The sequence below is a fragment of the Halichoerus grypus genome, chromosome 4, assembly GCF_964656455.1.
Source record: "Halichoerus grypus chromosome 4, mHalGry1.hap1.1, whole genome shotgun sequence".
Taxonomy (NCBI): domain Eukaryota; kingdom Metazoa; phylum Chordata; class Mammalia; order Carnivora; family Phocidae; genus Halichoerus; species Halichoerus grypus.
This window is the reverse complement of record NC_135715.1, coordinates 94,197,338-94,341,080: the sequence shown is the minus strand read 5'-3', so window position 1 is coordinate 94,341,080 and position 143,743 is coordinate 94,197,338. Positions and strand designations below refer to the sequence as shown.

The 143,743-nt window shown below is 48.5% G+C and overlaps 2 protein-coding genes across 4 annotated transcripts; one reads left to right on the top strand and one right to left on the bottom strand.

The window, feature by feature from the left end:
- Nucleotides 1-2,249: 2,249 nt before the first annotated feature.
- On the bottom strand, nucleotides 2,250-4,460 carry C1QL2 (complement C1q like 2). 3 transcript variants are annotated; one of them, XM_036079620.2, is made up of 3 exons: nucleotides 3,927-4,460; nucleotides 3,625-3,878; nucleotides 2,250-3,001 (listed from the first exon to the last, which is right to left on the bottom strand). In XM_036079620.2, exons 1-3 carry the CDS (start codon nucleotides 4,306-4,308, stop codon nucleotides 2,822-2,824), a joined length of 816 nt encoding a protein of 271 aa, XP_035935513.1. In that variant the 5' UTR covers nucleotides 4,309-4,460; the 3' UTR covers nucleotides 2,250-2,821. The 3 variants fall into 3 exon arrangements, with proteins under 3 accessions (XP_035935513.1, XP_035935512.1, XP_035935511.1); XM_036079619.2 differs by having other exon boundaries at nucleotides 3,625-3,910; nucleotides 3,953-4,460; XM_036079618.2 differs by having other exon boundaries at nucleotides 3,625-4,460.
- A 75,381-nt stretch (nucleotides 4,461-79,841) lies between these two features.
- Nucleotides 79,842-121,933, top strand: STEAP3 (STEAP3 metalloreductase). Its single transcript, XM_078070678.1, has 5 exons — nucleotides 79,842-80,100; nucleotides 104,711-105,210; nucleotides 106,850-107,377; nucleotides 113,992-114,156; nucleotides 121,511-121,933. Exons 2-5 carry the CDS (start codon nucleotides 104,719-104,721, stop codon nucleotides 121,790-121,792), a joined length of 1,467 nt encoding a protein of 488 aa, XP_077926804.1. The 5' UTR covers nucleotides 79,842-80,100; nucleotides 104,711-104,718; the 3' UTR covers nucleotides 121,793-121,933.
- Nucleotides 121,934-143,743: the final 21,810 nt, after the last annotated feature.

Genomic DNA, 143,743 nt, shown 5'->3' with positions numbered 1-143,743 from the left:
GGGGCAAATGCTTTCTTGCATTCCACAAGAACCCCAAGACGGATAGCCCGCCAAGTTGGCAGCAGGGGGAGGCCTGGTGTCCCCATCCCTCCCTGCCTCCATCTCAGGGCATCCTCCAGAGATCATGGGATCGTGGACTTCAACGAGTCCGGAGGGGCCTGCCTGGGATATGGAGAGTGTGCAGACGCAGAGGTTGTCCTGGGCGGGTGTGCTCCTGCCTCCAGCCTGCCATCTCATCAATCTATCATCCTCTTAGCAGGTGACACCTCTTGAAGCTCCTCCCGGCTGCCCGGGCATTAGAATTGCAAGAAGCCCAGTTGCGTCAGGGAATACAGATGGAGGCATCTCAGATTCAAGTGTGTCTAAGTATTGTGAACAGCCAGACCGGGGCAAGGCATTTCTACTGCCCTGCCACCGAAGGGGAGTGGCGGGGGTTTTGTTAGAAGTACAAATTGCTTCTTAATGCAGAGGATAAAGCTGGGCTTGGGCACCTCCTTAGAAATTCCTCCCGCTCCCAGGGAAGCCACCACTGCATGTCAATTTTAATTTTTGAAATTTAAACCGAGGGCTTTGCGTCTAAGCTCCATCTCATCGGAGGAAGGGGAGGAATAAGTCAGAAAGGATTAGGGGCCCATGGGGGATTGCAGATCCATAGCAATTAGACTTCATTTGGGTCTCAGACATTTGGTTTTAATCGTATTTCTGGATGATACAATCGACAAGGCATCAGAAATTGATACGTATGCAACTGTAGATGGGGCCCGACTCTGCCCTCCCCAATTCCCGGGCTCAGCTGGGGTTGGGCTCCACAATCAGGCGGGTGGGCTGGGGTGGGGTGGGGAACTGGGGTTCCGTTTGGGTCTGGAACTGGAGAGATGGTGGTTTGTGTGTGTGTGTGTGAGTGTGTGTGTGTGTGTGTGTATGTTTTCCCCCGGCTCTCTTTGAGCACTTTATCCCTGGACTCAAAGCAGATGCAATCATCGCTAATATTCAAGTGAATGACAATGAAACCTTATTCAAATAAAATAAGAGCATAAAGAGGAATAGCGACAGTGACAGGACTCAAGGCATGGGGTGTAATTGTCTCTCAGATCGGACTCAACGGCTTTCAGCATCCTCCAAGAATTAAAGTCCAGCACAATGCGATTTGGGGGCAGACATCCAGCCTTGAACACTGTCACACACCACATGGACCTGGACCTACGAATGTGTGTGTTTGTGCACGTGTGTCCCTTGGATTAGTGATGACAGCCATAACATTATATCTATATGAGGGGTGCATGTGCGCACGCATATTTCCAGCTTTACCCGGGTACATGCACTCCAGGGTCGCCTCTGCGCACACACTCACATTTCTTTTCAAACAACTAACTGGTCAAAACGAGCTCAGTAGGCACTAACAGGTTGCTAGCTGGTTATTTTGTAGGTAACTTACTGTTTATTGGAACTCAGTGATTTAAAAACGAAACAGAAAAGTAAAAAGAAAAAAATCAAAGCCATGTGGGGTGTTTGCCTAACTCGTGAATGTGGAATTATGAAGGGAAGTAAAGAGGGGACACCAAACGAGCACATTGGGGTTCAGAGCAGGTGCCCCACATCACCGTGCAAATGGAAGGCAAGACCCCAGAAAAAGGATGTCCCCCCCCAATAGTGTCTATCTTACCACACGGTTCTGGGTGAATTTGGGGAACTGATGGTCCACAGAATTGTCTCTGTTTACCAGCTCTTTTGAGAGATGTGGATCTAGCTGGTGTATGAGCAAATGGACCTGTGCTGAGTATACTATGTGTAAGAGTGGGTGTATTTCTGCGGAGGACTTCTGCACTTCCTTTCAGGGGCAAACATCTCAGAGATCACCTGCTGCAGAGTGCCTCATTCATGCTTCCCATTTGGAGCCCAGCTAGCCTCCTCCCCCCTCCCTTCTCCAGAAACTCTTGCCCTTTGACCTCCTCCCATAAGGCTGTCCTCTCCAGCATCCTCTAACTTCCCCCCACCCTCCTCTGGGCTCTTCCTGTTCAGGGCTGCAGCCCAGGGGAGCACATCCCCAAAGGGAGGGAGGCTGCCCCCCCCCACATCTCTGCACCCACCCCAGGTGGCAAGGCCGAGGCAGTGGCCAGCAAGCAGGGTATATATGAGGTTACTCAGGGCCCAGTTAAGGTCTTTACGCCAAGGTGGACATCTGAAGGGCCCCCGGTCTTGGGGCCACGCTGAGAGAGAGTCGGAGCCCATGGTCTAAAAACATAATTTAATGCATCAAGGTGGGTCTGACTCGGGAGTGCAGTGGCGAGATGAATTTTCCATTTGCTGGGATTCTGCTGCGGGTGGTTTCTGGCTGATGGACAGGGAAATTTGCACAGGTATTTTGGGTCACAAAGAAGGATGCCCCAGGGAGCTCCTGCTCACTTTGGCCTACCTCGCTGGCCAGGACTGGGAGCCCTCGGTCTCAGGGCACTCGGAGAAGGAGGGGGGACTGGAAGGGCAGGCGTCCCGCCAGGCCTGTCCAGTCCAATCAGGTTTGCAAAGTCTGAACTGAGCTGCCTCCGCCTCCGGGGTTCGGGTTCACGCTCACCTTGCCACTCAGGCATCCCCTTCTCCCTCCCCAGGTAGGGGACAGGGACCAGGAGGACAGCGCAGAGTGGAGCGTGGTGAGTCGCAGACACACTGAGGTCGGAGCGGGGCAGGGAGGACGGCAGGGATGTGTCTTTTCCGTAGATGTCAGGAAGTGTCATGAAGCGAGAGTGGTCCTCTCCAGCCGGGGAACAGCTCTCCGCCAGGGGCACAGGGTGGCCTGAGGCCACTCCGCCCCGCGCTCCCTGCGCTCCTAATCCGGGTACAGAAGAAAGCCCGAGAATGTGCTGTATTTGTTGTTGTTGCCTCCGTGCGCCTTCCCGCCGTCCAGCTTCACGTACACCTCGTCCCCTGAATCGAGGTGCAGCACCACGCTGTTACTAGCGTAGTCGTAGTTCTGGTCGGCGTCCTGAGCGATGGCACTGGCCCGGACCTGGGGGCGAGCCGCCAGAGCAGGTGGGCCAGGGCACCCCTGCCTGCGCCTTCCCCACCCCCAGATGGCGCTCCCCCCGCCCAAACCCCGCCGGCCTTCTGCCCGCAGCTCCAGGGACCACACTCCCACCCAGGCTCCTCTCTCTGTCTCCTCTCTCTCTCCAACTTGGCCAGCTCCTTTCCTGTCCCCTCCTCTCGGCAGCCGGCAAGTCAAGTCCCGGAAGGAAGGAGAGAGGGGGCTTCATAAACTCTGACCCAGCGGGGAAGGGGGAGAACAGGGCACCAGGGCCGAGAAGAAAGAAGACTGGGGGGCAAAGGGGAGACGGGGGCGCAAAGGGAGAACTAAAGAAGAATGAGGCTTCCGAGGAGCCCGCGGGGCTGCTGGCGGGTACGCTAGTAGCCGGCAAGTGCGGGTGGCGGGGTCTGGGCGCTCGCTACACTGGGACAAACGCGACCGGGGCGCACCGGGAAGCTGGATGCTGCGGCGCGCTCCCTCCCGGGGCTCGCCCGGGCGCTGGCGAGTGGGGAGAAAGGAGTCTGGTTTCCCAGGCGGTTTGGGGCGCGGGGTGGGGAGGAGAGTCTGCGGGGATTTGCGGGGGCCGGCGGCGGTGAGGGGTGACTGACCTGCCCGTTCTTGCAGAGGTCCGCCCACATGCTGGTGCCGTCGCCGCCGCGCATGAGGATGTGGTAGGTGAAGAAGTAGATGCCGCGCACCTGGCAGCTGAACTTGCCGGTGGTGGGGTCGTAGTGATTGCCGAGATTGGTGACCACGTCGTCGAACTTGAGCACCTCGTAGCCTTCGTGGGGGCTCTTAAGACCCACGTAGAAGGCGATCTTGGGACCGCTGAAGGCGGCGCTCAGCGCGCCGGTCACTTCGCCTTCGGAGTCGCCGCCGCCCCCGGTTCCGCCACTCACCACCCCGACACCGCCTGTCGCGCCCGCCGTCAGCTGCAGGCCGGGCAGCCCCGGCCGCCCCGAATCGCCCTTCTCCCCCGGGGGACCCCTGGGTCCAGGCGGGCCCGGCTCTCCAGGGGGCCCCCGCGGCCCCGGCTTGCCGGGTCGCCCCGGGTCGCCCTTGGGTCCCTGGATGAAGGGGGGCGGAGGGTTGGCGCTCAGGTCCTGCATGACTTCCAGGGCGGCAGTGCTGGGTCCGGGCGGCGGCGCCTTGGCGCCCGCGGGCCCCCCGCCGGCTGCGGCGCTGTACGGGTCGCAGATCATGCGGCAGGTGCCCATCATCTCGTAGTGCGCCGCGCCGGGGGGCGCCGCCTGCAGCAGCAGCGGCACGGCGATGAGCAGCCCCAGCGCCATGGCCAGGAGCACGCCGACGGCCGCCAGGCAGGCCCGCCGCCGCCGCTGCCACAGCCGGGAGGCGACCGCCACCAGCTCCTCCTTGCCGCCCGGGGAGGTAATGGTGGGGCGGCGCGGGCGGCCCCGCTCCCCGCGCTCGGGGGCCGACTCCGCGGATCCCGGCCGCGTCCCCGACGTGGCGACCCCCTGCTCCGGGCGCCCGACCACTTCTAGCGAGAGGCGCCTCGGCCCAGGTGCCGGTGCCCACCGCGCTGGGGCTGCTCGGGGAAGCCGCGGAGTCCGGCGCGCATGGCGGGGGGAGCCCAGGCTGAGCCCGGCGCCCCACGGGTCCGGGCGACGGCGGCTGGGGAGCGCCGGGTGCGGCTGCGGCGTCCCGCGCGGGCTCGGCGGCGCTGCCTCCTGCCCGGCTCGGCGGGGCTCTGCGGGGCTCGGCGGGGCTCGGCGCGCAGTGAGGGCGCCCCGGCTCCGCGGCGCGCTCTGCTCTGCTCTCCCGCTGCTCGCTGGCTCCCGAGCGGAGGGGGGACCCAGCTACCCTGACGTAAGGAGTCCGGGGCTGAGCGGCGGAGGCGGCGAGGCAGCGCGCGCTGCCATCACTCGGGAGACGGCGCCCTCATGTCATCAGCCTTCGGTCCTCCTATCCCGCGGCGTCCTCGGCAGAGGCGGCAAAGGCGCGGTTCCTCCTGCGGCGCCCGGGAGCCACAAGTGGGCGCAGCGGGCGCATCCCCGGCCCCCGCGCCTCTGACACACCCAGCGGCGGCCACCCTCGCGCGCCTCCCACCCACCGCACACACACGCCCACGCGCGCACTCACGGGCGGACGGCCAGCGCCGCCCGGCCTCCAAGGTTCCCGGAATCCCGGTGCCAGCAAGGTCCTTCGGGGGCGTCACCTAATCCATGCCCCCTGCCTGCAAGCGGGACCAGACTTCAACCCAAGTCAAGAGAGCTCAGTCCCTCGAGGCCCTGGAACGAAGGACTCTCTGAAAGCCCTCCTGACTTACTTCTTCAGAACGAAATAAATCTTGCTTCTGGAAGCTCTTTCGCACACCTAGCCCGAGAACTCCAAGCTGTTAAATAGGATCCAGAAGACCACCCCATCAACTCTTTGAAAACCTCAAAGCCCCCGATACAAGAGTTTATTAGCCTCGGCCCCTTTCTTCCACCGAGAAAATCATTGGTCTTTACCCTCTGTATAAAGATCATTTGAATGCAAATCCTTGACACCCAGCACTTGGTGGTAACCTTGGGACACCCAACTCCCACTCCCCACCCACCACTACCAGGCAGATCCACAGACAGGTTCCTTTGAACATAACCGGCTCTCCCTCCTAGTGAGGTCGGTTCAGTTATATATTTTTTTAAAAAGTAGTCCAAAACCATTCGCAGCCAAAGTTTTGAATAAGCTGTGACACCAGATTTAGAGAAGAATTATCCAACTGCAAAGCAGCATGAGAGGATAAAGGAAGGATGGGAACCGCTCCTGTGTACTGCGAAGACCAGAAATCAAAAGCCCTGGTCTTCGCATTCCCTTCTCTGAGACTATCTTCCTAAAGCTCCAGACGCCCCCCACCCTGACATAGGAATGCCCCCCCCCGGGGGGGGGGGCCCTGGGAAGAAAGTCCAAGTGCTGATATCAGTGCTTGGCAATGCATCAGCATCTCTGGAACAATCGTGCACCCTCCTGAGGCTATTGCTTTGAGAAGAATATACATTTATCAGGTGTTGTGTTCTTGTGCATTACTTAAAAATCCATTTTGTTTCTCTGGTCACTCTGGGTCATTTCCCCATCCCACCCCACGGTGCTCCAGCCTCTTTATTCATGGGTGTATTTCCCAGGGCATAGCGTAAGATCTGTCACCTAGTACATATAGGCCCTCAGTACATATCTGTGAAAAAGATAACTGAACCTAGCCTGAAGCAAACTTTACCCAGGGGAGAAGGGGGAGAAGAAACTCATTTATTGGGCACCTACTTTGATGTATCAGGTGCTTTGCACATGCTCTTCACTTTCTCCTCCCAACATCCCTATGGATTAGCAATTACTCTTCCATTATACAGATGAGAAAACAGAGGTTTTGTAAGTGTATGGTGCTGCCCAGTGTCCCCCATCCACATGACAGAGCTCAACTCCTCATTCCCTGACCAGGGGCTCTGAGAACGTGGCGGTGAACTCTGTTGCCAGCTAGCTCCTGGGCACATTCTTCATTGGTTCGGGAGCCCTCCATTCCCTTCCCTAGGGCCACCGCTAAAACTCGTGAGCCACAGTGATTCCAGGAGCCACACCGTCTGGTCCCAATCCCAGGTCTGCAGCTTTGTATCTGTGTGACTTTGGGCAATTGCTTCACCTCTCTGAGCCTCGGTCTCCATGTGTGAAGAATGGGAATGCCAAAAGTACCTGTCTCAGAGTTGTTAAGAGACTAAATGAGTTAATTAATATAAAGGCCTTAGAACAATAGCTGGCTCAGTAAAGGTTAGCTTTATTATTATTACCTATTGATACCTTAGACCCCCACCACCATGATCAAGACCACTAAGATGAGACATGTAAGTAGTAAGCAGGGTGGGGGGTAGATTTGTGAATTAAAAAGGAGAGAGACCCAAGACCACCCACATGCTCTATCCTTCCCCAAAGGAGAGAAGGGGGACTGGACCACCCCCCCTCCTCAGGCCACCCTGCTCTGACTACCTGCCCTCCACCAAAACTCTCCAGAGTGTTTCTGGTCCCCAGTTCCACCAGGAAAAATGTTTTCCAGGCAGACCATCACTCAGTTTGAAACCCCCAGCCCTGTAGACCACCATCCCCAAATCCCCGTGTTTTCACCCCTGCAGGATCTGGGCAGGGAAGAAGCAAGGAGGGGCAAATGTTTGAGACCCAGGCTTTCACCCTCGCAGACTCAGGCAAAGCAAACTTTCCCAGGGATCAGCATTCCCAGGAGCACCAATGGCCTTGAAGGGAGGAGGGCTTCTCCCCAAGGCAGCTAGAACAGGTGGAGAGCAGGCGGTCTCCTGCCCCAGGCCACATGAGTCATCAGGTCCTTCCCCTGCCCCTCTCCCTCCCTCTCACCATGGCAGAGCCAGACAGAGCGGCCTGCTGGAGCATTTGACACCCCTCCCCATCAGCCTGGCTTCTGCTCTCCCTGAGTGATTGTCGTCATCGGTGACCGTCTTCTCATTAATATTAGTTACGACCTTTCTTGGCATATCGCCTTCCATTTAGACCATGGTTTTACATTTTAAGGCCCAGTAGTGACTCAAATCTGCCTCAAATTGCCCTAGTAAGCCAGCCTGCATTTCTTGCACCAACATCTCCGCCTTCTTACAAAGCCCTTGTGGTCTGTGATATATATTTGGACAGTTGGTCACACATTGTCTTATCTGATACTCTAATGAACCCCACCAGGAATGAGCCCCACTTTTCTTTCATCGGTACTCCAGTGTCTTCAATGTGGGATGCCAGTCCCTGCTCATCTCTCTGGACTCATCCCTAAGTATCCTTCAAGTTCTGTCTAAGTGTCACTTCCTTGTCCGAAGTCTTCCTGACCTGTCTCCAAGCAGAGTTGACAATTCCTGCCCATGAACCCTTAAAGCACCTTGAATAGGGGCCTCTGAGTGGCTCAGTCAGTTAAGCGTGGAATTCATGGGTCTTGCTGATGGATTCAAGATGGAAGTTAAGAGAGGAGAAGGAAGAGGATGAGAAATCAAGGTCACCTCCTAAGAAATGGCTTCAGCAGCTGGGTGAATGGACATGAGAAGGGGGATAGTTGGGGAAGGATAATCCATTGTGGGAGATGGGAGGTAAGAGGTGGAATTGTGAGCTCACTCACAATTGGTAAAGTTTGAGACATCAGTGAAATATTTGATGAAGACATCACCTGGGCAGTGCAGATGAGTCTAGTACTCAGAGGTAAGGTAAAAAATGGAGATATACACCAGAAAGTCCTCAGGATACAGATTATTTGTAGCCTTGAGAGTGAAGAACGGAGAATGGGGGATGGAGAGAGGGAGAGGGAGAGCCCAGTCTCATGATGAACAAGCTCTCCACCCCAGTCATTCTGAAGCTGGATAGAGGAGAAGGGGAAATCTTCAACAGAGATTGAGAAGAAGTGGCCAGAGCAGGGAAGAAAACTAAGAGGATGGCTTACAGGGAAAAGCATTTCAAGAGGGAAGATATGATCAGTTATTTGGAAAGCTGCTAAAAGACAGAGTAAGATGAAGACAAAAAGTATCCAGTTGATGTGGCAGCACTGAAGTTATTGGGGACTGTGGGAAGGATAATGGCATGTGCTCACAAAACCATTTCTTTTTCCTCTTGGGCACAGGCAAACTGCATTTCCCAGCTTCCCCTGAAGACGGGTGAGGACATATGCTTGAACTCTGGCCAAGAGAATGTGAGCAGAAGTGATATAAGCCATTTTCAGGCCTGGCTGCTATATTTTCCTATGCAATCTTCCAAGCTCTTTTTTCCTTTATCTGGCAGCTAGACCCAGAGGCTTCTGAGGTCCCAGGGGGTGCAGAGCCACTTGATGAATGGAGCCTGAATCTCTTGAGCCCAAGATCATGACCTGAGTGCATGGAGCAGAGCCCTCTTTCCCCTCTTGCCCATGCCAATCCACACCAAACCATGAACTGAGTGAGAAATAAATCTGGATTTTGTTAGGTTACTAAAATTCGGGGGTTATCTGTTACAGCAGTCAGGCTTGCCTGACTAACACAGGACTTTAATAAGATCCTTCCCAGTCAGGAGGCAGGGGAAAACACTGGATTGCAGTGAACTGAAGATGCATGTTAGATGAGAAAAGGGAAACTGTGCACAGACAACTCTTGAGAAGCTTGAGAAGGAAGGGGACAGAGAACTGGGGTGGTAGCCAAATGCTGCTGTGGGATCCGGGATGTGAGGTTAACGATGGGAGAAAGATGGGCATGTTTATTTGTTAGTGAAAACGATATAATATGAAGGGGGAAATCAACAATCAAGAGGGAGCCAGGATAACTCAGTGCCTGAAGTTCTTTGTAACCAACTCAGAACAGAAATGCAATAGAAGTTTGATATCTTTAGTAATAATAACAATAGGTAATGTTTACTGAGCACTGACTACCACCGGGGACTACACCAAGAGTTTTAGATACATTCATTCTTTTATTGTTCTGTGGGATGTGTGCCCTGCTTTACAGATGAAGAAATGGAGATAAATCTATATATTTACAAATATCATTGTTGTATATAATCTTCCCAGTAGTTGCTCCATATCCCGTTGGGATCCCAGCCACTAGGCCATTCTGCCTGAAGTTTTCGTGTGTGCTATTTTTATCTCCCAGCTAAATGTAAGCCTCATAAGGGCAGGAACTATCACAAGAACATGGTAAGGGGTTCTTGGGTGGCTCAGTTGGTTAAGTGTCAGATTCTTGGTTTAGGCTTAGGTTATGGTCTCAGGGTCTCAGGGTCCTGGGATTGAGCCCCACGTTGGGCTCTAAACTCAGGGGGGAGTCTGCTTAAGGATTCTGTCTCTCCCTCTGCCTCTCCCCACTCCTGTGGGTTCTCTCTCTCTCAAATAAATAAATGAATCTTTAAAAAAATAAGAATATGGTGTTTAATAAATATTTATAGTTCTTGACTATTGTATATTGCTTGAAAATTTCCCTTATCTCATGTCATGGTTTGCTCAAAAAGATACTTTTTATGGTGGAAGGGTAAGAAAGGAGAGCAAGGAGGGGGCACTAAATTTACCAGCCATGTAAGTTCCTGCCTGGTTTTTTGCAAAAACCAGAATGGTTTTCGTTCTCTCCCTCCCTCCTCTCCCCTCCCTTCTCATCGTTCTTTCCTTCCTTATGCATTCATTTATTTGCTCATCCATTCTCTCAGTAAGAATTTTATTGAGCACCTGCCATCTACAGAACACTGCTATGCAGGGGTGGGATGGGGTGAGGTGGGTAGCAACAGGAGAGTGAGGATTCAAGAATGATGACCTTGCTGGTCACCTGGGTGGCTCAGTCGGTTAAGCATCTGCCTTCAGCTCAGGTCATGATCCCAGGGTCCTGGGATCGAGTCCTGCATCGGGCTCCTCGTTCAGAGGGAGTTTGCTTCTCCCTCTAACCCTCCCCCCTGCTCGTGATCTCTCTGTCTCTCGCTCTATTTCTCAAACAAGTAAATAAAATCTTAAAAGAAAAAAAAAAAAGAATAATGACCTTGCTAAAGAGCTTATAGTCCAGTTGGAGGGACAAGACTAAAAAATAGAAAGCACCCAAGCAGCCATGTAAGATATCTATTTAGGTGGTATAGACAAGGAGTATAGACAAGAAGAGGCTGCCAAAATCAAGTCACCATGGCCACAGCATTTAGGAAGCCTGTCCAAAGATAAAGAGACAAAGCATAACCTTAAAGGACAGGTAGGATTTGAACTGATAAGAGATCTGGGTGGAGAATGGAGGTGGAACCCTCCCAAGGGTGACTGGGGCACAGTGAAGAGACTGGTCTATAGATCAAAGAGATCTGTGTAGGGCTGGTGTAGACAGTAAGCTGCATGTACCACCTTTCCTATCAAAGCTTCAGTCCCCGCAAATATTGATCACTATGCCCTTCAGTTTCATTTTTAAAAAAGATTTTTTATTTATTTATTTATTTATTTATTTATTTATTTATTTATTCATTCATTCATTTAAGAGAGAGACAGAGTGCACACGAGTGGGGGGCGGGGAGGGTAGGGGCAGAGGGAGAGGGAGAAGCAGGCTCCCCGCTCAGTGTGGAGCCAATGTGGGGCTTGATCCCAGGACCCCAAGATCATGACCTGAGCTAAAGTCAGACGCTTAATCAACTGAGCCACCCAGGCGTCCCTCCATTTTCTTTATGCACCGCTTTTGGACTTTCTGGAGATATTATAGTAGGCCTTGCCCTGTATGGCCTCAGGGTCTCAGGGTCCTGGTCTCAGGGTCCTATGCCCCCAGCTCCTCAGTCTTCCAGTGTGTTTACTGAGCGATCACTTTGAAAGGAAGATGCTGGGCACTAGAGCAGGCATTCTTTGGGGTGTGGGGAAAGGATCCCAGTCCTTTTACGCAAGAACAAGTGCCCTGCAGTCGTGGGCCCGGGGGCGGGTGAGGCTGAGTACACAAGCTTCCACTGTTCTGGAGGCTGGGCCACCGTGACCGAGGGCTCCTTCTCATTTCCAGCTCTAGCTCCTGAGATGCTCACAGCTGAAGTGGTGGGGAAAGAACCTTCCAGCTTCAGTGTCTGAAGATATCCAGACGGCCCTACTCAGTGACCAATGAGGAAGCGCCCGCCAGGCCCATTAGCCCAGAAGCAGCAGCAACACGTTTGAGTCAAGAGGGTCAGCCAGCCCCTGAAAGCCCTGGCCCGGCCCTCTCAGAGACTGTGGCTGGGGCCTTAATTACCTTTCCTCTGAGGAGCTCGCCCCGGCTGGGTCTTTACAGAGCTGTGGATCTGTAGCTGTGCCTGGTCTGCTTTCTCCAGAGCCCACGTACCCCGTAAGGTCCCCAGCTGCCAAAGACAGCTCTCTCAACCAGAAACACCAGGTGATCGTGAGTCAAGCTGGGGCTCCCCCACTGAGCCAGCCTCGTTCCCACCAGTCCTCTAGCACGCAAGGTGGTGCCGGTGAATTATTCATCCGTGAAGCAAGTATTTATTGAGTGCCTACTGTGCGCAAGATAAGGGGGAAATCCAGCCAAAAGCAGAAGCATTCTGCTCCTTGCTGGTTGAGTAAGCCTCTACAGATTACCTTTCCATCCTCCTCTTTTGCTTCCCTGATAACATCCACCAACATGGACCTGCCTCACCCAAGCCACTTATGCTCCAGGGCTGGGGTGACACATGTGACAAGTGACAATCTCAGATGGCCTTGCATTATCCTGCTTTCTCTGAGTGACTTTTCCCCTTTAGGAGGCTGTATGTTCTTCAAGCAAAGACCCTGCCATTTGGTCTCCTCATCGCCACAGAGCTAGCCCTGGGACTGAACACTCAACACGCATTTATGAGATGGAGCAGAATGAGACAGGGGAACCCAGTGCTGGGTGGTTTTTTTCCCCCTGGGCAGCACAGCAAGCTGCTAGGAGCTCCAGAGGCCACCAGGGGCTTCTTATTTGTTTTCTCCTTGCAGGCTTGTGCTTCTCTTGTGCTGTTAATAAAGTTTCCACGTCCTGAAAACACACCTATTGATTGCGGAGGGAAGCAGGCTTTTGAGACCATAAGGATTTCCCCTAAAGGGAGACTCAGCCCTTTTTCAGGCATATGTAGAACTTAGCCCTGGAGCAGGGCCCATTACCACTGCACCATTAATGGGCAGCTACTCCAGGCTAGGCCCTGAAGATACAGACAAGGCAGGGAATCCAGTACAGTACCATGGTGCTCCTGGGACCTCAGCCATCTCTGTGCACCCTTGGAGCACCTGGATATATCTTCTGGTCGCATCACACTCCCTTTGGTACCGTCTTCTGGATCCCTAGCCAGCATTTATTTTCCCCTTTGGGACCCTGTGTCCATTTGATGAGATATGAGCACAGCGGGGTATAGAAGACAGTGAGTCCAGGGGCGCCTGGGCGGCTCAGTCGTTAAGCATCTGCCTTCGGCTCAGGTCATGATCCCAGGAAGCCTGCTTCCCCCTCTCCCACTCCCCCTCCTTGTGTTCCCTCTCTCGCTGTGTCTCTCTCTGTCAAATAAATAAATAAAATTAAAAAAAAAAAAAAAAGAATACAGTGAGTCCAGCTAAGATCCCACCTAGGCAGTGCAAAAATATCCTGTGATTCTCTCAAAACCCAGTCCTACCAGTGTCTGTCTTCTTCTTGAGCACAAAGTCCAGGCCTTCCCAGGGCTCACCTGGCAGGCGGGCCGCTGTCCGTGGTACTAATGGCTGTGGCTGCCAGACTTCCTTTGGCAGGAAGGAATCGGGTTTCAGAAATCCAAGAGCTAACTCATGTTCTCAGGCTTTAATGTGAGGCCACAGCTCTTTGTGGAAACATTGGACACTCTACATATGCCCTCCCTCTCCCAGCCTCACCCCTGCACAAGAGATTTCCCCTGCTGGCTGGCCCAGAGGTTGGATAGCTCAGAAGAACACTTCTTCCCTCTCTGCCTCTCACCTTTCCTCCCTCTTGGCTTCTTACTCTGTGTTGTACCCACCCTCACACACACACACACACCATGAAACTGAGCTATAATGAGGCAACCACTAACCCTCTCCAACAGCCACTCCTCCTCCCAGTCAGGAGAGAGAGAAATCAAGCACAAGGCTAAAAGTGCCACTGTGACACCAAAAGGGCTTCCTTCAGACTCCAGTGCTTTTTGTTTCCCTGCATCATAAAGCATGCAAAGGAGTGCATGGTCGTGGGAGATTCTGTTAGGGAGGGCTGCAGCTCTGGGAGAAGATGACACCCTGCAGGCCTGATTGGAGATCATCAGGAACTAGAGAAGTCCTCCAGCCCCCAAACAAAGGGTCCAGCCTCTCTCAGAGTCACTCTCAGGGACAAGACTGCAATTCCCAAAGGGTTTTCCACATGCTTATTCTGGAAAGAAAAAAAAAAGTATTGCTAAATAAAATTGGTTTGAACAACTTTTGGCCAAAAAATTTGCATGTGTGTGTTTGTTTTGCTGATATACTTTCCAGAACCTTTATGAGGCCAGTAGTCATTGTTCTATTTTTCACTGAAATATTTGGCCAGATTTTATGTATTAACTGGAGCATGGATTCTAGAACATTTTTGCTTGAGTTCTAATTTGGCTCTGCTGTTGACTAGCTGTCTTGCCTTGAGCAAGGTCCTTAGCCTCTCTGTGTTACTGTCTCCTCCTCTGTGAAATGGGGATAACAGGAGTGCCTACCTCAGAGGGTCGCTGTGAAAATTCAATGAGTTAACACACTGAGAGCTCTTAGAATAGTGCCTGGCATGGAGTAGGCCCTACTGTTGCCCGACATTATTATTCACAGGGGCACTAATGTTTGTGAAACCCAATCTGGGAAATGCTGGATTATGGCATTGTCTCTGGAACGCTCCCACAGAAATGCCACACAGCCTTTGCACAAGCTGTTTCAGTTTCTCCACATGGAACGTTCCTCTTACTACTTCAAGCTCCTGATGAATTCCTTTTAGCCTTCAAAACCCAATTCAACAGTCTCCTCCTAGGAGTAGACTTCTGTGAATCTCTGAAGCAGAAGGTAGTCGCTCTAAAATCTTGGGGCAGGGGCGCCTGGGTGGCTCAGTCATTAAGCGTCTGCCTTCAGCTCAGGTCATGATCCCAGGGTCCTGGGATCAAGCCCCGCATCGGGCTCCCTGCTTGACGGGAAGCTTGCTTCTCCCTCTTCCACTCCCCTTGCTTGTGTTCCCTCTCTCTGTGTGTCTCTCTCTGTCAAATAAATAAAATCTTTAAAAATAAATAAATAAAATAAAATAAAATCTTGGGGCAACATCTTGGCTTGTCGTCATCTTTGATTAGGGAATTTGCCACAGTCAATTGCAATCATTACTTTACATATGCCTCTCTCCCCCAATATACTATGAGCTCTTTGAGAGCAAGAACTAAAGTAAAAAAAAAACCAAAAAAACAAAAAAACCAGAGTCTATTTATCCCTAGCACCCCAGTGCATAGCATAACACCTGGGACACCCATGGTGCTCATCAAGGGCATAATTAATGAGCTAATTCATTGTGCATGCTAGCATGTTGCCAGGGAGAGTGACTCATGAAGTCCTCTACCATTCACTAACATGATGAGATGCAAAGCATGAATGGCTCATGCCTCCTCCCTCCACATACCAGCTGTGTGACCTTGAGCAAGTCCCTTCTCTTCGCTGAACCTATTCCTCATCTTAAAAGGTTAGCAAAGCTCCTTACCTCTTGGGTTTTGAGGGAGGATTAGAGGTAAATGTCAACCTTGTCCATCCTCCTCTCCTCCACACACACATATGCACACATATGTTGGGCTTTACTGGGTGAAGAAAAGAGAGGAAAAGGAAAGCAGGATCAAGGGATATGCATGAGGAGATGTGGGGAGGGGAGGATATGGTAACAGTCCAACTTCAAGTCCTTGATAGCTGCCCCCTAAGCAAACCTAACCTGACTGGTCTGCTGACTTCATGTAGGATTCTGGAGCATGCATTGAGAGGAGGGAACCTTCTAAAAGCTTGTGCCTCACAAAAATGAGGGCAAGAATTCACAATGCCATGGGCTGGACCTTCACTTATGCTAAGTGAAATCATTCAGACAAAGACAAATTTCATCTGATTTCACTTATGTGTGGAATCTAAAAAACAAAAACGAACGAACAAACAAAATGAGGAACAGACTCTTAAATACTGAGAACTAACTAGTAGTTGCCAGGGGGGAGGGATGGGCAAAATAGGTGAAAGGGATTAAGAGATACAAATTTCCAGTTATAAAACAAATAAGTCACAGGGATGAAAAGTACAGCATAGGGAATATAGTCAATAATACTGTAATAATGTTGTGTGGTGACAGATGGTGACTACACTTATCATGGCGAGCACTGCATAATGTATAGAACTGTCAAATCAATATGCTGGGCACCTAAAACTAATATAACATTGTATGGCAATTATACTTCAATTAAAAAAAGGTGTGGGCAAGGAATTAATGTCACCAGAGGAAGCTCCACTCCCTACCACTGTCCTCCCTCCTACTAAGAGTCTACAGTCACTCTCTCTCCTGGCGTCAGATTCCCCCTCTGTCAGATGGTGCAATCACTCAAGCCCTGTTTAACTCAGAGACGGGAGAAGCTGACTGGTGGAGTTAATATCTCCCTGGACAGGCCCTGGGAGGCACACCAGGAGCAGGGACATTCTCTCTGGGCCATAGCTCCTGTCCCCCAGTCACTCAGCCAGTCCCCAAGTCACGGAGTAGAGATGCCTCCCCTGCTCTTCCCTCCTCTTCCTTCGGTGAGAGCAAAAATGGAATCATAGCTCTAGGCTGGCGTTCACTGGCCCCTCCCAGAAGAAGGGGATTCCCCCAGAGGCTAGTGAAGTTCACTCACAAGGCTCTGTGGCCAGAAGGAGGGGACTGGTGAGGACAGCTCAGTGAAAACAATGTTTCAAGTGGAGTTGGGCATGGTGGTCTCCCCCACCCCAGCTGCCAACACTGGTCTCCAAACTCTCAGCTCCAACCCACCCCAACCCAGGCCTCACACCTTTCTTGTCCTCCAAGACCCCAAATAATCCTGTTCAGCCTCTGGGCCATACAACAGAGTCATTCTCTGAGAGTGAGCATAGCTCCCTGAAAATGCTGATACCCTAGGGGAGAGTAACCTATTGTGTCACTCACACTTTAGTCTGAATTAGTATGATAGAGAATTCCTGAATGAGGAAACACCTATGCAGCCTGAGAGCTGGGTATCAGGGATGAGTAAAGGCAGGCCAGAGGAGAGCAGCATGTGAGGTGGAAGAGAATGGATCCTGGCACCAGTGCTGGGTTTAGATTCTGGCCTCTTACCATGGGGTGACGCCCTCTCAGAGCAGAACTTCCTCCCCTGTCAATTCTGTGTCACAGCAGCACTTCACAGGTGTGAAGAGGAGCAGACGAAATCATGTATTCAAAGTGTCTGGCACATAATGAGTACCAGGGCATTTAGTGCGCTTTCCCCTGCCCTTCTCCCAGTGAGAGAAGTGACACAAAGCTCGGGACGGGGTAGAGGTAGGAGCCAGGCTGAGGCCATGTGCCGTCACGCTGGGAGATTTCTTTTTCATCAGCACTGGCCTGGTGGTTTTGGGGGGAGGGAGGTAGATGTGGGGTGCCTGCTGCCCATGAGGCTCCCTCTCCAGCAGGGGGAGGGAAGATGGGCTAGCCTACCTCTCGCCCTTGGTCCCTTGCTGGAAATGCTCGGTCTGGCCCTTCTCAGCCACCGGTCGGCCAAGTTACTCTGCATGCAAGAGGCTAAGCCAGCTGGCTGAGTGTGGCCCATGTTGACACAAACACGGGAAGGGTCTGCGGGAAACATGGGTGGCCACGGCTTCTGTCTCCAAGAGGAACAGTGAGCGAGCTTCAGGGCCAGGCGTCCCCATGACACCACAGACGTGTGGGGAATGCAAGCAGGCCCAGGCCTGGGGCCACCAGCACCAGAGCAAGGGAGAGCCAGCCCTCAGGGCTTACGGGGGCTGAGCTTGGCACAAGAGTAGTTCCAGCTGACTGTGTCCTCCGATGGGACCCTTGCTCCTCATGCCTATCTGAGTCCCAGCGTGGAGAAAGGGGAAGGTGTCTCTGCTGTGTGCCCGCTGCCTTCCCGGGCTTCATTTGTGTCCATGAACTTATTCCATTAAAATCCATGCCAAACAGGCACCCAGGGGGTGGTAAAGGCTGCCTTCCAATCTGAGACTGTTAAGGGGATCTGGGAATTTTGACGGGGAAGGAACACATCCTTATTATCACTCTACTAAAAATGTAGCATTTTCTTCCATTCGGAAGGTAAACAAGGAACCACAGGTAGAGTTAGCAGCCTTGTGACTTTGTCACCAAGAAGAATCACAGACATTCTCATGGCATAGAATAGAAATTACATATATGATGACATGGGCTCACAGGACACATAGACCCTCCCCAGTCTAGTGAATGGAATGCATTAATAGAAAAGCACACCCAGCATCACATCATAAATTTGTGCTTTAACATAGTTTGATCATTTAAAAAAAATTATCTCCTTTTTAACTTGTGCATTTTATTTTATGCATAGGAAAGAATCTTTCAGAGGAGGGCTCCATGGCCTCACCAGGCTGCAAAAGGGGTCATTAGTACAAAAAAGGATAGGAACCTGTCCTCAGGAGCCAGGAATTTCCGATCTTGGCCTGCACTGGGCTATGTGCACTTGAGCCCATAACTTAACTCCTCTGTGCCCCAAGTGCCTATCTATAAAATGGGGATAATACTAGTACTTGTGACATACCATGCTTGGAGGGTTCAGTGTGATAAAAGTCTTGGCATACTACCTCAAGTTGTCCATCGACAGATGAATGGATAAAGAAGAGGTGGTATATATATACAATGGAATATTAGGCAGCCATCAAAAGGAATGAGATCATGCCATTTGCAACGACGTGGATGGAACTGGAGGGTATTATGCTGAACGAAATAAGTTAGAGAAAGACATGTATCATATGACCTCACTGATATGAGGAATTCTTAATCTCAGGAAACAAACTGAGGGTTGCTGGAGTGGTGGGGGGTGGGAGGGATGGGGCGGCTGGGTGATAGACATTGGGGAGGGTATGTGCTATGGTGAGCACTGTGAATTGTGCAAGACTGTTGAATCTCAGATCTGTACCTCTGAAACAAATAATGCAATATATGTTAAGAAAAAAAAAAAGAAGAAGATAGCAGGAGGGGAAGAATGAAGGGGGGGAATCGGAGGGGGAGATGAACCATGAGAGATGATGGACTCTGAGAAACAAACTGAGGGTTCTAGAGGGGAGGGGGGTGGGAGGATGGGTTAGCCTGGTGATGGGTATTGGGGAGGGCACGTTCTGCATGGAGCACTGGGTGTTATGCACAAACAATGAATCATGGAACACTATATCAAAAACTAATGATGTAATATATGGGGATTAACATAACAATAAAAAATTAAAAAAAAAAGTCTTGGCATACTACGTGCTATACAGTGAGGTGCCCTGATATCAACAGAGTCTATCACCCTGATTCATCATTCCTTCCCGGGCACAGGGAGCCTGCCCAGTCCATCTGCAACAGGTAGGATTCCACCAGGGAAACAGAACCAACGGGACATATATATTAAGGGATTTATTGCAAAGAATTGGCTTAAGTGACTGTGGAGGCAGCTAGGCAAATCCAAAATTTATAGAGTAGGCCACCAGGAAGAGCAGGCTGGAACTTTCTGGCACGGGGGCTGAAGCTGCTGTCTGTCCACAGTGGAATTTCTTTCTTTCTTTTTTTTAAGATTTTTACTTATTTATTTGTCAGAGAGAGAGAGCAAGCACAAGCAGGGGGAGCGGCAGGGAGAGGGAGAAGCAGGCTCCCCGAAGAACAAGGAGCCCGATGACAGACTCGATCCCAGGACTGTGAGCCGAAGGCAGACGCTTAACCGACTGAGCCACCCAGGTGCCCCCACAGTGGGATTTCTTCTCAGGGAAGCCTTAGCTCTGCTCTTGCAGTCTTTTCAACTGATTGAATCAGGCCCACCCAGATTATGGAGGTAATCTCTATTTCAAGTCAACTGATTAGAGACACTAATCACATTACCCAATACTTTCACAGCAACCCTAGACTAGTGTCTGATGAACTGGGAACAGTAGCCTCCCCAAGTTGACACACGAGACTGATCATCACACCACCCAAGGAGAAGACAGGGAGGTCCTGGAGAGGTTCACATGGAGGAAGGGGACTTGGCTGGGGGTAAGGGTGGACCCACTCCATTAACTCACCAGGACTCCATGAGGCTTTTCATCTGGACGCTGCTCCCCTCGCCTTTTTTGTGGGGGACATCCAGGACGCTCCAGCGTGCCCACAGAAAATGTGGGGGGCCCTGAGAGGTCCCACAAAGCATTTACAGGATGCGAACTTGGGCCAGGCCTCACCCCGGACACCAGCATAGACCAGACATGGTTTTGAGGGCCCCTGCCGGGAGGGGATAACAGACAGGTAGGGGACAAGAGCCCCTCAGAAGTACACATCACGTGCAGCCTTCACCCAAAGAGATAAGAACCTCCTCAAGGTGGAATCTGGGAAAGGGGTCTCCTGGGCTGGTGTGACCCACTCTGGACCAGAATCTTAATTCTAACTGCCAGGGAGACCTGACTCTCGGCCCCATAGCCAGGGGCTTTATAAAGAAGCAAAATGTATTTTAAGCCTCACTGATCCAACCTCTCTGCTGAGAATCGTAGATGAAGATGAGCTCCTGACTGGGCATGTTTCTGCCTCAACCTTCCTTCAGGGAAGGGCAGTGAGGAACCCTGAGTCTTTTATCAGTTATTCCTTGAACTGCGGCAGATGCAGGTAGGGCCAAGGCCCCTGTTTCTGAGGACGGTGCCTCTAGACATCCTTGTCCCTGCGGTCTGGTGTCCTATGCACACTGAAGCAAGGGTCACTTCCTGCTGGGGGTCCAAACTGGAAAGAGACCCAGAGGTGTTCAGCCCCTTGGCTCTTTCTGTGTGGGCGCCCCCTGGTGGCAATGGGCAGTTATTACCATCCAGTCCCCAGCTCAGCTTCATCTAGGTTAGGCTGCTGAAGCAGGAAGGATGGGTTTGTTCTGTCTGGGGAGGACAGGGAAGGGTTCTCAGAGAAAGGGGGCAGCTGATATGGGATTTAGAAAGCAGAGGATAAGAAAATAAGGGCTTTCGGGGCCACATACAAACACAGGGGGCATTAACGAGAGGGGATCTTGAACCCCACAGCCTGGTAAAATTTGGGCAGGCCAAGAGAGGAGGGGGGTTACTTCCAGTCGGTAGAAAAAAAGTAGGAAAGAGGAGAGGCATGAGAGAGCCTGTTGGCAAGGCTGAAAGTGGGAACCAACCTTTGCCAGATCCTGGGTCAATCTGGGCCCTCATTAATTTGGAAACTGGAGCGTCAGATCCTCTAAAGATAGTGGAAATTTTTGTTCTAAAGAACCCCTGTCAAGTCCCTTTTTATGTGACTCATAAAGTGGCTTTCCGGCAGAAACAAACAGCTCACCAGTAACAGGAGGGCTCCTGGGACCAGAAGGGAACCAGGCAAGGAACCACCACCCACATCAAGCACAGGCCCAGTCCCAGCGATGAGGAGGCCTCCTCCCCACTAGCTTTACCACTTAGAGAAGAACCAGAGTTTAAACGCCACATCTTTCTACAAAATTATGACAAAATTTGAAGGTGAGAAGGGGAGCAGGGTGCAAGGCATGCATACAGCCCCTGGTCACCTGTTTTCTCATGTAATCCTCATACCAACTCCTCCAGAAATGTCATTAGCCCCATTTTACAGATGAGGAAGCTGAAGCTCAGAGAGGTTAAGCAACTTCCCTAAAGTCACCCTGCAATTAGGTAGCACAAGTGGTATTTGAAGCCACTTCTACGTGTAGCCTTCACATCCTTTTTGCTGCCTTCCACAAAGCTTTGAACATTAGAAGCAGGTTTGCAAAGGCCATCACGGTCCACTCTCACAAGCCCCCTGGCAGGTGGACGGCACTGCCCTCAGGGCTATGATCCTAGGTATCACGAGCTCCATTTGACACATGGTAAGACTGGGGCCTCAGAAAGAGTCAGGTCCCAGCACAGCTGTCACCAGCCGGGGCACCCGGGACAAGAGACCTCTGTGAGCCTCAGTTTCATCATCTGGACCATGGGACTAAGAGTATGCCACCTCTGTGCACGCGGACCACCCTTCCAACTTCCAGCACTTGCATCTCCGTGCCCAAGGTGCAGAAATTGCTGACTGACTGCCAAACCCGCTCTGCTCCTTTTCCCGGGAGGAGAGAAGAAGCCTGGAATCGCAGCAGCCCGTAGTCAGCAGACGGGGGGGAGCTGGTGTATAAGCACCCCTTCTAGAGGGACAACTCCGAGACGCATGTGACCCACCTCTCCCAGCTCAGCCCCATCTGCCCACTCCCCCCACCTGGGTGTCTCCTGGCTTCACCTCCCAAATGAACCCGGCACTTGAGCTCTGGTCTCAGGCTCTGCTCCCTTGCAGGTAGGAGCGCAACACGAGATCGCGCATGCGCGCTTGCGACTTGCTGCTTGCTGCGTGAAGGGAACATTAAGATCAAGAGTCTATATCTCCTCTGTCTTCTGACCCCCAAGAATATGGCAGGCCCCTGGCTTCTTCCTGCCTCTCTTGAAGCCCTCAGAAGTGTCTCAGGCTCTGGGGCACCCCCAGCAGGGCGTCCGTTCCTCCGCTGAATGACAGACAGAATCCCAGCCCTCGCCCAGCAATCCAGTCTGTCACTGGCCCCTGTGAGGCTGGGGGCAGGAGAAATAGCTGGCCTGGCTCCTGACAGGGATTCTGTTCACATCTCAGCTGCCGGGCCCTGCAGTCTGACATCTGGTTCTTCCATGGCGCTTTGTCCCCCTTTCAGCCGTCTAGAAACGAGATGGGCTGACCCAACGCTGGGCACAAGCCTGCCTTCCCTTCCCAACAACCTCGTCTGCAGCTGCAGGACTCCATCCCTACCTTCAGCCCAGACCCCCGTTCACCCCACCCCACCCCCAAGTGACAACCACAGCCTGTGTTTCCTGCCCAGAAAAGATGAGCTTTCACAAATATTGAGAATTTGCAATTTCTTAACGAGGCCGGAGAGACAGCAAAGTTTAAGCGAAGGGGGCGAGCCACAAAAGGTGGGCTTTCCAGCATGGGCAACAGGACACCACAGAGTGTCATTTAGATGCCGAAGGGACAGTATTCTGCCCGAAGGCAGGCCTATTGGTGGGCAGGTCAGACTTGCAGTGGAGAGTCCACATGAATGCTCTCAAATTCCAGACAACCCCTCTCCTCCAGACTATTACTCCCCGGATTCAAACTCAGGCTAGTCTGAGTCCAAAAACCATGAGCTTTTCCCCAGAATAGGGCTAGGGATGAGGGTGGAAGAAAACAAAGCAGGCCCCTCTCCCTAACCACCCCCTAATTTTGCCCTGGGGTTGGAAGAAGCCACAGAGGCAGGGACCCTCTCTCCCTCTACCAGTTCTAGCTCTGTCCCCCGGGCTGGATCCCATTCTGCTGGCCCCACTGGGCTCCCCTGTGTCCTCCCTTGGCCCACAGGCCCCAGGGGTCAGAGAGTCCAGCCAGCCCCAGCCAGCCCCCTGCCCACCCTGGGCCCTGTTCAGAGGACAAGGCTGAACTGATTCTGTCAGGAAGGGTTAGGCTTGTCTCCCGGGCTGGCTGGATTCAGGGGCATGAGACAAATGCATCTGGACAGCCTGGATCCAGAGTGCTATCTGTCAAACACAATGGCCACCTCTCTGGCAGGCAGCACACGTCCCAGAACGATCAGGCAGACTCCCATCCATCCTCTCTTGAGAAGGCTGATGTCAGGGCCTGAGGTTCCAGGGAGGAGACAGGAGGAAGCAGGTGCGTCCAAGCCGAGGATCCTTGCGGGCAAGACGTCAGGATGGCTGTGTCTAGGCCCCATGGAGAGGCCAAAAGCCAGCACCTTCTTCTCTCTGCCTCAGGTGGACGCTGATGGGTGCCTGATTCCTGGATATGGTTATAGAGCACGAGCCTCTCCTGGGCTTTTGCCCCACCTGACATGTTGCCTCTGACTGGGTGGATGAGGGGGGATTGATGACAGGGTGAACACGACAGGCCTCGCTGTGAGAGGGCTCTAGCTCGCTTCCTGAGGAGACTCCTACCTTCCCCCCCCTCAGACCCCCCCATATGCTTCCTGCCCAGACCAGCATGGCAGGGGAAACAAGCATGCTGGATGGGGTAAGCAGGAAGGAAGTCCACAAGCCTCTGAGCCCCTCCTCAGGGTAAGCTTGCAGGGGGCAATTCCACAAGGCTGAGCCCCTCATGAGCCTTCGGCCTGTCAGTGGCCCCATGGATGGCTACCCCCTTATCCCGAACCTTCCATGGCCTTCTCCTGATAAATGCAAGAACCAAAACCTTCACTGAGGTGGTGGAGTCCCACTAACAGGAATTTCCATGAGTTGGGTCATCTTAAGGGCACAGAAAATCTGAGCATCACCCCACAGCATTGGGCAAAGCAGATTGCTTGTCAATTAGTTTAGCTCGTTGGAGGCTGCCGCCAGGAACATGACGGCGTCAGGGTCTAAATAACATGGGCAGGGGTTGTGAACTGAATATGTCCCCCCAGATTCATGTGTCGGTCCACTACCCCAGCGTGATGGGATTAGGAGGTGGGGCCTTTGGGAGGTGACTAGGATTGGGTGAGGTCATGAGGGTGGATCCCCAGGAATGGGATGAGCAAACCCTTAGAAGAGTCCCAGGAGAGCTTGCTTCCTCCACACTCTCTGCCACGTGAGGATCCAAGGAGAAATTGGCCATTTACAACCCAGAAGAGCTCTTGCCAGACACCAGATCTCTCAGCACCTTGACCTTGCCATCTCTAAAGCTGTGAGAAATACATTTTGTTGCTTATAAGCAACACCCAGTTTGTGGTGTTTTGTTATTCTAGCCTGAGCTAGGACAACAGGTTAGAGCAGGAAAATTAGGCTATCATTAGAATCATTCCTGGCCATGATTCCTGGCCTGCCCCTAACTGGCTGTGTGACTTTGGGCAGGTGCTGGAGCCTCTCTAAGACTCATCTGCTTCCTATTTGGTCTGTTTTGCCCAAAAGATGATGGGGGAGCAGCTGTCGCCAACTTTCCTAACAGCACATCCTAGGTGCTCATGTAATGACCACCGGCCCTGTGCCTGGTGTTTTTCTAAGTTCTTGGAATACACTGAACAAGGCAGACAAAAGTTCCTGTCCTCAGAGAGGTCACGTCGGAGTGGATGTGTCATAAACATGCGCCTTCCTCTTCTTAAGGCACTCACGAATATCAGAAGTCTTCCTCTCCCACAAGTGCACGAATGCTGTGTAAAGCAGGCCGGCCCCGTACTGACTCGTGAAAGAGCCAGGCAGTGTGAAAGGGACCGGAGGTGGGTGCAGATGGCAGGCCCACCCTCAGGCCAGGGGCAGGACACTCCAGTTAGACCCCGTAGCTGCGTGTTCAGGGCCCGTGAGCCTGTCGGCACTAGAGAGGCTTGGGGCCTTTCTTGAGCCCTTTTAAGAAATGCTTCCTCCAAAACGACAGATGTTGGCGAGGATTTGGAGAAAGGGGAACCGTCCTACACTGTTGGTGGGAATTCAAGCTGGTGCAGCCACTCTGGAAAATGGTATGGAGGTTCCTCAAAAAGTTGAAAGTAGAGCTACCATATGACCCAGCAATTGCACTACTGGGTATTTACCCCAAAGATACAAATGTAGTGATCCGAAGGGGTATGCGCACCCTGATGTTTATAGCAGCAATATCCACAATAGCTAAACTATGGAAAGAGCCAAGATGTCCATCAACATCTGAATGGATAAAGAAGATGTGGTGTATATATATATGTGTACACACACACACACACACACACACACACACACACACACAATGGAATATTATGCAGCCATCAAAAAATGTGAAATCTTACCATTTGCAACAATGTGGATAGAATTAGAGGGTATTATGCTAAGTGAAATAAGTCAATCAGAGAAAGACAAGTATCAGATGATCTCACTGATATGATGAATTTGAGAAACAAGACAGAGGATCATAGGGGAAGGGAGGGAAAAATGAAACAAGACGAAACCAGAGAGGGAGACAAACCATAAGAGACCCTTAATCTCAGGAAACAAATTGAGGGTTGCTGGAGTGGAGGGGGTGGGAGGGATGGGGTGCCTGGGTGATGGACATTGGGTATGTGCTATGGTGAGCGCTGTGAATTGTGTAAGACTGATGAATCACAGACCTGTACCTCTGAAAAAATAATACATTGTATGTTAATAAAAAAATTTTTTCTTAAAAAAAAAAAGAAATGCTTCCTCCAGATGTAGACCCTCCAAGGTTGGCCCTGTGAGCAGCTCAGAGGTGGGGGGTGCCCCCATCCCAAGGCCTTCCATCCTTTCCTTGGTTGGTTACCTTGATATCAGCAAACCCCAACCCTGCCCCATGAGGACTTAAGTGCTGCTTTCTCCATGAAAACTGGCCAAAGAGTGGGTTCAGGGCATTTTCCCCAAATCTCCACCCCCATAACATGAGACAGCAACCCAGGGAGCTTGCAGCAAGATCTGAGAAAGAACTGGGGGCCTAGAAAGGGGGGTTAAGGAACCCTGAGCCCTTATAATCCAGCTGCAAAAATGTGGCTTGCTTCCTACCACCTTCTTGGCCACTGCAAAGACCCTCACCCAGCGCCACCCCTGAGCACTGACTGAGCCCCCACACCAAGTCTACCAGATGCCACCAAGTGCAGACTCCAGAAGAGAAAGCCAGCCCCCTCTCCTCTCACTACCTGAGGCCCATCCTTACATATATGGCTCACTGGCAGGGAACTCTATGGGGAACAGCTCCCTTCCAGAAGCCCCAGCTTCTATCAACAGGTCGATAGCCTCACTACTGGGCCACGACAGAGAGACAGTGTCTCAGTGTGACACAAGAACCCCAAACTCAATCAGAGGAACTCACGCAGCAGCCGAGGGAGCTGGGCCACGGGGCGCAGCGAGGAGCTGTCTCCCATCAGTGGAGAAGGTGCAGTGGGGAGGCGAGCAAGGTTAATCAGATGGTTCCACAAAGCTGAATGGAAGCTCGGCCTAAAACTTCTCCACCTGGGCCACCCACCTGCACTGCCCAGAGAGTTCTGCTCCCCCAAGAGCCCCCAAGCTCCCCCAGAAGGAAGCTTTAGCAGCTTTAGCAGCTGTTTCCAAACCAAGCCAAACGTGTGTGCAATGTTTCCTAATGAATGCAAAGGCTGTCGGAGGCACTCCAGCCCCCTCATTTAGCTCTGAGGTGTAATTAATACATAAATTAAGCTCCTGCAGACTCACAAATGCCCAGGAAAAAGAAACTGAAAAATATAATTAGTTTGCCCATATGACTCCATCTGTCAGCTCTGAGCGCAACATCACATAGCAAATCCGGAGGGCTTCGGCCGCATTGGCCATGCCAGGCACCGCTCCTGCCCTGCTCTGGGGAAGCGGGCTCGCTGTGGTAGCTGCAGGGAGCCAGGGGGCTCTGGTCCTGGGCATCCGGGCCAGCAGAAGGCTCTGGAGTATGTGCACCACAGGCTGGCAGCATCCAGAGACCTGCCGATGTGGCCCCGGGGGCGGCGAGGGGTATGCAGGGCATCCACCAGGAATCTGAGTTTGTGTCTTCCAGCTGCATCCTCTGGGCAGAAGTGAAGGTGGGGGGACGGGGAGCCGAGAACTGCAATGGGTCTAAGACTCGTCCTCCTCCAAACTGTCGTCTCTGTCACATCTTATTTACAAGAAGAGACAGACTGGAAAGGGTAATGGGAACTGGAGGGGAAGGAGACAAGAAGTCACAGGGGGCTCAGAGGCAGACAGAAATAATGGTAGGGGGTAGAACTAAAAACTATGAAAAATGAAAACGAGAAAACGGAAACTATTTTACCATATTTATGTATAATATAAATGGTATATACTATGCCAAGAGCTTTCACGTATAGCCTATCACCAGATTTTCAGCACTTTGGGAAAAGGACAAACAGGGGTTTTTTTCCTTCCAAAAATTATTTATATCACATGTTGGTTTAAATACATTTAAGTAAGAATATGGAGTAAAAACAAAAAACCAAAAAAAAACAAATATTTCTCCCCCTCAGTCCCCAGGGGATTATATCATTAATAATTTATCCTTTTATTGTGTATTCTTTTGTTTTTTTAAGATTTATTTATTTATTTTAGAGAGAGAGAGAGGGCGTGTGTGTGTGAGCAGGGGGAGGGGCAGAGGGAGAGAGAATCTCCAGCAGACTCCCCACTGAGTACAGAGCCTGGCGCAGGGCTCGATCTCACGACCCTGAGCTCACCACCTGAGCCTGAGCTGAAGCCAAGAGTCAGAGGCTTAATTGACTGTGCCACCCAAGAGCCCCATATTGTGTATCCTTTTTCAGTGCATTAATATTCAGGGCAATGATTATTTTTAAAAGGGGGATGGTACTGTGCATACGGTTTGGCAACTTACGTGCTCACTCTCGGTTATGCACACCATCACGTACGCATCTTTCCGCCCTTATTGTTTTAGCCAGATGCACAGTACTCCAGCATATAAATTGGTTTATACTTGTTTTATTTATACTTACCACTTAATTTATGTAACCTTCTATTGATAGATTTGGGGCTTACTTCTAAAATTCAACTTTGGTAAATAAAGCTGTGGAGATACTTAGGGCTGATATTATTTTTCTTGCTTATTTTTAAAGACTTCATTTGATAGAGCAGTTTTAAGTTCACAGCAAAATTGAGAGGAAGGTACAGAGATTTCTCATATGTTCCCTATCTCCACACATGCACAGCCTCCCCCGTTATCAACACCCCCCCCACCAGAGTGGTACATTTGTTACAGCCAATGAACCTGCATTGACACATCATTGACACCCAAAGTCTAGAGTTTACATTAGGGTTTACTGTTGGTGTCATACATTCTATGGGTTTGGACAGATGTTTGATGACCTGTATCCACTGTTATAGTATCATACAAAATATTTTCATTGCCCTAAAAAATCCTCCAAGCTCTGACTATATTTTTATTATTTTTAAAGATAGAAATAAAACAAGATCTGGGAAGATCAATTGACTCACCTAAGAGCTACACAACTAGGGCGTGGCAAATCCCACCCGTAAGAGAGGGGAGAAGGGGAGGAAGGTTCAAGAAAAGAGGCGAAGAAAAAAAGGGGATGGCAAAGGATTGCATAGTAAGAAGGCCAGCAAATAATTATATTTAAAAAGGTTAAAACGTTTTAAAGCCACATTTGTTAAAGCAGTTCTTTGCAACCTTGTACATAATTATGAGAAATTGACCCCGCTAAGTGTCCAGCCATCTCGGGGAGGTTGGACATCTAAATCTGTGACTGATGTTTTACTCCTGTTAGACTGGGGACAAGGGCCCTCTGTGAGGCTCCTGGTGGGCTGCCTTCCGCCACCCCCAGCCCAGCCCTTACCTGCTGCCTCCCCAACCTGATGCTCACCTCAGACTCACGGAGGGTCGCGGCTGGTCTCCTCTTCACCTCCTGCTCTGGCCTCAGCCCACCAAGTGACACATGGCAGTGGCTTCCACCAAGGTCATCAGACTTGCAGGTAAAGCAAGCCCAGTGCACACATCCAAACTCTCAAGTTCTCCGGACGGCACACCCACCTGTCCTTCATCATGGCACACCAGGATCAAATGACGAGGCTGCTGTTTCCTGGAGGTGACCTGCCCCAGCTCCTCCTCCAATGTCACAGGGGACCGACATCCCACCCTTCAGGGTCTGTCAGCACCACTGGGGCACCAGGTGGGAAGCTCTGCTCTGCAGGATTCCAGGTACCCACCTCCACCCTTGAAGTGCTTCTCTTTGGGATGGTGGTGGCCTTGTGCTTCCGCCTTTTTCCAGGGAGGCAGAGTGATGTCATGAGCCCCCACCTTTCATGATTATGCACGTTTCCAGTCACCCCCAAGATATGCATACTTAAGTATTTTCCTATATAGGAACTAGATCATTAATAAACACATAGATACATTATAAAGCACATGCAAAATTATACATTAAAGAGGAAGATATGTTGATAAATCTTTTCAAGAAAATGTTTTCATTTTACTCATTAATAGTACTCAGTAAAAGTACTATTATCGTACTCAGCTCTGCCACCTTCTTTTTGTTCACGTGCACTTTCCTGATCAGTACCTTGGCCAGTCCTTGGTGACTCTGCAGATATCTTTCTAAGTTTATGCTTACGTTGGGAGGTTTATTTGGTGAATGGACCCACCTGAGCATGTGAAACTGCATGCATTCCAATAAGCTAGAAAGGGTTTTCTTATTTCAGTTAAAAAACATATAGACTTATTTCATTTAGCATAATACCCTCTAGGTCCATCTATGTTGTCTCAAATGGCAAGGTCTCGTCCTTTTTTATGGCTGCATAATATTCCATTGTGTATACAATATACCACGTCTTCCTTATCTACTCATCTATCTATAGACACTCAGGCTGCTTCCAAATCTTGGCTATTGTAAATAATACCACAATAAACATAGGGGTGTGTATATCTTTTTGAATTAGTGTTTTTGTTTTCTTTGGGTCAATACCCAGTAGTGGAATTGTTGGATCATATGGTAATTCTATTTTTAATTGTTTGAGGATCCTCCGCACTGCTTTCCACAGTGGCTGCACCAGTTTGCATTCCCACCAACAGTGCACGAAGATCCCCCTTTCTCCACATCCTCGCCAACACCTGATGTTTCTTGTGTTGTTGATTTTAGCCATTCTGACAGGTGTGAGATGATATCTCATTGTGGTTTTGATTTATATTACTCTGATGATTAGTGATGTTGAGCATCTTTTCATGTGCCTGTTGGCCATCTGGGCAACTTCTTTGGGAAAATGTCTATTCAGTTCTTCTGCCCATTTTTTAATCAGATTGTTTGGGGTTTTTTGGTGTTGAGTTGTATGTATTTTGGATACCAACCCTTTATCAGATATGTCATTTGCAAACATCTTCTCCCATTCCGTAGGTTGCCTTTTTGTTTTGTGGATGGTTCCTTTCCCTGTGCAAAAGCTTTTTATTTTGATGTAGCCCCAATAGTTTATTTTTGCTTTTGTTTCCCTTGCCTCAGGAGACACATCTAGAAAAATGTTGCTCTGGCCGATGTTGGAGAAATTACCACCTGTGCTCTCTTCTAGAATTTTTATGGTTTCAGGTCTCATATTTAGGTCTTTAATCCATTTTGGGTTTACTTTTGTGTCTGGTTATGAAATGAATACGTCATGGGAATAAAAGGCCAGCATAGGGAATATAATCAATGGTATTGTAATAGCCTTGTATGGTGACAGATGGTAGCTACGCTCGTGGTGAGCACAGCGTAATGTATAGGGAAGTTGAATCACTATGTTATGCACCTGAAACTAATGTAACATTGTGTGCCAACTATACTCAAGTCAAAAACATTGCATATCTATACGATATGGCTGGCAAGCGGGTGCTGGCTGTCGTCTTGGGGAAGGGTCTTGTTTCCTCACCGCGGGCTGTTTGAGAGAACTTAGGGCATGGTGATGGCTTCCCCCAGAGAAGGTGATGCAAGAGGACAAGATGGAAGCAGCAAGACCTGTCCTGACCTAGCCTGGGAGGTCACACACTGTCATTTCTGCCATACTCTGTCGGCCACACAGGCCAGCTCTGGGAAGAGACCCAGGCATAAGTGAGAACGGGAGGTGAGGGTCGGTGGGACCCTCTCGGAGCCTACAGCAGCACTCACTGGCTGTGTGAGCTCAGGGAGGTGTCTGTGTGGCTCTCTGCTCTGTTGCCTTGTTTACAAAATGAAGGAGATGATACCCGGAGCTAGTTTATTGAACAGACTACACTGCACTAAAGCATAAACTGGCCCTATTTTCTCCTCCCTGTCTCTTGTCACGTGGGCGCTGTCCCTGAAGGTCATTCGAGGCCAGTGTCCAGCCCAGTCCTCTTTGTAACTTTACTCTCATCTCCAATCAATCACTTGTTTCCTCTACTGTTGGCCAAGCCAGGCCTCTGGGCCCTGCAGCAAGGTGGGGACATTGGATCTGCCTGCCCTTCCCTGACCTCCCCTCTGCTAAGTTCCTTTCTCCCTCAGGGTGTTGGGCTGGGAGGAGGGGGTAGGCAGAGGAATGACTGTCACCTCCTGGCCAGGTACTGCCCATAGGGTGAGCCCATCTGTGTGGCTGATGTCCTAATGCCACTCTCTGGGGCATGAGCAGATCCTTTGACGGGTTTTCTCAGAGCTGCAGGGCTGCAGCATCCTCTAACATGGGTGGTCCCTTCCGTGGCCCCCCTTCTGCCACTCCATTCCGGAGGGGACCCCAGCCTACTCCTTTCCACAGCACCCTGGTCAGGCTACCCCTCAGCCAGCTCCTTTCCACCCGCCTGTCTCCCACCAGGAATGAGGTGCCAACTTGCCCTGCTTGCAGGCACCCCACTGGCTGAGAGGCCTTCTCCTGGGTCCCTCCTTGGCTTCAGAGAGGCCAGGACCCACTTCCCTGCGGAAGGAGGAGAGCAGGGACAGCTGCCATACTTTGTCCCCAGGCCAGCCACTCACCCCGTCCTGTCTCTAGCTCTAGCTCTGCTTGCAGACTCTGGGAGAGTCTCTTGGACTAGTTTGTCACCTTGTTAATAAACCCTGGACTGGTTGTGGTTCCCCCATTGTTTTGTTTTGTTTTTGTTTTAAGATTTATTTATTTGAGAGAGAGAGAGAGCACAGGGAGGGGCAGAGGGAGAAGGAAAGAAGCAGAGGCTGCTAAGCACAGAGCCCAATGCGGGGCTCAATCTCACGACCCTGAGATCATGACCTGAGCTGAAATCAAGAGTTGGACGCTTAACCAACTGAGCCACCCAGGCGCCCCTGGTTTCCCCATGGTTTTCTGCTCTGTGAAGAGTAGAGCAGAGCACTCGGTAGCCCTCTGTCCTCAGCTTCTATTTACAGGAGTCCCACTTCTGGGGTGATGGGGCAAGTCCCACTGCCTAATGCTGTCTGCCTATCCCCAGGTCCTGGTATGAAGGATCAGTGGGAGGAAGCTCTCGCCCTGTGACCACTTGATTTCGCTGTCCCCAGGGCCTTTGCACTCTTCCCTCTCCACACGCAGGGGTCAACTCTTCTGTCCACACCCTCACTCACTGACTCTCCTTTCCCATCTGCCAGAATGACTTTACAAAAAGGGAATCCGACCCTGCCACACTTGTGCTTAAAATGGCGCCTCTCAGGTTAAGTGCCAACTGCTAGGGATGGACCTCAGGGGCCTCCATGTGAGGGCAGAGGACAGGGTTAGCCACCAATGACCCTAAAGTCTCTTTGGGTCACCCAGCAAGGACTGCAGGGGCCCCCACCCCAGCGTGTGGTTCCAACTGACCTCCTGGGTCTCGATACAAATCACCCTACAAAGGCGGGGAGCCACGGGGTTGGGGGTCCCCTTCCAGGAGCACAGCCCTGTTGTGAGTACAGCTGCATGGAGTTCGTGGAGCAAGCATCTCCCCAGGGCGTTCAGAGAGCCCCCCAGTCCTGGCCGCCCAACTACCTGTGAGTTTGAGCCTGCCGCCCACCCTGCACTGTGGTTTGCCTGGGCCGGTGGCTCAGAGCCCGGTGCCATCTCCCAGAGCGTGCTCCCCCTCTCCTCCCCTCTGTGCGAGACACTTCCTCACCCACTGCCCTCCAGCCACAGGAGCCACCCGGCTCACGCTGTTCCTTCTGAGCAGAGCGCTCCTCGGTGTCTTCCCCACGCTGCCCGCCCCTTGCAACCATCAGTCCCTAGGGTCACCTCCTCTGCTCCCCTGAAGACTTGAGCACAGCTGCAGGGAAGCACTCTTCACGCGGCAGTAGGTGCGGGACCACAGAGAACATTTGGCCCCTGCCTCAAGGAGCTCCTGGTCAGTTGGAGACACACAGTGGGATGATGCAAACACAGAGCGTACACAGGCCCACTGTGGTGCAAGAAAGAGGAATGGATTCTGCTGATTGGTAGAGGGGAGGCTCCCACTGAGAAGGGGCAGCTGGGCCTGGTCACCCCAAGCTGTAGTTGACTCTTCTTTCCGGCCCCCCACCATGATTCCTGCTGACAAGACCACGTGGTGAAAGGAGGGGGTGCTTTCCTCTGACACAGTGACCCAAGCCGGGATGCCGCCATCTTCCCATACCCCATGACACAATTAAGTAAGGCTGGGGCATTGAGTGTTCAAATAAGTCTCCACTGAAAGCTCCCAGAGAAACAAAATAACAATACGGCTAACATTGGTCAAGTGCCGGCTCTGTTCCACACACGTCCACATGCTTTCTAAATATTAACTTACTGAGTTTTCACCAATAACACATCCCCATCTTATAGATGAGAAAACGCAAGTTCAGAAAGGTTAAGAAACTTGCCCAAAGTCACATGATTAGTATGGCAGAAGCAGGAGATGAACCAGGGCATGAGTTTGGTTCCCAAGCTCACCCTTTTTAAATTTCTTAACTTTCCTAAAGGAAAAAATTCAAATATATATAAAAATGGAACAATATAATAAAACCTCCTGTACCCGTCACTCAGCTTCAATGATGATCAGCTCATGGCCAATTTTGTTTCACATATGCGGGCACCCACTTTACTCCTCCTGTATTATTTTGAAGTAAATCACAGACTTTGTATTATTTCATTCGTGAATACTTCAGGAGCATTTTCTAAAAGATAAGAGCTCTTTAAAAAAAAAATATAGCCAGGATACCATTATCTTGCCTTAAAAAATTAACCATAATTACTAAATGTCATCAAATATTTAGTCACTGTTCAAATTCCCAATTGTCTCACAAATGCCATATTATCATCTCAGTGTGTTTGAATCAAAATAGAAATTAGATCCATGCATGGCTGCTGGATCTATATTTTTTAAGCTTCTTTTAGTCTATGGGTTCCCCCAACTCTCAATTCTGTCTCTCTGTCTCTCTCCCTTTCTCAGTGCTGTGATTTATCTGCTGAAAAAACTGAACTGATTTTCCTCTTAAATTTCCCACAGTCTGGATTTTTGTTGATGGCAACCCCCTGCTGAAGATTACTCATGCCTCTGTCTTCTGTATTTCTGTAAATTAGCAGTTGAATCTTAATCAGGTTAGGGTTGGAATCCTTGGCAAGACTCCTTCAAAGGTGGCATGGTATTCTCCCGCAAGAAGGCACATTGTTCCTAACTATGGTGATAGCAGTGGTTGATGCTTAGTGCTTAGATCCCTAATTCACCAGAGGTTGCAATATGGTGATATTCCAATTCTGCCATTTCTTCCTCCCTTTCTCAAGTCCAGTATTTGGTCACCAGGGGCTATGATTTATGTGGGAGAGGCAGGATGGTTCATTCTCTCCCTTTATTTACCAGTTTTCAATACAATGTATTCATTTACTAGCATCCTCTGCAGTGATCAAATAGATCTGGGTTTCTTGGGAGTTTGGTGAAATATCATTTTTTTTTTGTTTTGGTTTGGTTTTTGGTTTTTTTAATTTCTTTTTTTTTAAAGATTTTATTATTTATTTGACAGGGAGAGAGAGAGAGAGATTGAGAGAACGAGTGGCAGGAGGCGCAAAGGGAGAAGCAGATTCCCCGCGGAGCAGGGAACCCAACGTAAGACTCAATCCCAGGACCCTGGGACCTTGACCTGAACCGAAGGTAGATGCTCAAATGCCTGATTCACCCAGGCACCTGTGAAGTGTCATCTTGAACATGTGGATTTAACTGTATCTGGTGGTTTTCAATTTATTGTAGTTATTAGGATTAATTATGTTCAAATTAATCCCATCTCTGGCCAGGGGAGCTCCAAGATAGAGCTGGCTCCTGAGCCCTTGGGACAGGGTCCAATAGTGTTTGAAAATGTCCTTGTTTTGTGATATGACAAGATGTTCCAGGCCCCCAGCCATCTCTTGTAACCCCTACACACAAAGATGAGTGATGGTGCCCGCCTATCTCTCTGGACATCTAAATACCTGGTGCATTGAGATTGTTCACCTCATAGCAGAGCATAAGGGAGAGTCATGCATCGGGATCTGGACTGCTCAGACTTTCTCAGATGCAGAGACCACCCTTCCGTGCCTCCCAGCCCCCACCTGCACACCCACAGTATGCCTCCATCTGCCCCACCTAGAACAGAGATTTCCTAAGCCCACTGGATTATTGGGCCCCACACGCCAAGTGGCAGGATCTCCACCCTTCCCTTCTTCCAAATTCCTGCCGCCACTATGGGGCTGCCCATCTCCTCATCTCTTTGAGCCACCATCAGCCCCCATCCACCCCTCACACAAATGCCAGCTCCACTGTCCCCTAAGCTGCTGATATTCCTTCTGGCCCATCCAGTGAGAGGGCTGCTCAGCAGTGACCCTCACATTTGATCCTGCTTTGGGGACTCTGCTCTCTCTGTGGCTGCCCCCACTGGGGTCTCCCTGTCTGCTAGCCTCTGGGCCCTCTGCCTCATCACCCCTTCATTTATTGGGTCCAGCTCTTGTCTCTCCAGGAACTGTGCTTGCTCAGTGGTATGATCTCTGACCTTGGCCTTTGACACCCCTTAAGTCCGGTCTCCGGCCACCATCACCCAGATAGATCTCTTCAGACCCTGACCACACCTGACTTTCATCTTTCTTTCTCTTTTTCTGCTCCTCTGCAAGGGACCCACTGGCCTGCCCAGCTCTGTGCTGGGTCAGGAATGCACCCAGAAAAGGCTGAGCCACTGTTCTGGGGAGGAAACTGAGCAAGGCCATTCCTCGCCTCGAGGCTGCCAGGGCAAGTGCTGGAGGATAGGAGGGCTGAGGCAGCATGTAACCTGCTCGCATGATTTATGAGCATTCTCCAGGCCTGAGAAAAGTTGGATCAGGTGGCTCTGCCTGCCAGGATGGGACCAACGTCTGACTTCCCCACTTTGGCAGGGGGTGAGGAGGGGTCTGTAGGTCAGCACACCACCAAACTTCCTACTCCCGGCAGTAAGCTCCCATCCCCAGCCAGTCAGCAAAAACATTCTGAGCACCTCCCATGCAGCAGGCACTCTGCTCTGTGCTGGGGACACTGCTGGGCAGTGGAGAGGGGGCACCCATACAGATGGTCCTATTCTTACTCCCCACCAGCTCCTGGATCATAGGAGCACCTTGAAGCAGGACAGGCAAGCCTATTGTAGGGAGATAGGCATCCTTTGTTGGGGCAGTTCCCTGGTACTCCACAGATCTAAAGTAAAATAGAATCCCACACCCAGTCTCTGCCCCATTTTTGGTCCATTTGGAGGTCACAGGCAGCACAGTGATACCCCCCTGGTCCCACCAGCTGGGTTGCCCACTCCCTCCAAGACTGCTTGAGAGCAAAGACACAGCACCAGGGGCACCCATGCGGGGGGGCAGCAACCCACAATACCACCCATCGCGCCACCCTTGAGAGACGAGATTGAAAAGCTGAACACCCTCTCCTGGATTAGAAGATTTAATATTACTTAGTGTTAGCATTAATATTAGCATGAATATTGATGTTAGATTATAATATTAATATTATAAAAGGCTCAAACAACCAAAGTGATCTACAGATTCGGTGTGATCCCTACCAAAATTCCAACGGCATTTTTTATAGAAATTTTTAAAAATCCTAGAATTCATACGGAATCTAAAGAGACACCAAATAGTGAAAACAGCCCTGGAGACCTCATACTTCCTACCGCAAAGCAACAGTAATCAAGGTGGCGTGGTACCGGCATCAAGACAGACGTATGTACCGATGGAACAGAATAGGAAGCCCAGAAATAAGCCCTCGCCCTATATGGTCAGATCATCTTCAACAAGGGTGCCAAGACCAGACAATGAAGGACAGTCTCTTTAACAAAAGGTGCTGGAGAAACTGGATATCCACAGGCAGAAGAATGAAGCTGGACCTTTACCCATACCTATACAAAAATTAACTCAAACTGGATTAAAGACCTAAATATTACACCAAAAACTATAAAACTCGTAGGAGAAAACACAGAAGAAAAGTTCCAGGAGACTGGGTTTGGCAGTGATTTCTTGGCTATGACACAAAAAGCAGAGGCAAAGGAGCACCTGGGTGGCTCAGTCGGTTAAGCGCCCGACTCTTGATCTCAGCTCAGGTTTTGATCTCGGGGTCATGAGTTCAAGCCCCACATTGGGTTCCACACTGGGCATGGAGCCTACTTAAAAAAAAAATAGGGGTGCCTGGGTGGCTCAGTCGTTAAGCGTCTGCCTTCAGCTCAGATCATGATCCTAGGGTCCTGGGATCAAGCCCCACATCGGGCTCCCTGCTCTGCGGGAAGCCTGCTTCTCCCTCTCCCACTCCCCCTGCTTGTGTTCCCTCTCTCACTGTGTCTCTCTCTGTCAAATAAATAAAAATCATTTAAAAAAAATAAATAAAGCAGAGGCAAACAAAAACAAAAATAGACAAGCAGAACTGCATCAAACTTAAAAGTTTCTGCACAGGGACGCCAGGGTGGCTCAGTCGGTTAAGCATCTGCCTTCAGCTAAGGTCATGATCCCAGGGTGCTGGGATTGAGCCCCGAGTTGGGCTCCTTGCTCAGTTGGGCTCCTTGCCTGCTTCTCCCTCTTCTTCTGCAGCTCCCCCTGCTTGTGCTCTCTCCCACACTCTCTCTCTTTCTCAAATAAATAAATAAAATCTTAAAAAAAAAAGAATTAAAAAAAAGCTTCTGCACAGCAAAAGAAACAATCAACAAAATGAAAAGATAACCTACAGTTTAGGGGAAAATATTTATAAAGCATGTATCTGATAAGGTGTTAATATCCAAAATATATAAAGGACACATACAATTAAATATAAAAAATATAAACAATCTGATTAAGAAATTGGCAGAGACTGAAAAGGCATTTTTCCAAAGGAGACAGACAGGTGGCCAACAAGTACATGAAAAGATGCTCAAAGTCATTAATCATCAGGGACATGCAAATCTAAACCACAAGAAGATATCACCTCACACCTGTTAGGATGTCTACTATCAAAAAGACAAGAGATAACAAGGATTGGCAAGGATGTAGAGAAAAGGGAACTCTTGTGCACTGTTGGTGGGAATGCAAACTGGTGCAGCCACTCTGGAAAACAGTATGGAGGTTCCTCAAAGAATGAAAAAATAACACTACCATGTGATCCAGCAATGCCTTGTCTGTGTATATATTTAAAGGAAATGAAATCAGTCCCTTGAAGAGATATCTGCACTCCCATGCTCACTGCAGCATTATTTACAATAGCCAAGATCTAGGAACAACCTGTCTGTCAATGAATAAATGGATAAAGAAAATGTGAGATAGATAGATAGATGATAGATAGATAGATAGATAGATGATAGATAGATAGATAGATAGATAGATAGATATAGATGATAGATAGATGATAGATAGATAGATAGATAGATAGATGATAGATGATAGATAGATAGATGATAGAATATTATTCTGCCTTGAGGGGAAGAATGAAGGGGGGGAAATCGGAGGGGGAGACGAACCATGACAGACGATGGACTCTGAAAAACAAACTGAGGGTTCTAGAGGAGAGGGGGTGGGAGGATGGGTTAGCCTGGTGATGGGTATTAAAGAGGGCACGTTCTGCATGGAGCACTGGGTGGTATGCACAATGAATCATGGAACACTACATCAAAAACTAATGATGTAATGTATGGTGATTAACATAACAATAAAAATTTTTTTAAAAAGAATATTATTCTGCCTTAAGAAAAAAAGAAAGAGATAGCCATTTGTGACAACATGGATGAAGGGGGAAGACATTTGTGCTAAGCGAAATGAGCTAGACACAAGAAGAGAAATACTATATGATTCCACTTACGTATGGCACCTTGAGTGGTCAAAATCCTAGAAACAGAAAATGGAAGGGTTGTTGCCAGCGGCTGGGGGATGCGGGATGGTAAGTTATTAGTTAATGGGTCCCAAGTTTCACTGTTGCAAGATGAAGAGTTCTGGAGATCTGTTGCGTAACAAGGTGAATGTACTTAACACCACTGAATTGTACACTTAAAAATAGTCAAGATGGCCCAGCAATTGCACTACTGGGTATTTATCCCAAAGATACAAATGTAGGGATCTGAAGGGATATGTGCACCCCAATGTTTATAGCAGCAATGTCCACAATAGCCAAACTATGGAAAGAGCCGAGATGTCCATTGACAGACGAATGGATAAAGAAGATGTGGTATATATATACAATGGAATGTTACGCAGCCATCAAAAGGAATGAAATCTTGCCATTTTGCAATGACGTGGATGGAACTGGAGGGTATTATGCTGAGGGAAATAAGTCAATCAGAGAAAGACATGTATCATATGATCTCACTGATATGAGGAAATCTTAATCTCAGGAAACAAACTGAGGGTTGTTGGAGTGGTGGGGGGTGGGAGGGATGGGGTGGCTGCGTGATGGACATTGGAGAGGGTATATGCTATGGTGAGTGCTGTGAATTGTGTAAGACTGATGAATCACAGACCTGTATCTCTGAAACAAATAATGCATTATATGTTAAAAAAAGAAGAAGAAGAAGAAGATAACAGGAAGGGAAAAATGAAGGGGGGGGATTTCGGAGGGGGAGAGGAACCATGAGAGACTATGGACTGTGAGAAACAAACTGAGGGTTCTAGAGGGGAGGGGGGTGGGGGGATGGGTTAGCCCGGTGATGGGTATTAAAGAGGGCACGTTCTGCATGGAGCACTGGGTGTTATACGCAGACAATGAATCATGGAACACTACATCAAAAACTAATCATGTAATGTATGGCGATTAACATAACATAATAAAAAAAAACAGCGTGCTAAAAAAAATTTAAAGAAATATCAACTACAAAACAAAACAAAAAAATAGTCAAAATGGTAAATTTCATGTTACATGTATGTGTGTGTCACCACAACAATGACAACAACCACAAAAGCTGAACACTCTCCGGCACCATAACACCCCATGAATTCTCTAGGGACCTCACCCTTTCCCTGGGATCCTGCCACTGGTGGTCAATGCACCCCATGGGTTGCTACTCTGCCAGTTCCTCCAGTCCCTGGACTTGGACGGGAGGGGGCTGGTTCAGACCAGGGTCGCTGTCCCATCACCAGCTGGGCCCCGGGCCCTCCCAGACTAATGCTGCCTGGATTCTAAGCAGGTCTATAGAGTCTCTGGCGGCCAGCCTCAGCAGCCAGGCGGTAGCCCGTGCCCCCCACCACTGCCCATGTGGCTGGCCCCATCTGCCCAGAGCCCCAGAGAGGAGGCCAGGGCAGGCTCCTAACTGGTTGAAATGGTTGGCAAGAGAGAAAACGGAGATAGATATTTCAGGAGACTTGGTGGGCTAGGGAAGGACAGAGAGCAATGGCAGTAAGCCAAGCACAATGTGTTGCTTGATTTTATTTAAAATGGGAGGGTAGAGGGTGAGAGGGAGGAGGCTATAGAGATCCACAGAGGGTAACGTTGAGGCTCTGAAGGATGAAGCAGCTCCTCGCCCAGGGCTCTCCCCACAACCACCTACCCCCTGCAGAATCTGGGTGCCTCAGGTTAGGGTAGAGGCCTCCACAGGAGGACGTTGGTTCCAGGCTGCCTGGTGCTCCCAACCACAGCATTACCCCCTTCCCCCTCTGCCAAGAAGCTTAACTTTATATTCTCAAAAGCCCTGAATTATATTTTTATAAAGGGCATTGCATACTTAAATTTTGGAAGTAAGATGACAGCATAAGAAAATACATACAAATCAAAATGGGTTCAAGGAATTATTTACACAGAGTTTTCCACTTTCCCATGCCAAGAAGAACACTTCCCTAATTAGCCTCCTTGTAGGGAAATACCAGATACTTGCTTTCTTAATTCTATAATCATTTGACAAGACAAAGAAGAAGAAGGGAAGAACCTACAATATAGGATGATACATTTGAAAATGAAGTGTGCTTGTGTATGCACAGAATATTTCTGGAAGGATATGCAAGAAGTGGTAATGTGTTGCCCCCGGGAAAGAACTAAGCAGGCTGGTGGAGGCAGAAGGAGGCTGACGTTTCATGATAAATAAATACTTTTGTTGTGTTTTCGTTTTCTATCATGTGCATTATTACTTTCTTCCTCTGGAAGGGAGCATGTTTTTGGTTTGTTTTTTTTTTTTTGTCTGAGGAAAGAAATTCTATCCATTAAAAAAATGGCAATGACATTCAGTCACAGTGCCACCTCATATCAACTGATTTACACGCAGATTAAATGTAAATGGGGGGTAGCCCTAGGGCTGGTTATTGAGCAGCTCAACAATATGACCAAGGACCAGGTCCTCTCCATCCCTCTGCTCTGTCGTCTCAGTGTCTGGACTTGGTCCTCAAGCTTTCTAACCTCCAGGCAACAAGAGTCAGGCAACTGATAAAATAGGACAGTGCCCAGAGCTGGAAAAGAGGCCATCTCTTCCTTGGGTCTATTTTTAGGAGTAAAGAAACCTTTCCCCCAAGCCCTTCTACAGATGTAGCTCATATATCTCCCCTGGCCAGAATTACGTGACTTGTCCATGCCTGAGCCAGGCACTAGCAGGGGAAGGGACCAGTCTGACCACCTTAAAGCAAGCAGGGCACCTCAACCCATCAGACCCAACCAGCCCTCTTGGAAACAATTATTCTTAAAACAACCCCCCTTCAGTCCAGAAACAAAATTCATAGATGACATAATTTACCTATAAATACACATTTCAAAAAAGCATCAAAGTATGCCTTAACTGTAACGTAAAATAGAAATGAAAAGTAACTTATAATAAATGAATATACTTTTGAATAAGCAAATGCCCAGGCGGCATAGTCTGGGGATAGGATGGAGTCATGAGATGCTTGCAGCTACACGTGGAAATGCCAAGGCTGTGACAGCCACAGATGCAGACGGATGCAGGAGATTCAACCAGCACAAGGCCATTGCCACAGAACAGCACGATTTTCCAGAATGGTGAAGAACTCTTGAGAAAGTTTCAAGCGAAACACTGTGCAATCTTCCCTTGATTTATATGGCAGTCACGTTCCTAGGGAAGTCAGAGTGTACCAAAAACATGCAAAAAGATACTTGGAGTTTAATGTCAAATACAATGAAGTCCTAGGCTTAGAAATGGTATTTGGTTTTTTGTTTATTTGTTTTAACCTGTATGAAGGTATCATGGGACATCAAAAAGGTTTCATGGGACATGGGACCATTTTCTCAAGGACCGTCCCACACTGCTGGAAATTTAGCATTCCTGGACCCCTCTCATTGGGTGCATGTAGCAGGGGCCCTCCCCGCAAAGCCTCCACCTTTCCAGAACACACTTAGGGAAAGGCACCAGCCCCTCTGAGAACTGTGGGCTTAGACCAACCAGTGCTCCTGACCCACGTGACTTCACAGAGCGGGGTACCTGAACAAAACTGCGTTTTTATAGGAAACATGCAAGGCAACTGAGATTAAGTACAGAATCAGCAGTCTGCTAATCACAGGTAACGTTTGGACATATTTGCATCAAGAGTTTCCTACAGTATACATATTTTAAAATACAAATAAACATATCTCATTGATTGAATGGACAGAACTCATTGGGAATAAATGAGAAGTGGCTCTGTTTTTAATCGTCTTGCTATTCTTTGGTTTGACTCTGCAGTGTTCCTCTCCTAGTCCCAGATGACAGCTCAGGCAGTCCTGTAGTGTTTCAGTCACTTTGAGCTATCCTAACCCTTGGGGTATTTTCAAGCAATGAAAGCCAGCCTCGTCTTGTCTCCATCGAGGCAGACTCCGTCTGCCATAAGCTGCTTCCTTCCTCCTGCTGCCACCTACCCTGGCACAGAAGGAGGGGTGGACCTGTTCCCTTGAGCCCTCTCTACCTCCCTCCCCAAGAAGTTCCTCCATGTGAGTGATGCGCTGATCTTTTGTGACACACCCTCTCCGGCCCCCAGTGGTTCACCCTTCACAGCCCTTTCCCCAGGGACTTTCTCCCCCACAAGCAGGCAGTTCTCTTGAGTAGACTTTCAAGATAACCTAAGCCCAACTTCTGGTGGGGGCGGGCATCCCTTTGGTTCCTAGAAAACGTGTGCATCTTTGCCTTGCCCAAGAGGGGAAGCACATCTTCCCAGCAACTGACTCTCCCTCCTTACCTGATATCACAGCTCCAGGTCTGTCTCCCACCTTGAGAGTTCTCCAGAGAGGAAGCAAAAGCCCTTCTCTGCTCATCTTCAGTCCCAAACTGTCATGGACGCTTGCCATGCAGTACCCAAAATTTCCTCACCAGCCGGCCACTCAGGCACCCCAGGCGGGGCAAGCACGCGGCTAAGGGAGAAATGTCATTCTCTCCCTCTTGTAGGAACCCCACCGTCCGCGAGATTTTTTCTTGGAGCCTCTTTTCTTGGCTTGGGCAATCTTGCCCTGCATGAAGAAAGGGAGCAAATAGACAAACTCTATAATTCTATAACTCTATAAATTAACTTCAGTGAATCTCTTTTTGAGTTTCTAATCCTTTGTTTTTAAAGCTTGGGGAAGAAAGGAAAGTTAGGGAATCACAGAAAAACCTAACATTTTCTTAGACAACCCCCACTCATACCCCAGATTTCTTCCCTTGCAAAATGGTGTGTATAAATCCAACACTTTTAATCGACTTATGTGTGTGTGCTTAGAAAATATAGGGGTGCCTGGGTGGCTCAGTCGGTTAAGCATCTGACTCTTGATTTTGGCTCATGTCATGATCGCAGAGTCCTGGGATGGAGCCCCATGTCAGGCTCCACGCTCAGCATGGAGTCTTCTTGTCCCTCTCCCTCTGCTTCTCTCCTCCCCCTGCGCTTCTGTGCGCACGCGCTCTCTTCACTCTCTCTCTCCAATAAAAATAAATAAAATCTTAAAAAATATATATATATACTATTACCTGGGTGGTTTTGTTACTTACATAGATGACATCTTGTTGTATGTATTATTCTGCAACTTGGTCACCCCCCAACATCATGCATTGGACATCTTTTAGACCCCATCTCACATTCTCCTGGCCTGTCTTTTGCACACAGTTGCTGTGGCAACCCACACAACAGTGTCCCAGGTGGTCACTGACAGCCTCACCTCAGCTGCACCTCCTGTCTTCCTTCCCACCCTAGGCATTCTGGTCATTGGTAAACCCAGAAGTGCCGAAGAGTTCACCCTCCTTGGGGCCATCCTTGACCAATGGGAGATGGGAACCGGTGAATCAATATATTCCGCACTTCCAGGTCTCAGGCACACAATCCTACAGCGTATTCTACATGGTTTCTCGGGGGTCCCCGATTAAACTGAGTCCCAGTTGCCCACAGCAGTTATCGCCTTACTAACACACACCCCAACTGGCTTTCCCTGCCTCCCCATTTTATTTTTCTCAGTCCTCCAATGCCTGACCCCAGAAATCACTTCCCAAAACACATTATCTAAATGCAGTCCCTTGTCTCAGGCCTTTGGTGGAACGCAAGATCAAATGCTAAATAAAAAAATTGTTAAAATCTATATTGATCTATTTAAGTGTTTCTTAAAAATGTGATCTGGGGACTTAGTGCCTGAGACTGTTTCTGGGGTCAAACCATTTCCATAATCACAGTGAAGTTATTTGTCTTTTTCACTCTACTCTCTGACGAGTCTACAGTGGAGTTTTCAAGAAACTACATTCTATGTGGGAGTGCAATAGTCTGAACGCAGAGGCAGATGTGAGAATCCAACTCTCTTCTAGCAAGCCGGAAGTTAAAGAGATTTGCAAAAAGATGCAAAATACTTTTCTCTTCACTAAAATATTTTTGTTTTGGCAAATAGAGGTATTTTTTCATTAAAATATTATTTGTATTAATATTAAATATTATGTTAATATGTAATAAAGTTGACCTTTGAACAACATGGGTTGAACTGCATAGATCCACTTACATGCAGACTTTTTTCCAATAAATACCATAGGGTATTATAAATGTATTTTCTCTTCTTTATGATTTTCTTTTTCTTTTTCTTCTTTTTTTAGTGAGAGAGAGCGAGTGTGTGCACGCACAAGCGGTGGGGAGGGACAGAGGGAATGAGAGAGAGAGAATCTTAAGCAGGCTCCATGCCCAGCGCCCAGCCCCATCAAGGGCTCGATCTCACGACCCTGAGATTATGACCTGAACTGAAATCAAGAGTCAGATGCTTAACCGACTGAGCCACCCATGTGCCCCACTTTATGATTTTCTTAATAATGTTTTTCTTTTCTAGCTTACTTCACTGTAGAAATACAGTATATAATATATGTGGCATACAAAATATGTGTTAACTGGCTGTTTATTTTAGCCATAAAGTTTTCCATCAACAGCAGACTATTTGTAGTTAAGTTTCCGGGAGTCGTAAGCTATTTGGGGATTTTCAAATATGCAGGGGGCCAGTGCCCCAACTCCTACACTGTTGGGTTTTTTTTAATGAATTAATAAATACTTTTAAAAATTCCTCAGCTTTGTAATTTCTAATGCTGTAAATATCAGTAGATATAACCTATATTTTTTTAAAAAAGGTTTTCGAGGTCCTCCATAATTTTTAAGATGGCAAAGAGGCCCTGACACCAAAAAGTTTGAGAGTCACTGATGGTGTTTCATTCTTTTGACTTCTAAGTCCAATGAAATTCATTCTATCGGTGTATGTGCCCTATTGATTTTATCTGTTTTCTTGGTGAACATTTGGACTATTTCATTTTCTTCTGTCACAAAGAATGCTGCATAAATATCCTTGGAGCTCCTCCTTGTACATGGGTGCAGGCGCTTCTTACGGTCGATTACTGGAAATGGAATGCTAGGTCAGCGGGTACAAGCATTTTTAGTTGTAAAACTGTGCTCTGTATTTGCCTATACAATTTACATTTCCTGTAACAGGATACAAAGTACTTATTTATTCAAACCCTGTCTCAACACACTTTATATATTGGCCAACTTTGATTTTAACCAATGTGAGAGTCGCAGTGGAATTTTCTGACCACTATTTGTCTTTGGATTTCCCTGATTACTAGTGAGGCTGGTCATCTTTTTACAGGATTACTGGCCATTTGTACCTTCTATTTTATGAATTGCTTGTTCATATCCTATGTCCATTTTTTCTGCTGGATCGTGCCTCGTTCTTTTTGATTTGTGGGAGCCCTTCATATACTCTGTATATTAAACCTCTGTTATATTTAAGGCCAACATGCTCTTTCATTCTATTATATGTCTTTTAACTTTGCATTTTCTTTTGTCATGTCCAAGTTGTTTCTTTTGATGTCAGATTTATCAATTTATTCCTGTATATTTTTTCTTCATGTGTTTTGTTTAAAAATCTTTCCTACTCCCAAATCACAAAAATATTTCCCCGTCTTATCTTCTAACACTTTTTAGTGTTATTATTTCACAATTAAGTTTTTAATCTACTTGGAATTTTTGTTTGTTTGTTTACAATATGAAGTAAAGATCTAATTTAATTTTTCCAGATAGCTAGCCAATTATCCCAATACTATCTATTAAATAGTCTCTCTTTACCTCATTGATTTATGACACCAAGTTCCAACATCTAACAAGTACCCATGTAGACATAGGCTCTCCATCTCTCTATCTACCTGAACCTGCTCAGTACTTCCCTGTGGGAAATACCATAACTTTAAAGCATGTCCTCTTACATGAGAGTTATTTTTCCTTACTGTCATTCTTTTTCAGAATTATCTTAATAGTTCTTGCCCTTTTAGCTTTCTGGCTTAATTTTAAATCAATTTGCCAGGTTGCATTAAAAATTTTGTTGGCAATCTCATTAGGATTATATTAAATTTACAGATTAATTTAGGAAAAAGTGTTATTTTTTTATAATATTAAGCTTTCTAATTCATTTATCTGAGTCTTCTTTCAATTTCTTCAAAAAAATTAATAATTTTTTGCATAAGATGATTACGTATTTTTGGTTAGGTTAATTCCAAGATACATTATAGGTTTTTTGTATGTTTGTTGCTGTTTGCTTTTATTATTATTTTTTGCATTATAGTTTTGATTGTCTTTTTTCCTATTGTATTACTAATTGATTATAGTTGGAACATATATATGTACATATATATATAAATGTTATTGGTTTTTATATGTTGGGTTGGTTGTTTTTTTTTTTAAGTAAGCTCCACACCCAGCATGGAGCCTGATGCCGGGCTTGAACTCACAACCGTGGATTGAGACCTGAGCTGAGATCAAGAGTAGACTCTTAACCAACTGAGCCACCCAGGTGCCCCTTTATATGTTGATTTTATATCTGGTCACTCTTTCAATCTTAAACCCTGTATTTGTTTTAACAGTCTGTCAGTTCATTTGTTATGAATTCTGCATAGATGGTAATATCACCTATAATTGTGATACATTGTATTTTTCTTTTTATTTCTTTATTCCTGTATTTCTTTTTCTTGTCTTATTGCACCATTTAGCACAGTATTCAGTAGTAGTAGTGATAAAGGATATCGTTATCCTGACTTTAAATCTGTTATGTGGTGAATTTCTTTGATGGATAGTCTAATATTGGGCCATTGCTGGGATAAACCCTACTTGATTGTGATGCAGTAATATGTTAATAAGCTGCTTGTTTCAGTATAGAAATATTTTTGTTTTTTGTTTTTGTTTTTTTAAAGATTTTATTTATTTATTTGACAGAGAGAGCGAAAGAGGGAACACAAGCAGGGCTAGTGTGAGAGGGAGAAGCAGGCTTCCCACGGAGCAGGGAGCCCAACATGGGGCTCAATCCCAAGACCCTGGGATCATGACCTGAGCAGAAGGCAGACGCTTAATGGCTGAGCCACCCAGGTGCCCCGAAATATTTTGGTTTTTAATGTTTACATCAAAGATCATAACTTAATCTGTAATTTTCTCTTCTATCCTAATCAAGTCTGGCATATTAACAGGTTGAAATGAGTTAGGTAGCTTCCCATAAATTCTGAATACTCTGGGAAACTGCTCATTCCTTGAACATTTAATAGAATTTATCCATACATGATATTAACCTAATGCCTTTTGCAGGGAAGGGCTGAATCTAATCCCAATTCCTTTCACTGTTATTGGTATGTTTTTAGTTTTTCTTTTCTTTTAGGACAATACTGATAATTTTTATTCTTCTCAAAATCATTTCATTTAGGCTTCAATTCTACTGGCATCAAGTAATTCATAGTATTCTGGTATTTAAATCTCTTCTGTATTTGTTATGCCTCCCTTTCCATTCCTTTCATTTGTCTGTAACTTCTTTCTTTTTTTTATTGGTAGTATTTTCTCCAGGCTTTTCTATTTGGGTGTCTTTTAAGGATCAAACCTATGGATTTATCAAGCAACTGCATTGTGTTGTGTTTATGTTGAATTTTGCTTTTTATCTCTGTTACTTTCCTCTTCTCGCCATCATTTTTTCCATTTTTCTAGATCAGTACTCTCCAAAAGAACTTTCTGCCATAATGGAAAAATTTCTGTATCTGCCACTAGACACATGTGTTTACTGAGCCCTCAAAGTCTGGCTAGTGTGACCAAAAAATTGAATTTTTAATTTTATTTAATTTTAATTCATTTTAATTTAAATGGCCACGTGTGGCTAGTAACTTACTATACTGAATGGTGCAATTCTAGATTCTTTGTTTGAAAGTTGAAGTCAATGTTCAATTTCTCTTGTTCCTAATAAATGTTTTTAAGTCTATAAATATTTATTTGGGTACAACCCACAGATTTTAGAATGCAAAGCTTTTATTGCTCTTCAACTCCAAAATTATATTTTTCCTCTTTAGCTCTAAAGTTTTGGTTTTTTTTTTTTCCAGCTGAGATTAGAAGTGTGCTTTTACTTGTATATGGAGGTGTGAGGATAATGGAATTTTTGTTATTAATGTCTAGTTTCCAGTTTTCATGTGGTCAGTAAACATGGTCTGTATGTTACTGGTGTTGAGTTTATTTGCATGTTTAGGGTAACTAGAGATTTAGAACCTCGTGTATAGTCAATGTTAATAACTATTCCATATGTGTTTGAAAAAACGCATATCCTTTTCACACACATTCCCCCCAAAGCAGAGGGAATTATAAATACTATCCAGCTTGCCCCTGAGGCCTCCCATGTACTTCTTTTGATGGAGACACTGGACATGTTCTGAACCAAGAAGACTCTCTTCTTTTCAAGCCTAGTTATACAGTCATCATCTTTTATATTTTTCTGTCATTTTTTTCTGCTTATGGCCCCAAAAGGGAAGATGTCTGCCCATACGCACTCTACCATCTTGAAACGATTGATTTTCAGACTCTCTAGCACAAGGACAAAGCTCTTCTGCCATGGAGGAGTTTGTGTCTGCCACTGTCCCAACCTCTCTGCTTAAATAACCACTTGGGGGAGGCAGGTCCTGCACGTAGAAGATGGAGGGTGGAGGCCAACTGCAGGGCACACCTGGAGGGGCAGGTGAGGGATGAAAAGGTGACAGTAGCTCAGGAGGGCACAAAGGATGGCAGAACTTCTACTTTTAAAGTAGTGGTAGGGGATGCCTGGGTGGCTCAGTTGGTTAAGCGTCTGCCTTCAGCTCAGGTCATGATCCTAGGGTCCCGGGATCAAGTCCCACATCGGGCTGCTTGCTCAGTGGAGAGCCTGCTTCTCCCTCTCCCTCTGCCTACTGCTCCCCCTGCTTGTGCTCTCTCTCTCTCTCTGACAAATAAATAAATAAAATCTTAAAAAACTAAAGTGGTGGTAGGAGGCAGTTAATGAAAAAATAAAAATCAAGTTACCTCTGCCATCAATGAGAAAGAGAAGGCAAGGCACAACCCATTTGTTCAATTCTGCAAGAGTGTAATGACATTGGGAGTACTGATTGTCTTGGCAGGGTGGGTGCACATCCAGTAGCCAGACACACTCTCTCTGCTGCTCACCAGCCGTGTGACCTTGAACAAGACATCCAACCCTTGCGGACCTCATCTATTGGAAAATGGGGACATTAATACCCATATCACAGTTTGTAATGAGGCTTTAGACTCCACACGTTTATTGTTCAGAACGCAGCTTGAAAAATCTAGAACTTCTTTTCCAATCTAATCCCCCTGTCCTACATGAGGACAAAAGTTGAGTCTTACACACCCATGAATTCCTAATGCTTAACACAGGATCTGGTGCTAGAAGGCATTCAATAAATGTGAAGCAAGAAAATAGTGTATAAACACCAGATGAGCTAGTTCTCCATAATTGGTAAGGATACAAAGGTGCAAGGTATTGTCAGTGTTAACAATGACAGTGGTCCAGGCAGTGGAGAATGAGTGCTTTCATCTTGGTCACTAGGTCCCTAGTGTCAACAGGACTCTTCATCAGGAGGTGCCTTCAGTAAACTAAGAAGCAGATATCTACTCTGAGCATTAGCAACGCTAGGGCCATTGGCTCAGGAGCCTGCAGCTAAAGAGGAAGGAAGTAACTGGCACACAGTTCACCCCTTGGAGACTCCTACCCTGGAAAGACCTGAGGGGACCAGTGTGAAATCTGTTCTTACTTCATGGACCAGTCTGAAGTCTCAGGAACAAAAAATGCAGATATTTGTTGAGTAAATCAGTGAATGGTTACTGGACTTATGGAGAAGATGACTAGCTGCTCATGAAGACTAGGAGACATTTTGAAATATCCAGAGAGGATGAGGATTTGAGCACTGTCCTTGTCCCTTTCTACATCACCTTAGACCTTTCTTCTTCCTATGCCCTCCCCTGATGAGCTCCTTCTCTGCTTAGCCCTTTTCCCTGCCCCTGCTGCAGGATTCTCAGGCACTCACCACCATGCCCCCTTGAAGTTTTGTTTCCCTGATTCAGTCTCCAACCACTCCTTTTTTATTTTAAGATTTTATTTATTTATTTGACAGAGAGAGACACAGCAATAGAGGGAACACAAGCAGAGGGAGTGGGAGAGGGAGAAGCAGGCTTCCCGCTGAGCAGGGACCCTGGGATCATGACCTGAGCCGAAGGCAGATGCTGAACAACAGAGCCACCCAGGCGCCCCTCCAACCACTCCTTGATGCTTATTTCCCTGATTCTGAGGAAGCTGGGTGTAAGGTTCTGTTTCCCCTCTCCTTCTTCTTCATCTTCCCCTTAGTGCTATCTTGCCCCATTTCCCCTCTGGCTTATACTGCCTTGTCTGCCCAGGGGTGTCCACAGAGCAGGGCTGAGCTGGTATGGGGTCAAGCAGAATGTCCAGGGATTAAAAGCAGCCTGAGACTGAAAGAAAATCAGGGTGGTCTAAAAATAGCAAGGATATTGGAACCACAGGGAACTGGGCTCAAGTTCCAGCTCTGCCAGGTATAGCTGGGGGACAGTAGGCAAACCACTTACCAGCAAATTTAACATTTATAAAGTGAGGATAGTAAGAATAATCTCATTACAGGATTGAGTTAATCATGTGAAGTGCTCAGAACAGTGCTTGGTACATCGTGATTAATAAATGTTGGCTATTGTTATGTCACTCTGCACAGGGGAGGAGACCAGAACACTTCTCGGAAAAAGGAAGTCTCCCACTCTGGATTACTTCTCTAGGGTTGTCATAACAAAGTACCACAATCCAGATGGCTTAAACCATCAGAAATTTATTGTCTCACAATTCTGAAGGCTAGGATTCCAAAATCGAAGTGTGGGCAAAGACATGCTCCTTCTGAACCCGGTAGGGGAGAATCCTGCCTTGCCTCTACCTAGTTTCTGGTTGTAGCTTTCAATGTGGTAGCAGCTCTCCCATCTCTGCCTCTGTTGTCACATGGCATGCTCCCTGTGCATCTGTGTCCAAATTTCTCTCTTCCTATAAGGACATACTGGATTAGGACCCATCCTAATGACCTCATCTTAACTTGAGTACATCTGCAAAGACCCTATTTCCAAATAAGGTTACACTAACAGATACCAGGGTTTAGAGCTTCAACAAATCTTTTTGGGGGACACAACTCAACCCATAATACCCGCCAATTATTTTAATATTTATCTTCTTGGCACCCAGATTGTTACAATCAGGTGAATTTGGATGGGGTCCTAGACTGAGAACGCTAACAACTCTTTCTTTTCTGACATTGGCATCCCTTGCCAGCAACACAAATTCCTGGAAGGCTTCGCATACTTCCTTGGGAGTTCATGCATTTTTAAGGTCTCCACCTGTAAACAATGGCTCCCCAACCTCTATTTCCAGGCCTGACCTTATATTGCAAATCTAGCTGCTTAAAATTTGGAAAATAAAAATCTTACCCGGTTGCCTCCTACATGCTTCATTCTGAAGGTTCCCTCTTCATCTCAATCTTGCCACATCTAAAGCTAATCTCAACACTTCCCCAGGCCTGCTTGTGCCAGTCTCTCAGGAGAATCACCCTTCTCCAAGACTATGAATCTTGGAGTCATTCTTGATTCATCCCTTACTGTAGTAGGTCCCAATGCTATAGCTCCAAGACGGCAGTGAGGGAGTATCCACAAATTATTTTCAACATTTCAGGAAGCTAAATGGAAACCATGCCCATAATAAAACATCAAAGTTAACCGAAGGTCAAGTTCTTTGTTGTTGTCTGGTAAGGTATCGATTCTGAGAGGTAATACCAGCTATATAATGATGGCCAGAAGCCCTGATTGGCTGTATTTGAGCACAGCTCCCAGTTTCAGCATAGGTAACTAGGCTCTTACGAGTTCTAACCTCACAAGCCGCCTTTCGGCTGCCTTTGTTTCTTCAAGACAGCAGCCAGGCATGGACTAAGCCACTGGGACTCTCTGGCAGGTTCTGGACTCCAGATTCCATCTGATTTCACCTTAACCTGCTCTCTGAGCTTCAAGACCAGAATATCCACATAGCCTGAGATGGTTTTAGTGGGGACTGGCCAAGAGATTGTAACCTGTTCCTACATGTAACTCCTCCCCTCCCAATCTTCCTTCTCACAACCCCTTCCCACCACCATTCACTCTCCTTGCCTGGATTCTCAACACCCAAATTATGCAGAAGGACTTGGATTCAGATGCTCTGGGATGTCCACACTTTAGGAGGTGAGTTTGAGACAAGAAGGAAGATTGAGACTCTCTAACCAACTGAATCACAAAACTGCTATATGCTTGAACTAACTTCCTTTCTTTCTCTGCACATCTGGACCAGGAGATCTAGGTCTTGCTTCCCTGACAAACTATGAGGAACAATTTCAGGGTGCAGAAAATAAAAAGTCTCAGAGAATTCATCACTAGCAGACCTGCTTTGAAAGAAATGATAAAGGAAGTTCTACAGGCTGAGAGGTAAATGCTACCAAAGGAAAACTGGAAATGTCAGGAATGAAGGAAGAACAATAAAAATGCAAATATCTATGTAAATATAAAATACTTTTCTTAAGCTATTTATGACTATTCAAAGCACAAATTATAATGGTATCTGGAGTAGTTTTCATGTAAGACATGTATTACGTGTAATACATATGACAACTGTAAGATGAAGTCCAGTGGGGGAGGGTAAAGGGACCTATATAGTTACTTCCACATTTGATTTGAAGTGGTAAAATATTGGGGCACCTGGATGGCTCAGTCAGTAGAGCATACAACTCTTGATCTTGGGGCTGTGAGTTCGAGCCCCATGTTGGGTATAGACATTATTTAAAAATAAAAAATCTTTTTAAAAAATGAAGTGGTAAGGACACCTGGGTGACTCAGTTAGTTAAGCATCTGCCTTCGGCTCAGGTCATGATCTCAGGGTCCTGGGATTGAGTTCCGCATTGGGCTCCCTGTGGGGAGCCTGCTTCTCCCTCTGCCTGCTGCTCACCCTGCTTGTGCTTGCACTCTCCCTCATTCTCTCTCTCTGACAAATAAATAAATAAATAATCTTTAAAAAATAAAATAAAACAGGGAAACCTGGATGGTTCAGTCGGTTAGGCGTCTGCCTTCAGCTCAGGTCATGATCCCAGGGTCCTGGGGTCGAGTCTCGTGTCTGGCTCCTTGCTGAGCAACGAGCCTGCTTCTCTCTCTGCCTGCAGGTCCCGTTCCTTGTGCTCTCACTCTCTCTCTCTCTCTCCCGTGCTCTCTCTTTGGCAAATAAATAAATAAAATCATAAAATAAAATAAAATAAAATGAAGTGGTAAATTATTAACTCTAAATAGACTGTAAAAGTTAATTATTGTTATGGGTTGAACAGTGTCTCCCCTCAAATTCATACACTGAAGACCTCAGAATGTGACCTTTTTCAGAGATGGGGTATTTACAGAAGTAATCACATTAAAATGAGGTCATTAGGATGGGCCCTAATCCAATATGACTGTGTCCTTATAAAAAGGGGAACTTTGGATACAAAGATAGAGACACAGTGAAAACACCATGTAAAGATTGGAGTTATGCAGCCATAGGCCAAGGAACTACCAGAAGCTTGGAGAGAGGTCTGAAATAAATCCTTCCCTACTGCTTTCAGAGGTCGCATGGCCCTGCCAACACCTTGATCTTGGAGTTCTGGCCTCCAGAATAAATCTCTGTTGTTAAAGCCACCCAGTTTATGGTACCTTGTTACAGCAGCCCCAGGAAATAATACAGTTATATATATTAGATTCTGTAGCACTATCATTGAAACATACAAATAGATATAGGTAAAAAACCAATAAACTAAAATGGAATACTAAAAAAAAAATTTAAATAATGAAAAGAAGGCAAAAGCCAGAAAGCAGGGGGTAAAGAAACAGGAATAAACAGAAAACAAATCATAAAATGGTTGAAATGGGGCCACCTCGTTGACTCAGTCAGTTAAGTATCAGACTCTTGATTTTGGCTAGTTCATGATCTCAGGGTCGTGAGATCAAGACCTACATCAGGCTCTGCGCTGCGTGTGGAGCCTGCTTAAGAATCTCTCTCCCTCTGCCCATCCCCCCACTCACATGCACACATGCACTTTCTCTCTCTTTCTCTCTCTAAAAAAAAAAAAAAATGGTTGAACTAAATCTAACCATATAAAAAATAACATTAAATGTAAGTGACCTAAATCCCAATCAAATAGCAGAGATTGTCAGATTGGAATTTTTTTAAGACCCAGCCATATACTGTCTTCAAAAAAGAAAATTTAGATATAAATAAGTTAAAAGCAAAAAGATATGCCATGCAAATATTAATCAGAAGAAACTGGAGTGGCTATATTCATATCAAAGTAGTCTTCAGAACAAGGAATATTATCATGCACAAAGCATGACATCATATAGTGATAAAAGGGTCAATTCAATCTTGAATATGTATGCACCTAACAACATGCAAGGAAAACTGATTGGAATAAACACAGAAATACATAAATGCACAATTATATTAGGAGACTTGACAGTAATTAAGAGAAAAAGTAGACAGACAATTAGTAAGGATATAGAAGGAATGAATAGCGTTATTAACAAGCTTGACCTAATTGACCCAACAATAGCAGAATACATTCTTTACATGTGCATACAGAACACTTACCACAATAAAACGTATTCTGGCCCATTTGGGAGGAAAAAAAGCTTAAACAATTTAAAGGAATTGAAAACATACAAAGTATCTTCTCTGACCTAACAAAATTAAATTAGAAATCAGTAACAAAAAATATCTGGGAAACCCCCCCAAATATTTGAAAATTAAACAACAGACTTCTAAAGTTTTTCATAGGTCAAAGATGATTGCACCAGGGAAATTTGAAAATATTTTGAATTGAATGAAAACAATACATCAAAACTTATGAGATGCAGCCAAAGTAACACTTCTAGGGAAGTTCAGAGCACTAAGTGGTTATATTAGGGGGAAAAAGATCTCAAATCAATAATATTAGCTTCCAACTTAAGCTAGAAAAATTAGAACAAATTAAACTGAAAGCAAGCAGAAAGAAGGAAATAATAAAGATAAGATCAGAAAACAAATTCTTTCATTGAAACAATATATTAAAAACAATAGAATCAATGAAAGCAAAAACTGTTTCTTCGAGAAGATTAATAAAATTGAAAGATCTGTTACCAAGTTGACCAAGAAAAAAAGAGAGAAAACAGAAATTTCTTTTTTTTTTTTAAAGATTTTATTCCTTTATTCATAAGAGACAGAGAGAGAGAGAGAGGCAGAGGGAGAAGCAGGCTCCCTGCTGAGCAGGGAGTGCGATGTGGGACTCGTTCCCAGGACCCTGGGATCATGACCTGAGCCGAAGGCAGACGCTTAACCATCTGAGCCACCCAGGCGCCCTGAAAACAGAAATTTCTAATATCAGGAGTGAAAAAATGAACGAACATAGATGGAAAAATCTATGAAATGTTAGCAAATTGAATCCAACACAATATAAGAAGGATAATACATCATGAGCACTTGGCATATATCGCAGGAATGCAAGGTTTGTTCAACATTCAAAATTCATCCAAGTAATTTGCCAAATAAAAGACTAAAGAAGAAAACATGTATGTCAATCAGAATAGATGTAGGACAAGCATGTAACCAATTTGAATACCCATTCACAATAAAAAGAAAACTCTCAGCCAACTAGGAACAGAAAGGCACCTCTTTAACCTGATTAAGGGCATCTACAAAAAACATACAACTAACATCATGCCTAACAGTGAAAGACTGAAAGCTCTCCCCTGAGTTCAAGAGCAAGGAAAGGACGTCCACTCAGCACTCGCATTTAACATTGTTTTGGCGGCCCTAGCCAGTGCAACTGCGTGGGTACACAGACATACAAATGCAAATGTGTGTGTCCTATATACTTACATACATACTCTCACACATCGCTTATATATACAGACATACAAATGCAAATGTGTGTGTGTGTATATATATATACATACATACTCTCATATAGTGCTTGCATATACATATGTATACATACAAATGTGGGGCACCCGGGTGGCTCAGTTGGTTAAGCGACTGCCTTTGGCTCAGATCATGGTCCCAGAGTCTGGGGATCGAGTCCCACATTGGGCTCCTTGCTGAGCAGGGAGTCTGCTTCTCCCTCTGACCCTACCCCCTCTCATGTGCTCTCTTTCTCTCATTCTCTCTCTCTCAAATAAATAAATAAAATCTTTTAAAAATAAATAAATACATACATACATACATACATACAAATATGTGTGTGTGTATATATCTACATACATAGTCTCACACATTGTGTGTACATGCATACAAATACAAATAAATACGTGTGTGTCTACACATATACATACATACGAACTCTCACCCATTTCTCGTGTGTATACACATACAAAATGGTCCTGCCACTTTGGAAAAGAGCTTGGTGGTTTCTTACAGTGTTAAGCATAACTTATCACATGGCCCAGCAGTCCCACTCCTTGGTACATATCCAAGAGAAATAAAGCATATGTTCACACAAAAACCTGTATACAAGTGTTTATAGTGGCTGTATTCGTAATCACCCAAAACTGGAAACAACCCACCATGTCCTTCAAGTGGCGGATGGATAAGCGAATTGTAGTACACACAGACAAGGAATCCCTGTTCAGCAATATAAAGAAATGAACTACTGGGGCGACTGTGTGGCTCATTCAGTTAAGCGTCTGCCTTCTGCTTGGGTCATGATCTCGGGGTCCTGGGATCCAGTCCTGGGTCCGGCTCCCTGCTCAGCGGGGAGTCTGCTTCTCCCTCTGCCTTTGCCCCTCCCCCTCTCCCTGCTCTTTCTCATTCACTCTCTTTCTCAAATAAATAAATAAAATCTTAATTTAAAAAAAAAAAAGAAAAAGAAATGAACTACTGATACCCAGACAACAACATGATGAATCTGAAACGCATTACACTGAGTAAAAGACGCCAGACTCGGAGGGCTGCATACTGTATGATTCCATGACATTCTGGTAAATGTCATGGACATTTTATGACATTCTGGAAAAGGCAAAATTATAGGAACAAATCAGTAGTTGTCAGGGGCTAGAGACTAGGGGAGGAAATGACACAAAAGGGACAGCAAGAGGTCATGGTGGGGACTGGGGCTGTTCTGTAAATTGATTATGGCAGTGATTACATGATGACATGCGTTTGTCAAAATTCCTGCGCCATGAAAGTGTAGATTTTCCTGTATGCAGATAAATGTTTAAGAGTGAATAAAAGGAACATGGAACCTGGAAGCAAAGGGGCAGGAGCTGGGTCAGGGCTGCAGCCAGACTTAGGAGGGTTAGGGAGACAGTTCAGGCCAACAATACGGAGCAGGGGTAGCAGGAGGGCTCAGGGTGGGCAAAGACTGGGCGGAAGGACCTATCAGGGCTCCACCGGAAAGACAACAGCAACATAAAAGCCTGAGACCGATCTCAGACATTTTCAGACATCACGTCCAGCACTTCCCCAGCTCGATGTGTCTCAGAACCCCTTGGGGAGAACGCATTAGAAAGACAGAAGTAAGCCATGTCACTCAGGTGCTCCCCTGGTGCAGAGTGGGTACCTCTTTTGTGGACAGCTGAGGAAGTTCCAGCATGGGCCATGGCCCCTGAGAACAGGGACAGGGTCAGACCTGAGAACAACTCTCGTAGCACTGTGAAAGGGGCCGGGCAGGAGGTTCTACGGTGAGGTTTTCAAGGAAGAGGCATGAGCTACTCTGTGAGTCCAGATTCAGGCTCGGACAAAGTCGATAGAAGAGGCAAGCTCACACAGCGGCCCAGGGAGGGTGTGAACAGAATTGCTACATCCCGGGGCTCCTGGGTGGCTCAGTCGGTTAAGCATCTGTCTTTGGCTCAGGTCATGATCCCAGGGTCCTGGGATGGAGTGCAGCATCGGGCTCCCTGCTCAGGGGGGAGTCTGCTTCTCCCTCTCCCCCCGCTCAGTCTCTCTTGAAAAAATAAATAAATAAATAAATAAAATCTTAAAAAAAAAAAAAAAAAAAGGATTGCACATCCCAGCGGCAGGCAGGAGGGGTCTACTACATCCCGATGAGCCTACCATATTTTCTCCATCCTTCCACTTCCTTTATGGTACGGAAAGCCAGTAAGGCATGTGCACAAGCGTACTGCACTTTTCTCTATTTGCTACATGACCAGTGATTTGTTTGGATGGACATCAAATGGATATGGGGGGGGGGGACCTGATTTTGTAAAAAACTCCCCCTTTCTCCGTTACTGGCTGGCTCATCCCACTTTTATCTTTATCTTTCAGTAAACTGTTTTTGCTCTCTCTCTCTCTCTTTACCAAAAACAGATCCTTGCATATCTTATTTGGAGAATTTCAACGCTTTTCACTTTTTTCACAAAGCCAGGGACCATTTTGTCACTTTTTGTGCACATGGCTGTTTCTATAGGGCAATCTGTGTTCAGGAGGGGACACAGCGCTCTAAGCAGACTTTTTCCCTTAAGTCAGGCATACGGTTATTTACAGTTCTGGTTCTGTGGCCCTGGCTTAGGAGTCTGCATTTTGAACAAGCGCACGAAGTAAGCCTGATGCTACAGACACCCACGAGCCTGTGGGACCTGCTAGTCTAATCTAGAGATGGAAAAACCAAGGTACAGTCCCGCTGTTTGATTAAAGCTGGAAGGCTCTGTTGGAGACGGCCCCTGACTTTACCTAGAGGGAGGAACAGAAAACATTTTATTTTATTTTTTTTAAAGATTTTATTTATTTATTTGAGAGAGAGAGAATGAGAGAGAGACAGCACATGAGAGGGGGGAGGGTCAGAGGGAGAAGCAGATTCCCTGCTGAGCAGGGAGCCCGATACAGGACTCGATCCAGGGACTCCAGGATCATGACCTGAGCCGAATGCAGTCGCTTAACCAACTGAGCCACCCAGGCGCCCGGAACAGAAAACATTTTAAATGCCAGCAGGTACCTAATTCAGTGCTTGCTGACATGAAGGCACAATAGACCTTTAACAATCGAAGGTGGGATGGGCTGTGGAGTGGGGTCCAGGCTGTCAGCCGCTGCGTGAGGCGTGTGGCTGGAGTCCTAGGCCGGGTCTGAGGCAGCAGAGAGGGACACGACAGTGGCATTCTGGTACAACAGTATGGGTTCCTCTTATAGGATCTGGGGTACTGGAAAGGGGAGGGTTCCCATCTACCTCCCCAGCACCCCCTTCACAAGGAAACCAGTTCTTCCTCCCAGGGCTGTGTAGTGCATAATCATAACCCTAACCTTCTATCCACAGTTCCCAAGGAGCAGCTCTGGTTTGCGGCATGTGCTAAGGGCCGAGTATGGGGATGTAAAGCACAGGGGCCAGGAGACGGGTGAATTGACTTGGTGGCAGAAGCCGGTGCCACTCCTCCAGCCCCACCCCTGCCCCCACGGTCTGAGTGCCCCTCTCATCCCAGCCCCCTGGCCACCCACCAGGTGGGGTGGTGAGCAGACCAGGAGAAGAACTGGGGTTTCGGTTTCACATTCAAGCACTCCTTGTCACCGTCCTCCCTTCCTTCCCTTTCTTCCCACTCCAGGAAACACTCAGGGGTTTTTTTCTTCCCCCTTCATTCTGTGCAGGAGACAAAGGCTCTTCCACTGTCACGGGTAATTTCGGGCTCTTTTCAAGGCAGAGTTTCTCATCATACCTAAGCCTGACGTCCTTACTTGCCTGGCTTTGCAGATTACTCAGAGGGCATAGACAACAAGAGCACAGAGAACAATTCCACTCCTTCTGGGCAGGGATCCATTTTCCAATTATTTCTTTATCCCATTTACTTAATGACCAAATCCAGTGTCATCCCCTCTTTTATGGCTATGAGCAGACCTATGATGAGGGGAAATGGCTTCATGCCACTGCCAACAAGGGGTCCTGCTTCCTCCGAGCCTGGAGGGACCCAGGGATGCTTCCAGGCTCTCCCCCTCTCTGCACCTGTCCCCCTGCCACTCCTCCAGGATCCGCCACCCCTTCCCACCTGTGAATCTCCAGCTCTGCCCACGCCTGGGCCCCTCCCCGTGGCAGTAAACCCCGGGCTCCAGCTCCACAAAGCCCTTTCTCACCCTGGTCCCGCTTTAAGAAGCCTCACCTCCCCGCCCCCACCCTCCACAGGAGCTGCTCTACCTGGCAGTAATGCCAACTGCCGGTGACTGCCACTCTCCACAGCAAGGCTCCGCGCCAAGTGCTCTCCCAACTATGTGTCCTTTAGTCTCGGTGACGACCGCATTTTATATAGGTTGAGATACGGAGAGCAGAGAGGTCAAGTGATTTGCTCAAGGTCACATGGGCAGCAAGGAAAAGAGCTACAAGCTGAACCCAGCTCTGATTCTGAAACCCGTGTTCTCAATCACTGCCCTAGCCACCGGGGGCCTCCCCAAATCAAGCCCCTGGCTCCCCTTGACATCCAAGCAATGTTCGACCCTTCTGACTTTGGAGAACCCCCTGGCTCTCCTCCTCTCTCTCTCTTCCCCTCAACCCTCCCCCCTTGGCCAACATTGCCCTCCTCCGCCATCTCCCCACCCCAGCTTGGATCTTCAGCCTTCTCCTCTCACTCAACTTTACCCAGTTGGTTTCCCGAGTTTCGGCTCTTATCTCTATCCCCATGCGTGTCCAATCTGTGTGTCCAGCTCTCCCCAAACTTCTCCTCAGCTCCAGAGGTGTGTTTGCAAGGCTTCACCCACCCTCCCACACACCCTCTACCAGAAGCACTGGAGCTAACCGGGTGTCGACCTTCCTTCTCTTCAGGTGGGACACCCCAGGGTCAGCGTGGCCTCCTTCTGTATGGCCGAACTTTTCACTGTGGAATTGGCCATCCACGCTTCTAGACCTGTGAATTCTCATCCACCATATTGCAGCTTGGAAGGCACCGGGGGCTCGGAATCACCACCCTCTTCAGGAACCTGCAACCCCTGATGGGTACCATTCCTAGAGCCCCTCACCCAAGCTGAGTCCTCTGTACTTAGCTGGCTAGTCAAGTTGGTACACACGAGGCTAGTGCTAGACTCGGCTCAGAAGCCACCGCCCCCTGGAAGCCAATCCTCTTATGAGGGCACGTTCTCTACTGGGTTCCAACAGCACCTGGACGAAACTTAGTGCGCTGTGTTGTTCTGTGCTACGTGCCGTGGACAGCAGTGAGGAGAACATAGAATCCCTGCCCTCATGAAGTTCCCCGGTGTTATTGGAGGAAACCAATAGCCACGGAGAAAATGCGTGAGGTGTGTCTCCGGTCAGGTCTGCATGCCAGAGGTTGACGCTGGCGAGGGAATGACAGAAGCAAGACTGGGCCGAGGGCAGAGTTAAACTGAGATGCAGCCACAACAGAGTCCTCAGCCAGCCCTGTGAGGAGCTCTGAGCTTGATGACTTTTCAGAGTTTTCTCCAACTGAGGCAAGAGGACTGGCCTTTCCCCCACTCCCATCCCATAGAACGTGGGCTGCTCCCAGCAAGGGTGCTGGGCTTGGCCAAGGCATCTGCCTCCAGCTGAAGACAAGTGATAAGAGAGAGCTGCTCCATTGGACCATTGCAGCCCCTACTCACGGCAGCTGGGGAAGCAAGTGCCTCCGTCCAGAAAGTGCAACCCACCACAGCGTCCACTCCAGGGTACAGGATGCCTACAGAGGGGCTAGCCAATTCTAAGCTGAAGGGAAAAGAAATAAGGGATCAATAGGAGATCTTCCCATTTGTTCTGGATCTTGAAATCTACATTAGGTCTTTGTAAAGTAGACATTTCAAACATCTTCAGTTCCTTCCACCCCTCCTCATGTAAATATAACAATTATGGTTAGTGTTTCCTCGGCGTTTATCATGCGTCAGCTCCTATGCTAAGCTCTTCACTTATATAACTTACTTAATCTTTACAGTACCCTAGGAATGAAATATGGTTATTGCCCTCATCTTATATAGAAAGAAATAAGGGCTGAGAGAGGTCAAATGACCAACGTCACACGGCAAGTAAGACTGGCAAGCCTCACATAGGAGATACCTTGGGAGGCTGACCTTAAATCCTGAGGGTCCCAACCTCCAGCTTCAGCCTGCATGGAAGCAGAGGGACCACACCTGCTGGAATGGGACTTAACGGAGTAACCAATGAGAGCAGAAGACAAGGGGGCTTTCTCCTGAATCTCTACCCCGGGTGAGGCCTGCCCAAAACACGACAGATAAGATTTCTCATCTATCTTGACAAATGGGGGCTTGCAGTCAGTTTAATTTGACTTAAAGCAGAAAAAAATAATGTAACATTCTTTTACCCCCAGCAAGAACGAATCCCTTTCTTCAGTGTTCCTACAGCATGGAGTCCATTTCCCTGATAATGGTTCTTCATATGACTGTCCTACCTCCCAAGGAGACCCTGATCTCTCCTTAGGGGAGAGATGGCAACTTTTTCACCATTTCTGCATCCCATGGACCTAGCAAGGGCCCAGTACACTGGGGGGTCTTCAATAAGTGGGATCTATTATAACCAAACTTCCTCTGTGTTATCACAGAAGACATCACAGTGTTGTTGCTCATTTGCATTTCTATATCCCCTCCTGGTCCCCTCACCTCATGGCTCTCCAAGCACATAGAACAGTGCCGACCCCAGGGCAGGTGTTGTGTGGATGCATGTGTGGGTGCAGGCATGCATATGTGGATACGTGGACTGACAGATGGGGCTAGTGAGCAAGTGAGAGAATGCTTGCTGTGGCATCCCCTGCCTATTTGGGCCACTGCTATTTCCCGTTGGCTGAGCAGTGAGCTTGCCACAGGGCCAATCAAATTTAAATGCAAGGAAGTATATGGCCAGAGGAAAATTCTGCTGTCTCTCCTTCATCCTGACAGCCATAACCTTGAGGGCTAACAGAGGCCCTCCAGACCAATTCTGCCATCAGGAAGGAAAAGCCCTGAGAAAACACTTTGCATTCAGAAAATTAACATTTACAATGCAGCCAGAGAACTAGGAAATATTTCCCCAGCCAAGCACAGGACAATGCCATTTTGGTAGGGTCTGAGGGGCACTGGCAAGCTTACTCCACCTTCCCTACCTCCTCCACATTCCAGATTCCCCTGGTGTGGGACAAGGGGTCTCATTCCTGTATGTTGCTCTTGGGAGTGCACACCGATACAAGCTTTAGTCAAGAGCAGTCTGGCCATATCTGGTGGCATTTTAAATGAGCATACCATTTGGTCCATGCATTCTATTCCTAAGAATTCATCCTGCAAATACAGTCACATATATGTACAAAAAACAAACAAACAAACAAACAAACCCACAAAACCCCATAAACATTGTTTATAAAAGCAAAGCATGGAAACCACTGGACTTTCCATCAAAATGGAGACAAATAAATAAGGCATATTTTGCAGCCATCACAAAGAGTGAGAGTTCTACTGCCCTGATACGGAGCAATCTCCAGGACTCAATGCTGAGTGGGGGAAAAGCAAGGTGTAGACCTGTGCACATCATTTGCCACTGTTTGTGATGGTCTTATTTAGCACAGAGGGAAGAGAAGGGACAGTACTATTTTTTAGGCCCTCCAGTGATCTAGGGTTCCTCAGTTCATAGCAGAGTTTGTGGGTGGAGTGAGCATCCCCCTACTTTTCAGCAGGTCCTTCTTTCCTAATTAAGTTCTTTGTGGTCCTGGCCTCTTTGGGATGCCGCCAAGCACCAAGGTCAGAATGGCCACCAAGATGCTCTCTGGAGATGCTCGGCAACACTGAGCCAGCCTCCCTTCTCCAGTATTCCCAGAATGAACGAGGCCAGCCTATGACCAGGCTGCTGTCTCCTAGGGACTCAGTCTCAAGCTGCCTTGTCATGCCTTGGCTATGAGTTCTCTAAGACCTGGACCATGTCCTACACAGGAAGACCAGGAATGTACAGAACACACAGTAGGATGGACCTAGTATCTGGACCACCTCCCCATGTGTCGGGAATGGGCCACTAGGTGAATCTTGGGGAGGGGTAGCCCTACCTCCTCCAGAAGAGCTTCAAAGGCCTGAATTTGCTCTCGTTAGCCTATGCAGCTGGATGGCAGCAGGTGCCCTAAGTTCAGACCATGGATGCTCCCACCAGGGATTTAGGTCTAGAGTGACTGAGAGCTAGAAGCAGGGCGGGCCAGAAGTCCTGCTGCCTGTGGTGGCCTTGCTGCCCCCGGCAGCAGAAGGGGGGCAGTGGTGGCATCTGGTGTGCACACTGATGACCACAGCGTCCTGTCACATGACCTCAGCCATCTTTCTGGCAGCCTGCTGTTCCTGCTTTTTTCTTCAGCCTCCCTAGGTCCTGGGAGGGCCCGTATTCTGCTCCAGACATTCAGGGCCCAGGTGCATTGTGGGCAGTGCCGAACCCTGATAGGGGATGGGGGAGGGAGGGAAGAAGGAAATGCGATGGGGTAGATCCCTCTGTGGCAGCTGGGGGGATTCAAGGCTGTTTTCCACCCAGTTCGCACTGTCCCAAGCAGCTGGGACAAATGGCTTCACGTCTCTCTCATTATACGTGTGTTCCTGGCACACACGTCTGCCCTAACCCTCGTCACCTTGTATTGGTTAAACGTCGGCCTCCTTCATTTGCTTGTGGGTGTTTGGAGGGCATTTCATTATTCCTCTCCCTGGGCCTTAGTTTTCCCATCTTTAAACAGGCGATCGGATAGCATTACCTCCGAGGCTGCTTCCACTGATCATTCTGTGGGTTGGTTCACGCATTCAACCAATCAGCCCTCCTGGAAGACTCTGGCTGGATTAAAAACTTGGGGAAACTTAAGGCCCAGAGAGACAAAAGACGAATCATCCAAGGTTAAACAGAACCAGAAGTGCAGACATACTACTTTAGGACTCTGAATTCTATAAAAATTGATGGCCGTTCTGTAAACAGAGCCCTCTTCTCTTGCACTTAAGAATTTGTTTGCAGATCAATACCCATTAACAATTGGGGGAGATGGGCAAAGACTCTAGCAAGGGCCCCAGGTCTCCCTGAGTGTGTCCAAAATAGCAGGGAATCACCGTCCAGGGGTTCAGTAAGTCAGCAGAGGGACCGTCAGTCCCCCATCTGGTTCTCTCGGACCCCTCACCGTACCCCTCCAGGACCTCATGGTGAATCAGTCAACACAGAGGCCACCTTCAGAGGTCACTTAACTTCTCTCTAACAAAGCAGGCACAGTTGTTGACTGAATGAAAAAGTGAACCTCAATCATTTCATCTCTAAGTGAGAAGGTTACACTAGATTAAGACTCCTTGAAATTCCTTCCAGCTCTGACATCATCACCATTGCTAAGTGGCTGTGAGACTGGATTATGCAGGGTCTTCTGGCCTTATCAACTGTTTGGAACAATCCTATCTTTTACCCCAGCTAGAGAATGATGTGCCCGAGGTCAGGGAGTGTGTGCAGGCCTACTTCAGTGTCTGTGGATTGTATGGTGGGGGTCTCAGCGCTGGCCCGTGGGCTCTGCCCCTTGCTCTTACCTCTAGGGCCCATCTCACACCCCTTCTGACCACAGCGGGGCCGGCCTACCCCCTGCAAGTTTTCACCCCCCTCCTGTCCCAGGGCTTCTCTGACACCATGACATGAGTCACGTGGACAGCCTGTCCCATAAGCAGGCGTGCATGGTCCAGAGGCACAGGGCAGTTAGGGATTCTCTGAGCAGCCCCGGGCCATGGCATGGGGGCAGCAGGGCACAAGCAGATACACTCCCCAGGAGCTTCCAGCAGACTGGAGACCAAGTCAACGATGTACCCTTGATTGGGATTTTCCTTCTCCCCCTCACTCATCCCTGAGCTCCCCTCCCAAATAAACACATGCACACACAGCCGGCCTAAGGCTCTGCTCTCAGTGGGACTCCGGGCAGAGGCACAGGCCCCGGGGGATCTGAGCCACAGCCAAGAGAAGGCAGGAGGGCGGCAGGATGCCTCCAAGGAGGGCTTCCAGAGTGCCGAGTAGAATCTCAGGCAGGAGAGAGGGAACCTGACGTGGAGCAAGGAAGAGAAACACTAAAGCAGAAACAATCGTAGGAGGATTTCTCTCAGACAGCCGTAGAGGGGCTTTGGTTGATCCAAGGTTTCTCAATCCATGGATGTCTGTAACTGGACAATTCTTTGTTGAGGAGGGGCTGTCCGTGCACTGCAGGATCTCTGGCCTTTACCCACTAGATGCTAGCAGCACCCTCCCAGTCGAGATGACCAAAATTGTCTCCAGACATTGCCAAATATCCCCCGGTCTGGGGAGGGGTGGGGGGAGCAGCGCAATTGGCCCAAATGAGAACCACTGGGTTAATCAGAGATGATTCAAGAAATACACCCCAGGGGGCAGTTTGAGGGCTAGTCACCAGGGAGAGTGGGTAAGCCTATGGACTCTGGAGTGCCATGGTTTCTTCAACAATAAAATGGGGGTGATGGTAATGGACCTAGCTCATGGGTTGGCCAGAAGGCCTTGATGAGATCATTAATATATGTCAGGACACACATGACAGAGCCTGGTACATGTAAGGGCCATGGAAGTGTGACCTCTCATTATTTGTCTGTCAAGGAGAAAGGACCCTAAGGCAAAACAGGAGTGCAAGCTTCCTTTAGGGGGAACTTGGTTTCTCCTTACTGATTCCCCAGCCTAAAGAAAATATGTAGGCAGGAGCGCCCGGGTGGCACAGTCGGTTAAGTGTCCAGCTCTTGGTTTCAGCTCAGGTTGTGATCTCAGGGTGGTGAGATCGGCCCCATGTCGGGCTCCACGCTCAGTGGGGAGTCTGTTTGGGTTTCACTCTCCTTTTCCCTCTGCCCCTCATTCTGTGTGTGCACTCGCTCTCTCTCTCTCTCAAATAAAATACATCTTTTTACAAAAGAAAACTCGTAGGCAGAGTTAGCAAACACTCAGCAAAGAACAATTGGCAGGCTAGTGTGTGGGAGGCAGCAAGAAGCATAGGGCCGCTTCTGAAAGTCTGACTGGAGAGACAGCTACAAAGCCAGAGCTTGGGCCGCCTGACTGTTCCAGAACCAGAGCTTCTTGGATGTTCAGGGGCTCATGTTTTCCTGGCCAGTCCACACAGCAGCCTGCCCCCAGCCATCACTGGGGCTTACTCAGCTCAGTCTGTGTGTCTTCAGGCCCCCAAGACAAACATAGCCTGCTCTCTTTTCTGAGAGCATGCCACCCAAAAGTAGTTACAAGGCAGGCATTCCAGACACTCACTGAGGTCTGGGAACGCTGGAATGTAACTGACATGTGGGGCTGGAACCACTTGCACAGTTTCTAGAAAGAAAGATGCTCCTAGATCCCCCCTGTTTCAGGGACCCCTTTCTTTCCAGATCTTCCTCCTATCCAGCCTGGAGCTTTGACTTCTCACCCTTCCCTTCCAGGTTGCCTGAAATTCAAAATCCCTGTTATTTAAAATGCGGGACAATTTATCTCCCACGAGTCTGGTCCCTCTGTCCTTCGGGGTGAGGTGAAGGGGTCAGAGGGGAGTTTGCCTTTTGTGGCGAACGGGGTTCTTAAAGGTGGCATCCCAAAGGAGCAGATCTCTCTCTCTCTCTCTCAGAGAAGTTCCACCTTCCTCCTGGTCCAGGTGGCTCAAATTATAGCCTGTTATCAAAAAATAATGTAATTGTTCTCCTCATTAAAGAAACATCCTCATGTACCACTAGGAAAGAGATGGAACCTCTAAGTGGTGAAGAGCTTGCAGAAGAGCAGGGCGAGCTGATCTGGAGCTCAGGCCCCAGCCCATGGCTTACAGGTGTTTAACTGTCATTTCTGCATTGCTGCATCCTGGAGGCCAACATCCAAAGGGCTGGAGAAGGCCTGGCAGAAAGAAACATCACAGGCGTCATGGAGACCCATCCTCAGCAGCCAGCCTCAGAGCCCTCTCCTCTCCCGCCACCCTCCTTCCCTATCCCCCTCCTCTGCTCAGCTCCCCCTGCACAGTTGCTACCCCCACTCGGCCTCCGGTGACTCATCCCTCCATGGCCCTGGCCTCTACAAAGCAGGATTTTATAGACTAGGAAGCCAAGTTTAAGTTGAGGCCATCCCAGAATGTCCAAGCTGCAAAGGCCCGGGAATGTGTTCAGCTGTAACCTCAGTGCTCGGAGCAGGGAATGGGAGCAGGGAGATGAGGATGACTAAGTCAAAGGCACATGGGCCCATTAAGGAAGCCGGGGTCCCTGCAGGATGCAGAGTATCCCTCTGACCCCAGCCACGCCCTCAAGTACCTGCGCAAGAGGGCGTGCGCCTGGGGCCATCCTTTATCTGTTTCTCACTTACAGGGGCCCCAGTTTACGGATCCCAAAAGGCCACAACCCACCAGCACAACAACCACCATGCGCCGGCGGCCCTATATCCTGACCCTGCACACGTGGCTGCCAGCCAGTATTTGTAAATTTCAGCATACAGCTTTATTAGAGGGTTGGGTCAACACGCTTTTTCTTTAATGCAATGGAATAGAATTAAATTTAAAATATCAGATATTATCACATGTCGTAAAGGTAAGTCTTGTCTCTAGACACTTTTGTTTCAGTTATGGATCTATAATCTATATTCAAGTGGGTCTGTACTGGGTCAAGTTGTACAACCCTACGAAAAAGCCGGAAAGCCGTTGCCTTATACCCATGTGACAAATCAGCCACCCAATAAAAGCTTTCAAAAATGAATATTTGCCAATCGAAATAGACACCTTGAGCCAGGAAGAACTCTACTCAAGTGCCCTCCCCATAGCAAGAAAGGGTGGAGGCCACATTCCCACTCACACTGTACTGAGCTCGGCCGCCCGTAAAGCACCATCCACCCCATGACTTGGTTTGATTCCCACCGCTAGAGGATCAGTGTTCTTGGCTGAGAAATGGGCAGGTGGAAGACCTTCCCGGAAGGGTGCCAATGACGTCAGAGGCAATGAAAGTGGAGCGCCCCGCACCAGCGAGTGAGTGTTCAACAACAGTAGGATGGCAGCTGATGGGCAAGGAGGCCCAGTGGCAGGCAGAAGGAACTCCAGGGTCTTCTGGGCCCTCGCCCAGCATGCTCTCCTGCCCAGGCTCAAGTAGGACCTCTGTGCAGGAGGGTTTAAGACCAGGCTTCTGCCTCAGGAAAGCGCCTTTGGGGGTTGACCAGGAAATGTCCTGTCTTCAGAGCATGTGCCACGATGGGACGCCCTCAAAGAGAGAGGGCAGAGCCTTGGAGTAGAGTCAAAGGTGGGGACACTCAAGTGGGGACCATGCAAGAGACACCCCTCAGGGTCACTGCCTCAAACACACTCGAGGAGGGAGGTGTGGGCCTGACTCCATGCCTTTTCCTTCTCTTTTCCAAAAGGCCCTGCCTGCCTCCGGCCCACCCCTCAGGTCAACAGCTTGCATTTGAGCACCTGAGGGGATGCTCCTCTCCAAAGTGCATTACCAAGGCCTGTGGTTAATTTTTCAGTAGCTGCTTGCCTTGCTAATGGTCTGGGAAACCGGCTGGGCCTCCACCCCTGCCTAAGTGCCCAGGCCTCCCCCACCCCTGCCCTACTTGGGCAGGAAGCCCAGCGCTGCCCCGCAGCCAGGCCCACCACACCGCCATCAGCTCCCGTGTGTCCTCTGCCAAGGACTCGGACCTCTGCCGGGGGGTCTGGCAGCGTATTTTACCAGTAATTGTACCTGGTCCTTGCATGATAAGCCCAGGGAAGTGAAAAGTTGTGTCTTATTTCACCTGGAGAACCAGTCACGTTCTGAAGTAAACGCTGCTTAGGAAGACATCCCAGGTCTCCAAGGTTGATGGGAAAAGGAAAGTGGCCTTCTGGGTCTGGAGACTCTACACTGTCACCAGGGCCATCAGGATGCCCAGCCCCGGTCAGCTCTAACTCTTCCTTCTGCCACCACCACACTGGCCTCAGTGGGTCTTCACCATGCTGTGCCTTGCCAGGCCCCAGGCCAGAGACCAGGCTGGAGTGTGTGGGTCTCCAAGCCCATTGGCCTGTGACCCCCCAGAAGAAAGCATACTTGCTTTTTAGGCTGAAATCATTATAGTCTAAGTCCCTACCACAATCTACCCGAAGTGTACCTGCCCCACCTCCACCACTGTTTTTCTTAGAGTGTTTCCCAGAAGACCGCCGGCAAGGGCTCCCAAATGAGGCCCTTCCTCCAGCGTCTGGTCTTGCCACCATGTTGCCAATGACCACATGAGATGGCCATGCACCCACTTGTGCAGGCATGGCTCTTTCCACAGAAACCACTGATGCCCCCACTTGAGGGGGAACAGGATCCCCGGTGGCCCACAGCACAACCAGGCCCAAGGGTCTCTGGGCAAAATGTCCCGCAAAGCTTGGAGTTAACCCACGTGCAGCACTCTGGGCTCACACAACCCTCGCGCTGACCTTGCCACTCCACTCCCCTTGCCTGCGCCAACATGATTCCCTGGAATGGAAGGGTGGACCACGGGGTGGGGGGACAGGTGCAGCTCAATCAGCGGGAACTCTGAACTGCCAGGCCAATGCTCCCCAGGCCCAGAGGGGACCTCCTTGCCCAGTGCTGAGGCCCCCTCATTTCCCACCCCAGGACAATGACCAGCTAATAGAACATCCATTCTCTGCAGCAAGAAAGCCACCCAGGGTGTGGTGTGGCCTGGACACTGGCTGACTTAAGAAAAGAGCAATGAGTACCCACCTTAAAGGCATGCTTTCCGTCCTTCGTGAGAACAGTTGCAAAGCACCTGCCAAGGGCCAGGCGCTGGGTCTGGGAATGGAGGGATGGCCCGGGGCTCACAGGTTAAGTGGGTCTAGGCCCCACTGCAGGGGTGTGGAGGCTCCATGTGGCCCGATGCCCACACACACACACACACACACACAGCGGGGCATGTAGTTACAGGGGTGGGGGGGCACAGCATGGGAGCTGGACATAGTGGGGAAAGGGCGTGGAGTCAGCATTGGGCAGCCTCGGGCTGCATTCTGGTTCTCCTCCCACCAGCTGTGTGATAGGGAAATTCACCACACTACCCAAACCTCGCTGTCCTTTCCTATGGAATGAGGACATGGACCCAAACCAGACCATCTGTGCCTGGAGTCTACCTCTCTGGTGTCCCCTCAGTATCCCTGGTGTCTTCCTGCCCAGTGGGGCCTAGGCACGGGGGGCAGCCGATCCACAGTTGCTGGTCTCCTGCCTAAGCCCGCTGAGAAGGGACCAAGCGGAGCAGAGGGAAAGTGGTGGGCCTCTCCCTGTGAAGTCCTCAGAGGCCTTAGGCAAAGTCAGAAGTGACAGGGGCACCCCATCCCCCACCAGCCACCATCCCAGGGCACCCAGCCTAAGGCCGGCTGCATTTGCATCTTGTTTGCATAAATTTGCATAAGCACTGTATACGTGTATCTTGTAGCCAATTATTTCATTCAGGCATCGCTGCATTCCAGGAAAGGGCACCAGGAGAGATGTGGCCCTGTGGGCTTCAGTGTCAAAAGGGCACTCAGAGCCCCTGCCCCATCACCCCCGGACCCTGGGCCTACACTTCCCCTCTCCCAGCACCTGCTGACCCTGAACCCTTCTCAGGAGCTACTGTCTCCTGCCTTGGGTTGTGACCACCAGAAATTCCAGTTTCCTGGGAAAGGCAGAGTCTTGACACCGCCAATCTTCTCCTACTCTTCAGTGGCCTTAATTTAACCAAAGGAGAATCTTATAGATGTGGAGGGGACTTTTGGGATGTCTAACACAGGGATGGTCAACCTGATCCCACCTATAGATAGGTAAGAGGGACCCTGATCCAGATAAGGGATGGGACACACACCCACCCTTGATCTAGGCCCTCCGCCTGCAAAGGCATCTGCAGAGACCTCAGGCTCCTCAGAGCATTTGCAACCCACTGCATTTTACCTCTGGGGGAATGGAGGTCTGAGGAGGGGAAGGCTCTTGGCCAAGGTCATGGCAGATGCGGCAGAGCTGGAACCAGAACCCAGGGGAGCTGACCTCCTCATGCACCCAGCAAAAGTGGAGAGCATGCCCAGGAGACTGCAGGCCTCACAGGACAACTTCCAGAATCAAAGCAGCCAGATGGGCCTGGAGCGGAAGTGGGGAGACAGGGGTCCCATCCTCCCTTCCACCCCGGGGGAATGAGGGTTTCTGGAACTTCAGGAAAGACTGTGACCCTGAATAGGAGAGTGGAGGGGAGACAGGACCTTGCTGCCACCAAATCAGGCCCTCGAGCCCCGGCCAGCCTAAGGGACAGAGTGTACCCAGGGTCCTAAGACTCTCTTTTCACCCTGCCTTCCACCCTGCTTCTGGATAAGGGGTAGGTAGGGCCTGCAGTCTGCAGTCCAACCCTTGGCCTAGGCCCAGGGGATTCATTGTGACAGAGGACAAGAAGCCAAGGTTATCTAGGTGAGGGGAGGTAGGGACTTAACATGAGTACCATCTGTACTTAGCTTACTGCTCCCACTTCATCATCCCCATTTCACAGATGTGTTGAGCTGGCAGGAGTGGGAAGCCTAGCAAGGGGAGATTTGATGGTCAGCTCCAAGGTGGAGCATGGCCAAGTCTCCTGATTCCCAGACTAGGGTACCATGGCACCCGCTGACCTCTGGGACAGGGGACAGGGGAGGGGTGGTGAGCATTCATTGCCTACTGGTTCCTCACCATGGGGTCAGAGGAGAAAGAGTTCCCTGAGCACTTCTCAGAGGAGGAGAAGATCTAGATCAGGACACAGGACAAAGGAAGAAGACTTTTCCAAGGGGGAAGAAGGGACCTGCCAGGAAGTATATTTCTTATGGAACAGGCTTTTTCAGTGGTCTGTCTTCCTCTCCCTGAACACACTTGCTTTTTCTCTCTGATTGGCTGGCAATGTTTTACTGAACACCTACGAAGGACCAGGCACTTTCCTGGCAATTTCTCACTTCATTCTCACACCACCTGAGGCGGTGTATTCTCTCAGATTACAGCTGAGGGGATCAAGGTTCTGTGGGGAGACCACATCTGAATCCAGGTCAGCGTGTTTCTTTACCTACAGACGCCTCCAGAGACCAAGCCCGGGCGCCTCCTCCTCCTAGGAGACCCCGTGCCCGGCTGACTGTGGTTCCTGGCCCTTGGCACAGATCGCCGCTCTTGGACCATTATCCACCTGATCCTTTCCTGCAGGGCCAGCAAACATTTGAAGGTGGCTCTGAGGATGATGACACACTCGATGTGCACGCCAGCAAAACCAGCACCACGCCAGAGAGACGCACGCAGGCTCTTGGCAGCCTACCTGGCACTCCACAGACCTGCTCCAGGCTGTGCAAATCTCGGGGGGACAGGGTCGTGGAGCTGCCGCCCCTGCAGAGGCTGGGCACAGCTGATGGAAACTCACCTAGGCACGGCAGGCACGGTGAGGAGTGTTGGGGACAGAACCCCGCTCCGTGGCTCATGTCCCCTCGGGTCGCACCACACGGACTGCCCCTGTTCCACCCCCGCACCACGCTGGCCCCAGGCCTGGGCACTAACGGGGGTCACCAAAGGTGTGCCGGCCACTGCCCACAGGAGCCTTCCACTTAGCGAGGCAAAGGTAGCAGAAAGATCCGGGAGTCAGGCCTCTGTCATTTCCTCAGTGTGGGAGGCCAAGCAGGTCACTTTCCCCATCTGCGGAGGGGAGCCGATCCCATTCACCTGGCAAGCCCATAAGTGAGGCTTGTGTGGGGTGATTTACACATGGCACAGTGCTGGCCTCCAGGTGGGACTTCAACAAATGTCATTTGCCTTCCCTCACCTTTCCTGGAGAACCAAGACGCACGAAACAGAGGGAGCAGGTTGAAACACGGGGGCGGGGAGCAGGGGGAGGGCTTATCTCCCTTGCTGACCACAGTGTGTTTGTAGATGAGCCTGAGGTCAGTGACCCCACCTCTGCTCTGCACAGCTGTGACTCTCTGAGTCCCAGTCCGGGAGCTGACTCTCTCCTCCGCCCACCCCCTGCACTCAGTGAGACGAGCGCATACCACCCAGCGGAAGGAGCAGCACGCGCCGAGATGGCGGCCGAGGCCTCTGGTGAGCAGGATCCCTCCACCCCAGGCTGTGGGGAGTCCCCCGGCACGAAGGACAGTACCTTGCACCCCCCATCAGGTGAGACCGACGTGCGGAGGGACAGAGAGGAAGCAGGGAGGGGCATGGTGTGAGCACCTTTTCATGATCTCCCCCCACGTGACCCCAAGCCGGTGGGATTTTCTTTCCTCAGTGATGCCTCGCTGCAGTGCAAGCGCACATCCTTCTCCCTAGCCCTCCATCCTCTTCTCAAAACTCCAGCGGAGGACGTGCCATGACCCTGCTCTTGCCATGAAAGGGTGATGGCCGCCGAGTGGGGAGAGAGGACTGGCCACGGCAGCACCCAGGAGTTTTCCTATTTAGTTTGCTTACACAACTGGCTTTTTCCAAAAGCAACTTAAAACGATAGCTTAGAGTGAAAAGTTTAACGCCAAGGCTTATTGTAAACTTGATACCAAAAAAATCATGGACTAGGGGAAAATAAAGTAGAACTTAAATATATTCAATAAGGATCATATAGTCAGGACTATGAGCCTGAGTATCCTAGTTACCATGGTAAAAAGAGAAATAAGATCAGCTACTGGAAAGGAGTAAGCGTACCAACCTTACATTTTTCTTCTTGGAGCTTTGTATAATGGGCATTGAGTGTTGTGAAGGACAGAGTCATTTAGTCCCTATTTATAAAAATTCAGAAGGAGATTAAGTCAGGCCGTTTGGCTGGTAAGAACCTCTGAGAAAGCCAAGGGGACAGTATTAAAGTGCCAGCCGGTGAGGCTGGGTGTAGCCTGAGACAGGCTCCCGGTCATCAGCCGTGGCCCAGGTGCTCAAGGGGTTGCTGGTCTCATGTGTGCCATAGACCAGGGTTTCTCAAACTTGAACGTGCACATTATCTCTGGCGGATCTTGTTAAAATGTACTTCGGATTCAGGACATCTGGGGCGGGGCCGAGACTCTGTTAACTCTAAACCCTCCCTGAGGCCATCACGCGCACCACCTTTGGAGCAAGGGACTAAAACCCAGACTTCTTTAGTTGTGTGCCTTTGCAAACTCCCCCAACTTAAAGGCAAAGTAATGCTACCATAGACCGACAAGGAGGACCCACTTCTGGGCTCATTGAATGCTCCCTGGAGGTACTGGGCCAGCCTCCTACATTCTCACTGGCCACCAGCGGCCTAGTCACAAGCCAAGACACTTGACGATACATAGAGAGTTAAGTACCTACCATGTGCTAGTGAGCTCCCTTAGAGGAGTGGTTGCTCCTACCCACCCGATCCCCAGTCCATTATCCACACTCCCCTTTTAGCACTTGCCTTTAGAACCTTCTCCACACTCTTGGGCTGGCCACGGTTAAATCTCCCATGGATGCACAGTTCATTCCACTGAGCTCAGAGACCTTTTCCTCTCGGGAGGGCTCATGTTTCAACAGAAGACTGGAAGAAGGGCAATCTTATGCCAGAGTACTAAGCTCCGGGGTACTGAGGTGGGGGTCCCAGTGCTCTGGAAGCCACCCTTATCATGCTATACAATACTGGTTCGAAATGAGGTGCCAAGTGGAGACAAGAGTTTGTAAACTTCAGTCCCAGGCCCCAAGCACACTTTTGCCAGCTTGCTTCTGCATTTGGTGCCTCTTCCTCACAGACTATTCCTACCGTCGGCCGCTACCTCAGCTCTGGGTGCTTCCCACATGCTTTTACCCATTGGGTCACCTCAGTGGCCGAGAAATTCCTCCATTTGCCCAGATCACCGTCAGGATCGCCCACCCGAATTGCAGCCTCCTTCCCTCCCTCCTGAGAGAGAGCAGCTCCTTGCACCCTGAGGCTTGAGCACCCTCCGTGGGGCTGATGCTCCAGCCCAACAGCACTAGATCGGCTGGGGGGGGGGGGGCGGGGGGCAGGCAGGCTGGCTCCCAACCATCAGAGTACGCTGGGCACATGGATCCTCGTGGCCATCTCCTCACAGTCAATTAGGGTGTTTATTTTGTGAAATGGATGTGCTCTGTCCTAGCCTATAAATGCTCGATCAATCCAAGAAGCTGAGAGTGCACAACGTTCTTCTCCTCTCTGGCCCAAGAAGGAGGTGAACCTAGATTCTCTTCCTGGACACTCCTAGCCCAAGGGCTAGCCTTGTCTTCAGAGAAAAGGGCAATCTCAGGAGGCTGACACCAGGGGCTTCATAAAGAGACTATTCGGCAACTCTAGGCCCAGACTTCCAGCAGTGCGTGTACTGGGCACTTCTTCTGTCCCAGCACCAGGCTAGCTCTGGGGCAGGCAAGCGAGGACAGCAGAGGGGCTCAAGAGCCAATGGGGGAAGCTTCCCAGAGATGCTGAAGGAGGTGAAGAAGGGTAAGTATGGGGGTACATTCACTCAACTATGTGCCAGGCATTGCGAATACAGAAGTGAATGAGGCAGAGCTAACTTCCTGCCCTGGGGGAGCTCACATTTCTGTGGGAGCAGACAGTTGATACACAACAAACGGGAGAAGTGTGTCTTATGGCATGTTCGGAGAGAAACGCTTTTAAAAAACAGAAAAGAAACAGGACATGGTACCTGGATGAGGGGTGAGGGATGATGGGGTGGGTCTCACGGACATGATGATATTTCAGCAAGGACCCGAAGGAGGAAGGGGGGGGCACAGGGACGCCCAGGGGCCAGGCAGAGGGAACGACAAGGGCTGTGGCCTGTCTGGGGACCCTGCCTAATCTATCAGAGGGAAAGAGAGGAGGCCGCCAGGGAAGGATGGGGGGGCTGGAGCAGAGAAGTAACACGATCTACCAAACATCTCGAAAGGATGGTTCTGACTGCTCTGCCCTTGGCCTGATCAGACATGAGGCTGGCACAGAGGAGGTGCTCAGCCATTCAACGCGCTGTCCTCCCCGCTAGATCAGGACAGAGCTCTTCCAAAAGTGGGGCCCTTCAAGGATTCAGGAAACATTTCCTGAACCCTCACCCACACCAGACCCCTTGCCAGTTAAGCTTCTCCCAATCCTGGCGGGAAACAGACCAGCAAAGTGCCAAGGCCAACGGAGTAGGTGGTGCTCTGTCCACTTAAGTTCTTGGCCTTCAGCAGGGCATTCACCGACCTCCCCCCTCCCTGTCTCCTTCAGGCCCCTGGATGTTCTTGTAGAAGTTCATGCTCCCCTTAGGACGTTCCTCCCTCTATAGCCCTCGGCCAGGCCAGCCTTCATCTCTCTCCAACTCATGGGGAGCCCCACAAAGAGGCCCACCAGGTCTCTTTGGAAGGATGCTGGATGGGTCCAAGGGTCCGTCCAAGAAGGCTGGAAGAGCTCTGAGTGCCTCCATTTCCCAAGCTCAGTCTCCTTGTGCTGCTCGCTAGTATTGCAGGAAGGATGCTCAGAGATCACCATCAGCCAGAGATATTTAAACAGCACCCAGTGTGTGGCGGGGGGGGGGGGGGGCACCAAAGGGGGCTAGGAACTAGTTCCTGTCTTCCTAAAGTTTACAACCCACTGCGGCAGCAACCCACCATCCAAGGGCAGGGACCAGGCATTGGGCACCTGGGTCCCTGGCACACGGAAGAACGTTGTGTGGTACAGCAGGATTCCCTGAGCCGGGAGCTCAGAGAGGGTGTTGCCCTGGGGCGGCATGGAGCAAAAGGAGGCAGGAGAGGATCTGGGCCTTGGGGCCTGGCGGCAGAGAGCTGGGGACAGAGGGTATTCTAGGCAGGAGGAAACCTGTGGAAGTGAGCAAGCACAGGTGCTCAAGGGCGGATCTCAGGGGGGCAGGGGTGGGAGTGGGGAGAAGAGGCGCTTCACAGCAGCATTCCCACCACCATGGGGAAAGTCGGAACTCTGCCTCCTCACCCCCTACTGTGCTCTGTGGGGGTCCATTTGTAGGGCCCAGTCCCCTGAGTCTGGCCTCAGGGCTCAGATAACCCCTCCCTAGGGCTTATCTCCCCTGCCCATTAGGGCTCCCTGGAATAATCTAAAGCTCCTCATCAGGGGCTGGTGGAATATGCCCCCCAGGCATTTTCTAGGTGGAGTCCCAAGGGTCTACCCCAATCAGTCTCCCAGGAGATGAAGGACCTTAATGCCAAGGGTGGCCCACTTAACCAGAGCGCCCACCTCCTCACCTGTAAAGGGAGGGGAATAAGTCAGGAGCACCTGCTGTGAGGTTATAAGTGAGAAAGGACTTCAGATGGGTGCACACACCCCTAGAAAGACACCCCCAGCATATTCTCACTTTAGAGCCGCCTCCCTGCTGCGCTGTGACCCCACCCACATGGGGCAAGGGAGGGCAGCAGGCAGTGTTGGGGGCCACCCTTCTCAGGGGCAGGGGAGTGTGTGGGGGCCTCGGAAGTCTAGACAGGAAGGCAAATTGTCCCCAGCAGCTCCTCCCAAGCGCCCCCCACCAGCTCCCAGGCCTTGAAACCTGAGGATATGGGAAAGGATCAAAGGTCTACCCTATGTGTGGACAAGGGACAGAAAAGTACCAGGACCACAGTGCCTTGGATGCTGCCTTGTTGAGAAGGGGCTTCAGTTGCCTGCTGCTTCAGCGGCAGGAAGGAAGGAATCAGTATCCAGTCCGACACCTCGGTCTCTTACCCTGTGTGCAAACCTGACCGACCGTCACCCTCGGTTACAAAATGGCAGTGGATCTGAGGCGTCCCTCTGATTAAGGAAGTCGCCCTGGCCTCCACGCCCTCACTGTCCTGGCTAAGTGGCAGCCCGGAGTTCTGCACACTTTAGCCCCGGCAGGGAGGAGGGGACGCAGATCAGGAAGTGGGCGGGCTGGCTCTGAACGTCGGGCCGGGGGCGGAGGGTCGCCGGTCGCCGGTCGCCGGTCGCCGGTTGCCGGGGCTGCAGGGCCAGGCGGGGATGGGCGACCCTGCAGCTCCCCGATTGCGGTCCCGGGGGAGGTGGCCGAGGCGGATAAGCAGCGGCGGGCTGGCGGGCGGCCACCTCCGCCTCAGGTCTGTCCCCGCGGGCGGGCGGGGCGCGGGGAGAGGAGGAGCCTCGGGGCCGGGCCACCGCCTCCAACGCGGACCTTCAGCCGCCGCCGCGGCTCCGAGCGGCGAGCCGGATTGGTGAGTGACCCCTCCGCCGCGTCGCCGCGGGCTGTGGGCTGCGCCCCGCCCGGGACCCCCACCCGGGACCCCAGGCGGCTACGCCGCTGCGCCCCGCGCCGCCGCCGATCTGAGGCCCGGCGCCGCCACGCGTCTGCAGGCGACCCGGGCCGCGGGGACCGAGCCACGTGCGCCCAGCGGCAGAGAACCCGGATCCCCGGTCCCCCACTCTGCGCGCCTGCCTTCCCCGGGGACGCCGGCCGCGTGCGCGGGGCGGGGAGGCAGGGCCGGGGGCGCCCCGCGCGGGGCGGGACTTGGGAGAGCCGGCGTCCCGACCCAGGCTGCAGCCTTGCGGACCCGCCGAGGGCACGGGTCCCGGGTCCCCGAGGCTCCGGCCGGCCGGTCTCCGGGGAGGGCGGGACCTTACCGTCAGGCCTCTGAGCCGTTTCGCCGCCCCAGCAGAGCCGGCGACAGGGGCGGGGGCGCCCGACCTTGAACTGGAAGAGGCCAGGCTGACCATTCCCCGCCCCTGCCCGCCGAGCTCTGACCATTTCCCCGAAAACCCTCCTGACCATTTCCCCGAAATCTGGGGGCAAGGTTGCCCACAGGGGTGTGGTTGGAACTTTGGGCACTCGGTAGATGAAGGGGAAGGTACTGAGCTAATGTCGTTTTGGGGGCCAAGAGGCCGAAACCAGGGAGAAAATGCGGGCAGGTCCTGCTGGAGCCCTGGCAGAGGGCACCGAAGGCCTCGCAGGTGTCCAGGGCCACGTCTGAAACAGGCTCCAGAAGTGAGGTTCTGGAAATAGCCCCAGGGAAGTATTTCTGTCCATGGGAGTGCAGTGATGATATAACTAATAGCAGACATTTATTGTGCATTTATCTGTGCCAGGCAGCTTGCTTTGCACACACTGTCCCGGTTAATCCTCAGGGCAGGAAGGCACCCCTATCATCTCGTTACAGATGGGGAAACTGAGCCTCAGAAAGCATGGGTATTTGGCAAAGATACACAGGTAGCAAGTTGCTGAAATAGGGATTTGTACCCAGATTTATCCGACTTGGCAGCCCAGGGGAGCCTGCTAGTGGGACAGACAGGGCATGTTCTCAGAAGTGGCAGCCCAGCAAAGGCAGTGCTGGGGTCCAGGATATCCACAAGACCAAAGGGTCTCACCTGGGTGTGTCCCTTCAGTCACCTGCATGGTTTGTTAAAAATACAGATGCCTAGGTCCTCCCCACGGCTGACTGAATCTGAGTCAGCATGAACCCCCCTCTGCACCCAGCCGGGAGCACCTGGAGGACTGTCTTACTCATCTCTGTGCCTGTCGCTATCCCTCCTGGCCGTAGGAGATGGGGGGGAGGGGTGGTGGGAGGGCCGCTTGGAGCAGGTGCTTGATCATCGTCTGATGGATAAATGGCCTTAGTGGGGCAGGGGGCATCACTGGGGTACAAAGGTTCCCTGAAGGAGGCCTTGAATGATGGGCAGGTGGGCTCAGCCAGGCAACCTAGGAGTCGGGATGGGGTGACGCTGGCCTCAGAGCCGGCAGGGAGCTCAGCCCAGGCCACCCGTTCACTAGAGGGCGGGACAGCCAGTCCCAGGCCCACTGACTTCCCCGGGACCTGTGGGCACTCTAGGACCACAGGTGTGCCCTCTCCAGCCTAGAGATGCCAAACAGGTAAATTGCTCTCCAGTTCATATTTCCTGTCCTTGCCCGGTGGCCCTTCCCTCCTTGCGCTTATCAGAGTATTGGGCAGGGCTCCAGGTAATTAAAAAGTGAAAGTTAATGACCATAGTGCAAAGCTGCGCCCCTGTGCAGTGGAGCTGCCTGACAGTAGGTGAGAGCCCCTGGCTTCGCAGTCCCCTGGAACCGAGCTGGAAGCTCAGCTCTTTCCCATGTGACCTTGGCCAAGTCCTCAACTCTCTGCACTCGCTTCTTCATCTGTAAAACCTCGCTGAGGACGCTGCACCTGATATCTCTATGTAACAGTGACAGTAATACCTGCCTGGGGGATTAGTTGTGTGAAGTGCTGAGTTTTAGGAGTGCAATAAATTAAATCTCAGAGCCCTCCCACTTCCCCCCGGGATTTGAGCGTTAATCGGCTGGGGACCTTCGAGGCTCATTGCTCTTCTAGTCCAAGCCCCTCAGTTCCCTAGAGAAGGTGGCTAAGGCCCAGAGAGTGGCTTCTTCTCTGTTGCAGAGCTGGCCACGGGCCCAGGCCTCCAGGCTCCCAGCTTGTTGTCCTGGCCAGTGCCTCCCAGACTGGGAGAAAAGTCTGTGCTCCTGCTTCATTCCCTGGCCAGCCTGCAAAAGAACACCTCAGTGGCCAGGATGATTTTCAGGCACGTTGGGAAGGGCCAGGGAAGCAGGCGATGCAGTGATGTGCGGGCTCCCTATGGCTGGATCTACCCCTTCTCGCCCACCCCCCCACCAGTATAGTGGCCATGACTTCCTTGGCGGGGTGGGCCAAGCTGCATCGATGAGCCCGCCATAAAATTGCTTTTTATTACCTGGACCGAGAATGGGCTTCTGGATTTAAAACAAGGAAGCTTGCCTTTTTAAGCAGTTATTAAGACCTAAGGTCAAGCTGGCTCTTTTCATCCCTCCTGGGGGCTGGAGGGGTGTGTGCCTCTTTTTTCCACTCATATTCTGTCCTTGCCAGCCCCGCCCCAATCCAGGAGGCTGTGGGGGTTACGGAACTTGGAGAGGGGAGGAAAGGAGGGGTGGGGATGGGCCACTCTAGGTGGTTTTCAAACATTCGACTACAGAATTCTCACCTCCTCCAGCTGCCCTCTGCAGCCGCCCAGCCTGCCCAGACCTCTGCACATCCGCCCTTCACGTCCTTGGCATGCCACGGGCACCTCTTGGATCACACCTGAAATGACAGTCATCATCCCTGAACGTTCAGTTCCCCACATGCCAGGCCCTGGGCCAAGCACGTTATATCTGTGCGCACATTTGAACCTTCAACTCTCTTAGGAGGTAGATAATATTGTACTCCCAACTGTATAACTTTCTCGAGGAAACACGAGGCTTCAATCCATTCATCGCATTGAGCTTGGGGCTCCTAACCACTAACTATACATGCTTGTCCAAATTCTACCTCATTTATTCATTCAACAAGCATTTCCTGAGAACCAGCTGGGTGCCAGGCACTCAAGACGGAGTCCCGCTTCTGGTGGGATGAGTATCCATTGTCATTTTCAACCCTGCAAAACACCCGCAGCCTCCACTTATTTCTGCATAGAAGTGAGGGGATTCAGCAGCACTGAGGCCCAGGCCCCACGGCTAATGGGATTCAGAGCCGGCTCAGGCTGAGCGGGCTGTCGGGGCGGGATCGGGGACTGCTCATCACTTCATCCCAGGGCAGAAGGTTTCCCTCCCCCTCAGATGCGGAACGAGGTCCCTGGAGAGTTACTTAAACAGCTCTTCACAATCAGCACCTGGCAGAACGTGCAACAGGTGGATGCTAACCGTCCTGCGATCAGGCGGTAACTTCTTCCTACCTCTCTCTCTCCCGCTTCTTGGGAGCTAGGGGGGATGTAAGCCAACACATTCTTAAACCTTCCAGAACTATCGGATTAGGAGATTAAACTGTAAAAGATACAGCCCCAAGATGATAAACTCAATCCCAGGGAAATGTAAAGGCATTTGGGGACTGGTGAATGGGGCGGTCTCCGTTCCCCGGGGGGACAGCAGGTCTCCCAAAGCCAGGGTGCGGGGGTCTGTGCTGGATGACCCTTGACTGTAACGTGTGTTTGTGGTACAGCCGTCAGGCTGTGGGGAGGGTGGGCTCGGGAGGTGCCAGCATGCCCAGCAGTCGGGGTGAGGGTCTCTCTGAAGGTGAGTCATTCAGGGCACACAGCGGGAGGGTGTTGGCTGTGACATGGGTCCTACGGGTGCAGTCTGCGCCAAGATAGGGTGACCTGCCGCATCACTAGGGTGGCCTTTGCGAGGGGCCTGTGCTGGGGCTGCGTGACCAGCCAGGCCTGTACATGGGCCACGGTGGGGCAGGGTGGGGGAGCCAGACCCCACTGTCCAGTGAATCAGCCCCGACGAGAGGTGGGACAAGGCCCCCTGTGGTTGGTCCGCGCAGATGGCTTCAGGCTGGCCAGAAATAAGGTGGTGCCCGGAACTGGAAGGGAAGGAAGAGAGCCTGTGCTGGGCGGGGCAGCCAAGGATTGTGTTGGGGGTTGGGGACTTCTATCCAGGAAAGCCCTGCCCTCCAGGTGTTCCTGGCTTGGAGGGCTGACAATGATCTGTTGTGTGTTGCCTGTTGGGCCTGTCTGTTCTCCTGTAACCTTTGCTACAGTTCTTCTGGAATGTTCTGGTCTAGCATGGCTGTGTCTGACGAAGGGAGAGGGGGAGCTCAGGGCACAGCTGAGGGCTCGCCGAAAACCCCAGGACATGGGGGATCACAGCCGACCTGGACATGGGCGTGCCCCCGTCCACTCACACCTGGAGGGATCACTTTGATAAGAAAGGGTGAGGTCCTGGGACGCCTGGGTGGCTCAGTCGGTTGAGCGTCTGCCTTCGGCTCAGGTCGTGATCCCAGGGTCCTGGGATGGAGCCCCGCGTCGGGCCCCCTCCTCGGCGGGGAGCCTGCTTCTCCCTCTCCCTCTGTCTGCCACTCCCCCTGCTTGTGCGCTCTCTCTCTGACAAATGAATAAATAAAATCTTTAAAAAAGAAAGAAAGAGTGAAGTCCTGACAGTACAGCTTCTCCAAGGGCACGGGAGACCCCCCAGAAGCCATGATGAGGACAGAGAATGCCGAGCCTGTCCCAGTTACTGAATCAGGGGCGCTGGGGCTCCCTGAAACCTGCAGCCTAAGCTCACCCGGGATCCTGTGTTCGCTACTGTTTGAGAGCACTACCTGAGCCCTCATGGGCCCCATAGGCACCTACGGGCCTCCCAGTGAGCAGCATACCATGAGCCGGGCTCTGAGGATGCATAGGGCTACAGGGCACCAGGTCCCTGCCCTTGGGGAGCCTACAGTCTCATCGGGAAGCTGAGTGACCGTACAAAGTACCAGCAGGCAGCAGAGGAAGAAGATTCCAGGACAGCAGTGGTCCAGTGAGTGGTCCACAGCAAAGCACAGGCAACGTGTGAACCCAAGCAGTCCGAAGATGTGGTTCGGGGGGCTTTCACGTTCACTGTTTAACTGGATCATCAGAGCAGAGAAGGAAAGGCATCAGAGCAGAGAAGGAAAGGCATCTGAGCAAGGTCACACCCGGCTGTGCACACTTGGGGGATTCAAGACTACCCCTGCCCGCAGGAGGTCTCTCTCTGGCCCAAGAGACAGGACATGGACGGGCTCAGCGGTCAGACGACCGTGCACGCCCTGTTCTGCTGCTTGTAATAACAGAGTGAACCCGCCCAGAGCCCGGTGGTGTGTATTCTGGTTCTCAAAATGAACAGGTTACTCAAAACTACCGTTTTCCAAGATCACCAGTTTTCAAACAAGTTGAAAGCAGTTGAATATACTTATCCTAAGACTGGACATGGTATAATTAACTTCGATGATAAAAAAAGCCTCCAAACCTCTGGGCTCCCTTTGGGCTGCCAGGGTGGCCTCCAGGGTCCCTAGAAAAAGTGTCGGCAGCAGGCAGGCACACGCCCATCCAGGCTTCGCCCTTGTGACAGCGCTGTCTTCTGTCTGCGGGTCCTTCTGTCTGTCCTCCCCACTGTGGGCACCGACCAGCAAATACAGACCATGGAGCCTTTGTTGGCACAGAAACGCTGAGAAAATGATCACGAGGCCGATGACAGCCACGGCAATTGCAATAAATCACCCCCACAGCGACTGATAAATTGCCACTTTCTGCAGCCATTATGTTTGGCTTTGTAACCCGAAGAGTAAACGCACCTCCCTGTCTCTTTCTCTCTCTCTCTCTCTCTCTCTCACACACACACACACACACACACACACACACACACACACACACACACGGGCAGGCAGCCTCCACCCCGCCCTGGATGACATTTATTCACTTTATGCATCCTGGGTTTTGCTGTTCCTGAGGCAGGACACTTGAGTCGAAGCCACTCATTATCACTGGTGAGGTTTCCTCCCCGAACAGGAAGTACCAGCCAGCGCGGCTCTCTCGTAGTGCACTCCATAACCGAGCCTCAGTCACCACTCCCGGTCCAGGAGCCTGTGCCTGTGGCCGGGAGCTGGAGTGTAGGCTGCGCGGGCAGTAGCCTGGAGGGTCCCTCCCCTCGGAGGGGCAGCCTGAGCCCCGACTTCAAAGACAAAGTCGGGGTGCCCATTCATCAGAGGGAGACCTGAGCAAGAAGCGGTGGCCAGGATCACGGTGGCCAGGATCACGGTGGGCTTGTCAAGGGACTCAGGCTTCAGACGCTGGCGTGGGCCAGATGTCACAGCAGCCCGCCGTCGGTAAGTCTGGGGAGGGCACAGATCCACGGCGGCATGGGTGGCACGTGCGCCTCTCCCACCAGCGCCGCCAACCCCTGGCCAGCTTCCGTGTGCCCCAGCATCTCGGGGAGTCCGAAGTATTAGAGCTTCGCGGCCTCCGTGCAGGTGCCCCTAATTTGGAACTGGCCACAAAGAGCGCAGTGAAATGGAGTTCTTGCCAAAGTAAAGTGGGAATATGATCATCTGTACATTAAGTCGGGAACCTTTTGCAAAGTAAAGCGTTCGAGGATTTATCGCACACCGGGCCTTTGGTTAGTGGGAGCAATGGCTTTGTGGGTTCTGGTGTATTAAAAAAAAAAAGATGTTAATGTTTACAATGCAGGCCTGTGGAAGGCTGGCCCATTGGGAATTGTAAATTTTACTTATTGGGAACCATTTCTGGGTTGGTTTAGCACAGACCTGCTGCTGTAAGTAATTGAACCGGATTTTTCTAGAATGATTAAGAAATCTAGATGTTTGTAAAGAGCCCTATAAATTATTCATTCACTTCTATTTTGCAAAGCGGTGTAGTGACAGACCTCCCTCTTCTGTCATGCTAAACTTGCACGTATGTGTACTTGTGTGTGGATCGGCTTGTGTGTGTGTGTTTGTGTGTGTGTGTGCCCGAGCTTTGTGTGCTCTCTTTTGTAGGAATTCTCAGCCTCTCTTTTAAAAATATAATGATTTTTTTATGATGTCTAAATAACGATTCCAGGCAGTATTACAAGAAATATAACAGTAAAATGTTTGTACGAGTCCATCAGAAAGGAAAAATGCCCACAGAGAAAATAGAAATGCACCAATTAAGATGTGTGTGGCTGTAAACCAGCTTTTAAACCCTGATTTGAGACTGGCATCCTCTATCCTGTCCCTCCTCAGGTCAGCCGTGAGGGATCGGAGGGCCAGGTGCGCAGACTCAGGTGGAGCCTTCCTCTGCCTCCTAGACCCTCAGCCAGAGAGAGAGGGAGGGCCGCCTGGGACCCGTGCTTGCTGTGGTTTGGAATCTAGAATAGAGGGCGGCCCTGGATTTGCAGAAATAGCTGAGAATAAGAGGCTGGAAAGTCTGAGTCTGGGCGGCTCAGCAGGGCAGAGGGAAAGCTGGGCAGAAGAGAGCAGACCACCCCAGAGCCGCATGTGACCAGGTGACCAGCTATTACTCATTCCCACAGCAACGAGCTGCCCGCCCTCACCACCCTGGAGGCAGCTGGAATGCTGGAACCGGATGGGACTAGGGCCAGAGCCAACCTTGGGACCTTGTGGAAGTCCTAACTGGACCTCAGTTTTCTCATCTGTAAAATGGAAGTAACGATAGCCTTCCACAGGCCACACCCCGAGTGTGCAAGTCCAAGGTCAGGATCTCCATAGTGTGAGTCTGGCCACGCCTCCCCGTGACTGCTTTTCGATGATTGCGGATGTGCCACCTGTCAGGCCCTGGCTAGGTGCTGGCATGTGACTGCCCAGCTGCCCCTGTAGGAGGGCAGACCTCACAGCCCCGGGGAGGCCCAGAATTTCTACATGATGGGGCTTTCGGGGCAGTCATGTGGAGAGAAGGGGGAACTAGGGGACTTCTCTTAAGCTGCTTCTCTTTGCATAGCAAGTAGCCTGCTTTTTACTTGGATTGTTTCTTTCAGATTCACACAATGGGAAAGGTTTTACAGAAGCTGTTATTCCTTTGACCTGCCTGGGAAATGTAAATTATTTATATCAAAGGGTATTAGTTTTAATGTCAACGTTAGCACCTGGGGTGGGGTGATGGAGACTAGGGGGGTCAGGGACCTCACCACCATCCACCCCTTGGACCTCTAAGGGAAAGTAGGCACCATCATATGCTGGTCCCATCCTGGTACCTGTGCCGCGGAATCAAGAGGACCAGAGAGGGGGTGTTAAGTCTGTCTCGAAGAGGAGGTAATGTGAGGGCTTCACAGAAAATCCAGCCTTTCTGCTGGACCTGGAATTTTGTCATTTGGAGGGAAGGGGGCTTTCCAGGCAAAAAGATTACATCTGTATGCGGAGCAGAAAAAAAGCATGCGGTCTGAGTGGGGAGGCCACAACAGGGCCTCGCTTGCCCCTGGACACCCCTGCCTCATGGAGACTGGGCAGACCATTTTGAATGGTTCTTCCCCCCAAACCCCAGCCGCGCCCCGCCCCCCCCTCAGGCTCAGAAGCCCACAGGCCCTGGAGCCATTGACCCAGCATTCCTGAAGCCCTCTTCCTTGGGTACTCACATACCAGGCTGTACCTTGATAGGCCTCCCAGCTGGTGTTTGATTTTCCACTTTGGCCACAGCTGCATGAGTCTCTGTGTTATTCTGTTTATTTTCAGTGTTTAAACTCATCTGTGCATAAGTCTTCTGTGTGATTAAATGTATCAAAGAGTGAAATGCCTGGCCAGGTCTAACAACATGATCGGGCCGTGGTAGGGATTAGAAAGTCCTGGTAGTATTTAATCACCACTGACTGTAAGAGGGCCCATTGGGTTCCGAGGAGAACAGCCAGGAGTCCTAAGTACGCTCTGCCCCTAGGCACAGAAACTAGCGGTTAGGTTAAGTCGTTCAAGCCACAAACATTAATTGAGCACCTAGTCGGTGCCAGGCCCCAGGATAGGTGCTAGAGACCCAGAAATGAGTGCGAAGTGGACCGTATGGATGGAAAAGCAAACCAGCCTGTGCAGTCAATGGTCACATGTCAAATGCAAAGTGAGGCCCGGAGTGTGAGATCCTCTCTGTTTTAAGGGTCCTGGAGGAAATCAGGTCTCCCAGGGCTGCCTGGACCAGCCTTTTGAGCTCTCGGGGATTCTTGTAAAAGTCAGAGGTCTGCATGGAGCCAGCCCATGGTGGGTGGGTGGGAAGTCAGTGCAGGACCCTACCCACACAGAGCATTTGGAGAGTGGAGGCTGACTTCCAGTGTCCCTCGGAGCCCAGGGGAAGATGCTGCACAGGGCCTGGGAGGGCCTCTCAGAGGCTTCTTTGAAAAAGCGGCCCAACGGCTGGGCAAAGCAGGGGAAGCATGCATCCCCAACCAGGCTCAGGAACCAGGCCAGTGAGGCGGGCTGAGTTCCTTGGCAAAAGACCCTGGAGCTGCCCTGGTTTGTCTTGGCTGCTTCTGCCCCTTTCCCTGCCTCCACACCTCCTTCTGCCCAGGAATAGGGGGCTCTGATCCCTGATTCTGCAAACCTACACCATGGCAAGGGGAGGGGGTTCAGGGGCCGCCACAGCCCACAAGACCCATCTGGCCCCCGGCTTTGCGGCTCCAGGTGTCCCTGGAAAGCAAGAAGGCACCCAAGCCCAGACGCTGAGACTGCAGATTCAGCTGCCGCCGCCCGATAGCCTCCAGCCTGGCTGGATTAACCAGCCCGTAGGGAGCTGGCTGCCCCCACACGCCAGCACCCTGACCTCACTGGGCAGAGATAAGCCACTCCCTGGCTCCCACAGCGCCTGGGCATGCCCTCGTGCAAGCGCTCTTCTCCTCACCGCAGGCTGTAGCTGGCCTTTCCCCAAAGAGCCCCGAGAGGATAGACCATCTTCTGGCTACCTGCCAGAATACCTACTGGGTACATAGTAGGTATTCAGGGAATATCAAATGAGGAAATTTTCCAGGATTGGTAGGACCAGCTATTGCATAACACTGCACAGAGTGTGCACTGCACAACTCCAGAGGTTACTATTCACGTGGATTACAATGTGGATGGTGCCCCCTGGGGTTGTGCGGCATGAGGACCCTAAGGGCTTGAGCATCTTCCCAGCTTCAAGCCGCTGGCCTTGGTGCTGACCGTGGGGACTTCACCCTTCCCGCCCCTTTTTTTTTTTTTTTTTTTTAAAGATTTTATTTATTTATTTGAGACAGAGAGAATGAGAGAGAGAGAGAGAGCACATGAGAGGGGGGAGGGTCAGAGGGAGAAGCAGACTCCCCGCCGAGCAGGGAGCCCGATGTGGGACTCGATCCTGGGACTCCAGGATCATGACCTGAGCCAAAGGCAGTCGCTTAACCAACTGAGCCACCCAGGCGCCCACCCTTCCCGCTCCTAACCAGCACTGACCATCCTGCCTCCGTGCTGGCAGTGGGTGGTAATGAACTGGTCCAGTGAACACTTCTTCCTGGTCTCGCTGTCAGCTTGTGGTAGTGGAAGAGCCCCGGATGCCGAGTCAGGCCATCTGAATTCTTGGCCATCCAGGAAACTCAGTCCTCCTGGAAGATGTCCCCAGTCAGGGTGTTGGGGACTCCCGGGCCCCCAGAATCTGTGTGGGGACAGCCCAGTGCTGCCCCCCTCTTTTCCCTCAGGCTGCAATGGACCTGGTGACCCACATGTGGGAGGGGAGGGGCCATGGGAGCACCTCATGGAGAGTTTGCCTCACTGGCTCAGGGAGCAATGTTGCCATGGCCCTGACCCCCTTCTCCCCGGAAGGACCCAGCTCTGGGCAGCCAAGGGGTATGCAGGGATGGGGCACGTGCACCTGACCCCAGGGCTGAGAGGAGCATGGGGAGAGAGCACTGATACTAGGGGTCCCGGAGGGCAGGGAGGACTTACAGAGCAGGCAGGCAGAGAGCTGGGTCTGACTGTAAAAACCCAGGAAAAAAGTCGAATCTGGACTGGTTCACCCCTCACACAGCACCTTTTGCGAGCATCTCCTGCGGTGGTTTTCAAAGTGTGGTCCAGGGAGCAGCAACAGCAGAAATTGTGGGGAGGGAGCCCAACAATGTGTTTTAACAAGCCCCCCAGATGACCCCGGTGAGGCTCAGGTTTGACCAGATACATGTCTGGCGCTGGGCTAAGTGCCGGCTAACAGAAGTGAGTTTGACTCAGTTCCCATGCCTCAGGAGCTTAGAGTCCGGGGAGGAGACAGACGGGACAGACAGCAATGCTGCTGGTGGGGAAGGGGCTGCTCCCGGGGCTGTGGAGGCAGATCGGCAGCTGGTGCGGGTTTGATCCAGGAGCTGGGGGTCCTGGTGAGGAAGGGTGGCCTGGGGACACCCGTGGCATGAGGACCGTCCCTTGTAGGGAGCTGGATGTTGGGACTAGCAGTCCTCAGAGAGCTCAGGGGGCCCACTGCCCAGTCCCAGACCACCCTGGTGCCCCACTCCTGACCAGCAGCCTCTCCCTGTTCTGCCGCCCCCTCTTCTTTCCACTCCCCGAACCCCAAAGAGCCGCAGGTCCCTCCCTGCAATTGCCTTGGTAGGAAATGTGTGCATCCCTCCAGGCCACTATCTCCGAGCACATTTTTAAGAAAATTTCAGAGTAAATTTTTCCATTCAGCAGAGAACGCCATGTATTGATTTAGGTGCATCTATTTCTCCTTTACACAGACAAAAGGTCTTTAAAAATCCTAGACAGAGAGGAACAAAATGAAAAGGGAGTGAATTTAACAGGCACAGATCGTGGCACTTTGCTGATCCCGTATAATCCTTACTATGTCTCCTTTAAGTAGGTAACGTTACTCTGTAGAAGGAAACCGAGGCTCAGAGAGGTAAAGTGACTTGCCGAGGCCACCCCGCTAATAAGTGGTAGGGCTGAAATCGAACCCCAGCCGCCTCCAAGCCTGTGTTCTCGCTGGCCTGCCTTGCAGTTTACCACGGCGATTGAACCTGAGTAAGTCTGGAATATCCAGATGTTTCCTGAGCCCACGTTCTGATGGCTGCACTCAGAGGAGCTAGGCTAGCCTAGCCGGACAAGCTCCCAGTGACCATGATGGCTCCCTGGGGCTGATCCTCTGCCTCATTAAGGAGGGGATGCGTTTGGTGGGGAACGGGGAACGAATCCGACCTAATGCTAGCAGATTGGCGGCTACGTGCTAGTTTCCAGCTGCGTGTCCTGATATAAACCCTCTGCCATTTGCCGAGTAGCAGATGATGCTTCCTTACCCCCTCTCATTGGAACGCATCTGCCTTGTTCATTGACCCATCCCGGGAGCTGGATGGGTGGGCCTCAGACCTCAGCAACCTTCCTTGCGTGCCGTGCACTGTGGTCCTCAGTGGCTGGCTGCTTGCATGGGATGGAGCGCAGGGCAGGAGCTTCGTGAGCAAAAGCTGCAGGTCCACTCAGAAACCAGAAGACTAGCCCATGGTACCATCTCCCCTACAACAGTTATTAATAGTGTTGACTACACACTCACTTTTCTAGAGGTCGTGGGGCTTAGAAACTCAGATATATGGGAAACAACCAGGGAATAAATTAGAGCCGCCAGCACCGATGTCACGGAATCCATGCTCTAAGGTCATGAGGAGGCCTTGGACTCTCACCCAGAGCAAGTTTTCTCTTCGTTCACACACATTAGTAACACACATCAGACTGTGCTATCTCAATTTCCTTTTTTTTTTTTTTAAGATTTTATTTATTTATTTGTCAGAGAGAGAAGGAGAGAGAGAGAGTGCTTGTGCACAAGCAGGGGCAGGGGCAGAGGGAGAAGCAGGCTCCCCATGGAGCAGGGAGCCCGATGCAAGGCTCAATCCCAGGACCCTGGGATCATGACCTGAGCCGAAGGCAGACACTTAACCGACTGAGCCACCCAGGCGCCCAGCCACAGTCCATTTTAGAATCGTGCCATCACCTCCGAAAAGAAACCCTGAGCCAATGAACACTTTCCACTCCCCCCCACCCCAGCCCCCTTCAGGGCAAGCGCTAATCTACTTTCTATCTCTGTAGACTTGCCTCTTGTAGGCATTTCATATAAATGGAGTCATACAGCATGTGGCCTTTTGTGACTGGCTTCCTTCATTTAGCATAGTGGTTCCAAGACTCAGGGTGTTGTGGCCCCGTAGCCGTGCTTCCTTGCTCTTTGTTGCTGAATGATGCTCTGTTGTGTGGCTAGAGTACGTTTGGTTTCTCCGTTCTCCAGCCGGTGGACATTGGGTTGTCTATACGTTTGGGGTGTTACGAATAATGCTACCAGGAATGTTGGTGTACACATTTTTGTGTGGACAGTGTGCTTTCAGTTCTCCTGGGTGTTTAACTAGGAGTGGAATCACTGCGTCATATAGCAACTCTCTGTCCCACCTTGTGAGGAACTTCCAGACTCTTCCACAGTGGGTACACATTTTATTTTGTTGTTATGCCAACACTGGATGTGGGTTCCAATGTGTCTACATCCTCACCAACACTTACTATGTCTGCCTTTGTTGATTAAGCCGTCCAAGTGAGTGTGAAGTGGCATGTCATGGTTTTAATTTGTGTTTCCCTGGGGACTCATGACGTTGAGCATCTTTGTGTGTTCTTCGTGACAATTTGTGTATCTTCTTGGGAGAAACTTCGATTCAAATCCTTTCCCCATGTTTATATAAGTTATATGTCTTTTTAGTACTGAGTTGTAAGAGTTCTTCATATATTTGAGAGCAAGCCCCTTATTAGATAAATGATTTGCAAAATTCTTCTCCCATTCTGTGGGCTGACTTTGTGCTTTCTCAGTGGTATGTGGCCTGTATTTCTTGTCCGCAGCAGGACCTGGGAAGGCTTTAAGGGGCAAGCAGGCAGAGAGAGAGCTGTGATCAATGTCCTGACAATGAGGGAGGATTTAAACCTGTAAACTTATAAAACGGTTTTATAAAAACAAGGACAAGATCCAAGGACATCCCCTCTTGCAGTTCAGGGTGATGCCAGGGTTCTCAGTGAGGATCTGACTGCTTCTCTTGAAATATGCACTACATTTTGGAAGGATTTTTGGTCCCCAAGGATAAGCAGAGTAAGTTTTGAAGCTGTGAGATCCAGGATGTTTGCCTTCGTTCAGAAATATGCATGAAACTTCTCTGATGTGCCCAGCACAGGGCTGGATTGCAGAGTTAACAGCCATGCAACCGAACGTGGCAGTCTCTGCCTTGCCAAGGTTGACAGGAGGGTAAAGCAGCTCAGTGAGCACAGGAGCCACCAGGCGAGGACTCTCAGAGAAGTCCCCAGCCACCGAGCAATGCCCTGGGTGCGGGTGGCCCCCAACTGCCCCAGGAGGGAAGCTGGGCAGATACTGGTCCCTTTGGGCTCAGGTCTCCAGGATGGGTATGGACCTCCCAGGGATTGTAAAGGATCATTCCCTGGGGCCAAGAAGAACACTTAGAGCTTCTATAAAGCTTAGCCTTATCCTTTTACATTTATCTACATTGACATTTATGTTAACATAATGGTTTATCCTGTGTATAATATTATACACCACAAATTAGGACATTTTAAATATATTTAACTTATAAGTAAAAATAGCGGTAATAGGAATGTGTCTCCCCCCTCCCCAATTTAATTTTACTGACCAGATAAAACCTAAACAAAGTCACCTCTTGAGGATAAGAGCTGTGCCATAGTCCTCTCTCAGTCCCTGGGGCCAACCGGGGCCAGAAATGTTAGCGCAAGTCAACCTCTGCGTGGGAGGGGTGGAAGGCACCCCAGCTGACCCACAAGCCACCCCTCCTCCATCCAGCCGCAAGGTGCCACAGCCAGCCACCCCACCCCCGCCACCACATGTGACCCACCCTGACCCCTCCATGGACGGGGACTGCCCTGGCCACGTGAGTCTGAAGGGTTGTCGCTGCCCTCGCAGAAGAAGCTGTCAGGCTGTCCGTGGCGTGACTGGCCACCATTAGTGGCTGCCTGAGAGCAGGCGGGAGCGCGGCGGGAGCGGGCAGGCCGGCCAGCGGGCCCCACATGGCTCCCAGCCACAAACACAGCCCATGTCATGACCTTGCCGGGAAGTGGGAGGGACCAGGCAAGCCTGGGCAAACACCCAGAGAGGACTGGGGCCCATGGTGTGTGCCAGTTCCTGCTCAAAGGAGCCTCAAAGCCGTTTTGTCCTCAGCTTGGGGGGGGACGGGGGTGGGCAGGTGGGCAGGTCGCAGCGGGCAAGCCCCAGCCTGCCACCCCCACTCCGGCTGTAATTTGATCCCCTCCCTCCTCCTTCCGCCAGCTCTGTAAATAGAACCACCAGGGAGCCAGGGCCCAGCCAGGATCAGTCACTCTCTAATCTTAGGGCCACGTGGACAGGCGACAGGCGCTCCTCTGCCCATCCCCCCCAACCCCCCCCCCCGCCCCCGCCCGCCCCAGGCCTCTGGGACTTGTACTACCTGCTCTCCCTTCTCTGGCCTTCACGCCGGCAGCAGACCCTGTGCTGGGCACTGGGAGGGCAGAATTTGGGGAGGCAACCGCGGCCCGTGAAGCCCCTCAGCGAACGGTACATACACACGTACACGTACACGCACGTATACACGCAAGCGCACGCATCCGTCAGAAAACTCGGCTCTGAGCTCTTGCACCCATTAACTCATTTCATCCTCAGAGCAACCCTTGGAGGAAAGTACAAGTAGTGCCCCCATTTTAAAGGAGGGGGACTGAGGCACAAAGGGATCCCCCCTAGTGACGCAGCGCCCTGATTTGACCCCAGCGCCACAGCCGGCCTGCCGATGGCTCTGTCCCTGCATCAGAACTTGTAGAGGTGGGAGCTGCCCCTGGGGTGGGAGGCCTCACAAGGCAGCATTACAACCAGGCATTTTCCTGTCCTGAGGACCCAGTCTTGGTGGCAGGAAGCACTTAGGGATGTTTTGTGTTTAGTTTCCATGCGGCCTACGACTGAAAGCAGGCCCCTAAGTGTGGGACCATTAATACACTGGGAGGGGCTCGCAGGTGATTCGGTGCAGCGGCTCGGTCAGAGAAGCCACCCAGAGAGGCTCAGCGACACTCCGATGTCCCACCGCCAGGTCACCAGCCCCAGGTTCCCCCAGCCCCTGCCCGAGGCTTCCCTATTCTGCAGCTCCCTCCACCCTGGCCCCCCGAAGGAAGCAATACCGAGTCAGGTTCTGAGCAAAGAACCTCGGGAGCCAGCCCCACATAAGTCCTCCCCACCTCCACCTTGGGATGCTCAGTCTGGGGTTCAACGTGGACAAGATTCAAAGTCTGGGTGTCACCAACTTTGGTTCAGTTTGCTGTGAGGTTGTAAACCACGGGGGATTCTTCAAGAGCCAGCCGATGCCACACGTGCCATGAAGCTGGCTTCCCCTTGGGAAGTGGTGTCCATCCCCTGTCGCTCTGTGTCTAGTCATGACTGGATGCGTCTTATCGAACGCGTCCCCCACCACACATGCGCACACACACAATTGTAAACCATCCGAGAGTGGGGGCCACATCTTCCTCATCTTTATTCTCTTCAGACTGTTCAGCACATGGTAGTTACTCCAGCGTTGGGAGGAGAGAGCAGAGGAGACGCTTCTGGCCGGTAGGGACCGACTTGGGACCCTCTGAATTGCTAGCAGACGTGGAGAAGATGATCTGGGGGCTTCAGGGTCGTCACTCCCGCTCCCCATAAAGGCAAGCCTCACCCCAGGGCTGGTGTCTTCAGGCGGCTGATGCAGGGACAGGGGAAGGCCCCAGTGCATCTGTCTCAGCCTTGACTGACCACAGGGAATGCTGGAGGCCCCGTGGAGGGGTTTATATTCACCTCGGCCCAAATCCCCCACACGGGCCTGGGAGCCCGAGTCCACCGGCAGAACCCCTGTCATTGACTCTCCCCACTCTCCCAGGGCTAAAGAGGGGTTGGCAGGGGCTTCTGCATCCTTCCTTTGCCTTGTCCCTGCTACTGGTACAGTGCTGGCTCCAGGATCTTACAATTACCGACCGACACCCACCGAGTGCTGAGCCAGGATCAGTCACTCTCTAATCTTAGGGCTTTTAGGTTTTAGGTGCTTTATTTATATTGACTTATTTATTGCCACAACCTTGCCTTAAGGAAGGTGCTGTGATTGTCTCCCTTGGATCGCTGGGGAGACCGAGGCACTGACAGGCCCACAGTCACAGCTAGTGAGTGGCAGAGTCAGAATTAGAACCCAGGCAGAGTTGGGTGCCGAGGTTGGCCTTCCATGGTGACACACGACTCCCAAGTCTGCACTCGAGGGATCATCAGGAGCCCCGCTTGCAGCTGCAAAGGCTAGCTCATCACCGTTCAGAAAAAATATCCTTGTCCCCAGAACCAGACAGAAAACGCTCTCCCATTTTGCAGGGAGGGACTGTCCCCATCAGAGCGTACAGTGGAGTCCCACGGGAGCAGGGTGGGGGTCCTGGCCACAACGCATGTCCCCTGACTCTTGGAATGGACAGTCAGCGCATTCCCTTCGACCCTGACCCCCTCTTCTCAGCCACAGGGCTCCAGCTCTGCCACTCGCTGGGGCATCTCTGGACAGGTCCTCTGTCTGGGCAATAAGACTCTTGGTGAAGCTCACTGCAAAGGCTAGTAGACCTGCGTCCTGTTCTCCTTTCCCCATTATCTTCTTTGCTGCCTGGAGCAAGTTCCTTAACCTCTCTGAGCTGCTGCACTCAGAGTGGCAATGCTTCTTACCCCTTCTCTGCCGAGGACTCCCATGGACCCATAGGCTGGTGAGGCCTCTGACTTCTGTCAGAATAATGCTCTTACCCTGTTGGTGGGAATGCAGACTGGTACAGCCACTCTGGAAAACAGTATGGAGGTTCCTCAAAAAGGTAAAAATAGAGGGGCGCCTGGGTGGCTCAGTCGTTAAGCGTCTGCCTTCGGCTCAGGCCATGATGCCAGGGTCCTGGGATGGAGCCCCGCATCGGGCTCTCTGCTCCATGGGGAGCCTGCTTCTCCCTCTCCCACTCCCCCTGCTTGTGTTCCCTCTCTCGTTGTCTCTCTCTCTGTCAAATAAATAAAATCTTAAAAAAAAAAAAAAAGGTAAAAATAGAGCTACCCTATGATCCAACAATTGCACTACTAGGTATTTATCCAAAGGATACAAACAGTGATCCGAAGGGGTACGTGCACCCCGATGTTTATAGCAACGATATTCACAATAGCCAAACTATGGAAAGAGCCCAGATGTCCAGCCACAGATGAATGGATAAAGAAGATGTGATAGTGATATATATATATACAATGGAATAGTACTCAGCCATCAAAAAAGAATGAAATCTTGCTATTTGCAAGGAGGTGGATGGAGCTAGAGGGTATTATGTTAAGTGAAATTAGTCAGAGAAAGACAAATACCATATGATTTCACTCATATATGGAATTTAAGAAACAACAGATGAACATAGGAGAAGGGAAGGAAAAATAAGATGAAAACAGAGAGGGAGGCAAACCATAACAGACTCTTAACTCTAGGAAACAAACTGAGGGTTGCTGGAGGGGAGTGGGGTGGGGGGATGGGGTAACTGGGTGATGGGCATTAAGGAGGGCATGTGATGCAAAGAGCTTTGGGTGTTATATGCAACTGATGAATCACTAAATTCTACCCCTGAAACTAATAATAATAATGACAGTAATAATAATAAACACTTCTAATATCAAGAAAGAAGATGTTAGTTGGAAAAAAGAAGAAGAATGCTCCTACATGCACAAAATGACATAGGGTTACAAAGGAGACCAATTATGGTGAAACATAGTTCCCAAAATATGTTTTGAATGTGTCATAGTAATAGGCATGGTTCTTTTGAATACATTAAATAACATCTAGTGGCTGGTCTAATATTTACTATAGTTTTATTTTTTTAAATTTTCCCTCACCCTTACTGAGGTATGATTAACAAAACTATATATATTTAAGGTGTACAATGTGATGTTTTGATACACAAGTGAGATCATGCATTATTTGTTGTTCTGTGTTGGCTTATTTCACATAACATAATGTCCTCCAGGTTCATCCATGTTGACACAAATGTCAGGATTTCCTTCTTTTTTGGAGGTTGAATAATATTCCATTGTCTGTATATACCACATTTCCTTTGTCCATTCATCACCAGTGGACTCTCCCATTGTTTCCATATCTTGTCTACTGTGAGTGATGATGTAGTGAACATGGGGTACATATATATCTCTTTGAGATAGTGATTCTTTTTTTTTTCTTAAAGACTTTATTTGTCAGAGAGAGAAAGAAAGAGAGAGAGAGAGCACAACCAGGAGGAGTGGCAGGCAGAGGGAGAAGCAGGCTCCCCATTGAGCAAGGATCCTGATGCGGGACTCGATCCCAGGACCCTAGGATCATGACCTGAACCAAAGGCAGATGCCTAACCAACTGAGCCACTCAGGTGTCCCTGAGATAGTGATTCTATTTTCTTTGAATACATACTCAGAAGATGGATTGCTGGATCATGTCATATTTCTATTTCTAGTATTCTGAGGAGCCTCCATGCTGTTTTCTATAATAGCTGCACCAATTTATATTCCCACCAACAGTGCACAATGGTTCTCTTTTCTCCACATCCTCTCCAACACTTACTATCTTTTGACTTTTTGGTCTTTTTGATAATAGTCATCCTAACAGGTTTGAGGAGATATATCATTGTGGTTTAGATTTACATTTCTCTAATGACTAGTGATGTTAAATATCTTTTCATATACTTATTGGCCATTTGTATGTTGTCTTTGGAAAAATATCTACTCAGGTCCTTTGCCCATTTTTTAATGGAATTATTTATTTGGGGGGGTTGTCTTGTTTTATTTACTATTGAGTTGTATAGGTTCCTTACATATTTTGGAAATCAATCCTTTTTTAGATAGATGGTTTGCTAATATTTTGTCCTATTCCATAGGTGGCCTTTTCATTTTGTTTATTGTTTCATTTGCTGTGCCAAAGCTTTTTAGTTTGATGTAGTCCCACTTATTTGTCTTTACTTTGTTGCCTGTGCTTTTGGTGTCAAATCAAAAAACAAACAAAAAAATCATTGCCTAGACCCATGACAAGGAGCTTTTTCCCATGTTTTCTTCTGGGAGTTCTACAGTTTCAGGTTTTACATCCCTTTTGAGTAAGTCCTTAATCAATTTTGGGTTGGTTTTTGTGTATGGTGTAAGGTAAAGGTCCAATTTCATTCTTTTGCATGAGTACATCCAGTTTTCTCAGCACCATTTATTGAAGAGACTGTCCTTTCGCCGTTGAGTATTCTTGGCACCTCTGTTGAAGATTAGTTGCCTTTATATGCATGGGTTTCTTTCTGGACTCTATTTCATTCCATTGATTTATGTGTCTGTTTTTATGCCAGTACTATGCTGTTTTGATTATTATAACTCTAATATAATTTGAAATCAGGAAGTGATGCCTCCGGTTTTGTTCTTCTTGCTCAAGATTGCTTTAGCTATTTGGGGTCTTCTGCAGTTTCATACAAATCTTAGGAATGTTCTCTCTATATCTGTGAAAAATGCCATCGGAATTTTGATAGAGATTGCCTTAAATCTATAGATCACTTTGGGTTCTATGGACATTTTAACAACATTAATTCTTTCAATCCATGAACATGGGATACGTTTCTATTTATTTGTGTCTTGAATTTCTTTCATCAGTGTTTCATAGTTCTTAGTATACAGATATTTCACCTTTTTGGTTAAATTTATTTTTAAGTATTTTATTCTTTTCGATGGTATTGTAAATGGGATTATCTTCTTAATTTCTTTTTTGGATAGTTCATTGTTAGTACTTAGAAACACAATTGATTTTTCTATGTTGATTTTGTATCCTGCAACTTTACTGAATTAGTTTCTTAGTTTTAACAGGGTTTTTTGGTGGGGTTTTTAGAGTTTTCTATATGTAAGATCATGTCATCTGCAAACAGAGACAAATTTTACTTCTTCCTTTCCAATGTAGATGCCTTTTCTTTTTTCTCTTGCCTAACAGCTCTGGCTAAGACTTCTTGTACTATGTTGAATAGAAGTGGCAAGAAGGGCATCCTCGTCTTGTTCCTGATCTAAAAGGAAAAGCTTTCAGCTTCTTACCATTGAGTATGATGTTAGGTGTGGGCTTGCCATATATGATCTTTATTATGTGGAGGTGTACTCCTTCAATACCAGTATTGAGTTTTTATCATGAAAGGATGTTTAATTTTGCCAAATGCTTTTTTTTCCATGTGTTGATATGATCACATGATTTTTATCCCTCATTCTGTTGATGTGCATCACATTTATTTACTGGTTTGCATATGTTGAACCATCTTTATGTCCCAGGGATGAATCCCACTTGATCATGCTATAGGATCCTTTTAATGTGCTGTTGAATTTAGTTTCCTAGTAGTTTGTCGAAGATTTTTTCATCTGTGTTCATCAAGGGTATTGGCTTATAATTTTCTTTTCTTGTAGTGTCCTTATCTGGCTTTGGTATCAGGGTAACACTAACCTTATAAAATGAGGCTGAAAGTGATCCTTCCTCTTTGCTTTTTTGGAACAGTTGGAGAAGGGCTAGCATTAAATCTTCTTGAAATGCTTGGTGGAAGATTTCTTATTACTGATTCAGTCACCTTACTCATTATTGGCTTGTTCAGATTTTCTATTTCTTCATGATTCAGTCTTGGTAGATTATAGGTTTTTAGGAATTTATCCATTTCCTCTGGGTTGTCCAGTTTGTTGCCATATAATTGTTCATAATAATCTCTTATGACCTTTGGTATTTCTGTTGTATCAGTTGTAATGTACCTTTCATTTTTTATTTGGAGTCTATTTTTTCTTAGTCTAGCTAAAGTTTTGTCAATTTTGTTTATCTTTTCAAAAAACCAGGTTTTAGTTTCATTGATCTTTTCTATTGTTTTTCTAGCCTCTATTTCATTATTTCTACTCTGATCTTTGTTATTTCCTTCCTTCTGCTAGAACTTTGGAATTGTTCTTTTTCTAGCTCCTTGAGGTGTAAAGGTAGGTTGTTTGAGATTTTTCCTTTTTTGTAAGGTACACATTAAGCTACAAACATCCCTCTTAGAGCTGCTTTTGCTGCATCCCATAAGTTTTGGTATGTTGAGTTTCCATTTTCATTTGTTTCAAGATTTTTTGGATTTCCCTTTTGATTTCTTCTTTGGCTCATCGGTTCTCCAAGAGTGTATTACTTTTTTGGGTGTTGAGTTTGATAAGTTCTTTATAGATTTTGGGTACTAACCCTCTATCAGATATGTCATTTGCAAATATCTTCTCCCGTTCCACGGTTGCCTTTTAGTTTTATTGATTGTTTCCTTTGCTGTGCAGAAGGTTTTATCTTGATGAAGTCCCAATAGTTCATTTTTGCTTTTGTTTCCCTTGCTTCTGGTGACATGTCTAATAAGTTGCTCTGGCTGAGATCAGAGATGTTGCTGCCTGTGTTCTCCTCTAGGATTTTGATGGATTCCTGTCTCACATTTAGGTCTTTCATCCATGTTGAGTTCATTTTTGTGTATGATGTAAGAGAGTGGTCCAGTTTCATTCTTCCGCATGTTGTTGTCCAGTTATCCCAATGCCATTTGGTGAAGAGACTGTCTTTTTTCCATTGGATATTCTTTCCTGCTTTGTCGAAGATTAGTTGACCGTAAAGTTGTGGGTCCATTTCTGGGTTTTCTATTCTGTTCCCATTGATCTATGTGTCTGTTTTAGGAGCCAGAGTGTATTATGCTAAGCAAAATAAGTCAGTCAGTGAAAGACAAATACCATATGATTTCACTCATATGTGGAATTGAAGAAACAAAACAGATGAACACACGGGGGGAGGGCAGAAATGGAGAGAGGGAAACAAACCGTAAGAGACTCTTAAAGATAGAGAACAAACTGAAGGGTGATGGAGGGAGGTGGGTGGGGGATAGGCTAGATGGGTGATGGGCATTAAGGAAGTCACTTATTATGATGAGCACTGGGTGCATGTAAGTGATGAATCACTGAATTCTACTCCTGACACCAGTATTGCACTGTATGATGACTCACTAGAACTTAAATAAAATTTTGAAAAGAAAAAAAAAGAATGTATTACTTAATTTCCACATATTTGTGAATTTTTCCGTTTTCTAGTAATATACCATTGTGGTCAGAAAAGATACCCCCTATGATTTCAGTCTTCTTAAATTTGTAGGACTTCTTTTATGACTTAATGTGTGATCTGTCCTGGACAATGTTCTGTGGATGCATGAGGAGAACATGTATTCTGCTGCTGTTGGATGGGATGTTCTGTATATGTCTGTTAGGTTTGTTTGGTCTCAAGTATAGTTCAAGTCCAACGTTTCTGTGCTGATTTTCTGTCTGGATGATCCATCCATTGTCGAGAGCGGGGTAGTGAAGTCCCCTATTATTATTGTGTTGCCATCTATTTCTCTCTTCACATCTGTTAATATTTGCTTTATAAATTTATTATATATTTATCCTGTCTGCCATAATTTTAAGTGAGTGATAAGTTTAAATAGTATTTGAAGAACTCTTTCACAATTAAACTTGGGATATGGTCAGCACTGACTACCAGTACTATTGTGGTCTGCTGCTCACGTTCATGCTCAAAGGAAATGGCAAATTTCAGTTTGAAGCTGGTGCCAAGGCCAGCAGAATTTTTCCCACCCAAGTTTACTATGAATTCCTGGCCCAAGCCCAGATTTTCCACCATGGCCACTCATATGTCAGGCTCAGTAAAGGAGATCCCAGGGCACCCACGCAATCTCAGGGTCCCACTCACTGTCACGTTCCACTCCAGTCCTACCCTCAGAGAGCAGATGTCAGTGTTCATTTGTTCACTCAGCAGACATTGAACACCAGCTCTGTACCAGGCCCTGGGACAAATGGTGAGACCCAAAGTCAAATAAGATGAGGTCCCTCCTTCAAGCTGCTCATCATCTACTCAAGGAAGAGCACAGAGGTCCCTTCCCAAAATGCAAAATGTACACAAGCACAGGGACATGTCACCCTTCCTGGTAATCAGATAACACCCAGCAGTGGTGAGGTCGGGGTCACTCCTAGACAGTAACACTATCCCTCCATCTCTCACATACTCCTTTGAAAAGAAGTATGGCACCGCATAGCACTCATCATGGAAGTTGGTGTTTTGTTTTTTTTTAAGCATTCTTTTTTTTTTTTTAAGATTTTATTTATTTATTTGAAAGAGAGCAATCACGAGCAGAGGGGAGGGATAGAGGGAGAAGCAGACTCCCTGCTGAGCAGGGAGCCCTACGCAAGGCTCAATCCCAGGACCTTGGGATCATGACCCGAGCCAAAGGCAGATGCTTAACCGACTGAGCCACCCAGGTGCCCTCATCATAGAAGTTCTATATACTTCTTTCTCAGCACTCTTGCAAATTTGCACATTTATGCCAAGGAAATAATTCAGGACAGAGGGTGGAAGGCAGAGGTCCTTCCCCATCTTCCTGACTTTGTACTGTCCTTGGGAAGGCGCTAGGTCTCGCTCAGCCCATCCCCCTATGCTGGCACCTGCTAACACCCATGGAGCTCTGTTGGGTGAATGTTTGACCACCATGTGGTTACAGTGGACAAGAAGGAGGAAGGTGGTATGAAGGACAGTCTGGGAGCTCTCCACTGATCAAGTTCCTGCTTTCCTTCCAGCCACCCAAATGTCAGGAGAGATGGACAAGCCACTGATCAGCCGCCGCCTGGTGGACAGTGATGGGAGCCTTGCCGAGACCCCCAGTGAAGGCCCCAAAGTGGGCATCCTGGGCAGCGGGGACTTTGCCCGCTCCCTGGTCACACGCCTGGTGGGCTCTGGCTTTAGCGTGGTGGTGGGGAGCCGCAACCCCAAACGCACGGCCGGGCTGTTCCCCTCAGCGGCACAAGTGACTTTCCAGGCGGAGGCAGTGGACTCCCCTGACGTCATCTTTGTGGCCATGTTCCGGGAGCACTACTCCTCACTGTGTGGCCTCAGCGACCAGCTGGCTGGCAAGATCCTCGTGGACGTGAGCAACCCCACAGAGCAGGAGCACCTCCGGCACCGGGAGTCCAATGCTGAGTACCTGGCTTCCCTCTTCCCCACCTGCACGGTGGTCAAGGCCTTCAATGTCATCTCCGCCTGGACCCTACAGTCCGGCCCGAGAGATGGGAACAGGCAGGTAGGTGCTGGGGGCATACCAGCCATCAAAACAATAAATATAAATGGCTAATTTTTGTTGCGGGTCCTCAGTGTGCCAGCCTCATCTCACATCACTGCAGAGTTCCATTTTACAGAGCAGGAAACTGAGGCTCAGAGACGTTAATGAACTTACTTATACCAGCTCCCACAGCTGGAGAGCTGGGATGTGAACCCAGTTCATATGAATCTGAAATCCATGTTCTTTCTTCTGTGGTAACTCAATTTCCAAGGGGGCAAGGAGGAAGAGGCTTTCTTTTTACTATCTGGAGTCAAGAAGAGGAGAGACTCTGCTTTGAGAATGGACTTAGAAAGAGGAAAGCAACACATTTATGTGCCAGGTCCCAAGGAAACAGGCAGGTCCCAAACTTCAGTGCTTGGATTCCAAGAACTTCCAAGAACTAAGTTGGTTTCCTAGAATAGTCAATAGTGGGTTTTTTTCTGGGGGTGGAAAATGGCTCCAGGAAATGGCCAGAGCTGCATACAGTTCTTGGCAGGAGGGGCTCCTATGACGACAAGGTGGTTTTTAATGCCGAGGGGCCACCTGCATTTGCCTGGAGGAAGGATGTCAGGCTCTATATGTGTGAGAACTTCCACCAATTGTCCAGCCCAGATGCCTCACCTGCTCAGCTCCGTGCCAGGCTGTGGAAGAGCGCACAGCGGTCTTGCCTGGAAGGCCCTACGTGTGGCCTGCGCTGTAGGACTCCCATATGTGGACAGGCAAGGAATAGGGCGTGAAGGCTGGGTGGCAGGGCCTAGAAGGAAACAGAGCTAGCGGTTGGCTAGGGAAGACTTCAAGGTCAGCTTTGGCCTGGTCCCACTTCCTGGTGACAGGGAGCGGGGAGGACATCCCAGTTTGCAGGGACAACCTGCAAAGGTACAGAGGTGAGAAATGATGCTCCTGGACCTCAGTTTCCTCACCTGCAAAATGGGGCCGTACCAACCTGCAGGCTTGTGGTAAGGCTGAGGGACTGCGTGTGTAAAGCCTAGCGCATAGTAGGTGCTGAGCCAGCGTCGGTGGACCAGACTAACCATAGCAGTGTGAGCAAGGCCACAGTGTTCAGAGATCCGAGGACACTGCCTAGAGCTCGTGGTGGGAAGCCGTGGGCTATGAGGCTGGGGCTGGCTTGTGTGTTGGCTGAGGGGCATGGGGTCCTGAGGGACACCATCGAAGGGGACACCATCAAAGGGGACTGAGGGATGGAGCTGCATCCACAGCTGCATGTTCTGGGCCATATGCAAAGCCCAATTACTGAGCAACCCCCAGAGCAGGCCACCGTTCTCAAAGCACCTACTCCAGGGGCTCCTGGGGGCCCCCCAGGCGGCATGTTGCTTGTGGTTGCTGATGGCAATGAACTGGACAAAACGCTCACTGTCGGGTGAGCCCTGGGTCCTCCCTTTGCATCATGGGTGTGCTGAACCAGGGGCTGGGTGGCTATAGGGGGCCGGGGGAGTTGGGGGAAGACCCTGGTCTGGGAGTCAGAGCCACCGTCCACGCTGTGGCTCCCTGGCCTCAGCTTCTTTGGCCGCTTGGTGAGGAGTTTGGCCGAGACACCCTCTGGGGCCCTGCCCGCCCCTGTGGCCTGTGACCCCATCTGATCCGCCCTCCTTCCTCCCCACAGGTGCCCATCTGCAGTGACCACCCGGATGCCAAGCGGGCCGTCTCGGAGATGGTGCAGGCCATGGGCTTCATGCCCGTGGACATGGGGGCCCTGGTATCGGCCCGGGAGGTGGAGGCCATGCCCCTGCGCCTCCTCCCGGGCTGGAAGGTGCCCGCCCTCCTGGCCCTGGGGCTCTTCATCTTCTTCTACGTCTACAACTTCGTCCGGGACGTCCTGCAGCCCTACGTGCGGGACGGCAAGAGCAAGTTCTACAAGCTGCCGGTGTCCGTGGTCAACACGACGCTGCCGTGCGTGGCCTACGTGCTGCTGTCCCTGGTGTACCTGCCCGGCGTGCTGGCGGCCGCCCTGCAGCTGCGCCGCGGCACCAAGTACCGCCGCTTCCCCGACTGGCTGGACCACTGGCTGCAGCACCGCAAGCAGATAGGCCTGCTCAGCTTCTTCTGCGCCGCGCTGCACGCGCTCTACAGCTTCTGCCTGCCCCTGAGCCGCGTGAACCGCTACGAGGTGGTCAACCTCGCCATCAAACAGGTACGACCGGCGCGCGCAGCCCACCAGCCGCCCTCGGCCGCTTCTGGCCCCGCAGGGGCGCTGCGCCGGCCGCCGCCCAACGTGCTGAGGACCCGTGAGCCCGGCGGGGCAATGCCAGGGCTGGTGGACGCAGCCCAAGGCTGGGGGCGGGAGACGGACGCAAGACAGCTGCGAGTTTTCGAGGCTCTGCAGGAGGAGTGCTAAAGAGAAAAGCCAAGGGGAGTGTGGTGGAGCACAGTCTTGAAGCAGGTCAGGGGAGGCCTTGCGAGGCGGTGACGGGTGAGCAGAGGTGGAAGGAGGTGAGAGCGGCCAGTTCCAGCCAGCCCAGGGAGCGACAAGAACAGAAGCTCTCAGGTGGGAGCCTCCAGGAGCCCAGCAAGGGGTGGTGGGCCAGGCCTAAGTAGTTGAAGCCAGACCAGGGAAACCCTGAAGGCAGGGGAAGGGCTTTGGCCTTAGGCTCTGAGTGAAACAGGGAGCCGGTGAAGGGTTTTGAGGAGGGGAGATTCTCTGCCTGACGTTTTAGCTGGCTCACTCTCGCTGCTGCAGGGAGAACAGGAAGTAGGGGTCAAAGGCACATGCGGAGAGACCCATGGCTGGGGCGGTGGGGGTGGGGGGCTGCGCAGGAACCCAGATGAGAGGCCACAGGGGCCTGGAGTGAGGTGGGAACAGCAGAGGGCCGGAAAGCATTGAAGGCATATTTTGAAGCCCTAGTACACAGAATTTTGAAATAGGGGGTATGCGGGGTGGTCAAGGATGACTCCGGGTTTTTGGCCTGAGCATCTGGACGGAGGCAGTTGCCATCAGCTGAGGTGCGGAAGGCCACAGAAGCAAGCTGTTTTGGTGGGGTTTGGGGGGAGGCATTAATGATTCATTCGTTTAGGAAACCTGTGTGGTGCTCTTTTGCCACAGGATTCCTGGAGAATGGAGGGCCTTACGGGCCAGGCCAGGTAGCAACCAGTTAGGCCTGGTTTACAAAGCTCACGGGGCCTGATTCTGAGTCCCAGGCAACACTGCCCCACGTGCTAATCCTACCTCCAGTCCCCAGCCAGGCACATGGGGCCTTCCCGCTGCATGCAGGACACTAGTCACCCACTAGAGTTTGGCCCAGGTGCCAGTGAGACCCTCATTCCAGCCCAGGTGGCCCCCGCAGTTCCTGTTCTTGCTTGGGAGGCAGGGATCTCCCCAGCTGTGCCCACCATGCAGCCATCCCCTCAGAAGCCCGGCTGCCTCCCAGAGCGGGAAACTGAAGGCAAGCCTGGGCCGCTTCCAGAGAACCATGGGCCTCAGCCCCCATTCACTCTTGGGGTTCCTGCTCCCCTGCTGGTAGTTTCTCAAGTGCCCTCATCCTTTCCTACCCACGGACACCTGGCATCATTGTGTCTGTGGGCTTAGGCTTTCCTCAGAGAAAGGAAGAACCCCAGACTTCAGGCAGAGAAGCAAGACGCCCACTGGAAATGAGAAGAAGGGAAAAATAATAGGCACAAACCCTGAAAAAGAACGTGCTGCGTTCCAGGTGCCATCCTAAGTGCTTCACGTACTCCCTGGGAATTCATTTAACCCTCATTCCTCTAAGGCATGTGCTAGGCTACCCTGATTTTACAGATGAGCAAACGGAAGCACAGAGAGGGTAAGTCACTTGATCAAAGTCATGCAGCCAGTAAGTGGCTGAGCTGGGATTCAGATCCAGCCATTTGACTCCAGATCCATGCTCATATCCTTATTGCTTTCTATGGGGAAACTAAGTCCAAATTAACAGTTGAGTAAATGATCCCAGAACTCAGGTCATTCCCTCGTTCATTCCCTGAGCGCCGACTCTGCCAGACCCTGGGGCCCCAGAATGGAATAAGACCGTCTCGTCTCTTCCTGTAGCTGATGCTGGGGTGGGAGTGGGGGTGGCGCCGACTCCTGAAGGCCAGAGCCCTAAACTCTTGTCCTCCAGCATCACTGATTAGAACAAAGACCTTGACCTTCAGCAAGTCACAGCCCCTGTTTTGTCCTGAAGGCCCTAATACAGAGTGAGGCCTCTCCCACTGCTAATGTCTGTGATGCTCTTTGATGATATTTTCTAAAATGAGCCAGCCCGCTCAGCAGGAGGCTCTGTGTGGCTTCTCGGGGACTGGCACAATGTTTGCTGCCCAGGAGGTGGCAGATCTGGGTGGCAGGTGTTTCAGGCAGTGGGCAGTGAAGAAGGTAATGCCTCCTCCCCCCTAGAGCACAAGGCAGACCCCTGTGCCCTCCCTTCCCCCATCCACCCTCTGATTGCCATTCTCTAAATTCTCTACCCTGCCAATGCTCTGCTTGATATTGTTAACCCAGTTTTGCCACGATGCAAATACCAGAGCACAGAAGGGCGAGTGCGAGGTAATTTTCCCGGAGTTCCAAAGCCCCATAGGGCTGCAGCCCGCACATCCCCCCCCCCCCGCCCCGCCCCACCGATGGAGGTTGCCAGGCAACCATCCCTCCCACAGGACAGGATCACTTGGAGACAGTGAAGGCCTGTCATGCAAAGGGGCTTTCACTTGTCCTGTAGAGTTCTGGAGGGTAGAGCCAGGGCTGAAGCCAGGGCGGAAGTGAGTGTGTCGGGGAGGAGGAGGGGTTAGAAGGATGGGGAGGGGGGAGGCTAACACAGGGCAGGGCAGCCCAGCAGTGGTGAATCGCCTGAACCTGGAGGTGTTGGAGGAGAGGCTAGATAGTCTGTGGGTCACCCCCGCCCTCGGGCCCTGAGACTGGACCGCTGAGAAGCTGTTCTGCATTCAGCCCCTAACTTCAGGCTCCTGCCTGACGTGTGACTTTTCCAGCCTGCCCTCAGGCCATCCTCACCATCCTGGCTGCCCTGCTGGGCCTTAGGGGAAAGGGAGCAGGTTAGCCCGGGCACCGGAAACTCTCCACGGTTCCCTTCAATCCCCTGAGTCTGCAGATTTGGAAACAGCGGCATCTCAGCTACAGAGAGAGTCTCTGAGACCGTTTATTGACAGTAGTATCACCTACAATACCTAATATTTGTACAGCGCTTTCTGGTTTGCTTGTGCGGCCCCCTAGAAATGCATTTCAAGATCAAAATCAAAGATCAAAAACAAGATCAAAGATCGGCGCCTGGGTGGTTCAGTTGTTAAGCATCTGCCTTCGGCTCAGGTCATGGTCCCAGGGTCCTGGGATCGAGCCCCGCATCGGGCTCCCTGCTGAGCAGGGAGCCTGCTTCTCTCCCTCCTTCTGCTTCTCCCCCTGCTCATGTTCTCTCTGTCTGTCTGTATCTCTGTGTCTTGAATGAATAAATAAAAAATTCTTAAAAAAAAAAAAAACAAGATCAAAGAAAATGTTTAACCCACACACTGTTTTCTCCTTTCCCTTGCTCCCATCCTCAGCTAGGCATTGTTGGAGAGTCTAAAATTTGCATCTTACCATGTCCCTGCTGAAAAGCAGCTCAGTGGTCCCCCACCGTCCTCAGGGTAATGAGAGACCCCTCACAGGACAGCTATGCTCCCCCCCCACCACTGCTTCTGTGACACTCGGGTCCCGTGTTGTCCTCTGAGTGGCCACAGCTCGTTTCTCCCGGAATGAACGAGGGAAGAGTTTCTCACAGACTATCTAGCCTCTCCTCCAACACCTCCAGGTTCAGGCGATTCACCACTGCTGGGCTGCCCTGCCCTGTGTTAGCCTCCCCCCTCCCCATCCTTCTAACCCCTCCTCCTCCCCGACACACTCACTTCCGCCCTGGGACACCTTGACCGTCTGACAAACTTGTATTTCTCTTTTATTTTGTTTTTAAAGATTTTTATTTATTTACTTGAGAGAGAGAGAGCACAAGTGGGGGAAAGAGAGAAGCAGACTCCCCGCTAAGCAGGGAGCCCAGCATGGGTCTCGGTTCCAGGACCCTGGGATCATGACCTGAGCCGAAGGCAGATGCTTAACCAACTGAGCCACCCAGGTGCCCCTGTATTTCTCTTGTAAAACCCTGTCTCCATTCAGCTCCTCCTGCCTGTCTTGCCCATTCTCCATATCCACCTCTAATCTGTTGTATTTTGTCCATGCTTCTGTGATGTTTATTGTGCAGCACTTGTCTGTCTTCTGCCCCCATTCGGTTCCATGACTGGGCCTTCCACCCCTTGAGGTCCATGGCTCCTGAGAGATTCCCAGCACATGTTCATGGAGCGGCTGTTAAACTGGCCACCATGAAGCCAGTACAAAGCATCTCTTAGGAGGAGAACATGGAGGGCTTAGGGCAAGAACTAGTCTAACTTCCTAGCTGCCGTTAAAAACAGCACCAGCCATTTATTGTACCAATCACCTACTGCGTGCCAGTCATATGCAACTCATTGCACAAACATCATCTTTTTTTCCCTGTGATAACACAGCCAGAAAGAGGCCCGGGTGCGATTAGCCAGGGAAGGCACTGCCCAGGGTCTTGTGACTGCCCCCTAGTGGCAGCATCGGCATGGAGCCTGGCCTTGGGACTGAAGCCGCTGTCCCATTACCAAAGGCTGCCTCTTTTATGTCCTGTATCCCCCTTCTCTGGGTTTGCCTGGGGGTCAGCACCACCCTCTTCCCACCCTCTGACCACCCTTGGGACAAGGAGAGGGGCTCATGCCACAGCCTCACTGGTCCTCCTGCCCCTGGGTTCTTCAGGCTGTGGCCTGCAACCCACAGGGAAAGGAAATCCGACACATGAACACCACTATTCCATCTCCTGTCGGCGAGCACTATCCTTGTCATTCTCAAGGTGACCAACTGGATGAGCTGTGAATGTGGGAGAATTACCAGGGGAATGAAGAGCTGTTGAATCGACATTCCAGGTAGCCGTGGGTGACACTGGGCACTGGGGAGCCCTGAGTCCAGCACAGTGGCCCAGCCGGTTGATGAGAATCCCACAGGCTATTGAAGGCAGCCGGGCTGCAGATCCTCAATCAGGTTCCTCAGCACCCACTGCTCCGCTGCCCACCTCACCCCACCGCTTCCCAGAGTCATTGCAGAGTGGAAATTATTAGAGGAAAAAAACAAGACATTTTGCAAGCAAGTGTGGTATGTGTGTGTAATCATCCAGACTCTGACTTGTGACATTAACCGCCTGATCTTACCGAAACGCAGAGAGGAATGACTAATGAAGTCTATCTGAAGAACAAACAATTTGCAATGAGATGACTTACTTAGTGACAGTTGTCAACACCTCGAAGGGGTGAGTAAGACTCGGAGCCGAGTTAGGCAGGAGACCTCGCCGCCCTCTTCAGGGCAGTGTCGGTCAGAGCCTTCCGGCATGCTTGGTACACAGGCCCAGTTATGGGATTGTAGACATCACCTCTCCCAGCCCGCAGCCGAGGCCCAGAGCCAGGGTTGCCCACAGTCACATACGACTTGTGGTCAGGATGAGAACCCGAGTCCCCAGACTCCTGGTCCTTTTGTGGCTTAAGGACACCAATGTGAGCCAGCCTGCCCTAAAATAGAACCGAGGCCATCGTGTTTCTCAATTGCAGGAAAAGCACTCGGGGGATGGCATTTTCTCAGTTTCTTTAAGCTTCGTCTCATCAGCTTTTCAACCATTTTGCTCGGCCCACCAGACTCATTTTTAATATTGTATCTGGTAACTGGGCCTGGCTTTTTTGTTTTGTTTTGTTTTGTTTTTTTCCTGCTGAAAGAGTTTCTCACAAACTTGTATGAGTCATTCTGTTTTGCAAAGCAGGGACCTGCCTGCTAAGGCAGAGTCACATTCCCTAATAGAAAATACTGTTCCTTGATCTGCTGCTAGAATGAAAGGACCAGCATTTCATGGGGTTTCTCAGAGAACACCTTGACTTCCAGGAACTCTGCTATCTGGTCTGGTTGGCAAATGACGGTTCCAATGGAAAGACCTTAATAAAAGCTTCCTCGAGTGTGTGCGCCGTATGAGGGAGTGCCGGCCGGGCTGGGAGTGGGGAGGCGGGGGGGTAGAAATCTCCGGGCCCGCAGGGGCTCCCTGATTTGTGTCTACCTCTAGCTCAGTGGGGGATCCCAGAGCTCTGGGAGGGCAGGCACCCTGGCTCCCTGCAGCCCAGGGCACAGCACACAGCAGGTGCTCCACAAGTGCGCACGACTTGGTGATGGTGATAGATGTCAGTCTCTGTAGCCTGGCAACGGTTAAGCCAAAGCTATACTCCTCAGGCGGAAATGGGGAACCGAGTGGGAAGTCGGGAGCTGGTGGCTTTGAGTCAGGAAATGTGGAGGGGTCTAGTGTCTCTGTGCATCTTTGTGTGCCCTGAGTGGAAGGCGGTGGTCTGCATGGCTTATTGGGCTGGTTGACTGGCCCCAGGAAGATTTGAGAAAGCCAAGACCCAGACTGCCTGGGTTCCAATCCCAGCTCTGCCCTCTACTGCCCTGTGCATGACCTTGGGAAAATGACTTGATCCTCGTGCCTCGTTTCCCTCATCTGTAAAATGGGGATCATAGTGCACCCTACCTCATGGGGTTGTTGAGGATTAGAGGAGCTGATGCCTGAAAAACACCTAGAACGGGACCAGGCCCATGTGGGACGTGGTGGGAGTGTTAGTCATCACAGTGTTTCTCCGGCCCTAAGCTACCCTGTCGCCCACACCCTGGCACACCAACCTCTGCCACTGTGCTCATGGTTTTTCCTCCCCCCACGTCAGGTCCTGGCCAACAAGAGTCACCTGTGGATCGAGGAGGAAGTCTGGCGGATGGAGATCTACCTCTCCCTGGGAGTGCTGGCCCTTGGCACGCTGTCCCTGCTGGCTGTCACGTCACTGCCCTCCATTGCAAACTCGCTCAACTGGAGGGAGTTCAGCTTTGTTCAGGTAAAGTAGCTCTGCCTGTGCTGGTGAGCCTCAGCTCACGTGGCGTTGGCCCCGACACTCCATGAACCAGCTTGACTTTCATAATCCGTGCGACACGACCGCTCCATCAGATGCTGGCGCCTTCCCGAGCCTTGAGGGCTCCCCCCAAGTCTCCTGATAAAGGGGCTGCAGGACAAGCTCATCATCTGGGGAAGCCAGATGTAGACATGTGAAAAAATTAGACAACAGAACAGTGAACCTTGGACTAAACATTCTCCGTTCCTACAGTTCTTGAGCTTCCCAAACAAAATTGCATGATTTTGTGCAGTCATTGCATATCTCACTGGTCTAGCTGGCAGTTAGTGAGCCAGTGAGTGAGCCTCGCCGACCACTCAGCAACCTCCTCTCACCCGGCTCTCTGGTCCCCTTTAGCCCCTTGATTCATACAGGGCCAAAGAGGAGGTGAGCATTAGGATCACCGGTTTATAGGGGCTAAAACACAGCATGTCCCGAAGGACACCATTCCTATGAGACATCAGAGAAAAGGAGATCTGTAGTCAAATAAATTTGAGAAAAGATTTGCCTTCCCTAAGACATTCACAATGCACTTTGGCACATCAAAGATTCTAGTAACATCTACAACAAACCAACCCTGTTAACCAGACTTATTTGAGCATGAACACCCTCCCTCCCCCCACTTTTTGGGGTTTAGTTTTTTGTCTTGTTTCTGGTTTTCAGAGTATGGCAACTGCACTCCACCAAACACCGCTTAGGAAATGCTGCCAATAGCACAGGGCCTTTATGCAGGTATTCACTCGGCAAGTGTTTATTGAGCACTTACTGCATGCCAGGCATTGTGTTAGGCCTCCGATAGGAGAGGGAACAAGACAGGCACAGCCACATTTCAGTTACAAGGCCGACTGAGACAGGGACAGTTTTTACACTGCTTTGGCATCCCCACTGTTCTCTGTACAAAGTACGCGGTCAGCCCCCAAGTGTTGGCGGATTAACTCATCCCCTCCGTGGATAGGTGCTGACTAATACTGGATTCTGCCATTGATCTTGGATCGGGGCAGAGAACAGCGCTCATATCCACCCCCAGGATCAACAAAAATCTGTCACATCTCTTCTCTGTGTGGTGAGGACACAGTGCAGGATTCACAGAGGGACACTGACCGTGCAATGCTCTTATGTAATCCAAATTAATTGTCCCCGACTGGGGACGCTAACATACCTAGAACAAAACACAGTTGTGGTTGTTTTGGGTTTGTTTGTTTGTTTGAAGTCTGTCTGTTTCTGAATCTCACTGGCTCTGCTCATCTCGGAAGGTCTCCGGAGGAATGCTCAGGGCTGACACATGCCAGCAGCAGAGGGGGAAAACAGAATTTTATTTATCTGCTGCTAATCCCCATGTGTCGCACACCCAAATCTCGGATTTTCCTGTTCCTGCCTGGAGTATCCTGCGGTGCCTGGTTTATCCACAATTAAAACAGACTGCAGGTCGCTCCCCTCACCGAAAAGTTGCTCCGTTAAGCAGCTGTAGATTACAAGCCCGGTTCTGGCTGCCGGAGAAAGCCAGAGGATTTGATTTTGTTAGGGAAAGCGGACTGGAACCTCAGGAGCCGTGCTCGACTTTACATACTGAAGAGTTGAAATGTAAATATGGAAGTCCCTCGGCCACTGCAAGAACAGTGGGGGGTTGCAAGGCTGGGAGATGGGTAAGAAAGGCAGGGTTTTACTTGGGGAAGTCAAACGCCCATAGTCTGTCCACGAGAACAAATGCTCTGTCTCCCGAGAGTGCTAATATAGGGAGGAGGAAGTCAGCGCCCAGAGCCTGGGGTCCAGCTCTGCGTCCCCCTGTCCCAGCTCTAGAATCTTGGGCAGGTGACGAACCCCACCCGAACCTCGCCTTACCTGTAAGATGGAGTTAATGCCTGCAGAAGTGTCATGAGCCCCCGTGAGAAAAACGACATGTGGAAGAAAGTAGAAAGTATTTTGCTATTATTCTTAGGGTATGTGGCCACATTTCCATTACCCCTGACTAAGCTACCAACCACCCATTTCTGAGTTCACGAGAGGCCAAGAGACTCCCACCCTGGGTGTCAGAATGGTCCAAGGCTGGGTTTGCAAACCGCGGTCAGTACTCACTGGTGGGTCGTGAAATGAATTCGGTGGATCACAACCAGCTTTTTTTTTTTTTAATGTTGATTTTCTTTTCTTTTCTTTTCTTTTTGTTTTTTGTTAAAGATTTTATTTATTTATTTGACAGAGACAGCGAGAGAGGGAACACAAGCAGGGGGAGTGGGAGAGGGAGAAGCAGGCTTCCCGCGGAGCAGGGAGCCCGATGCGGGGCTCGAACCCAGGACTCTGGGATCATGACCTGAGCCGAAGGCAGATGCTTAATGACTGAGCCACCCAGGCGCCCCACAACCAGCTTTTTAAAAATGAAATAGGACAAAATGTTACAAAAATATCAGAGGGCCTTGCATGTTCTAAGGATAGATTTTTTTTCAATATTATATTGATTCAATAGTTATATTTACATATGTGGTGTACCTGGTTGTGTCCGGGACAGTAATGAAAAGTGTGGTTCTTACTGCGAGCCACCGTCTCCAATTTTGAAGTCACAGAGCTCTTTTGGAGAATTACAGATACCCAGAACCACCCCTGACCTACGGACTCAGATGTCCAAGCAGTCTGTTTTCGTGAGCTCCTTGGGTGACAGGTGCACGTGTGTGGTAACCATTGGGGTGGCGGACCCAGGTTGTGGAGCCAGCAGATTCTGGGTTTCAGTCCCAAGCCCGCCGGTGTCCGGACCCCGTCTCCTCCCGCTGCCGCGCACGACCACCGGGGGTCACCAGGGCTGAGCAGCTGGCTGTGGAGAGCCGTGCCTCTCCATGGACTTGGCCTGACTCCTGGCTCTATGATGATTTATGGAGCTAAAAGTCATCAAAACAGTGCGTTGACTCTACAGTGGTGACTTGTGTTTATGTTTATCCTTTTGTTCCTGAGGCTGTTTTCAAAGGTTTAAATTTGAGGTTTTGTGGTTATGGCTTTATGGCTCTGGTTTGGTCTTGGTGTGCTCACTGCTCGAAGTTAGCCAGCTAAACATTGTTAGGTTGCAGAATTGCCAGGTCAGGGCCGCTCACCTGCACAGGGACATTAGGGTTCTCCGCTAGCAGCTCAGTTCTGCCCCAGGGTTAGAGGGACTTCCTGTGACCTCGCCCACTCTAGCCACCTGCCTGAAATAATGACAGAGGCCAGCTCTGACCCCAGCTCCGTGAACGATTGTCCACAGCCCCTCTACGCCACAGTAAAGACCAAGAGCAGGAGCCACCGACAACCTGGCTGTTTCTTTTTTGCTAACAAGCTTACACACAATATAAACGGCCTTAGCTTGGGGAGTGCCGGGGAGGGGGGGGCTGTTGCAGTGGGGGGGCGGTGTGGGCTGACTGTTGTTTCAGATTGTTGCCAAGGAGAGAGAGGGTGAGGAAAACAAACTCACTGGAACCATCCAGGTATCCCATTGGGCTTGCAAAGTCCAAAGGCCCTTTGTTACTGGCTGATCTTTGGCTGTCAGCCCTCTCTCTAAACCATTAGCCTGAGGCTGGGGCTTCCTGCCATCTGTTACCATGGAATTTTGGATAGCAAAAGGATGGGGATGCAGGAATGGGAGCAGCATCTCAGTGCCCTCTCAGTGCACGTCCACATTGTCTAGCACAATCCGTCACTCCAAATTAGGGGCTGGGGATGGCGGCCCACGTGGGTCAAACACTGGAGCTCCAGGACATGTCACTAAGGGAAATGCTGAGGCCTCCCCGGGGGGCCACCAGGGCTAGGTCCCTTGGCCTGGGTGGGTTCTCATTGCTTCAGCATCTGGGGAAGCCCCACGAGGCTTCAGTGGATCTTTGTGGAAGGCACACATAGGATCAGGTCCATGCTAATCAAATAGCCTGGGCAAAGGGACACACAGAGGCCTCTCATCCTGATGCTGGAAAGGCTTGGGTGATGAGAGTCCCCTAAATTAGTTGTTCTTAGTCCTTACTGCACATTAGCATCATCACTGAATTTCTAAAAGCTAATGATGCCTGAGCCCCACCCTAAACCAATCTCATGTGCATTTCCGGGCCGGGCTTGGGCATTCATATTTTTCCCAAGCTCCCCATTGTTTTACCATGGAGCCGGATGTGAAAACCACAGTCTCAGACTCAGGGGTAAAAGGCACTTCCCAGCCATCTGAGCAAAGCCCAGTAAATCCACGTGAGTAAGGGGAGCCACGGTTTGGGGCCAGGCAGCTGGCTGGGAATGTCAGGGCAGTTGTCCAGCTTGTTCAAGATTTATTTCTGATGGTCAGTGCTAGGGACCTTTCCTTCCCCCTCAATTTTTTTTATTGTAGTAAAATAACGTAACACAAAATTTACTCTCTTAACCATTAAGTGAACAGTTCAGTGATATTAAGTACATCCCCACTGGGGGCAACCATCCCCACCATCCATCTCCAGAGCTCTTTTCCGTCTTGCAACACTGACACTCTGGCCCCATGAATCACTAACTCCCCACGGTCCCCTTCCCCAGCCCCTGGCGACCGCCATTCCACTCTGTCTCTATGACTTTACCACCTCATATAAGACAATCCTACAGTATTTGTCTTTTTCATGCCCAGCTGACTTCACGGAGCATCATGTCCTCAAGGTCCATTCATGTCACACCAGATGTCAGAACTGCCTTCCTCTTTAAGGCTGAATAATATTCCACTGTTTAGAAATATCCCGTTTTGCTTGTCCATTCTTCTGCTGGTGGGCACCTGGGCTGCCTCCATGTTTTGGCAACTGCGAATATGGGGTGTCCACATATCTCTTCAGGACCCTGCTTTCCATTCCTTTGGGGTATAGGTCAGAAGTGGGAGCACTGGAGTGTGTGGTAATTGTATTTTTAATTTATTCAGGGAACCGCCCCCCCACCTTCCACAGCAGCTGCCCCTACCCACAGTGTTCAAGGCTTCCAATTTCTCCACATCCTCTCAACACTTGTTTTCTGGGTTTTTGACTGTAGCCATCCTCATGGGTGTGAGGCGACAATTCATTGTGGTTTAGACCTGCATTTCCCTGATGATGAGTGATGTTGAGCATCTCTTCGTGTGCTTATTGGCCATTTCGTAGCTCTTGTTTGGAGAAATTTCTATTCAAGTACTTTGCCTATTTTTGAATTGAGGTGTTTGGTTTTCTGTCGTTGAGTTTGGGAGTTCTCTATATAGTCTGGATATTAATCCCAAATAGTTCCTCAGTGCTGGAGACCTTCTTAACCCCAGTCTTCAATATCGATAGATCAGAACTTTTAGACAAAGTGGGTGTGGTTCAGAAGTTTCGAGGAGATTTGGAATTCTTGATAGATACATCTAGAAGTGACGAGGAGCTGGTTGTGACTCACAGTCAGGGAGCCTTCCATTTTGGGGGATGACCATTTTAATATGACATACCTGTGGGTAGAAGCACAGAGCCACCCCATGGCTCTTCCCGACAGGCTGTGCAGAGCCAGGAAATTGTGAAAGATGGGATAAAAACATCTTCAAAGTTATTAAAAGCCAAGAAAACACAGAGATGGCTAGGAAGACTAGAAACTGGGGATCTTTTGGCAACTAGTATTTTTTAGGGGTCAAAAATGCTGTACTTGGGAACCTATCTATGAACATATAGTGTAGAGCCATTAGAAAATGTTTTGTTTTTTTCATAAAAGTATTGCAAGCAATTCTCCCGAACAATGTTCTTCCGCGTACTGAGGTTGACCATCCTGGCATAAGCAAGGCGTCCCCCACAATAGAGAGGAGCGAGAATGAGGCATGGTAGCAGAATCAGACCCACTTAGAACCGTGCCTGAGGGGAGTGCAAGCAAGACAGTGTCTCTCAACCAAGCCCCCTGGATCAATGCTGACAAGTGGGGCTGGAAGGAAATCCAGGAGGCCCAATTGTAGCTTCTCTGTGGAAAGCTCCAAGCCAACCTATAAAGAGTACCCCGAGGTACCGTCATAATGCCACATTTCAATTAAGCCCTTCCAGTGTCGCCTTGGAGAAAATGCGTATGTGTTCATGGCTTGATGAGTCACTGCTATTTTCATTCCTTATGTAATAACACAGGGCTCTCCTGCCCCAGTATCTCTCAGTGGTTCCTTGGTGCTTACGGAATGCAGTCAGAACCACCCAGTGCTTCTCCTCTGTGCCTTCCGCAAAGCCCTGCCCCTTGCTGCCCCAAGCTCTCCATCATCCCTGGCTCCTCTGGCGGCTGCAGAATGCCCATCCAGATAGCGCTTCCCCCACATCTCCAACTTTAGCTTTGGGGACCACTTACTTGTCACTGAGGCTCAGTTAGCGGCTTGCCCAGAGTCACAGTGTTGTTCCAGTAGACTCTGGAATGCCTCATTTGTCGTCCACAAGAAACTGCCCAAGATTCCAAGGCTAGAGCTACAGATCAGCACTTCCCAGCCATTTCCATGCCCCGGCTCCCATGGAAAGTCAGGATTGTATAGCCCTTGGGGTGATGAAGAGCTGCTCTTGGCTGGAGGTGGCACAGAAGCCCACCTGTGGCTCAAGGGCTGGGACGCTCACCTTCCCTGCAGGATGGCCTAAACTGCTTCCGTTTGGGTTTGTGACTGTCTCGGTCTCCATGCAGTACCGACTCCCTTCTAGGCAAGAGAGGAACCTGGCGGGGTTTCCATCTGAGGTGTTGATGAGTCAGGGTGTGGGTGGGAGGGGAGGGACCAGCCCCTACCAAGAGCATCTACGTGATGCTCGAAAGCCGAGGGCTTCACAGATGGTGTCAGGTCACCCGGCCTACAGGCCTCGGAGCTGCCCTCACTACTGATGCCAAATCCACACGCCAAGTACGTTTGTTACTTTGTGTCCATGTTTAAATCAACTTCAAACCAATTCACTTTTTTATCTGGCCTCATCTTAGGCCAAATATTATTGGTGAAATTATGGCTTGGATATGCTGTCAGACACCTGTTACTCTACTATACATTAAACTATGCACAAAACTAGTAAAATGTTTTTAAACGTCGTTGAACTTCGTTCCATCTAAAGTCCTCTAGCAGCCACCAGAGGTACGAATAACACAGTTTGAGGAAAAGCAGCATCATTTACCAGATCCTCATGATTTAGTCGATCCTTACACACCTACAGGGTAGAGGCATTATTCTCATTTTTCTGTTGGGGAAACTGAGGCTCAGAGCATTTGGACAGGGCTGGGATTGGAACCCAGAGTCTCGACTACCAGAGCAGTCCTCCTTTCTCCCCCTCGGCCAGGCAGGCAGAAGAGCCCTTGGTGGAATCACCCCGTGTCACCACCCTGGCCCTAACTCCATTCTTCCTTTCTCCTGCAGTCGACCCTGGGCTTTGTGGCCCTGGTGCTGAGCACCCTGCACACACTCACCTATGGCTGGACCCGTGCCTTCGAAGACAGCCATTACAAGTTCTACCTGCCTCCCACGTTCACGCTCACACTGCTCGTGCCCTGTGTTGTGATCCTGGCCAAAGGCCTGTTCCTGCTCCCCTGCTTCAGCCGCAGGCTCTCCAGAATCCGGAGGGGCTGGGAGAAGGATGGTGGCGTCAAGTTTACTCTGCCAATGGACCACACCCTGGCCCAGAAGACGAGCCACGTGTGAGGTGCCTGCCTCTGATCCCAGAAACCAGACACGGGCAGGACAGTGCCCTGGGCATGTCAGGGCTGCTTTTCTGCGGTCCGGTGAAATTGTGCACCAAGTGGTGGTTCGAGGTCTGAATTCCTGGGACCCACATGTATGCGGTAATATTCAGAATGGCACACGCGCGGGTGTGACATATATGTTCATATAGATTTCATATATATAACGGGATTTGCATTTATACTTACTTAGCTAAAAAGTTGAGTCCCTGAGATTTCAACTTGTAGATTTAAAAGCCAGTGCCAGACATTAGGAGAACAGCACCTCACCCTATTGGGATCTCTGCAGGGACGGACACACACTCTTTGCACAGAAAAGGCAGTGAGAGGCTTGTACCTTGGTGGATTCGATCCATTTGTGTCCCCACTCCCTTTTTGCTGCTTTCCCGAGGCTTTTGCAGAGCCGGGGCTCTAAGGGGGCAGATAAGAGCGCAGCCTGGAGCCGGATTCAGAGCACCGGGCTAAAGAGTCTCCAGCAAGCAAGCAGAGCAGGGGGAGGCCTCCTCCCTCATTCAACTTCAGCAGCAGCAGGAGGTCAGGCGGGAGCCAGGGCCCCTGGGGGGTGAGCCTGCTGTCTGTACCCTGGGAGCCAATTGTCGAGGGGTCCTTTGCCAGGTCAAGGGGGCAGGGGATCGGGGCCCAAGCTGATCTCCCCAGTCCTCCCTGAGCTGGGGAGATTTTTTTTTCCCCTGAAAGTCCGAAGTCACCACAGCGGCGGCACATTGATCTCTTATGGGAGTGTGAAGTCACCTCCATGCAGGAGCTACTAATGAACCATCTTGAGAACAAGTGTAATTTCTTTCCCTCCTTTAAGTTGGTGATGACCGTTCTTTAAACCACTGTGCCTTCTCACCTTTCAGATCATTAGTGTGGATATCTCTTAGGAAGACCTAGAGCAGGCCCTCTAAAAGTCAGCTCGAGGGGGAGGGGAAAACAAGGCAGACAGCGCTCAGCATCCCAGCTAAGGCTTTCCGGGGCCCCACGCAGCGCATGGAAGGACTGATTGTCTCCACTGAATCCGTCCCGTGGAAAAACACTGGGGACCTCATCAGTATGTCCTCCGCTGCTGCTGCCGGGCAGAGAACCTGCCAGAAAACCACACTGGCTCCAAGTTCCCCACTGCTCCAGGGAAACAGGGAGAACGTGGGCAACGGGACACCCCAAGAATCACCAACCCCAGGCGGTCACGCTTCAGAATCATTGGGGAGGGTCTTTTCTACCAAAGCTACAAACTTGAAATGCTGCAACCCCAAAGCACAAGAGGCTGGACCACAGCCAGGGTCATAGGACACGTGTCCTCAAATCCCATGCTCGTTCCTATTGAAACCACTTTTATGTCCCCTGTGGAGAAAAAGCTGTTTTGGGCTGAGCCCCCGCACCCTAGAACCAGGATGATCTGTCACCTCCACATAAAAAGCACCTGTGAACACAAAGGGGATGAAGTCCCAATGGAAGACGCAAGTGAGGCAAACGCTGGACTCTGCTCTGAATGGGGAGCACTGGTCATGCTTATGTCTCAGGTCTTCCCGGCCAGGGGGGATCTTAGGAACAGAGAGTTGAGCCAGCAAAGGCTGACAAGACCGCTGCGAGAAGAGGAGGCCCCTGCCTCCCCCAGGGAGGCCTCATGAGCTCATGTCTGTAGAGCACATTAGGGTCCTTTAGTGAAAAGGGGAAGAAAAAAAAAAAGCCAAGTGCAAGAATATCTCATTAGGCCAGTGACTGATGGAGGGAAGGCGGTGCAGGCGAAGCTGTCTGCTTCCTGCTGATGTTTTCCATCTGCTGCTTGAAGGCTGAGCAGCAGAAGCTTGTCTTCCAAATGGGCCCTGATGGAGCGGCCGCTGTGTTCCTCAGAGAGGCTTGCTGGAAAGGAGGCAGGCGAAGCACAGATTCCAGCATTCAATTCATAAAATGAGGGCCCGTCCATTTCCTGCTGATTGGAAGCGGGGAGAACAGGGGCACCTGGGATCCACTAGGGATCTCCAACCCCAGTCAGTATTGGCTGCCTTCCTTCTCCAGCCCTCCCTGGGCCCAGGGAATTTCCTTATACCAAAGATGCTGACTTCCAGCAACATCCAGTATGCTCCCTCCCCTTCCCCGCCCACCTCCTGCTGCAGGTGCTCCTAGGGGAGGGAACTGGTTCCAAGGTGGGTGGCAGGAGGGAACAGGTGCAGCAGAGGACCTGGCCGCCTACCAGCTGGACAATCAACTCATGAAAGGCAGGGTGTGCTGTGTGCTTGGGCTTGATCTGGTGTCTGTTGCTCTTCCCTACCTCACCAGGCAGCTGGCAACAGCATCCCCATGAGAGCAAGTCACTCCCTTTCAGCCTGGTAAACTCTATGTGCCTCTGGGTACAAAAGTGCCTGAACCAATGTGCTCCAGAAGTCCTAAATGCCGTGGTCTGAGGTTGACGTTTAAAATCAATGCCACTGAAACAGTCTGTGTATTTTGTGTTTACCTTGTAGAGCTTGTCTAAGAAGCAGCAAAAATAAACACCTAACCTTCTGTGAATTTCAGGCTTTTATTTCTGTCCTGCCGATCACTGCCCACTCATTCATTCATTGGCTCCATGAGCCTTCTGATTGGCGTTTGCTCTGAGTCAGGCAGTATGCAAGGGGGGGCACAGAATGACCTGGGCTAGAGCTCACCCCTGAGGAAGGACAGGCATGCAGACCTACAGCAACAGGCAAGGAAGGACAGACGAGATCCAGGCGACAACGTGGTGGGGGGCAGGGGGATCGGTTGTGTGTGCGAAAGGAGCACCCTAACCAAAGCCAGTGGAGTCAGGGGAAGGCTTCCCGGAGGAAGCAGTGTCTGTGCTGTGGTCGGAAGGCTGCAGCTTTGAATGTAGGTTAAGAGCAGTGGTGCTTTTCAAACTAGAGTGTGCACAGGAGTCACACAGGGATCTTGTTCAAACACAGGCTCTGAGCCACTGATCTGGGATGAGGCTGAGCCTGTGCATTTCTAATAAACTCCCAGGTGACATGGATGGTGTTGATCCTCAGACACTCTAAGTAACAAGGGCTTAGATGGCTTCCTTTGTCCCTGCTGTGCTGCATCGCTGCCGCGTTAACCCTCCCCAGGACGTTGGTTCCCTGGCAGCCCTGGAGAGGTAGGCCCATGCACACTGTAGATGCAGCTGCAGCCCCTGTTCTCTGAAAGGCAGAACGCCGACCTATTATGCAGTCAAGCTTTTCTACTAAAGCAGAACTGTCTTACTGTATAGGGAGAAAAAGAAAAAAGAAACCCACGTGCATAAAGCAGTCTAGTGGCTAAAAACCATTTCTTGGGAACAATAACCAAAAGATGGCCTTGAGCCCACGAGAAGAGTCTTCCAAAGAAAGAACCATGGTCAGAAAACAACTTCACTACAAATCATCTTCAACAGCAAAAAACATCTCACGCTTGGAGTTTTGTTTTTCTACTCTGTGTCCTCCCACACATGATGCTGAGAGTTAAGCTTTAAAAGAAGTGATGAAAGAATGTCCATTATTAAGGTGGTTCACACAAGAACTAAGGAGCAACCAAAATAACTCCTAGAAGTTTAAGAGAAGATTTGTCACTCAGCTCTTTGACAAGCTGATTCTTTTCCAAAAGCAGTGACGTGGGCCCTTGGCTTCTACTGGGTCACTGCCCTGCTCTCTTTACAAAGAGGAAGCTGGCAGAAACTCTCAGTCCCACCAAACCAGCACCAACTCTTTCTAACAGATAATTTGAAAACCCTTTTTACTCACCTAAAATGAAATTTAGAAATAGAATCTACCTATGCATACACTTTTTAAATCAATATAATAAGGTCTTAATTGAAACATGAAGTAGAAATAAAGTAATTTACACTAATATATACTATAGTAATAATGAATAGTGATTATTATGAGTAATAATCTTACAGTAATTGGTTTTAAGAGAAATACAATGAACGTAACATTATCGACCTCCTTTATAACTGACATTTTAAAATAAGGGTTAAAGAAGTGTATGAGTGTGTATGCGTGTACACATGTGCACTGAGTGTTTGAAACACGGTTGAATGCTATGGAGCAAAGAGGGTGAAGACCAATAAATGTCCACTGGATTTGGAAATACAGAAACTTTACAGTGAGAATGTCAATGGGTCAATGGAATGTGTTGGAGGACTGGGGATGAATGAGAAGTGAGGAAATGGAGAGCAGTGGACAACTCATCCGAGATTTGGCTATGAAGTGGGAGAGAGAGAGAGGATCGGAAACTGGGGAGAAATGGGGTAGAAGAAGGAGAGCTGGGGATTTTTCCCCATGGTTTTAACCTGAACATGTTTTAGGTATTCCTGGAAAAGAACAAGATGAACAGGAGTAGTTGAAGGTGAGTGAGAAAGAGAGAGAGAGAAAGATAATGGGAATCAAAGTCCCAGAAGATATGTAAAGAGATGAGGTCCAGAACACAGGGAGGAGCGGCCTGTCTTTTAATATTAGGAAAGGGGTGCCTGGGTGGCTCAGTCGGTTGAGCGTCCGACTCTTGATTTTGGCTCAGGTTGTGATCTCAGGGTTGTGGGATGGAGCCCCACATCCGGCTTTGCGCTGGGCATGGAGGCTGCTTGGGATTCTCTCTCTCTCTCTCCCTCTACCCTCCCTCCCTCTCTAAAAAATAATTTAATTAATTAAATTAGGAGAAAAGGATAGGTGCCAATGGGTGGAGGATTTACTTTGGTGACGTAAGGTGTAGAAGTTCTTTTCTGATGATGTCTGTATCCTTTGTAGAAAAGTCAGTGGCATTTGCTAAGCATAACCGTGAGGGAAGAAGATTTGACACTGACGGTTGAAGAGGGAGGAAAAGGTTAAAAATAATTGTTGGAGAAAGTGAAAAGGGAGCTGTCCAGGGAACCTTGATACAATTAGCCAAGACGAAACAAAACAAACAACTTGTTTATAACATTTTTTGTCTAAGGTGAAATGTACTAATTTTGTTTAGTGTGCAAAGTGGAGTTTTTGCTCAGGTAAATTCTATTTTCCCCCACCAATTTCTGTAATAATTCCAGGTACTTTAACTTATTCAGTTTGACCTCTAATAGTTACTCAAAATGCTTTGGATTCATTTTGTTTTCTCTGTTGAGAAATGGGCAGTCACAAATGGAACTTTTGATACACTTAGCAAACAAAAGCCTCCATGCCAATCCTCCCATAAAGTGAATAATCAACCCCTTGTTTACTGAGTGTTGATTTCATCTACCAGATGAGAAACCTAGCTTATTTCTATAATTTCTATCATATGCAGAGCCTACTCATAAAAATCTAATTTATCCAACAGTTAAAACTGTTCCCTAACTAGAGAATTCATTAAGGCTTTCACTTCCTGAGGAGTCTTCCTCCTACAAACCAACTGGTTCTTGGACAAAAGACATACTTTTTAACGACCGCTAAACTCTCAGGAGGTAAGAGAAATCACCAAGGCAAAAAAGAAATGGGAGTATGCATGCACATACAAATAAACCAGACAGTGCTATCCTTCGCTCCTGGCAGAGGCAAATTTAAGTCCTTCCTGCCTCAATTCAGACCAACCAAGTGGGAGCTCAGTATCTAAGATCAACAAGCCACAGGTGAGAATCAGCAGAAACACAACTCCCAAAGACTTCAAAGAATAGAATTATCAAATAGAAAATAATGATATATTAAAGGATTAAAAAATAGAGTCACAAAAATAAGTAAGAAATAAGGCACAATGAAAGGACCAGGTATGATGAAAAATAGAAAATTCAGAAATGAAAAATTGTTGGAAACAAACCTAATCTGATGGATTTAACAGCTGACTGGAGAAAATTAGTGAATTCTAAAATGGAGCTGAAGAAGTTGCCCAGAATGCAAAAAAAAAAGAAAGAGAGAGAGAGAGAGAGAAATGGACAGAAAATATAAAAGAGAGGTTAAAAGAGCTAGAGCTTAAAATGAAAAAGTCTAACATACAAATAAGTGGCACTCCAGAAAGAAAAAATGGTAGAGAGGCAAATTTTAAAGAGATAAAGGCTGAGGATTTTCCAAAAGTAATAGAAGACTAGACTCTTGAAAAGCAGAAAGTACAATGTATACCTCTGAGCAGGAAAGCAAATGTGAAAAATGAAACCACACCTAGACACACTAGGAAGCTCAAAAAGCAGCTGGAGAAAAATGACAGATTATTTACAATTGTGAAATTATAACAAACTTAACAAATCAATGGAAATCAGAAAATAGTGATCTAATATCTCAAAAGTACAGAGAGGAAATAATTGTCAACTTCTTTTAGAATTGTAGATCTAGCAAAACTGATCTTTAAGAAAGAAGGCAAGGGGCGCCTGGGTGGCTCAGTCGTTAGGTGTCTGCCTTTGGCTTGGGTCATGATCCCAGTGTCCTGGGATTGGGCCCCGCATTGGGCTCCCTGCTCTGTGGGAAGCCTGCTTCTCCCTCTCCCACTCCCCCTGCTTATGTTCCCTCTCTCGCCGTGTCTCTCTCTGTCAAATAAATAAATAAAATCTTAAAAAAAAAAAAAAGAAAGAAGGCAAAATAAGGACATTTCAGATATGCAAAAATTGGAGAGTTTACCAATAGTTTTTATCTAAAGAACTTCTAAAAAGTATACTTCAGATAGAAGGAAAATGATCCCATGGGGGGGCCAAAAAACAAGGAATGGTAAACAAAGAAATAGTGACCATGAAGATAAATCTAAACAAGCCATGTCTATATAAAATAACATTCATGTCTATTTAATGTGAGGTTTTTTTTTTAAAGGGGACACTGAAGGACTGGACAACAATGACATGTAAGGTGACTGAGTAAATGATTGAGTTAAAATGTTCTGAGACTCTTGTATTTGTTCGGGGGTGGGAGAAATTATGGACTAATTTAGATTTTGTTAAGTAAGCCTGGAAAAATGCCAAGGGTAACCACTAAAAACCTAAAAATATAATATCCCAATCCTGAGGAAAGGAAAAAACGAAATAAGAAAACAAACAAGCAAAAATTCAATTCTTAAAAAGCAAGAAAAGAGGAAAAATAGCATAGAAAAAGCAGGAGACATCAAAAACAAAAAGTAGATATTAGAAACAAATCCACATATATCAATAATCACAATATATACAAATGGATTAAACTCTTGAGTTAAAAGACAGAGATTACCAGATTGGATTTTTCAATATAGTTATATACTATTTATAAGTGGCATACCTAAAAACTAAAGATAAGCAATAGTAAAAAAAAATGTGTTAGGCAAAAACAAACCAAATGAAAGTTGAGGTGGCTAGATTATTATACAAAGTATACTTTATGACAAAGGACAATATTAGAGATAGAGTCACTATATAATGATAAAGATTTAAATATTTTAGAATTGTCTGCATTTAATAATGCAGCTTCAAAATACATGAAGCAAAAAAAAAAAAGAAATGTAGACAAATTCATCGTTATACTGGGAAATTGCAACAAACAAAAAATTGTGTGTGTGTGTTTATAACATAAGAAGCTTGGTATCATAAAGAATAAGGAAATTATGTTCTTCTCAAGAAAACAAATAGAAAATATATTAGACCTGGGCAAATGTCAAAAAATTTCAAGGAACAAATGTCATACAGATATACTTTCTAAACTTGGTGCAAAGAAGTTAAAAATCAAGAATACAAGGCTGCATTTTAAATGCCCATATATCTTGAAATTTAAAATACAGATTTCCAAAGAAGTCATAAATCAAAAAGGAAATTAAAGTGAAATTTTTTTCAAAAATTTAAAATGGAATGGTAATTAAATATCTCATCAAAAATTTGAGGATACAGCAAAAATATTACTTAGAAGGAAATCAATAGTCTCAATTATGCACTAAGAATTAATACACTAAGAATCAACCCAGAGAAAGTAAAAAGAAAGGCACACTAAATGTAAGAGCAGAAATTGATGAAATAGAAAGGTCAGTATAAAGGACTGACAAAGTCAAAAGCTGGTTTTATGGTAAGATGAATCAAATAGATCAATCTTTGATAAGGCCAGTCATGGGGAAAAGAGAAAAGACTGAGGAAATCTTAGGTATAAAAAGACAAAACTACAGATGAAACAAATTTAAGAGATAGTAAGAGAATACTACACATGAATTTATGTGATTAAATTGGACAACTTAGAATGGACAAAAATATAACTTACCAAAACTGATTCAGAAAAAGAAAGTCTGAATATTCCTCAGTCATTAAAGAAATTCTATCAGTAGTTTAAAATTTTCCCACCCCCAAAAAAAATTCCCACAAAAAACCCAAGGCCCAGATGGTTTGGCAGCAAAATTTTACTAAACTTTTAAAGAACAAATCATTCCATCTTACATAAACTCTTCCAAAAATTATAAAAAGATAAACTATTCTCCAACTTATTCTAGGAGGCAATGAGTGATAATAAAAATAGACGAGAACTATATGAGAAAGGAAAATTATAAGCCAATCTCACTCATGAACATAAATGCAAAAATCTCAAATAAAGATATCAGCAAATTTAATCTTGTGATATACAAAAAGATTGAATACCATGACTAAGTTTGACATATTCCAGGAATACAAGTGTAATTTAATATAAGAAACTCTAGAAATATTCACTACATTAAAATTTTTTTTTGAAGATTGATTTATTTATTTTAGAGAGAGAGCAAGTACGAGCAGGAGGAGGAAAGGAAGACAGAATCTCAAGCAGACTCTGCGCTGAGCGCAGATCCTGACCCAGGGTTCAGTCTCACGACTCTGAGATCATGATCTGAGCTGAAACCAAGAGTTGGATGCTTAACCCACTGTGCGTCCCAGGCAGCCCCCAAATTTTTATCATCTCAATTACAGAAAAAGACATGATAAAATTCAATACCTCTTCATGATTTAATTTTAAAAAATCTCATAGCAAAATAGGAATAGAAGAGAACTTCCTTAACCTGATAATCTATTAAAAATTACAGAAGGGGCACCTGGGTGGCTCAGTCATTAAGCGTCTACTTTCGGCTCAGGTCATGATCCCAGGGTCCTGCTCAGCGGGAGGCCTGCTTCTCCTTCTCCCACTCCCCCTGCTTGTGTTCCCTCTTTTGCTATGTCTCTGTCAAATAAATAAATAAAATCTTTTAAAAAAATTTTTTTTAATTTTACAGAAAAAAATTTACAGCACATATTATTCTTAATGGTGAAATGTTAGCAGCAGTTCACTTAGAATCAAGAACAAAAATGCCCATGATCACCAGTCCTATTTAAGATTGTACCAGAGGTACTAGCCAATGCAAAAGAAGAAAATAACACATGAAATAAATGGTATAGGGGCGCCTGGGTGGCTCAGTCAGTGAAGCATCTGCCTTCTGCTCAGGTCATGATCCCAGGGTCCTGGGATAGAGCCCCGCATCGGGCTCCCTGCTCAGCAGAGAGCCTGCTTCTCCCTCTCCCTCTGCTGCTCCCCCTGCTTGTGCTCTCTCTCTGTCAAATAAATAAAATCTTAAAAAAAAAAAGAAATTATTTATATTTATATATATATATATGTGTATATACACATATATATAGAGAGAGAGAAAGACACAAAACTGATTATTTACAAATAACAATTTCTTGGGACACCTGGGTAGCTCAGTCAGTTAAGCATCTGGCTTCAGCTCAGGTCATGATCCCAAAGTCCTGGGATCGAGCCCCACATCGGGCTCCTTGCTCAGTGGGGAGCCTGTTTTTCCCTCTGCCTGCCGTTCCCCCTGCTTGTAAGCATGCTCTCTCTCTCTCTCTCTTGCTCTCTCTGACAAATAAATAAATAAAATCTTTTTTGAAAAAACAAGTAATAATTTCCTATACTGGAACCCCAAAAGAATGTAGAAATTTTTATAAGTAATAAGAGAGTCTAGTTATTCTTAAACATGTTCAAAGAACTAAAGGAGACCATCTCTAAATAACTACAGGAAAGCATGAGAATGATGCCTTATCAAATAGAGTATCAACAAAGAGACAGGAACTGACCATGCTGGACCTTGATCTTGGACTTTCCAGTGTCCCAAACTATGAGGAAATTAGTTTGTTATTTATGCTATCCAGTCTATGGTATTTGTTATGGAAGCCTGAGCCAACTGGGACAACCATGGAGACCAGAGGCAGAAAGGTGACATATTTAAAATGCTGAAAGATAATGAGAGTCAACCAAGAACTCTAAATCCAGCAAAACTATACTTGCAAAATGAGGGACAGGGAGGTCCACTTCTAACATGACAGCATGAGGAGCTCCAGTGACCACTCCCCAGTGAAACTGGTGAAAGTTAATTTTGAAAACAAGCATTTAAAGCCTCTAAAATGGTTTTAATGGCAAATAGCAAATGACAAAACATATATTTAAGAAAATTTACCCCCCACCCCCCGCCAAAATTGGTAAGAAAGGCAAGAGTGGTGGTATTTGAACTAAGACCATGCCTTTCCTCCCTCTTCCAGCTTGGTGAGGTAAAGACTCCAGAATGCTGCAGCCAAGAACCCAGGGCTCCCTCTCCCCAGGCCACCAGTTGAAGGGCTCTCTTCCTAGGAGAAGCAGAACTTCAGTGTTTCTCATTGTACCCCCAGCCTCCTACTGCTGAAGCTAATTCTAATCAAGTATTGTTGAGAAGTGTGGGCTCCCTTCTTCTGCTTAGCCCTACTTGTAGAACAGAGGCTCTGCCTTGGGTGTGGCATGCTAGGAATACTGGGGCCCCAGTTACCCTTGTTCCAGCTCATCAGGTAGTGGTTCCCTGCCAGGAGAGGCAAACCAGAGGGACTTCAGGCTGCTGCCATTACTCTACCACTCACCTGCTAGAGCAGGGGTATGACTCAGAAGCTTGCCATTGTTCCCACCTGCACCTCTAGAGCCTTGGCTCAGAGATTAGCCTAAGCGGAGAAGCAGGCTATAAAACAGATAGCTCCTAATCTCTTCCCAAGGAACTGACTTCATTTTCAACAGAGCACAGGAAGTTCAAACCTAAGGGCACTGTCAAGAACACCAGAGGTTTTGGAGAAAGGCAACGGGGAGATTCATGGATTTTAAGAAAACACAGCCTAGAATGTCAGCAGGCTAGTTTACAAGAGAACCATGGAGTAAGATGGCTGGAAAGAACCCTCCTAGGATCAGAACAAATATCAAACACAGACCTAAGAAACTACTCCTTCAAAGGAGCCACACTTTGGGGCACCTGGGTGGCTCAGTCATTAAGCATTTGTCTTCGGCTCAGGTCATGATCCCAGGGTCCTGGGATCCAGCCCCGCATCGGGCTTCCTGCTCAACGGGGAGCCTGCTTCTCCCTCTACCTCTGCTGCTCCCCCTGCTTGTGTTCACAGCGAGAGAGGGAACACAAGCAGGGGGAGTGGGAGAGGGAGAAGCAGGCTTCCCGCGGAGCAGGAAGCCCGATGCGGGGTGGATCCCAGGACCCTGGGATCATGACCTGAGCCAAAGGCAGACGCTTAACGACTGAGCGACCCAGACACCCCAATAAATAAAATCTTTAAAAAAAAAAAAAAGAGCCACACTTTGATTGGATTAGTCTGTAGAACAATTTTTGCCCCAGGGCATTACTGGAATCAGCTAGCAATTAGTGGAGTTTAACAGCTAGATGTGGTCAGGGAAAGAAAGAGAATTCTACCAATACCACTGTCATCCCAAGGGAACTATGGGTATTTCCAAGTTGGATCTCCCTGAGGAGCAACATCAGAAGCCTAACACTGCATAGGAGGGAGGAAACAGATGCCATTAAAATAATCCAGTCACTAAAAAACAAACAAGCAAATAAAAATAACAAACCCTGGTGGGAGGGAGGGCAGTACCCAGAGTTGCTACAATATATTATCTAAAATGTCTACTTTCCAACAAAAATATATGAGGCATGCAAGAAACAGGAAAATATAACCCATATACTGTGAAAAAAAATATGGCAACAAAAACTGCCTGTGGAAATAACAAGATATCAGATTTCATAGAAAAAGCCTTCCAAATACCCATTATAAATATGTTCAAATATGAAAGAGAAATGAGGATATTCATAGGTAAACAAAAACTAATATGATTAGTTTATATATAATTACATATATTAATTATATATAATATAATTAGAGATAATTCATCACTAGCAGACCTGCTCTTACAAGATATACGAAAGGGAGTTCCCCAGGCTGAATTAATAGGACACTAGACAGTAACTCAAATCCCCATGAAGAAATAAAGAACTTGGTAAAGGTAACTACAGAGGTAAATATAAAAATATATAAATGTATTTTTTATTTATAACTCTTTCTCCTATCTTGTCACCAGCTAGACCCCAAGACCTGACTTCTACTGCTCACCTGCTTGTACCCACTGACTTCTGTCCCATGTTTTTCCTCAAGCTCTTCTTCCCAGCTGGTCTCTTAACTCATGCAAAAGACCCTAAATGCATAACATCTCAGTGCTGGAAACCAAAACTACCCCTCAAGCAATAATGACTGCTCAGAGGAAGAGCTCTAGTGGCCCAGACCACCCAGACCAGTTTGAGCTTAATCCCCAACTCATGCCAGTGCAGTTGGGCCAGGGAGTGACCCATGGAGTGACTGACAGTCATCTTTACCTCATTATAATACTAAAATCTCCACCCAACGAGGAACACAAGCCTCATTACATAATATACAATGTATGCATAGGCCTATAAGGTGCATGCGTGACTTATGCCTGCCTATACATATGAGGACAAGCTCCCCTATCTAAATATTCATCCTAATCCTAAATAAAAGGAACCCATTCACCCTTGCTCAGGGACTCATGGCTTTGGAAATTATTCCCCATCATCTCCTTATTTGCTGTGAATAAAGTTTCCTTTATACACCAACTCACCTGGTGTAGTTTCTATCTGTGACTCACCAAGGAGTGAACTCACGTTAGTTCAGTTACGATCTAAAAGACAACACAAAGCAATAATTATATATCTGTGTGGATGGGCACAGTGTATAATGATGTAATTTGTACAATAACAGCACAAAGGAGGGAGGATGAAATAAATAGGAGCAAAGTTACTGAAATTAAGTTACTACTGAAATTAAGTTGGGATTAACCCAAACTAAATTGTTGTAAGTTAATATATCAATTATAAGTCCCAACACAACAATAAGAAAATGAATTAAAATATATAGTAAAAGAAATGACAAGGGAATTGAAATGGCACACTAGAAAATGTCTATTTAACACAAAAGAAATAATGGAGAAATTGAGGAATGAAAAGGAAGACATGGGGCGCCTAGGTGGCTCAGTTGGTTAAGCGTCTGACTCTTGATTTCGGCTCAGGTCATGATCTCAGGGTTGTGAGATCAAGCCCCATGTCTGGCTCTGCACTGGGCATGGAGCCTGCTTAAGATTCTCTCTCCCTCTGTACCTCCCCACTTCCTCTCTTCAAAAGGAAAGAAAAGAAAAAGATAAAGGAAACAAATAGCAAAATGGCAGTCATAAATCCTACCTTATTAGTAATTACACTAAATGTAAAAAGATTTAACACTCCAATTAAAAGGCAGAGATTGGCAGAATGGATTTTCTTTTCTTTTTTTAGAGACCCAACTATGTGTTCGCTGCAGAGACACACTGTAGATTCAGTCACAAATAGGTTGAAAGTAAAAGGATGGGAAAAGATATACTGTGCAAACAGTAACAAAAGAGAACTATATGATAAAATACTATATGATAGAAGACTAACAGACTTTAAGACAATATTTGTTACTGGAGATAACATTTTATAATAGAAGTGTCAACCTATCAAGAATATATAACAGTTATAAACATACATGCACCTAACAACAAAAATACATGAAGTAAAAACTGTTGGAATTGAAGAGAGAAATAGACCACTCAACAATAATATTTAGCCCATTTTCAATGACAGGTAGAAAAGCTCGACAAAAGATCAATAAATCAAAGATTTGAACATTATAAAACAACTAAACACACATCTATAGAACACTCCATCCAACAACTGCAGAATATACATTCTCAAGTACACATGGAACATTCTCCAGGACAGACCGTATGGTACGCTATAAAACCAGTCCCAATACATTTTACAAGACTGAAATCATACCAAGTACGTTTTCCAACCACAGTGGAATAAAGTTGTAAAACAATACCAGAAATACATTTGGGGAATTCACAAATATGTGGAAACTAAACAACACACCGGTTGGTCAAAGAAGAAATAACAAGGGAAATCAGAAAATATTTTGAGATGAATGAAAACAAAAACATGATATACCAAAGCTTGTATGATACAGCTAAAGCAGTGCTTAGAGAAAAATTATAGCTGTAAATACTTATATTTAAAAAGAAGAAACTTCTCAAATCAATAACCTGAAAAAACTAAAAAAGCAAAAGCAAATGAAACCCATAAAAAGCAGAAGGAAATAATGAAGACTAGAGTGGAAATAACGAAAACAGAGAAGAGAAAAACAATACAGAGAATTCACAAAACAAGAAGTTGGTTCTTTGAAAATATCAACAAAATTGACAAACCTTGACTGATCAAGAAAAACAGAAAGAAACCTTTAAATGAATAAAATCAGAAATGAAAGTGGGCACTTTTGGGGTGCCTGGGTGGCTCAGACGATTAAGCATCTGCCTTCAGCTCAGGTCATGATCCCAGGGGCCTGGGATCGAGCCCCACATCAGGCTCCCAGTAGGGAGCCTGCTTCTCCCTCTCCTTCTACCATTCCCCCTCGGCTTGTGCTCTCTGGCTCTCTCTATCTCTCTGTAAAATAAATAAATAAAATCTTAAAAAAGAAAAGAAAAGAAAGTGGGCACATTACTACTGACCTTCCAGAAATAAAATGGGTTATAAGAGAATATTATGAGTGGGCGCCTGGGTGGCTCAGTTGGTTAAGCGACTGCCTTCGGCTCAGGTCATGATCCTGGAGTCCCGGGATCGAGTCCCGCATCGGGTTCCCTGCTCGGCGGGGAGTCTGCTTCTCCCTCTGACCCTCTGATGCTCTCTCTATCTCATTCTGTCTCTCAAATAAATAAATAATAAAATCTTTAAAAAAAAAAAAAAAAAAAAGAGAATATTATGAGCAATTGTCTGCCAACAAATTAGATACATTTCTAGGGCAAATTCCTAGAAAATCACAAACTACTGACACCAAGTCAAGAAGAAAATCTGAACAGACCCATAACAAGCAAAAAAGATTGAATTAGTGATGAAAAAACTTCCTACAAAGAAAAACCCTAGACAAGGAGGCTTCATTGGTAAATTCTGCCTAATTAAGAAAAAAAAAAAAAAACAATCAATGATAGTCCTTCACAAACACTTTCAAGACAGAAAATACGAGACATTTCCTATTATGGGTTGAACTGGGTCTCCTCCACACATACCCCCCTGCCCTGCCCAAATTCACATGTTGAAGTTCTAATCCCCAGTACTTCAGAATGTGACCTTATGTAGAGATGGGGCCTTTACAGAGGAAGTAAGTTAAAATGAGGTCATTAAGGTGGGCCCTAATCTAATATGACTTATGTCCTTATAAAAAGGGGAAATTTGGACAGATGTACATATAGAAGGAAAATGATGTGAAGACTCACAGGGAGAAGATGGTCATCTACAAGCCAAGAAGACAGGCTTGGAACAGATCCTTCCCTGGCAGCCTCAGAAGGAACCAACCTGCTGCCACCTTGATTTTAGATTTCTAGACCTATGAGAACTATGAGACAATATAAGTCAAAACTATGAGGCAGTAAATTTTTATTGTTTAGGCCAGCGAGGTTGTAGTACTTTGTTTCAGCAGCCCTAGGAAACAAATACACTTTCCAACTCCTTCTATGCAGCCATTATCACCCTCATAATGAAACCAGACAAAGCCATCACAAGAAAACTACAAATCAATATCCCTTATAAATATAGACACACAATGGGCGCCTGGGTGGCTCAGTCGTTAAGTGTCTGCCTTCGGCTCAGGTCATGATCCCGGAGTCCCAGGATCGAGTCCCACATCGGGCTCCCTGCTCAGCGGGAAGCCTGCTTCTCCCTCTCCCACTCCCCCTGCTTGTGTTCCTGCTCTCGCTGTGTCTCTCTCTGTCAAATAAATAAAATCTTTAAAAAAAAAAAAAAAAAAATATAGACACACAAAAAAAGTCCTTAATAAAATACTAGAAAATTGAACCCAGTAACATATTAAAAAATGTTACAATCATGGCCAAGTGGAAAATCAATGTAAAAGGCCATATTAACAGAATAAAGGACAAAAATCACCTAACTATCTCATTAGATGTGAAAAAAAAAGCATGTGAAAAAACCCAACACATTTCATGATAAAAATACATGATAAATTAAGTATGGAAGGAAACTTCTTCAACCTGATAAAGGGTTTATATGAAATACCTCTAGCTAACAACATAATTAATGGTGAAAGCTGGGTGCCTTTCTCCTAAGATCAAGAGGAAGACAAGGATGATCATTCTCACCAAACTACTGGAGTCCTATCCCGGGCAATTGGGTAAGAAAAGAAATAAAAGGCAGCTAGATTGGAAAGGAAGAAGTAAATTATCTCTGTTTACAGATGACATGATCTTGTATATAGAAAATCTTAAGGGGGGCGCCTGGGTGGCTCAGTCGTTAAGCATCTGCCTTCATCTCAGGTCATGATCCCAGAGTCCTGGGATCAAGCCCGGCATCGGGCTCCCTGCTCCGTGGGAAGCCTGCTTCTCCTTCTCCCACTCTTCCCTCTCTCGCTGTGTCTCTCTGTCAAATAAATAAATAAAATGTTTAAAAAAAAAATCTTAAGGAATCTACTAAAAGATTAGAGCTAGTAAGTGAATTCAGCAAGGTTTTAGGATACAAGATCAATATGTAACAATGACCTGTACTTCTATATCCAAGCAATGAACAACACAAAAATGAAATTAAGAAAACAATTCCATGGGGTGCCTGGGTGGCTCAGTCAGTAAAGTGTCTGCCTTAGGCTGAGGTCATGATCCCAGGGTCCTGGGATCAAGCCCCAAATCAGGCTCCTTGCTCAGCAGGGAGTCTGTTTCTCCCTCTCCCTCTCCCTCTGCCTCTCCCCTCCCACCACTGTGCTCTCTCTCACTCTCTCTCAAATAAATAAATAAAATCTTTAAAAACAAAAATAATTTCATTAATAATACCATCAAAAATACTAAAATACATAAGAATAAATTTAACTCAGGGCACCTGGATGGTACCGTTGGTTAGGCATCCAACTCTTGGTTTCGGCTCAGGTCGTGACCTCAGGGTCATGAGATCAAGCCCCACCCTTAGCACGAAGTCTGCTTGAGATTCTCTCTCCCTCTCCCTCTGCCCCTCCCACTCATGATCTCTCTCTCTAAAATAATAAATAAATCTTTAAAAAAAAGAATAAATTTAACTCAAGAAACAAGAAAAATCTCAAATAAACAAACATTACACTTAAAGGAACTAGAAAAAGAAGAACAAAGAGTCCAAGGTGAGAAGAAGGAAAGAAATAATAAAGATCAGAGAAGACATGGATTGGAAGAACAAACATCGTTAAAATGTCTATACTATCCAAAGCGATCTACACATTTAAAGCAATCCTATCAAAATACCACCAGCATTTTTCACAGAGAACAAACAACCCTAAAATTTGTATGGAACCACAAAAGACCCTGAATAGCCAAAGTAATCCTGAAAAAGAAAAGAAAAGCTGGAGGCATCACAATTCTGGACTTCAAGCTATATTACAAAGCTGTAGTCATCAAGACAGTATGGTACTGGTGCAAAAACAGAAAGATCAATGGAACAGAATAGAAAACCCAGAAATAGACCCACAACTATATGGTCAACTAATCCTGACAAAGCAGGAAAGAATATCTAATGGAAAAAAGACAATCTCTTCAACAATGGTGCTGGGAAAACTGGACAACAACATGCAGAAGAATGAAACTGGACCACTTTCTTACACCATACACAAAAATGAATTCAACATGGATGAGAGACCTAAATGTGAGACAGGAACCCGTGAAAATCCTAGAGGAGAATACAGGCAGCAACCTCTTTGACCTTGGCTGTAGCAACTTCTTACAAGACATGTTGCCAGAGGCAAGGGAAACAAAAGCAAAAATGAACTATTGGGACTTCATCAAGATAAAAAGCTTCTGGGCACATGCACCCCAATGTTTATAGCAGCAATGTCCACAATAGCCAAACTATGGAAAGAGCCTAGATGTCCATTGACAGATGAATGGATAAAGAAGATGTGGTATATATACAATGGAATATTATGCAGCCATCAAAAAATGAAATCTTGCCATTTGCAACAACGTGGATGGAACTAGAGGGTATACTAAGCAAAATAAGTCAATCAGAGAAAGACAAATACCACATGATTTCACTCATATGTGGAATTTAGGAAGCAAAACAGATGAATATATGCAAAGAGGGGGAAAAGTTGGTGGGGGGAGCAAACCATAAGAGACTCTTAACGGTAGAGAACAAAGATCAGAACAGAAATAAATGACATAGAGACTAAAAAAAGAAAGAGAAAAAAGAAAAAAATCAACGAAACTGGGATTTGGTTCTTTGAAAAGATAAATGCAATTAATAAATCCTTAGCAGACTCATCCAGAAAGAAAGAGAAAGGACTCAAATAAATAAAATCAGAAATGAAAGAGGAAAGTAGCAACTGACACCACAGAAATACAAAGGAGTATAAGAAAATACTACAAAAAAATTATCTGCGAACAATTTGGACAACCTAGAAGCAATGGATAAATTTCTAGAAATGTGCAATCTTTCAAAACTGAATCAGGAAGAAATAGAAAATCTGAACAGACCAATTACTAGTAATGAAATAAAAAAAGTACCAAAAAATAAAGTCCAGGACTAGATGGACTCACAAGTGAATTCTACCAAACATTTAAAGAAGAGTTAATACCTAGTGTCCTCAAACTACTCCAATAAAGAGGAAGGAAAGCTCTGAAATACATTCTACAAGACCAGCATTACCCTGATACCAAAACCAAAAACACCACAAAAAAAGAAAACTACAGGTCAATATCCCTCATGAACATAGCATCACAAAAAATCCTCAACAAAATATCAGCAAACTGCATTCAACAATACATTAAAAGGATCATTCACCACAATTAAGTGGGATTTATTCCGAGATTGCAAAGATGGTTCAATATTTGCAATCAATCAATGTGTATATATCACATCCACAAAATGAAGGATAAAAAAAATTATATGATCATCTCAATAGATGCAGAAAAAGCACTTGACAAAATTCAACATCCATTCATGATAAAAACTCTCAACAAAGCAGGTTTAGAGGGAACATACCTCAACATAATAAAGGCCATCTATGAAACACTCACAGCTAACATCATATTCAAAAAATATGAGGGTAAAAATGGTAAAAAAAAAAAATGAGCTTTTCCTCTAAGGTCAGGAACAAGACAAGGATGTTCACTCTTCCCATTTTTATTCAATTAGTACTGGAAGTCCTAGCTATGGCAATCAGACAAGAAAAAAGGAATTCAAGGCATCCAAATTGGTAAAGAAGAAATGAAACTGTCACTGTGTGAAGATGGCATGATACTTTAAATAGAAAATCCTGAAGACTCCACCAAAAAACTACTAGAAGTAAAAAATGAATTCAGTAAAGTTGCAGGATACAAAATACCCTGGAATTGGGGCATCTGGGTGGCTCAGATGGTTAAGCGTCTGCCTTTGGCTCAGGTCATGATCCCAGGGTTGTGGGATTGAGTCCCACATAGGGCTCCCTGCGCAGCGAAGAGCCTGCTTCTCCCTCTCCCTCTACTGCTCTCCCTGCTTCTGCTCTCTCGCTCTCTCTGTAAAATAAATAAATAAAATCTTTAAAAAACAAACAAACAAAAAACCAAAATACCCTGAAATCAATAGTATTTTTACATACTAATAATGAAGTAGCAGAAAGGGAAATTAAGAAAACAAACCCATTTACAATTGCAACAAAAATAATAAAATACCTAGGAATAAACTTAACCAAGCAGGTAAAAGAGCTGCACTCTAAAAATTATAAAACATTGATGAAAAAAATTGAAGACAACACAAATGGAAGGATATTCTATGCTCGTGAATTAAAAGAATTAATACTGTTAAAGTGACCATTCAACCCAAAGCAATCTACAGATTCTATGCAATCCTTATCAAAATATCAACAGAATTTTTAACACAACTAGAACAAGTAATACTAAAATTTGTATGGAACCACAAAAGACCCTGAATAACCAATGCAATCTTGAGAAAGAAAAACAAAGATGGAGTTATCACAATTCCAGATTTCAAGATATATTACAAAGCTGCAGGGGCATCTGGGTGGCTGTCATTGTCTGCCTTCGGCTCAGGTCATGATCCCAGCGTCCTGGGATCCAGCTCCGCATTGGGCTCCCTGCTCCGCGGGAAGCCTGCTTCTCCCTCTCCCACTCCCCCCGCTTGTGTTCCCTCTCTCACTGTGTCCTCTCTGTCAAATGATTAAATAAAAATCTTTAAAACAAAACAAAACAAAAACAAAGCTGCAGTAATCAAAACAGGGATAATCCTGGCACAAAAACAAACAAAACAACAAGAACAACAATAAAACCCCCAAAAAACCAGACACATAAATCAATGGAACAGAACAGGAAAGCCCAGAAATAAACCCACACTTATGTGATCAATTAATGTATGAGAAAGAAGGCAAGAATTTACAATGGGGAAAAGATACTCTCTTCAATAAATGGTGCTAGGAAAACCGGATAGTTACATGTAAAAGAATGAAACTGGACCACTTTCTAACACCATTCACAAAAATAAACCCAAAATGGATTAAAAACCTAAATGTGAGACCCAAAACATAAAAATCCTAGAAGAGAACAGAGGCAGTAATTTCTCTGACATGGGCCATAGCAACATTTTTCTGGATATGTCTGCACATGGGAAACAAAAGTAAAAATAAACTATTGGGACTACACCAAAATAAAAACCTTTTGCAAAGTGAAGGAAATCAACAAAACAAAAAGGCAACCTACTAATGGGAAAGATATTTGCAAATTATATATTTGATAGGGGGTTAATATACAAAATATATAAAGAACTGATATAACTCAACACCAAAAAAAAAAAAAAAAATCCAATTAAAGATAAGGGCGAAGACCTGAACAGATATTTTCCCAAGAAGACATATAGATAGCCAACAGAGGCATGAAAAGATGCTCAACATCACTAATTGTCAGGGAAATGCAAATCAAAACCACAAAGATATATCATCTTACACCTATCAGAATGGCTAAAATTAAAAAGACAAGAGATAACAAATATTAGAGAGGATGTGGAGAAAAAGGAACCCTCATACACTTTAGGGTGGATGTAAATCAGTGCAGCCACTGTGGAAAACAGTATGGAGGTTCCTTAAAAAATTAAAAATAGAAATACCATTTGATCTATTAAATATACTACTGGGTTATTACCCAAAGAAAATGAAAACACTAACTTGAAAAGATAACTGCACCCCTATGCTTACTGCAGCATTATTTACAATAGCCAAGATATGGAAGCAACTTAAGCGTCCATCAACAGAAAACTGGATAAGGAAGATGTGGTGTACACACACACACACACACACACACACACACACACACACATACACACACACACAGGAATATTACATACTCATAAAAAATGATGAGATCTTATCATTTGCAACAATAGGGATGGACCTAAAGGGTATTATGCTAAGTGAAATACGTCAAGCTAAGAAAGACAAATACCATATGATTTCATTGATATGTAGAATCTAAAAAAGCAAGTAAATAAACAAACAAAAAGCAGAATCAGACCTATAAATACAGCAAACAAGCTGATGCTAAAAGGTGGTAGGGGGGTGGGCAAAATGGATGAAGGAGAGTGGGAGATTCAGGCTACCAATTATGGAATGAAGAAGTCATGGGAATAAAAGGTACAGCATAGGGAATATAGTCAA

Coding starts and splice junctions, on each gene's coding strand:
- STEAP3 (XM_078070678.1), top strand. CDS start 104,719: ATGTCAGGAGAGATGGACAAGCCACTGATCAGCCGCCGCCTGGTGGAC. Junction 107,378..113,991: donor TCAACCTCGCCATCAAACAG/GTACGACCGGCG, acceptor CCCCCACGTCAG/GTCCTGGCCAACAAGAGTCA. Junction 114,157..121,510: donor GGGAGTTCAGCTTTGTTCAG/GTAAAGTAGCTC, acceptor TTTCTCCTGCAG/TCGACCCTGGGCTTTGTGGC.
- C1QL2 (XM_036079618.2), bottom strand. CDS start 4,308: ATGGCGCTGGGGCTGCTCATCGCCGTGCCGCTGCTGCTGCAGGCGGCG. Junction 3,002..3,624: donor ACCTCTGCAAGAACGGGCAG/GTCAGTCACCCC, acceptor GCTCGCCCCCAG/GTCCGGGCCAGTGCCATCGC.